Genomic DNA, 144,179 nt, shown 5'->3' with positions numbered 1-144,179 from the left:
ACTCCATCTCAAAAAAAAAAAAAAAAAAAAAAAAAGAATCAGTAAATTATGCTATAAACAAATGTGCTGTCATCCAGGCATTGTTGTTTTATTTATAAAGCACAAACAGAATAGATTTAGCAAAATTCTCAAGGGCCCTAGAATTTTTAGAATGGTAAGTGAATACTGGCTTCAAATTAAAGTTACCAGCAGTATTAGCTCCAAATAAGAGAGCTGGCCAGTCCTTTGAAGCTTTGAAGCCAGACATTAACTTCTCCTCTTTAGCTGTAAAGTCCTAGATGGCATCTTCTTCCAGTGAAAGTCTGTTTTACTTCCTTATCATTCATGTTTTGACTGGAGTAGTACTTTTAATTTTCTTCAAGGTATTTTCTTTTATATTTACTACTTGGCTAATTGTTTGGCACAAGATGCCTAGCATTTATCGGTCTTGGCCTTCAACATGCTTTCCTCACTAAGCTTAAGTATTTCCTGCTTTTGATTTAAAGTGAGAGACTATTCCTTTCACTTGGACACTTAGAGACCAACGTAGGGTTAATTGGCTGAATTTTGATACTGTTTTGTCTTGGAAAATTGTGGATGCCCAAGGAGCTGTTGGGGGAGGGGAGAAATGGCTGGTCAGTGGAGTAGTTAGAATACACACAACATTTATCAATTAAGTTCACCATCTTATACAGGTACAGTTTGTTTGTGGCACCCCAAAACAATTACAATAGTAACATCAAAGATCAGTGATTGTCCAGGCATGTTGGTGCATACCCTGTGGTCCCAGTTACTCTGGAAGCTGAGGCAGGAGGATCATGTGAGCCCAGGTGGTTGAGGCTGCAGTGAGCCATGCTTGTGGCACTGCACTTCAGCCTGAGTGAGAGAGTGAGACCCTGTCTCAAATTCTAAAAAAAAAAAAAAAAAAAAGCAAACATACAGTAAAAAAAGATCACTGATCACCATAACAGATATAATAATAAAGATAAACTTTGAAATATTGCAAGAAGTACCAAAGTATGACACAGAGGCAAGATATGAAGTGAGCACAGTTGTTGTTAAAGAGGTGCTGATAAACTTGGTCCATGCAGTTTCCCCAAACCTTCAATTTCTAAGAAATATCTGCAAAGAGCAATAAAGTGAGGAACAATAAAACAAGGTACGCCTGCATGAAGCAACAGTAGCAGCATTTGAATGTTGGAGTTGTTTTATCATCAAAAGTTGCTGGAGATGATATTTAACAGCTGTTAAGAGTTGAGTATGTGATTGGACAGATGAGGAAGAATAGTGGCTTCCTAAAGCAAGTGATAAGCTGATATTAAAGACAAGTTAATATTTCTTTTACTATTCTCAAGCTTTCTTAAGATTCGCTTTTTGAATAACACCATTATGGAGCTGGCTGGTATAGTAGAAAGAAATGGATTTTCCCATCCTACAGACTTGAATTTTAACCACACCCTGCCCTTCACTAGTTCCATGACCTGGAGCAACTTATTTAACTTTCTAAGCTCAGGTTTCCTACTCCTATGATACAGTTAATAAGACCTATCTTATTGGGCTGCTGGGAGGATGATGGGAGAATTCATATATAAAGGGAAAATCAGGGCTTGGCTTTTCCCAGATTTCTTCCTGAGGGCAGATTAGATGGAAGACTGGTTGAATGTTTGAACCATCAGCTGGCAGTCAGCCAGCCTGATATTCAAAAGTTTCAAAATCTAGGCTCCAATGGACGACCTAGCAAGCCAGACAAATGTTAGAATTTTGGATTCTAGCCAATTGTGTATGTATAAGTATGTGCTTGTCAGTCATCTGTGCTACTTTTTAATTAAGGGCTTTAACACCAAGAGTCAGAGATAAATGAAAAGTATAGAACTAGTTGAGAGGATTACATAGATTTAGAGAAGATGCTAATCAAATGGAATTGGTGTGAGCTCTACAAACACAGCTTCAAGGGCAGAACATTTTAAATCTACTGTTAACTTGCTTACTTCTGCAGCCTTTGGGTTCCTCTTTAGATATTTTAATGGTAAATAATGTTTCTCATGAATATTGAAATATCTCACTCAAGAATTCTGGAAACATTTTGCATACTGTATTGGGCTTAGGACTTTGAACAACTTTCTTTGTGATCAGAAGGTAAAGATATTATTTTCCCCTTCCTATTAGTTATATAGAATGTAAGTTCTTCAGACATTAAAATATCAAGAACTCACAGGCAGAGAAAGTGGATGTGGATAAGATCCTTGAAGAGAAAAGTCAAAAGGTCTAATCTCATGACTGTTGGTAAAGACTCTCTTTATAGGATGTGTGTTGTCATGGCATTGGAGAGCAGCGACTGAATTGGGAAGAAATTAAAGACATTACACTGTGGTAAAGGGACTTAGCATATATAAGCTATGGAGAAAATTATATTTCCTTTATCTGGTCTTGACATCACACAGCCAGCTTACAGGATGCTGGCAGACATTACGGAAATGACAAATAGCTAAAGATTCTGTGATTCAGACTGGTCTCCATATTATCTCAGCTATAACTTCAGAATTGAGAGGGAAATTGGGTGGAAAATGCCCTGGTAGTGTTAACAGCTGGAGGTTCTTTGAGAAGAGCAGGGGAGGCACACATACATCAACCACAAACATTTTTGACACACCTAAATGTCAATTCAGCACATTTGAATATTTACTTAGAAACACTTGTGCACTCAGCCTTCTAATAGATGCTGTAGAGCATATAAAGAAGGTAGATATTACCCCTAACCTAGAGGAAATAAAAGTCAGATATCAAATGCAAACTTTCTTTTTATAGTGAATCTTTTAAAACTTCTGTATGAGAAGCTTCGAGAATCATGCTTAGGAACCTGTAAAGCACAAATTTTTCAAAGACTTATTTTTTAATAATAATTACTAAAAATATAACTTCATTGATAACAGGCAAATAGATTAAAAAATATGTATATTATATTTAGACTGTTTCCTCAATCTTCCATATACTAACTTTATAATTTTTGCCAAACCTCAAATCACCTGTAATACATTTACTTATTATCTAAAACAAGTTATTTCTTTTTATTTAAATTAATTCATTTGAAAAAGAAATGGGAGGCAAGAGCATCGCTTGAACTCGGGAGGCGGAGGTTGCAGTGAGCTAAGATCATGCCACTGCACTCCAGCCCAGGGAACAGTGCCAGACTCCGTCTCAAAAAAAAAAAAAAAGGGAACTTGAAAAGAAATATTGTCTGCCATAATAAAATATAATTGTAAAAGTAAGTACAATTAAAACAAAATAATGTAATTCAATTCAAGAAAAATACTTCTGCCTGCTGAAGGAAAGCCTGTTACCTACTCTTCCTTTGCTTAAAAGGGAGAATAGTAAGTGCTAGAAAGTGTGAAAACATACTGGCACCAAATAGGGATTTTCCTTTTTACGTAATTACAAGGATTAAAATAAAATTGAAGCAATTTTCATACCATGTGATTTAATATTATTGAATACGTGTCCGATAGTCATCTAAAATCATCATGTTCCACACTTTGGTATTCACTGCCTTAAGGCTTCCAAGGTCAAGTGTATGTAGTTAATTTTGTTTAGCCTTACAAGAATAACAACATATTCATTTATTAATCCAATTTTACAGATGAAGAGACAAAGGCACAAAGAGGTTAAAAGGTACCCATCTGTGTTTAATCAGTGGTAGATATGGACACAAACCCAGATTTTGGAGGGACGAAAGTTGTTTCCCATTATACAATCATTATATCATTATGTTATATACTATTATGTCTTATATATTGTACAGCTATTATTTCATGTAATTTTATTATTAATGAACTCAAATAAGTGAGTAATAACAATTACTGAATTTTTTTTAATCAAGCTATAGGGAGGTGATTTTTCCATATTTTAATATCCTGATGATAAGCATTTTATTAATTAGAGAAACAGCCTCTGCTAATGGTGTGCTTTAAGAGGGATGTAGTTTGGTAAGTAAATTTTATTCATCTGTTTTTGTATATTGTAATAGATATATGGAGAGGAAAGAGATGTGACCCTGGGTGGCAGTATAGAGAATGAACTCCAGTGACCTCAGATTTAGAGCAATAGAAATGGGGTCTCCTAATGTTGAAAAATACAAGGCAACTACAGAGGGAGAAGCAAAGAACTGAAGATAAGATTTAGGAAGACCAAAGTATAAAATGGGTTGCAACTTTTGATAAAGCCAATGATAATCAGAAGACCCTAGTTACATTAGGGTAAGAATAAGATCATCAAATGAATAAACTCAGTGCTGTGGTTTAGAGTGTAAAGTTTGATGGCTGAAGTAGGAGAGAACTCTTTAATCTCTATTTTGCTTTGTCTTTTCTCTTAAAGAGACTGATTTCAACACTAAGCTGTGTAGAACAAATATTGATTGGGAGGAACAGAAGATGAAAATGGGATAAAATATTATAAGAGATAATCCTACTGCTAAAAATGAGTTCAAGTTTCATCCTGTGAGCAAATTTAACCCCAGAATATAATATTCTAGGGTGCAAATGAGGACAGTGATAGGTGAAGGAGAAAGGGAAAATGGAAAAGAGGAAAATGTAAATGTAGATTCACATTTTAGAGGATAAAAAGATATATGTTGCTCTTCAAGACTAGAGAGCTTTAAGTTAACCCTGGACAAGGTCCTAGAATGAACTATTAAAGACATGATTCATAAAAATCTAGAGGAGATCCAGCAAGAGATCACTAAGATTACTTCACAATGGAATAACATCATTTTGTTCTTTAGCAGGAAATAGTGACTGTTGAATAAGTGTATCTGATATTCCACAGGCATTTTGGGAACACTTTCACGATATTTCTGGAGAAATCATGAAGAATGGGTTTAATGCAATAATAAATACCCAATTGGAAGATGGTTCCTATGTATATGAACAAGGTCTGCTTAACAAAATGACAGCATTCAAAGAGGAGGTTCTTAATGTTGCTTCCCAGGATTTTTCCATGTTTAAAATTTGTTGCAGGCTAGATCTGCTGGTAATGAAGCTTAGTTTTTGTTTGTCTGAGAAAATCTTTATTTCCCCTTCTTTTATTTTTATTTTTATCTTTTTGAGATGGAGTTTCACTCTTGTTGCCCAGGCTGGAACCTGCCTCGGCCTCCTGAGTAGCTGGGATTACAGGCACCCGCCACCACGCCCGGCTAGTTTTTGTATTTTTGGTAGAGATGAGGTTTCACCATATTGGTCAGGCTCGTCTCGAACTGCCAACCTTAGGAGATCCACCTGCCTTGGCCTCCCAAAGTGCTGGGATTGCAGGCATAAGCCACCGTGCCCGGCCTTTTATTTTTATTTTTATTTTTTTTATTTTTTTATTTTTTTTAGATGTGGTCTTGCTCTGTCACCCAGGCTGGAGTTCAATGGCATGATCTTTGCTCACTGCAACCTTCGCCTCCTGGGTTCAAGCGATTCTCCTGCCTCAGCCTCCTGAGTATCTGGGACTACAGGCATGTGCCACCATGCCTGGCTAATTTTTGTATTTTTAGTAGAAATGGGGTTTTGTCATGTTGGCCAGGCTGACCTGAGCTCCTGACCTCAGGTGATCCCCCCGCCTCGGCCTCCTAAAGTGCTGAGATTACAGGTGTGAGCCACCATACCCGGCTCTCCTTCACTTTGGAAGGACTATTTGACTGGATATAGAATTCAAGCTTGTTGGTTTTTTTTTGCTTTCAAGACTAAATATTTTATGTGACTCTCCTTTTGTTTATATAGTTTCTGATAAGAAGTCTATTATCATTGTTATGTTCATTCATCTAAGGCAAAGTTTTCTCCCCCTCTAGCTTCTTTCATAATATTCTCTTTATGTTTGGTTTTCTGCAGTTTGTTTTGTTTTTGGTATTTATCTGGCTTGATATTCTCTGATATTCCTGAATTTGTGATGTGGTGTCTGTCATTAATTTTGGAAAGTTTTAACCATTACTACTTCAGCTATTTCTTTTTTTCTGTTCTCTTTAAATTTTTTTCTTCTGATATTCCAATTACATATATATTATACCTTTTAAAAGTGTCTATAGTTCTTAGAGAATACGTTATTTTTGAAAAAATTCTTTTTTCTTTTTGCATTTCAGTTTGCTATTAATGATCTTCAATCTCACTGATTGTTTTTTCTCAGCTGTTTTTGTTTTTTATTTTGATCATCTGTTTTGCTTCTTAGAGTTTCCATCTCACTGCTTACATTACTCATCTCTTCTTGCATGTTGCCTACTTTTTCTACTAAAACCCTTGACATATTAATTATAGTTATGATACTGCAAATTCCATGTCTGATCATTTCATCATCTGTGTCATAGCTAAGCCTGATTCTCGTGATTGCTTTGTTTCCTTAGACTGTTTGTGTTTGTTTTTTCTTGGCATGCTTTGTAATTTTTTATTCAAACCAGACAGGAAAATAAACAAATAGGCAAGTAGGCCTTTATTGTGAGGATTTATGTTAATCTAGCTAAGTGCTGGGCTATGTTTACTGTTTGCTATTGGTGTGGGTGTCAGAAGCTTCAAATTCTTCCTTATTTTTGTCTCTCACCTTGACTTTAGGCTTCCCTAAGTACTTATCAGAATCTCTGTTTTGCGGATTTTTCAACTGTAATCAACTGTCATACAGGAGCCCTATTGCTGAGGTGAGAAGGTTCTGGGAGGGAGAAGCATTCCATAATCTTGTTAAAACTCCATCTTTTGGGGGGCCCATGTTTCTTAACTGTCAGCTGCACAAGTGTTTCTCCAGTGTCATAGCTCTTTAATTTTTCCCTTAGAGGGGACTAGAAGGCTAGAGAAGACAGGAGAGAGAGGAATACCTTCCTTCCTTTCTTTCCTTCCTTCCTTCCTTCCTTCCTTCCTTCCTTCCTTCCTTCCTTCCTTCCTTCCTTCCTTCCTTCCTTCCTTCCTTCCTTCTGGAATAAGGCCCTGGAAAAGTCTTTCCCCTGCAAAGTAGGCCTTTGTTATGGAGAATTCTCCAAGGGGATTTCATCCTCTTTTCCTGTCAAATCTGGGGGAGGATCTTTCTCACATCCTTACTATGAGAATTTGGACATGTTCTTGGAGGTGAAGCTCACAAATGTATGAGGGTACCCTTAGAACTGTGGCCCCTCTGAACTTTTTTTCTCACATGAGTCCACACACAGCCTCCAGCAATTTGTCAATATTACCATGTAAGTGCTCCTAACAATTTAAGGCTCCAGCACCTTCTTTTCCAGGTAAGGAGATCCCAACAGCTTCTTTTCCACATAAGCAGATCCCAGCTGTGTCTCTAGATACACCTGTCTCTCCAAATTTGGGGGTAGTGTTTTGCCCTGAAAATTCAGTTATTTGATGGGTCCAAGAAAAGTCATTGTTTTTGTTTATCTAGCTTGTTGTTCTTGTTGTTGTAGGAATGGAAGTGGTGACTTTTCATTTCATTACAGTTATGTGCATCCATGTGAAGAGACTACCACACAGGCTTTGTGTGAACAATAAAGCTTTTTAATCACCTGGGTGCAGGTGGGCTGAATCCAAAAAAGGAGTCAACAAAGGGAGATAGGAGTCGGTCAGTTTTATGGGATTTGGGGAGGGAGTGGAAAATTAGAATTAAAGGGGGTTGTTCTCTTGCAGGCAGGGGTGGGGGTCACAAGGTGCTCTGTGGGGAGCTCCTGAGACTCATTGTCCAGAAGGAGGAATGTCACAAGGTCAATTGATCAGTTAGGGTGGGGCAGGAACAAATCACAATGGTGGAATGTCATCAGTTAAGGTAGGAACTGCCTATTTTCACTTCTTTTGTGGTCTTCATTTGCTTCAGGCCATCTGGATGTATACACATGGGTCACAGGGGATATGATGGCTTAGCTTGGGCTCAGAGGCCTGACATTCCTGTTTTCTTATATTAATAAGAAAAACAAAACAAGATAGTGGTAAAGTGTTGGGGTGGCAAAAATTTTGGGGGATGGTATGGAGAGATAATGGACGATGTTTCTCAGGGCTGCTTCAAGCAGGATTAGGGGCAGCATGGGAGTGTAGAGGGGAGCTATCAAACTGGAGAAAGATTTTGGGGTAAAGGGTAATATTGTGGGGTTGTTAGAAGGAGCATTTGTTGTATAGAATGATTGGTGATGGCCTGGATTCAGTTTTATATGAACTGAGAAACTGAACAGAAGACACAAGATCTGAATAAGAGAAGGAGAAAAACAGGTATTAAAGGACTAAGAATTGGAAGGACCCAGGACATCCAATTAGAGAGTGCCCAAAGGAGTTTAGCATAAGTGTTTGCTTGGTTGGCGAGTTTTGGGGCTCTATCCTTGAGGTTTTTTATGTTGTCATATACCAGGCCAGACTGATTTAGGTAAAAACAATACTCTTCATTTAAAAATATACAGAGTCTTCCTTTTTCAGCAATGAGTAAATCAAGGCCTCGGTGGTTCTGGAGGACAACTGCAGCTAAAGAGTCAACCAGGGCTTGGAGGACAGATAAAGTTTGTGATATATCTGCAATGCTAGCAGAGAAGTCATTATAGAGGCTGTGGAATCTTGTGACAGAGGTTGATATGCCTGGTATTCCAGTTCCAAGTGCAACAGTGGAGGAAGAAAGTCCTAGACCCACTAGTAAAGGGATTACTGGGATGACTTTTTTGTTATGTTGGTGTCATGAGGGGGACAGGAAGTGGTTCATTCCCATCTGCAAACTGGATTTTGGGGGTAAGGAAGACTAGAGTACATGTGCCCATCCAGTTGGCAGGTAGGCACATGTAGGTGGAAGAGTCACATAAAAGAAGAGACTTCGTGTCAGGTAGAACTGGAAATGTAAAGTGAAAAGGTGAGAGGGTGTACTGAAAGAGGAGTCCTGCACCCAAAGTCCTAGAGCTCCAGCAAGGGCAGCAGCCATTACGGGTTGTAACGGGGATTGATGGTGCAGCTCATAGAGGGGGAGGTTTGGTTTTCATGGTGTATGAGAAAGCACATTGTGTCTATGAGTAACCTTTCACTGCTATTCATGGGGCTGGGTATAAGAAAGCAAGAGGAGGGGTTAGGAGGAGATTCAGATGAGCAGGGGGAGGGTAGCCAAGGATGGAGTGAGATGCAGGATAAGTGTCTTCCTAAGCAATAGTGACTACCAATGTTTTTTAGTTTGTCAATAATGATAGAGGGCTTATCAGTAATGCAAAGTTGGAATACTCCCATCTGTTTGGTAATGTATGTGGCTGGGTTCTGGAGATAGAGTAAAGGAACATTTGGATGGTGGAAGGTTGCCTAAAGGGATTCCAGTAGGCTGCTGTTGGGAAATGCATAAAGGAGCAGCAACAGGGATAGTTGTTTGTGTCATGAGGGGTCCAAATATTGGGGGGGTGGAATTGATGTAAGGAGAAAGTTGCCTTTCTTTCCTTTTGGAATAAGACTCTGTGACCTGCACATATACATCCAGATGACCCGAAGCAACTGAAGAACCACAAAAGAAGTGAAAATAGCCAGTTCCTGCCTCAACTGTTGATATTCCACCATTGTGATTTGTTCCTGCCCCACCCTAACTGATCAATTGACCTTGTGACATTCCTTCTCCTGGACAAAGAATCTCAGGAGCTCCTCACCGAGCACCTTGTGACCCCCACCTCTGCCCGCAACAGAACAACTCCCTTTAACTCTAATTTTCCACTATCTACCCAAATCCTATAAAACTGCCCCACCCCTATCTCCCTTTGCTGACTCCTTGTTTTGGATTCAGCCCACCTGCACCCAGGTGATTAAAAAGCTTTATTGCTCACACAAAGCCTGTTTGGTGGTCTCTTCACATGGACATGCATAACATTTGGTGCTGAAGACCTGGGACAGGGGACTTCTTCAGGAGACTGGTCCCCTGTCCTTGCCCTCACTCCGTGAGGAGATCCACCTATGACCTCAGGTCCTCAGACCAGCCCAAGGAACATCTCACCAATTTTAAATCAGGTAAGTGGCCTCTTTTTATTCTCTTCTCTAACCTCTCTTGCTAGCCCTCCACCCTTCAAACTGTCCCTTCCTTAATTTTGGTTCCTTTCCCTTTATGGTAGAGACAGAGGAGACACGTTTTATCCATGAACTCAAAAATCTGGCGCTGGTCACGGACTTGGGAAGGTAGTCTTCCCTTGGCATTTAATTACTGCGGGGATGCCTTCCTTGATCCCTCACGTTGGTGGCAAGTACCACCTTCCCTGGGTGGCAATTACCACCTCCCCATACCCCCCCCCGCACCACGCCCCCACCCTGCACCATGTCTCTACCCTCTCTTTTCTCTAAACTTACCTTTCAACTATGGGCAAACTTCCGCCCTCCATTCCTCTTTTTTCTCCCTTAGCCTGTGTTCTCAAGAACTTAAAACCTCTTCAACTCACACATGACCTAAAACCTAAATGCTTTATTTTCTTCTGCAATACTGCTTGGCCCCAATACAAACTTGACAGTGGTTCTAAATGACCAGAAAATGGCATTTTTGATTTCTCCATCCTACAAGATCTAAATAAATAATTTTTGTCAAAAAATGGGCAAATAGTCTGAGGTGCTTGACGTCCAGGCATTCTTTTACACATTGGTCCCTCCCTAGTCTCTGCTCCCAGTGTGACTTGTCCCAAATCTTTCTTCCTTCTCTCCTATCTGTTCCTTCAGTCTCCACCCCAAGCTCTGAGTCCTTTGAATCCTCCTGTTCTATGAACCCATCTGACCTCTCCCCTCCTCCCCAGGCTGCTCCTCACCAGGTCAAGCCAGGTCCCAATTCTTTCTCAGCCTCTGCTCCCCTATACTATAATCCTTCTATTGCCTCCCTTCCTCACACTCGTTCTGGCTTACAGTTTTGTTCCGCGACTAGCTCTCTCCCACCTGCCCAACAATTTCCTCTTAGAGAGGTGACTGGAGCTGAAGGCATAGTCAAGGTTAATGCTCCTTTTTCTTTATCCAACCTCTCCCGAATCAGTTAGCATTTAGGCTGTTTTACATCAAATATAAATACCTAGCCCAGTTCATGGCATGTTTGGCAAGAACCCTTAGGCGCTTTAGCACCCTAGACCCAGAGGGGCTAGAAGGCCATCTTATTCTCAATATGCATTTTATTACCCAATCCGCTCCCAATTTTAGAAAAAGCTCCAAAAATTAGATTCTGGCCCTCAAGCCCTACAACAGGACTTAATTAACCTCGTCTTCAAGGTGTACGATAGTAGAGAAAAGGCAGCCAAGTGGCAATGTATTTCTGAGTTGGAATTACTTGCCTCCACTGTGAGGGAGAGAAACCCTAGCTACATCTCCAGCACACAAGAACTTCAAAATGCCTAAACCGCAGTGACCAGGCATTCCTCCAGGACCTCTTTCCCCAGGATCTTGCTTCAAGTGTTGGAAATCTGGCCACTGGGTCAAGGAATGCCCAGCCTGGGATTCCTCCTAAGCTGTGTCCCATCTGTGTGGGAAACCACTGGAAATTGGACTGTCTAACTCACCTGGCAGCCACTCCCAGAGCCCCTGGAACTCTGGCCCAAGGCTGTCTGACTGACTCCTTCCCAGATCTTCTCAGGTCAGTAGCTGAAGACTGATGCTGCCTGATCACCTCAGAAGCCTCCTGGACAATCACAGATGCTTTGGGTAACTCTTAGAGTGGATGGTAAGTCCACCTCCTTCTTAATCAATACGGAGGCTACCCACTCCACATTACCTTCTTTTTCAAGGGCCTGTTTCCCTTGCCTCCATAACTGTTGTGGATACTGATGCCTAGGCTTCTAACCCTCTTAAAACTTGCTGACTCTGGTGCCAACTTGGACAACATTCTTTTATGCACTCCTCTTCAGTTGTCCCCACCCACCCAGCTCCCTTATTAGGTCGAGGCATTTTAACTAAATTATCTGCTTCCCTGACTATTCCTGGGTTTTGGCACCAAATGTTATGTCTGTCTGTGTGAAGAGAGTCTACCAACAGGTTTTTTGCTACTCTCTTCACATGGATGTGCATGACATTTACATATTAGACCTGAAACTGGAAGTCCTCAATTCTTCTATGTTTAACATTTATGAATTGTCTAGGTGAAGATGTAAAGAATTTGGTCAGCCAGTTGAAGATGAATTAAACCAATAAGAATAGTGACAATATAAGGTGGCAGGTTTGTGATACTATTAAACTGGACAATGACATGAATTTAACCAAATGTATCATATGAAGGATAACTTTAAGTTCCTGCTTTGGTTTCAAAACATATCTTTCATGGATAGGAAAGAGGAGTGGATCCTTAACGATGACATTCATGGAAACAATGTGGGGCTCTGAGTCATCATTTTTATTATCGTGAGTCAACAGTAGGGATTAGCTTCCAATATAATTAAAGCATCAGTTTGCCAAAGTGCCTGTGTCAGAGGTGTGTGAACCAGAGCAACTGTATCTTAAATAGGAGCTGGGTAAAATGAGGCTGAAATTTACTGGGCTGCATTCCCAGACGTTTAGATGGTTAAGGCTTTCTAAGTCACAGGATGAGATAGGAGGTCAGCAGAAAACACAGGTCATAAAGACCTTGCTGATAAACAGGTTGCAGGAAAGGGGCCGGCCAAAACCCACCAAAAGTAAAATCACTATGAGAATGACCTCTGGTTGTCCTCATTACTACACTCCCACCGGAGCCATGACAGTTTACAAATGCCATGGCAACGTCAGAAAGTTACCCTATATGGTCTAAAAAGAGGAGGCATGAATAATCCACCCCTTGTTTAGCATATCATCAGGAAATAACCATAAAAATAGACAACCTGCAGCCCTCAGGGCTGCTTTGTCTATGGAGCGACATTATTTCATTCCTTTACTTTCTTTTTTTTTTTTTCTTTTTTGAGACAGAGTCTCGCTCTGTTGCCCAGGCTAGAGTGCAGTGGCCTGATCTCAGCTCACTGCAAGCTCCGCCTCCTGGGTTCATGCCATTCTCCCGCCTCAGCCTCCTGAGCAGCTGGGATTACAGGCGCCCACCACACACCTGGCTAATTTTTTGTATTTTTAGTAGAGACGGGGTTTCACCGTGTTAGCCAGGATGGTCTCAATCTCCTGACCTTGTGATCCGCCCGCCTCAGCCTCCCAAAGTGCTGGGATTACAGGCTTGAGCCACCGCGCCCGGCCTATTCCTTAACTTCCTTAATAAATGTGCTTTCACTTTGCCCTGAGGACTTGCCCTGAATTCTTTCTTGCGAGAAATTTAATAATCCTCTCTTAGGGTCTGGATTGGGACCCCTGTCCTGTAACACTTATAGGTATTAAACAAGAAAAAGACCCAATCTCAAATACACTGGGTTAAACCTCTTTCTTTAATGAAGAACTTCTTAGAAACTTTCATTGCTCAATTTGATCCATGCTTTTTCAAGTGAACAAAGAACCTGTATTATTTTTCAAATTTATTTGACCATAAATCTGTTTTGGAATTCTTGTTCTGCAATTTAACAATTGTGAAAACACTAGGCAAGACACTCTGAGGATCTTAGTTAGCTTATTTATAGAGTAGAAATAATGATTCCTATTTCACAGTCTTGCTGTGAAAATTAAATAAGGATAAGGTTAAAAACATGCCATAATGCTGGGCAAATAAGCAGTTCTGAGTAGATGTTGGTTGGTTTTTTTTAAGTTTTTTTTTAATTGATTTCTGGACAAAATATTTAAAAGGATATTTAGGAATGAGTCTGACTTATTTAGTAACTGGTATGATTTGGGCATTTACCAATGAAAAAGGACATTGGTTCAGGAACAACCCCTTGGTTATTGGTCATAATGATGTCAGAAGGGTCCTAAGTGATGGGCATTTGGTGAGAGAATTAGAACTATGGCTTTTTATCAACTTTAGTAAAACCATTTCCATATTTTAATTCACATTATATCTATCCCAGTATGTATCTGTCCACTATCAGCTTTGTATATAGGCAAATAAGAGTATGTTCAGAGAAGAATATTTAACAGGGTGAAGACACTCACTATAAAGGTATATGAGGATCTGTTAAAGGAAGCAGAGATGTTTATTCCAGAAAGGAGAAGACTTGGGGGAAGGGGGTGGGCATGAAAGCTGTCTTCAAATATCTGTCTTCAAATATCTGATTGTCAGGTGGAAGACAGGCTAGACTCATTCTGTGTGTCTCCAAAGGGTTCAATCAAGAACAATCAACATGTGAAAGCTTTAGAGCATGAAAGTTCAACTCTACACAAGTAAAAGTTTTCAGAACTCAGAGTAGTTCAAAGAATAGCTGCCCCCATCAAGTGCTGAATTCCCCATTACTTTAAGATGTTCAAAAAGGCAATAGTCAAATGCCTGGAATTGATGTTGTAGAGAAGATACAATTATCAGATAGTCAGTTTTATAGACTCAACTCAAAGATCCCTTAGTCCCTGAGCATCTTTGTTTCTATGACCAAAAGGTGGAGGTTCTTAGTGGTAATTCTCCCATTTCTGTAAACTATATGCATTATGTTGAGTTTATTTGCATCTTTAGCCATAAAAAACAGAGCTAAGAACTATATAAATTAACTAGCAAGACAAGCTGCTGGTAAATTAGAACGTGAGTTGAGAACGTCTTCATTTGTCACGGCTATTAATCCAAAGAGAGACAAAAACAGTTCCCTATCACAGAGGAGTACGCAACTCAAACCTGAGGTCAGTTTATTTTTTAAGGAGAGTTTTAAAATGCCGACATTTGCCTTAATTCTACACATAAACACATTTTACTTACATTTTAATACTAGTTACTTTAGTAAAGAAGGAACCAAAGAAGCATAAGAAAGACTCAGAGACATACAGAGAAAGAAGGATGAGAGAAACCTAGAAAAAGGAGGGAAGCAGGCAGAAGGAAGTTCTCTTTTATTTTCCTGACTCCCTTGACTAATCTTCATGCCTTCACTGCTGCCTCATTAAATTTTCCACCTCTGTGAAGTCTGGGTCTTTCATCTATAAAAGGAAGCAGATGGATGTGATACTTTGTTTATTCATTCAACAAACATTTATGAAGTACAAACTTGGTAAGCAGGCACTGTCCTAGCTCTCTGTGTGTGATGCAAAGACACAGGTCTTTGCTCACCCTCAGCTTCTCTAAGCCCATGTCATGTCAACGACAAGACGTCTGTGATCCTGGGCTGCCAGGTGTTGCCTTTGAATAGCTCACGATTGCCTTCAGCCTGAAATCATTTGCTTCAATCATCTCAAATGAATGGCTGGTTGTGAAAGGGCTGTGAAACCTGGAACACGCCATCTGCATGCATATTATTATTATCCGAAAGTCTGTGCAGAAGGAGCATGGGGGCTTAGACATGGGAAAGAAAACAAATCACTTTTGAATTGCCACGAATTTCTTCTTAGGAATGACTGTGAGTTCTGATTCCTGCCATTCTCTTACTTCTTTTCCTCTTTTCCCTCAGGATTTTGGATGGAAAAAGTGGCAAGTCACTCCTTAAAATTTGTTACAAAAGTCTGCCCTAGGCATGGATTTTATTCTTAGGTATAAAATCTCATGAGAACATAGCCTGGGAGATGCTACCCATTAAATGTTATTTCTTATTGTAGATGCTAAAAATGAGCTGTAACCTTTAGGCTTTCTGCTGTATGTTATTAATTTCCCTCAAAACTGGCCTTTTATAGAGGTTGTGATAATATAAAAAAAGAAGCAGAGACCATCCTCATTCAGATTAACTAAAACAACACCCCCCCCCCCCCCAAACACACACACACACAATGGTAGAATGCATCAGAAAGAGAGTCAGTGACTGCCATATTAGTTACCTTTTCTCCCGGGGCTACCACTAAATAGGAAAGCACTGCAGAAAACTTGGCCTCTTATATGGAAGAGGTCTGTGTGATTTGGTGAGGCAGTGAATTTTGCTATATTTTTAATGAAGTACAGATTCGTGTTTAGGAGCATAAGCTCTGAAGCTGGACTTCTTTGATTCAAATCCTGGCTTTGTCCATTTCTATACAGATGACTTAGGCAAGGTGCTTAATCTTTCTGTGCCTCAATTTTCTCATTTATAAAATCATGAGAATAAGAGTACTTGCCTCAAAAAGTTGTTGTAAAGATTAAAGGTTATTGTATGAAAAGCTCTTTGACCAATGCTTGAAATATAATAAGTGCTAGATGTGTGTTATTATTATTATTAGTTATTCCTAGAAGTTTATTGTCACAAGGCTTTAAGTTCTTAAGTAATATGAATGAAAAAAGTTTTGTCTTCCAAGAGAGTTGCTTTCATTTATCTTTGTTTGGGTTGAAAATTGCAAACTGTAGCATTGCTTGTTAGGATTTGTACTAGAATCACCTAAGTGCTTGTTTATAATGCACATTTTGGGCCGGGCGTGGTGGCTAACGCCTGTAATCCCAGCACTTTGGGAGGCCGAGGTGGGCGGAGCATGAGGTCAGGAGATGGAAACCATCTTGGCTAACACAGTAAAACCCTATCTCTACTAAAAATACAAAAAAATTAGCTGGGCGTGGTGGCAGGCGCCTGTAGTCCCAGCTACTCTGGAGGCTGAGGCAGGAGAATGGCGTGAACCCCGGAGGCGGAGCTTGCAGTGAGCCGAGATCGCACCACTGCACTCCAGCCTGGGCGACAGAACGAGACTCCATCTCAAAAAAAAAAAAAAAAAAAAAAAAAAAAAGCACATTTTGGTCTGCAACAAAATCAGAATATCTGGGAGGGTAATCTAGAAATGTGTATTTTAAATGAGGTGCCCAGAAGATCCTGAGGCAAATTGGAGTTTGAAGACAACGGAGTAAAGCAAGCATGGCCGATATTAGCTTAATCACAGCAACAAGTCAATTTCTGGAGGGTAAATTATACACCAGCCACTGGCTCTTGGGGTATAATCTTATTAAATCTTCACAAGAGGCCTCTGAGGGCAGGTTCTATTATGAACTCAGTTTTTCAGATCAGAAATTGTGGCTTTCACAGTATCTGGGTTAAATGATTTGCTCAAGATCTGCTGGTGAGGGGCACATCAGGAATGGAATTGGGTTTGCCTGTTCAGAATTGGTATTCCTAAACATTCTGAACATTTTACATCCTGTCTGAACCCAAGCTCCTCCTCTATTGAGGCTTTCTGTTTTGGGGAATGTGACGCATAATATTCACCTCCCAGTTAGTCAAAGATGACACAGATCCACCTCCACATGAATAATACATTAGCCAATGTACATCTTCCTGAGCACCGGCTGTCCGCAAACAGCCAGGAGGGTGGGTGAAGAGCAAAGGCTGGGAGAACCATCTTCTGTTGGGTCGTGGTTTATTTCATTTTCTAACATCAACTCTGCCAGTAGGGGGCGTCTGCTAAATCCACACCCCAATTCTACAACGTAGGAAGCTCGATCCTTAGACTCTGAATCCCTAATATATTTTTTTAAACAGATAGAAACAGATTTATACAGGAAGAATGGAAAATAGGGCAAGGAATATGTTCAGATAAATGTACCGTCACACTATAATGCTGGAAACCTCTAATTATTGCCAACTCAAAGCATATTTATATAACATAAACCATGAACCAGGTGCTATGCTTGTCTACGCTGGAATGCAAGAATGAATCACACAAAGTCTGCAAAGACCTGACAACATATTAATAAGTACTGCTGTTACTATTATTCAGCTCTCACTAGGTGTCAGGCACTGTACCAAATGATCTACATGTATTTTGTCATGCAATTTAATCCTTTTAAAAATTCCACGAGGTAGGCATTTTCCAGATGCCCTGAGGCTCTGAAAATTTTAAAAATTGCCTAAGTTCAGGTGGCTTTTCAGTGGCAGAACTGATATTTAATTTGAGGTTTTTCTATTGCAATATAAGCTTTTGTGGTAACAAAGTAAGACAATTGCTTAAATAATAATGGAAGACCAAATAATGAGTATCATTAAAACAACATAAAGATAAATTACTAAGGGGGCTCAAAGAAAAGTACAAGTAGAGCCTTTGGGTAAAAGTGTCATGAAGTACATAGTAGAGGTTGTAATGTATGAGCTGGGCCTTGAAATGCGGCCCTGGCTTTGGTAGAGATGGTGAGAAGGATCCTAGGTGATTGTGACGAGGCAGACATTCCAGACATGAGGAAATAATAAGCCAAGACATGGAAATGGAAACCATGTTTGGAGATACAAAAGAGTTCACTGTGGCAAGAATAGAATAAAGGGACTGGGCAATTTGGGTGATAAACCTAAATGGTAGTCAGATCCTGTTGTAAGGAGTTTGTACTTAATATGACAAGCAATGGTGGAAAGGAAAAAGCTGAGTTTTTAAATGTGTCTCTGTGTGTGTGTGTGTGTGTGTGTGTGTGTGTGTGTGTGGTGGGGGGGAAATTTGGGTAAGTAGAGAATCTTTTAAAAATTATTATTTTAATCAAACACGATGAATCAGATAATGTGCTATCAGATTTATAATAATATCTTAATTATTTTTTCCTGCCCGTGTTTAGAAGCTTGCTGTCAGAATATATGAATCTGGTGGTAGTGGGAATGATGGACGGAGGTGGGGAGAAGGGAATTAGAGATCGAAAGTGGGAGACCAGTTAGATGACTATTACAATGGTGCAGATGAGCAATTCTGAGAGCTTCCATTTCAGTTATTGGGTAGATCCCACTGAGTGTGCTGCACTTCCCACGTTTCTCTGAGTGGCATGACTCCTGAAGAGCATTTCTCGTCTAGCTTCAAGTTCTTGGGGGTGAGTAAGCTAATTATGGAGTATAGGTTTAAAAATCATTGTTCTCCCATCCAAAATGTCAGTAGAATCTGCACAGCTGTCCAATGTTCCTTTCTTGGATTCAACACAAAAGCTTGACAAGAGATCCTGATATATCTGCATTTATTTCACTCACGGAGAGTGTATGAATTTTTCCTACTTACCCTGAGACAAAGTTTACTCAGCTGAATTTTCAAAGATATCCTAGGAGAAATTGTATTTGTTCATAGTCACATTACTATCACTTTCTTACAAAGCAGGCTCACAGCAGACTTGCTTTCTCTTTTTTTCCCTTAAGGAAAAATGTGTTTAATTATTTTCTTGCCTTTCTCCTCTGAAAAACAACATGTTGCCTTAACTCCTAGTGACATTCAAAATAGTTTGGGAGGAATGACGCTGACAGTGATATCACTTTCCTACAGTTCTGCTTCCCCAGGCGGACTGAAAATGCTTTCAAACGACCAAAGAGCGTGTATGCATATATAATTCAAAATTCTCTTTCTGTGGTTTTATAAATACCCACACAAATTCCATTTCTATCTATTTAACACTTATGGAGTCTCCATGAATAGAGAAACCATTCTTTCTATTTAAAATGCATCAAGAAATATCCCATTGTAAGTAAAACAGAATTATAATTGCCTAGCTAAAAGCTATAGAGAGCCCAGTCCACTGGGGACACTCCTTTATCCATTTAGGATGATATACTCTTAATATTATGACCAAGAGAGTGAGATGATTTTATTTTATGGGAATTTAGCCTTTCTTACGTGTACAATTGCTCTGCAACAGTTTAAAATACAATTCATTCTCTACCTGCATGGATTCTTGTGAGAGACGGATCTATAGGTCAAGGTCTACGGAGTCACCTCACTATTTTATACTCTCATAGGGTCAGTTTCTACCAAGTCCATGCATTAGGATGTTTGTGGTGGTCACAGGCCGGTGCTCACACACAAACCTCAATCAGAGATGAGAAGGTGAAGCCGTGTTACTTGCCTGGGTGTGTATTATTAGAGGGAATAGATGCCACTCACCATTGTTTTCAGTGACCCCCGACCACAAACCATTCTAAAGGGTGCCAGTGACTGAAGCTTTCCCCAGGACTACAGCAAGGAACAGGACTGAAATCATATTAGATGTGAACTCCACATCAATGGGCCAGTGTTAGGAGCAGGAGCATCTCTGCAGCTACCCTGCTTCTTACTGAGTAAAAAGAGCTCTTCAGTAATCTAACCCTAGACCACCTCAGAATTCGAATTTTAGAATTTGGCTTGTAAAAAGATCCATGAATATGTAGATGAGACATGTGTATCTTATTCCTTCAGGAGACTTTCCTTCTCAAATAGCAATAAAAATAATATCATGTATCCACAGGTCTCTACCATCTGCCAGTCCTGTGCTGGGTACCTTGTGCCTATTAACTTTCATTGTTTTGCTGCAAGGTGTGTGTCATCAGCCCTTTGAAAAGAAGAAGAAATGAGTCAGGTGGGTAAAGTGACTTTCCAAAGCTACATGACTAGGAGTAATAATAATAGTAATTAACAGTAGTAGTAACAGTAACACAATAAAAACACATATTGAAAGAATACCTACTATGCCACATTGTGCTAAATGCTTTCCCTGGACTAATTCATTTCATTTTTACAGCGGTCCTAAGAAGTATATCATATTATTATCCACCTTTAACAGGTGAGGGATCTGAGTTTGTTAATGTGGTGGGCATCTGCTTCCTTTCAGTTTATTTATTTTGTTTGTTTGCCCTACAGTCTCTCATTTTCTATGCCCGTTTTTCTGCTCAGGGGTGGACATAGTCCTAGACCTGGACAATTGGAATATTCTATCCTTTTTAATCACAGTGTCTGGCTCGGGGATTAACTCATATCCCAAACTAGCTCAGTGAGGGCCATCCCAGGGATTTGGGCTGCAATTAATGAGAAAGAAAGGCTCCTTTCTTTTGAATCACTAGTTATCTTGCTAATGTAAGCTTAGGGATGCCAGAGGAATATTTGCCATGACCTAGGGAGAACCTACTTGAGCAAAATCCAATATAAAAGAAAGTAGAACAATGAGAGTGGTGAGAGAGAAAGACAGACAGAGAAAGAGAGAGAGAGAGAACTTCCCAGAAGCCAGATTAAGTCCCATTTCTGTTTAATCTGTTTTGGATTAAATCTCTTTCACTGTCAACCAATGAAACATTGTGTATATATATAAAAAAGGGACACCAAGGATGGGATGCAGATTACAGATCCAAGGATGGGGCTGGCTCATTAGAGGCACAATGGGAAGCGGTACAAATTCACCCACCCCTGCTTCTGAAAGCTGACCGTAATTACTATAAATGGTCTTCGCGAATCTTGATTCAAACCACTTCCTACTGAAGGGTAAATTTTAGAGACTTGTTGGAAAAATATCAGGATGCTGGAGGGTTTGTGATTTTCTTATACCTTTTATAAACTGTTATAAGTAAGTTTCAGTCAAACCTGGACTGTCAGAAAGCTGAGAGAAAAAACACAACCTTGCAAAGAGAGGTGTTTTCAGTGAACAGAAAGCAATCCAAGATAGCTGAGATTCAAAAATACATATCCTGTAAAAAGTTGGAAAAGCTAAATTTTCTGGCCTTTGCTAGTCCATGAAAATGAAGGCAGAGGCCAGACAAGGTGGCTTACGCCTGTTATTCCAGCACTTTGGGAGGCCGGGACAGGCAGATCACGAGGACAGGAGTTTGAGACCAGCCTGACCAACATGGTGAAACCCTGTCTCTACTAAAAATACAAAAATTAGCTGGGCGTGGTGGTGTGCACCTGTAATTTCAGCTACTCAGCAGGCTGAGGCAGGAGAACTGCTTGAACCTGGGAGGCAAAGGTTGCAGTGAGCCGAGATCGCGCCACTGCACTCCAGCCTGGGCGACAGAGTGCAACTCTGTCTCAAAAAAAAAAAAAAAGAAAAGAAAAGAAAAGAAAATGAATGCAGAGAAGCAGGAAACTAGTAATTAGTTTCCTATTACTACTGTAAAAAATTACCACAAATTTAGTGACTTAAAAGCAGTACCACCCCATTCAGTTCTGCAGGTGAGAAGTCTAAAATCGAGGTGTTGGCAGGGCTGCACTCCACACAGAGGTTTCAGAGGAGTACATTTCCTTGCCTTTTTCAGCTTCTAGAGCAAAGCTTGTCCAACTCATGGCCTGCAGGCTGCATGCAGCCCAGGACGGCTTTGAATGTGACCCAACACAGATTCATAAATTTCCTTAAAACATAAAATTTTTCATGGTTTTCTTTTTCTCTATCTCATCAGCTAGCATTAGTGTATTTTATGTGTGCCCAAGACAATCCTTCCTCTTCCAGTGTGTCCCAGGGAAGCCACAAGATTGGACACACCTGTTCCAGAGGCTGCTTATGTTTGTTAGCACATGACCACTTCTTGAATTACTTCAACATCTTGCTTCCGTGTCACATTTTCTACTACTGTCTTTGACCTTCCTGCCTCCCTCTTGTTAGAACTCTTGTGATTATTACATTGGATCCCATCCTATAATCCAGGATAATCTCCCATCCTTAATTTAATTAAACCCATTTGCAAAGTCTCTTTTACCAGGTAAGGTAACAATTCACAGGTTCTGGGGACTAGGATGTGGACATCTTTGAGGGTGGTCATCATTTAGCCTATTAGAGTCAGCTAGAGCCATTAGGGACCCTCAGATTCCCCCAGGTACCTCCTAATATGCACTTTCTTTGTGATCAAAAAAGACCGGTGACCTGGTACATTGTTTAAATCTTTGTTTTTGTTTTGTTTTGAGATGGAGTCTCACTGTGTCGCCCAGGCTGGAGTGCAGTGGCACAATCTCAGCTCACTACAACCTCCACCTTCCAGGTTCAAGCGATTCTCCCCTCTCAGTCTCCTGAGTAGTTGGGACTACGGGCACATAACACCACGCCCAGCTGAATTTTGTATTTTTAGTAGAGGTGGGGTTTCATCATGTTGCCCAGGCTGGTCTTGAACTCCTGACCTCAGGTGATCCACACAGCTTGGCCTCCCAAAGTGTTGGGATTACAGGCATGAGCCATGGCGCCCGGTCTTGTTTAAATCTTTGGATCCAAAAAAGTACAAAACCAATTCTTAACTTACCAGTCAAATTAGCTATTGAGTTCAGAGTCTATGATTCTTTGAATTAAGTTTCTGTAATCTCTAACCCAAACGTGCCTGATTTGTATACTTGCCCAAGGTCATATAGGAGCAGGCTAAGACTCGCCTCTTTACCCTATGAGGGTCACTGATGAGAATGCTTGTTTGTCCACTATTCGAAGGGGACTGTTAACTGTCAGTTAGTACTCTCCCTCTCAGTCTCCACTTCTACTCATCTTGGCCACAGGGTCCTATGTTCAGGGCCACACTCTCCTCTTATCCTCACCAAATACTCAGCCTATTTATTTCAGTGCTCTTCTTTAAAATGGTATTCACTGGATCACTGGAAGGCCAGGCTGCAGATGCTAGAACCACAGAGATATACCTTTCCTAAGGTATAAGAAATATTTTATCTTTAGAGGGAGAATAGATAATTCTCCCCTCCCCTGCCTCCAACATTGAAAAGCATGCTTCTTATAAGATGCAGTTAAATTTTGAAATTCTGTTACATTAAATCCTTAATACTCATGAGCTACCCATAGACTTCACTATTGGTTTCCTGGGAGAAACCATTATTTACTTCGGGAATCTGTATCATCAGAATGGCAGCCATTATTCCACTCTTGGCATAAAAGTAAAAGCAAAGCGGGGCCTATCATGGGGAGGGGGGAGGGGGGAGGGATTGCACTAGGAGTTATAACTGATGTAAATGACGAGTTGATGGGTGCTGACGAGTTGATGGGTGCAGCACACCAACATGGCACAAGTATACATATGTAACAAACCTGCACGTTATGCACATGTACCCTAGAACTTAAAGTATAATAATAATAAAAAAAAAAGTAAAAGCAAAGCATGAACATGGCACAGGATAATCAATTTAATCTGATTTATACCAGGTGGCAGGCAATTATTGTTTTGTGAAATAAAATATATGGCTGTTGATTGATTTTATTGTGTTATGATAGTCTGTATTTCCGTAGCAGTTCACTTTAGCTGGGATGTCCCTTCAATTTGGAATTTTAATCCATGAAGTGAACCAGTTGGGATGATCCTGTCTCCTCAGGCTTGTTTATGGTTGCACATTCCCTGGGGCTTTGCTCTATTCCTTATAGAAGATTCTGTGGGTTTTTGGTAGGATTGTGACTGTTGCATATCAGTCTGACTAGGCTAAACTACATTTCCTTGAATTTTCTTCCCTGAATGTTTCCTGAAAAAGACACGTGAGCCAAAGTAAACATTGTTCTGTGAACTTGGTGGGGCAGAAGTGAAGCAGCTATTTTGTAGCTGGCACACACTGCTGCCCGTCTGCTGTCTCACCTGGTGCATGGGCAGCAGCTGGGCCTGCAACTGTTCCGCCTCCCTGGATCTTCCTCCAGCTTCTATGATTCCTGGGCCCAGCTTCTTTGGGAGGGCATTCCATTCGCTAAGGTCAGAGGCACTGAGAGCTGACACAGGTTTCAGTTTGCCCCTGTGTGTCCAGCTTACACCTGGGAATGCAGTTTATTCTTGCTCCCCGCAAGAATGTTTCTATCCATCTTCCCTTCCCAACTTCCTGCCCTGCAGACTTCAGGCCTCAGCATCAGATGCAACAGCAGACATATAGAGGCAGCTTCATTGGCACCCACTATTGTGTAAAGTCAAATCCCTTCTGACTGATCAATCAATTGATCGATTGATAGATGGATTGCTCCATCTCTTAGTGGTTCTACCTTTCTGTTTCAACCCTAATTGAAACAATACCCCTGTCCCAACTGTGTAAGTCAATGTTTGTATAAGATTGACTTCAAGCTGCCAGGATCAATGTTTTCCTTTTAAATGTATTTCTTGTTTTTATTCAGTACTCTGTGACCATATCTTAGCCATAACATTAGCTTGTGGCTTTTCACATATGATTAAGATTAAAGATCAAGATTTTATGACTTTTCCCCAAATCCTGATTCTGGACCTAAGATAGCCTTAACATTAAGCATTTGGCATTGGACAAATGGAATGTGAATATTTACATAATTTTATTTTGATTTTTTACATTCTTATATGAAGATCTTTTCGTTATCTTTTTTTGACTTTAGATTTAATAATGGCTACATTTGTACAATGTCCTTTAGCATTAAGAATAATAACTAGGGGCCAGATGTGGTGGCTCACACCTGTAATCCCAGCATTTTGGGAGGCCAAGGCAGGCGGTACACCTGAGGCCAGGAGTTCGAGACCAGCCTGACCAACATGGAGAAACCTCGTCTCTACTAAAAATACAAAAATTAGACAGGTGCCGTGGTGCATGCCTGTAATTCCAGCTACTCAGGAGAATGAGGCAGGAGAATCTCTTGAACCCAGGAGGCGGAGGTTGCAGTGAGCCGAAATCATGCCACTATACTCCAGCCTGGGTGACAAAAGCAAAACTCCATCTCAAAAAAATAAAAAAAGGATAATAACTAAGGAAAAAGCCACATGATCCAGGAAACTACATAAAACAGTCATGTTTCATACAGTGAATATTCTGCAATTGTATTTGAAGTAAGGATCATAGGGCAAATTCTCACACACTTTCTAAGTCATAGGTTGTTACAAGTAATGGGGGACAACTTACCTCGTTATGAACAAAATAGCCTATGTTTTATCTAATAGATAGACTCATCTTGTTGCTAAATGTGTCTCATGTTGCCGTCTAGTTGCAGGAAAAAATAATACACATTACAAACCATTTACCTGAACTCCATTATTCCCTAGGGCAGCATAAAAGCGTGTCTTTAAATAAAGGTAAACACATGGTTAGCCAAGGCTGACAGAACTCTGGATCATTTCTCTATCTTTCCAAATCTGAAATAATTTTAAGGCCATAAAAAATGTCAGAGCATGGTTTTAGAAAGAAGGCAATCCAAAAATAAAGACACAAATTTCCATAAAAGCTAGGCTATAGGTATGAGGTACGTGTTGCCATGGGGTAACAGAAATCTAGGAGTAGGAGAGACTCTCTCCTGTGAATGAATCTGAACTCTCTCAACTTTGCTATGTCCCTGGATTGAGGTACTTGGCAGCCCCAAGGGAGCTGGGAGTGGTTGGAGGCATGTCCTTTGGAGCTAATGTATTTCTATACTTCTGTGTGTATTTCAGGGCATTTGGTTGAATTAGTGCCACTTCCTGCTCTAAGGATCTCACAATCTAGTATGTCCCTGTTTGTTCCTAGGCTTGGTCTTAGTTTCTGCATTCTCCCATATGATTCTACTCAAGATTTTCTCAGCAGTAAGCTTGCTAGTTGCATTTCTTGGGAGGACACTCCCACAACAGGGTCCTCAGCAGCTGCAGTGTGTCTCTGGGGCAGGTCTTGAGACTGCCTTAGGCTCTCTGCTGCTCTCTTCTGGCCACAACTGTCTCTACTGCCAAGGTGTTAATGCTGAACTCCTGTGGGATCTCTAGTCCAAGGAAACATCTGCACACAGGCCAGGGATGGTGCTTAGCTTCATCTGTGCTGCAAGCTCTCATCGGAAGGCTTGCTGGCTCTATGACCTTACTAGCTGAGCTCCTTAATCTCTCTGCACTTCATTTTTCTAGTCTATACAATGGAGATAACAACAGCACCTACCTCGGAAGACTGTTATGAAGATTAAATGTATTACTGTTTATGAGTCAATTAGGACAGTAACTTGCACATAGTAAGTGTGATATGAGTGTTTGTTAAAACAGTTAAACAATCAAACAAACATAGAATTAGTGTGCTGACTAGAGAAGGGCTGGTGATGACGAGGGAGGGAGATCTAGGATCTACTACAGATGTCTTTCAAGGACAAGGGAGAGGGGATTATCCAAGAGTGAGGGGTTGTCCCTGACATAGACCCCAATGGACTCAGCCCTAGACACAGTTTTTAAAGGTGATACACTTATTACAACTCTCCAACACCTATTCTTCTTCTCTTTAAAAATGATCTGAAATTTATTCTCTTGGGGATAAAATTTATTTTATATATAATATATAATTCTTGTTATATATGTGTATATATATAATTATTTGTGTGTGTGTGTGTATATATATATAATTATTTTTATTGCGTGCTATTATTTCAAGTCAGATGCCTAGAGCTGGGGACACATGTAAGCAAGTTAAAATGGCCGCTGGCCAGATGAAGCTTAGATTGTAGTTGGTGAAACAGACATTACAGAGATAATTGTGCAGTTGCTTGTTTAGTTACAACCATGAAGAATACTCTGAAGGGCAAAGACAATGTGTAACAGAGTCCTGTCCTAATCCTGTGGGTTAGAGATAGTGTAAAGAGATGACATTTAAGCTTAAAAACAGAACTTAGGGGAACTAGTTAGCCCAGGGGCTTGGGCTTGAGGAAGAGAAGGGCATTTCACACAGAAGGAGCTGTGTGGGCAAAGGCTCTGTAACCATTTTGTACTATGAGAAATCCAAAAAAGAAAAAGACTTAAAAAGGAAGGAGTGGTCAGTAGCAGTCATTTAACATAATCGCCTTTTTCTCCCAAGGGCAGATTGCATTGGCCCTCTACATTTTACTAGCATCATGCAATATCAATATGGAATAGAGAGGATTCTAATTCTGATTGGGGGAGGAGAAAACTTTGTGGCGATAATTTTATTAGGGTTTTAAAGGATCGGTTGGGCTTCAGTGGACATAAACTAGAGGACAAAAAGCTGTAGACTAAGTAAATGACTCTGAAATTATAAAACTTTTGGTATTAGCAAGTTGGAAGAATTTGTTTTTTTCTTAGGTCCCCTCTGCAGCCCGCTGAAAGCACACCATGAAATCTGCAGCCAGAACCATTTACAGTAAAGTTGTCCTGTTTATAGCTTTTTTGATAAGCTGTTTTTATTTTTTATTAAATAAAAAACGATGCCATTGTCCTTTACAAAATAGCTGAGGTTTTACTTGAACAAAATCTGTTTGGAAATGTTAAGCTGGTTACACAGAACTAATATGCCTCAAGGTGGTCATTCTCTCTGGATTAAAGCTGTGGGACAATTGTGGCTCCTGTTACAGGGAAAATTACAATGGGCCATTATGAAAAGGGACAAAAATCTCTGTTCGCAGAGGGGGACTGACAAGCTGAAAGTCCCTCTCTACATGCCAACACAAAAGCCTGATTGCTTCAGATTGTTTGTTTATGTAAATCAAAAGGGTGCCTTTAACTCTGCCAGGGGACTGGCAAGCAACAAAGAAGGTGGTGATTGGCTGGATTCTTGCTCTTGGCTCCTGACAGATCTCACAAATCCTCTTGCTTTTGCTCTAAGCTCTGTCTGGATACTTTTAGGAAAAGAACCGTGTTATGTACAAAAGTGAATAATTTGTGCTCTTAGAGTAGGGGTTGGAACTATAGGACTTGAAGGCAAGAGCAGATATCTTATCAAGGATCTACTCACTCAGTTTCCCTAAAACTCTCTCTCCAAATCAGATTCATCTGCACATCATGACAGATGTTCCAGCTACATTTACCCAGGCTGAATGTAATGGGGATAAACCACCTGAAAACGGTCAACAAACAATCACTAAAACTAGTGAGGAATTGACTGATGTGGACAGCCCCCTGCCACACTACAGGGTAGAACCCAGTCTCGAAGGTGCACCCAGCAAAGGAAATCGGGAGGAAAGAAGAAAATTACAAGGGAACATGTTGCTCAACTCATCCATGGAGGAGAAAATTCTAAAAGGTAAAGTGTTTCCCTTCTCCTTAATTTTCTTGTTTTGACTTATAAATTTGTCCTGGATTTTTTTTTGATAAACTATAATAAGAATGAGCTGGACACCCCAAAAATGTAGCCCTTTATTCTACTATGCATAGCATAAGGACTAAACCTCTTCCTCTGGTGAAATCCAGGCTTGTCTATTTGATAGCTCTGTGACCCCAGACAACTTTCTGTCTCCTGAAGCCTGAGTTTTTTCACTAGAAGAAGACAGAATACTAATAATAATACCTACAAGTGTAGGGTAAGTATTGGCTAAATGTTCACTACTGTTATTTATTATGATAATGGGCAGCCCCACTATTATTTGAACAAAGAGAATTCAAAATTTTTAAATTTTCTCCTAAATATACCTGAAGTCTGAATTTATGGTTCTATATCTTATAGATATATATATCTCACATAAATATTAAAGGAGAGATTACCAATCAATGAAGTGATCATTAAGTAAATAAATTGAATTGATAAAGAATGAATCTGAAGAGTCAAATAGTAATTTTTAGTGATCAGATTTAAAATTAAAGACACCTACCTAGAGTTTAAATTGGTAACTTATTAACCGTTGAACAGTAAATATTTTAAATGTTAAAATACTAATTTTATTTTTTTTTCTAGAAAACTCAGAACAGAAATTCTTTATTGTTCATAAGGCTATCACAGATCTTTCTGTCCAAGAAACAAGTGCTGATGAAATGACATTCAGAGAAGGTAACAAGAACTACAGTTTTGTACACAGAAATTGTTTGACTGAATATGGATGACAGTTTTTCCATGAAATGTTGCATGAACGTGGCATTGACAAAGCAATCCAGGCAATGACTTCAAATTTTCAAAGCTGCTGTAGGCAGATAAGAGAGTATAAACTTATCTGTGGGTTCCACCTTATAAAGCATTCCAGACTGTTCAAGGCTGAGGATGCATGGATTGGCATAGATGATTGGCATGCCAACGTGATGTCTATCTCTTAAGTTAGTCCACTGAGTCAACCCTACTTTTTGATTTGGTGTGTCCAAATCTGTGTGTGCACCTTGTGAGATGTAAATGTTTCAAAAACGGGTCTTTCCTAAAAGTCTACAATTAACACACAGGTTTGTTTATTTATTTATTTATTTATTTATTTATTTATTTATTTATTTATTTACTGAGACAGAGTTTCACTCTTGTTGCCCAGGCTGGAGTGCAATGGTGCAATCCTGGCTCACTGCAACCTCTGTCTGCCTCCTGGGTTCAAGGAATTCTCCTGCCTCAGCCTCCTGAGTAACTGGGATTACAGGTGCCCCTACCACGCCCAGCTATTTTTTTTTTTTTTTTTTGGTATTTTTAGTAGAGATGGAGCTTCACTATGTTGGCCAGGCTGGTCTTGAACTCCTGACCTCAGTTGATCCACCTGCCTTGGCCTCCCAAAGTGCTGGGGTTATAGGCATGAGTCACCGTGCCCGGCCAACATACAGTTTAAAGTAATCTCATGAAATGATTTACTTTATAGGCCTCTAATGTAAGTACAAAATTGTTAACTATTTCATGCCAAAGAAAGACAGGTTGATAAAGTTAATTTTAATTGTGTTCTTTAAGATAATGGAAGAATAAAAGAAACATTGAAGTGATTATGTTAAATTTTAAATAAACTTAATAGACTAAGAGACACAAAATCCTTTAGATTTTTCTTCTAAGAAGACACCTACATTTAAACAGTTTCCAAATAAAGTGTAGGATAAAATTTATTAATTAATCATTTCTTTTCTCTCTTGTAGCCATACACATCTTATGTCAAATTGAAGTCAGCTTGCTAAACCTAACCAATTTAGCTTTGTTAGGACTTTAACAGGCAAAGTATTGAAGAGACTATTGGTTGAAATATTAGAACATCACATAAAATAGTAGATGTCAAGGAGGACAGGAATGTGATTGGCTATTTCCTGCATCTGCTCCCTTTGGCTGAACACCTCTCAGACTATGTCTCATTAGCAGTGTATCACCACTTAAGGAAATACGTAGCAAGCAATAGCCAGTGTCAAGCTGTTACATTACTAGAGATAATTTGTAAGACTTAAGACTTCATAATGTGAACTAAATAACCTATTTGCCCTAATTTTTCTTCTTCCAATGTAACAAGCTCTCAGAGGCAGAATCTCAACCTTCTATCATCTAGAGCATCTTTCAAATGTTTGATCAGGAGTCCATTGCAGATAACAGTTGTCTAGATCTTTCATTTTCATCAAATGGAGAATGAAAGCAGTCTGTAGTTTTCAGCTAGATGGTCTTGCCAGTTAAGTTTTCCCTCAATGAATCCTTTGCTGTTTGACGGAGTATGTTTTTCCTCTATAATAGAGGCACAGATTTTGGTGTCTTTTATCTTCACAGTGGCAAACAGCTATAAAATCTTCAAAAAGAATGTTACTGGATTAAAACATATAAAGATGCTAAAAATATTGAGGAAAAACTATAAATTCAAGGAGTAATTTTATATGTGACAATCTCATGCCTGAATCATGAATATAAACAAAATATCACTTACTTTGCTTCTTGTGGAAAACAAAATAAAACACAACAAAGCATAAGATTATAGCAAACATTCTAATGTGTATTTATGAATAAAGTTAGGAACATTGACAGGACACTAGCGACCTGAGAGCAGCTGTGTGTAACAAATTAGGGTGATCACCCGTTTTTACTTCTATCTCTGTAAGTTTACTATGTATTCCCTAGAGTGAGAAAACAACAAAAAATAAAAAGAGAACTAAACACCTTGGATGAAAATGGACTTGTGAACATCTTTCAGAGGGAGTAGAATATTGTAGAGGAAAAAGACAAAGAGGAACGTTGCCTCTCACCTTGCTTATAGACTCTCATGGTGTCAAAAGAAAATGGTGAACTCTGGCCTGACAAGGGGTGTAACCCAGACAGATTTCTGAGTTGTGTACACCACAGACTGAAACTTCCCACAGAAGCCTTGCAGGGATGAAGGCTCAGAGAACAACCTCAGCTTCCTTACAATTAATTCTTACCAAGTTCAATCAATATTGTTGAGGGTATATGATGGTATGATCTAGCTGTTTGAAAAGTGACCAGTCATGGACAGTCATCATTTTCAGCATTGGAAACAAGGATTTTTTTCTTTCTGAAATATTTTTCTAATTTTCCTTGAGGTGTGAGTGTGTGTATGTGTGTGTTTGTGCACGTGTGTGTATATGTGTGAGAGAGAGATAAGTCCAAACATTTCATTTTACATGTGCACATATCCAGTTGTGACTGGCTAGACAAGATTTTTTTTGTTTAAGTGTGTCTCAGGGAATACGAGTCTCACTAAATATACTAGTCCACAACAGAGTTCCACAGACAAATGAAGTTAGGTTGTTGACTTTCTTACAGATTTAAAATACTCATTAACATTTCAAAGGCTTGTAAAAATTCTGAAGATGCTTATTTAACTGTATTTAATGCAGGGTTTTCGAAATTACTTCGACTGTGTAGCCTGTTGTGCAAAACATATTGGTAACCCACAGAATCATATCCCATAAAACACGTGTTGGGAAGTGATTAGCAAGAAAAATTATTTGGAGAATAACAGACTAATGGCTGGGTATTTTGGAATCTCTACACATCTCATCTACCAATTGATTTTGCTACAGGGCATCAGTGGGAGAAGATTCCTTTGAGTGGCAGTAACAAGGAAATAAGAAGACAGGAGAGGATTGCTGAGCAACCTCTTGAAGAGGAAGAAGATGAGGACAGGAAGAACAAAGGTCACCAGGCAGCTGAAATTGAATGGCTGGGATTTCGAAAACCTAGTCAAGCTGACATGTTACATTCTAAACATGAAGAGGAGCAGAAGGTTTGGGATGAAGAAATTAATGATGATGATGACGATGATAATTGCAATGATGACGAAGATGAAGTTCGGGTGATAGAATTTAAGAAAAAACATGAAGAAGTTTCTCAATTTAAAGAGGAAGGTGATGCAAGTGAGGACTCCCCACTGAGCAGTGCCAGTTCCCAAGCCGTGACACCTGATGAGCAGCCAATCTTAGGGAAGAAGAGCGATATCTCCAGAAATGCTTATTCCAGATACAATACAATATCCTATCGGAAAATCAGAAAGGGAAATACCAAGCAAAGAATTGACGAGTTCGAGTCTATGATGCATTTATAAACTAACTGGAACTGAGAAAGTCTCATGCCCACTAAAGGAAAAGCTAATTCTATTGTCCCAGGGTGCATATTTCTATGCCTTTTTTGAGTTATCACCTGGGGGGAGGTGGAAATTGACTCTCTTTTTCACTGTAGAATAATGTGGAAATAACTCTAGATAAAATTCAGTCTGATAACCTCAAATCAAAAAGCTTTAAATTCATTCTTGGGCGTTTGTCTTTTAAAACTTCACTAATACAGCATTGTGTGATCAGCACTAAGCAGTCAGTCCCCTGGGGGAGTGTGGCATAATTTGGCTATAAATGTAGCAGTGCTTGGAAAGGTGGTCATCAAATGAGACTATTTGAGGGGAGTGTTTGAAATGATTCCTGTGTTTCTTTTGGCGTCTTCCTTCCTGTACATTGGAGTGATGGAAAGTCTGGTATTAAAACCTTTCTTACTTTTAAACATGGTTTTACAGACTCTGGCAATAAGCCTTCCAAAATTCTGCGCCTTTTCTGTTATCACCAAACAAGATTTTAAGTGGCTTTCCTTGGCATCTACAGAGAGAAAATTCTATAGCCCTCCTTCCTAGGTGTTACCATTCACTGAATCTTCTCACAGAGGGAGATGAGCAATTGTCAGTCAGGAGAATTCTGTTTGCTAAATGTTGCCTTTATGCTTTCAAACTGAATTAAACCCATTGTGAGGTTGACACTGGGAGGGGCTAGAAGATTGGTGGGCAGCAGACTAAAGAGTTATGTTGGATAGTTTTATTTCTGTGGCTGAAAATAAAATCTTGTCTAGCACAGTTAAAGTCATTAAAAATAAAAATGACAGCTTTAGCACAATTTTAAAAAAATGCCCCTCTCTATTACCACATTTTCTCTTATTAACAGTATCTCAGAATAATTTTCTTTCCTTAGAAACCTGAGACAACGCTAGTCATAACTGTACTAGTTACTATGAAAATGGAAATAATTATCTTAGAATATTTTCAAAGTAGAGCGTGAGCATGTATTTTTAGTGAGAGAGCTCTGATAGTTGTTGGGAATATATAATTTACTGGACCTCAGCCCAAATCAAGATGCTTAAAATTGTACTTGTGGAGCTTCACTCAAACCAATGTGTCAAATAACGTATTGAATATTTATGAAAAGAGAGACTATATTTATATTCTTAGATAGTTTGTTCCACAATTTTTCATTTCATGCTTCCATATATATTACCCTGAACTTTCTATCACCACAGATAAAGATTTTGTTTTGCCCTGCAAATAAAAAGACAATTCCTTATTGTCTGAATGTAATACAGTCTTCATTGTACTATTCAACCCTTTGTTTATTTCTTTTTCATTTTGTGAAAAACTCTGGGTTAGTCCTCTTGGATGACTGCTTATTTATGTGTAACATAAATCCCACATATTCTAATGACAACTTCTTTAATCCTTCTGGGTCATATATTATATTTCCATAGTATCACATACTATTATTTAGTTGTTTACAAGACTCAAATTTGAATTCAGGATTACAGTGCTCCTTTTATTCTTTCAAACAGATACCATATAAAAGTTCTGTTACCCTCATTCTATACAACCTATAGATTTCGTGTGTTACAATGTCATTTTCCAGAATAAAAGTGAGGGAAATCAGATCTTTATTGATAAAGTTAGGGAGATTGATGCAATAGGACAATTTCCAGTTTAATTTAGATCATCTAATTTTTCTGCCTGGACAACCTGTTTTCCGGGTTACTGATAACCCCTACAATTTTCTACTAAATTTCAAAACCTGTTATGTGTTATCTATCACATAACAGGACCATGTTTTTAACCTACTCTCAAGAGCCTGTATTTTGAGTTATTCCAACAGAAATGATGGATTCCTGTAGAAGTAGAGGTGGGTGACCTATGGTTACATGGCACAGCAAAGCAAGTAGCTCTTATGGGACTCTAATATATGCTAATGCTGGTCCTCTTAGCTCTGTGCTCTCACCAGTCAATGAATGAACTATGAAAGATTTAGTCAACAGAAACTATTTTAGGGTATGTTTAGTTGGTAAATGCTTCATGTTCATGGATGATGCAATGTTTTTGCAAAAAAAACACCCTGAAACTATTCTTTGGCTTGGTGTCCATGGCCCTATACCGCCATCTTACATGAAAGCACAGAGTTAAGTGACCTTAGGTAACATAATGGTGATGGTTGGCGATGTGAGCCTTTGTAACCTAGGAAGCACAAAGGTCTGATTCAGATTGTGTGGGGAATTTTTAACATATTTGAAACTCAGGGGGAAGATGATTAATAACACAAACTGTTAGCTACACATGAAGGTTTACTTGAGCTTTTGTGATTCAAAGCTCAGGGGTGGTAAGGACTCTAAAACCAGGGAAGAGGGAGAATTAATTTATTGTGCAAATGCTGGTATTTCTTACGTGACTGTTTGCCTTTGTTGCTAGATGAACAGAAACTAATAATAGCTCTATTTCTCTGCCAATATAAAATCTACCTTTCATATAATGCTACATTGAAGGCACAGAATTTGCTAGCATCTCTCTCTCCCCCTACCTACCTATCTATCTACAATTTAAATAAAGAACTGCTGTGTATGACTTACTCTCAATAAAAGTTTGTCTCTATTTCTGGTTTCTAGACTTTATTTTCTTTAGCTGCCTTTTAAACTTTAGAAAGAATCCTTGTATATCAGCAGCTACTAAGATAATTAACGAATGCCTCTTCAGAAATCAAGAGAACACTTTATTTTAATTCATTTGCATTATTTATTTCAAAAGGGTCTTAAAATGATTGTATATAAAATTGTAAAAAGGATTTCTGGTAGGTAGATATGTAATATACATGAAAAATTTTTATTATTTTTTAAGGAACTGAGATACTGTTTAAGATGCATCTTAACATGAACAACTTGAAAAAAATCTCTGTAATCATCAAAGTAATACATTTAAACTATGCTGACATTTTCATAGTAATTGTTTCTGCATATTTACATGGGATAGTACTTTTGGCACGTTTTCAAATGGAGAACGGACATTTAAGTTTTTCAATGTGATAGGGAAAACATTTAAAATAAGTAATAATAGAAAAATTATGGAGAAGGATAAAGCACCAGAGTATAATAAAGAAAAAATATGTTTGACAGTATGAGAAAGGCAACTACTTCTCTTAAAACTTGAACTTTCATCACTCTAAAAACCAATAGGATTGTAAAATGCAATGTTAAACCTATATTTGCCAACATTAAAATATCAGACAGAAACATAACACAATGAATATGGGTTTCTGATAACCCGTACAATATTCTACTTAACTTCAAAACACAGTATTGTTTAAAGACAATGAAAATGTGTATATAGCTCACGAAGAACATGAGATAACTGAGCCAGGCAATCAATACGAACACAATGACTTGGGTAGCAGTAAACAGTTGAAGTCACTCAGAACATGGCAAACTGCAAAAGCAAATGATGATCTCTAGTAGCTAACTGCCAGCACAGGAGAATTTTGGAAATGAATTTAGAAAGTAATTTGGGTGTTTACCTAGAATTTAAAGTTACATACTTGATTCCTTCTTTATAATAACTTCAGTTGGTCAGATGCAGAAAAAAAGTACTTAAAGATGTTTAATTCCAACATCCTTTATACTCCATAGTTTTAGTTTTATTCTCCCCTTAGCAAACGTTTTCAGGCAATCCTTAACACAATTCACTTACTTAATCTTTGACTTCTCTTGTTTTTAAGCCAATATATATAAAACTAGCAAATTTGGGGTAGTTGTTTGAAGCAGAAGACGTGTGTAATCTTCAACTAAATAACAAGCACATTGATAATTGAGAATTTGATTATTCCTTGAAGTTCGGAAAACGGTATCCAGAGTGAAAGTTCACTTTAGATACTTTTGTACAGAAGGCCAGATGCAGACAAAGCTATACACCTGAAAGAGTTAAAAATATCCAAAAACATTTAATTTTCTTTACGTTGTGAGTAGAAACTCGATATTTCTTTCTTCCAGATCAAAGCATCAACAAATATTTAGATACATATATATATATACACACACATCTACATACAGTATATTTACAAAAATTGCTGTTTTTGAATGGTCACTTAAAAATCTATTCATGCTATCAAAAATTTTAATTTAACATCTAATATAAAGGCTTTATTATATAGATACTTATGGACAATATCCTTAAACTGCTAAATACCTGTCAATCAATAATAAAACAGAAAGCTCTTGTTTTCAAAGAAATTATTTATTACTTATTTGATGGCAACTCATTATAGAAGTTGCTGTATTTGCTGGAAAATGAGAATTTTCCCTTGTGTTTTGTGTTTTTACAAAGCAAAGAATCACATAAACTTGCAAAGGGACCCTAATTGAAATGATAACTATTGTTCCATTAGGTTGAAAACAGAGGCATTAATTCTGTTTAGTGTGATGTTATTTTTTTTCTTTCTTTGAGATACAGACACCACCAACACCTGGAATACCATCCATTAAGCCTTATTAGGGATATACAATACTTCATATGGCTTATTCAAAACTGTCAAAAAATAAATATTTTGTACAATATCTCTGGCTAATATTATTTTTTCTGATTGTAAGGCATATTGTCTTGTAGCAACTATTGAGTAACCCGTGCAAAAGTTGTTGCAAAACACAGTAGTGACAATCTACACAATCAGTAGAAATAAAAAGTCATGGTTTGTGTTTTAAAGGACTCCAACTTTTTAACTTTTTATTTCTATTCAAGATGAGCAATCTACTAGCTTTGTTTAAAGGTTGGAGGAATCAAGAGTTGGTAATATTAATACAGGAGTCATTAAAAATTTATTTTAGGCCATTAGAAAGGGTAAAATAGTTCTCGGTGAATTTTTCCTTTAATAAAAAGCAACCCCCAAACCATTTGTTTTCTAACAAAAAGGAGCCTGAAAAATCAAGTTGCAAGCATAGATATGTAAGCTAGAGGCTCGCATATGTAAAGTTAGCAGCTGTACCTGGAAGCCAGGCACATTCAATATGGCAATTCCCGCTCCCTTTTCCTTGTCACCAGGTGTGTGGGTGTCATGGTGCCAGTCAAGTAAAGCCACGTGTGCAAGGTCATGGTGACAGCCAGGTAGAAGCTGCGTTTGCATAATAAAAGATTAGGGTGGGAGGGCCAGTCTTTTCACTGGCTGTGTAAATAGTACACCTGGTTAAACCAATCCCCTGGGCTCTATGTAAATCAATCACCACCTCCTCAAGCCTCTGTATAAAATCCATCAAATCTTGCCCCAAACCTGGAAAACCCTCTCTTGAGCAACTCGCTTTCTCAACATGTGTAAGCTTTCTTGTTCTCTTCTTCTTTATCTATTAAACTTTCCACTCCTAGACCCACTCCTCTTGTGTGTCTGTGTCCTGAATTCTATCTTGGCATGAGACAATGAACCATGGGTATTTCCCCAGAATATGGAGCTGTTTCAATATTATTCACGGAGGAAGAACCTTCCACATGTCCACTTCCTTCTCTCATATTTGGTCCAAAATCTTATCCAAGATTTTGGGGCTTTCTTCTGAGGTAAAAATTCTCCTTCTTCCTTCTTCCTTCTTCCTTCTTCCTTCTTCCTTCTTTCTTCTTCTTCTTCTTCCTCTTCCTCTTCCTCTTCCTCTTCCTCTTCTTCCTCTTCCTCTTCCTCTTCCTCTTCCTCTTCTTCTTCTTCTTCTTCTTCTTCTTCTTCTTCTTCTTCTTCTTCTTCTTCTTCTTCTTCTTCTTCTTCTTTAGATGGAGTCTTGCTCTGTTTTCTAGGCTGTAGTGCAGTGGCACAATCTCGGCTCACTGCAACCTCCACCTCCCGGGTTCAAGCAATTCTCCTGCCTCAGCCTCCCAAGTAGCTGGGATTACAGGCGTCCACCACCATGCCCAGCTAATTTTTGTATTTTTAGTAGAGATAGGGTTTCACCATGTTACCCAGGCTGGTCTTGAACTCCTGACCTCATGATCCACCCACCTTGGCCTCCTAAAGTGCTGGGATTACAGGCGTGAGCCACTGTGCCAGGTTGGTAAAATTTCTTTCTTGTATGCTGAATATAGGAATTCAATCAGAGATGTTAAAACAAAGAAAGATGGTACTCTCTGGTATGTTTAAACCTCATTCTATTGCATGAGTGCCCACTAAAAATAATTACAAGCCATTCATGAAATCAAGGTTGGTTGGGAATATTGGACTCCTATACACTGTAAATGGTATCTTTGCTCCTCTTCAGTCCCAAACTAATACTAGAAGCAAGGTGTTTTAATATCTAAGAGAATGTTTCCAAATTAGTGTGGGGAAGCTAATAATACATTGTGATCATCGCACATGGTGGTTTGCTGTGAGTGACAGCTGAGGGGATGTCAGCAAGCAGTATTGAGCAAATTTGATGCTGGTGATAAAACACGGTTGTACCAACAACAGCTGTGTCAGCTTACAAGAGAGTAGGGCAGAAGCGCTACTTTAACTGTTGAAAAAGAAAGAAATTGTGCAAACTGAAAAGTCTCAGAAGCACTTAGATGGCTTGGTAAGTTGGTTAGTCCTGTCAAATACTATCAAGACCACCCTTGTATTCAAGGTCACAAGATGCATAGACTTTTTTTTTTTTTTTTTAAAAAAGAAAAGGCAATGACCTAAGCTAATTCAGGGAAAAATCTGTAGCTCCTATAACACAGTCTCCTATTGAAGAATTCAGTACTGATTAGTACCTGTCTCATCCAAAGGTTTATCATTAGAAGTACCAGAAGATCGAGTAGCATTTATACCTTTATTCCAGTCTCCTGAAAAAAATTTAGAAGGTTCTGCTTGAGAAAATGTTGGTAGTGGATTTCATAATAAATCAATACACTCAAGTTTAGGCCCATATAAATTCCCAACTAGTGATCAGTTCCTTGCTTCTTAGAGTAACAGCAAATATATGACAAAAGCAATGTATAAAATTCTATCCAAGAACAAATTTGTGATGTTTGAAAACAATCCTTTGTCATATTGACAATATAGATTTAAATATAGCTTTATATAATAAGTTGGTCAAGGTAAAGTCAGAAAGGATGTGAACTGAGAGGACTGCAGAAGGTTCTGTTAAGGAAAAAAATCCAACTTCCTTTAGCTGATATACCCAAAGATGAGTATATTCAAAACACAATTCATTTTTTTTTCAGAACAGAGTTGACTTCTTTGTGGAAAGTAGCTTTGGATAAAAAGAGAGCCTATATACTCGGGGGAAAAAAACCTCTCAACATTTTTTAGTTACATGAAGAATTACGTGAAGCACCTAGCATATTCAGTGTGTCACTAACTCAATTAGTCTTTTGGCAACTGACTTGTGTCCCCCGACCCCCCTTGCCCCATATGGCTCTGTTTTGAAAAGAATTACAGTCATGCATCATTTAATGACACAAATACATTCTGAGAAATGTGTCATTAGGCAATTTCATCATTGTGTGAACATCAGAGTGTACTTACACAAACCTAGATGGTGTAGGTAGCCAACTACACACCTAGGCTATATGGAATCCCTGTTGCTTCTAGGCTACAAACTTGTACATGTTACTGTATTGAATACTGTAGGCTATCGTAACACCATGGTGAGTATTTGTGTATCTAAACATATCTAAACATAGAAAAAGTAAAGATACCATACTATTAATATAATCTTTTGGGACCAATGTCAAATATGTTGTTCATTGTTGACTAAAACATCATTATGTGTCATATAACTATCTCATTTTCTAGTTATTCTCTTACTCATCTACAATTTTCAATTATTTGAAGAAAACATCTTAAATATGTTACAAATGTGCAGAAATAGTTCTTTTTCCCATTCTTATAGTTTTGCTTTTACGTTAACTCACTAGAAGTTAAAATTAAATGTTAAACTAGAAGTCAGAACGAAATATATCTAGTTTCACCTTCATCTCAACTGAACCAAGGTTTAACTTTAAAAAAAAATAAAAAACATATTAACAAGAATATAGTATGGTTGTCCTCCAGGGACCCAATCCCAGCAAAGAAATTTGTGTACCTCTTTCTAAGGAATTCTGTGAAGCAGATTTGTTCAGGCCAGCCAGTGACCTGAGGCAGCAGAATGAGCCCTGTCTCTGGAAACCTGAATTCTAATCTTGATTCTTTGACTGACTTGCCTGAGTTTTAAGATTTTTAGGTAATTTGTCCTCTCAGCATCAGTTTTCTTAATGAAATAAATGCAAAGGCTATCCTGATTTCTAAGGCCTCTTCTGGTATGCCAATGTATTGGTATACTTAAGATTAGAGGCTTTATTTGGATGAAATCAGTATTTAACTTTTCCCAAATTTTCAGTGTTTTCACTGGGTTCACACTGAGGGCTTTACTCTTTTTTCCTTCATAGAGATACCAGATCCCCTTCCTTCTTTGGTTAAGTCCAGGGGAATTTTTTCTTAACTCTCTTCCTAAGACTTGTTTACTTCACTCCTTTCCCGTTTCATGGTGTTTCCTTCACTTTACTTTCCCTCTGAAATATTTTAGAGCCCATTTTTAGCATATTTCATTCCTGTGACTGCTACTATATCTAAAGTCGCATTTTATTATTTTTATATAAAAGAAACTTTCAGCAGCTCTATTTCTGCTTTACTCATTTCAACTCCTCTTACCTGGCCCTGCACTAGAGTGCATTCAATGCTTAAATGCATTTTTGGTTACTACAGTGTGTTATAATCCAGCCTTTTTTCATTGCCTTTAAAAAAATCCACATGAATCTAGGAAGTTATTGGTATCACAAATCTTTAAAATTGTAGTTTTAAAAGCACAAAATGAGCTGAAACAGTGTTCATACCTAGAATTAAATAAGCATTTGAAGCCCTCTTCTTCCTCACTTAAATTTTTTTCCACTGATTCAGATTGGGAAAAACCATTATGTAATTTAGATCAAAATGCTGCCATCAAGCAGGGTTACCGGCAGTAGATCAATCCCATTTCAAACTGTTAGGTAAATATGCATGTAGTCTGGAGGGATTTCACAAACATGATAGCTGTGGGCATCCGAGGTCTTCTAGCCATAAGAACTCAAGAAATTTTTGTTTGATGAAAAAATCTCCAAATAAAGGACTAAGTTAAGTTCTCGTTGATCATTCCTACTTGTGGGCCAGAAGAGCTGATTATTATCAAACACAGTCATTGGGAATACCCTCATGCTTTCTCAAGTCCTTTTGTCTTCATTTCCGGTTACTTGTTAGCTTCATAGGGAAATTTGCAGGATGAGTTCTAGCACAGGGTGGAAAGCAGGCAATTCAAAAGGCTACCCAGTTCTGAAGAAGGACTTCAGTCCAATGTTGGACTGTTTTCCTGAGTTATCTTTTGGTATTCCAAATATTGTGATTTATAAAAAATCTTCCATTCAAATTCTATTAAAATTGAAAATTTAAACTACCGCTGAGAAATATAGTTAACAAGTTCAGTGTTATTTTCACAGTATTTAATGCATTTACTATATAAAAACATCAGTTCCATTTCAGGCTTCATAATATTTTTCAAATTTCCACTTTTGATATGGCTTCACTGGGTCACAGACAGCTACTTTCAGGATCTTTTGAGAAAAATTTCCTTCCAAGCATAATAATTGCTGATTGTTTTCAAAAACAATGTGATTCACCTGGAGAGAAAGAGGATCTGGGAATGAGGTTGAATTTGATAACTGCAATATAAAGAAATGAAAACCAATTAAAAAAAAACCTGACAGGCAGTTATATTTTTGATTTTTAAGAACTCTTCTGAACTAAATTATTAACATAAACACAGACTTTGAAAAGTATTAAATTTGTCTCTGTCTCAGACTAAGTAATCATCCTCCTCCAAGCTATAAGACTTTTAAGTCCTCAGGAGGCAAAATAAAAATTTTTTGATGATGTGGCTGAGAACTATATACTCTTTAAAGAGAAAACATTACAGATGACATTTATTGGATTTGATAGATGATAACTACTTCATTGACGGTAAAGAAAAAATACATACCGCAACAAAAAGTTAATTAATTTTTAAAGTAGGTGTCTTTGTGAATTTGGATTACAAAATTCTGGAAGTGATGTATTTTATTTATGAGCTCTTTACCATAATCTCTGACAATTCATAACAACTGATGTCCAAATATTAAATAAAGTTCTATTATTGCTTAATATTTAGTGAATATCCTAGAAATGGTAGATAAATTACATAGAACTTACTCACGGCTTATATATTTTTTTATCTATAAATTCTCTCAATTACTTATGACTATGACAAAGACGATCTTAATTACACATGTTGTTTTTAAACCTTAATAAGTTATCAAAAAGGGGTGACTTTCATAATAATTTATTTTAAAGATCGTTCCTACAAAAGTATCATCACCCTTGCAGGATTTTGGAAATATGATGCTTGAATATTGTCAAGGATTTGTAAAGAAGTCTCATTTTATACTTCTCTTGTTGTTTAAGACTTACATGTACTGGGGGACCTAGGAGGTATAGCATGAAAACTACTGAAAAACTGAAAAAAGAAGAAAGCTGATCACCAAGCTACTAATCTCCAGGACATTTGGTAACATCAAAAAGGAAACCCAAGACAGAAGGCAGCTGTGTCAAATGTCACAAAGTCATAGGTACAAACAAGGTAGGGAGAAGGTTTTCTAATTTTTGCTATCTTAACTAAATTACCTCCTTTACCAAATCAGCTTACTGCTTAAAAGAAATTGCTATGCTTGAACTCTTTCCCAAGATTCAATTCTGGAGATGAAGAATGTGTTTTAGTTCTCGTTCTTATTCATATTCACTCTCTCTCTTACTCACTTTCTCTCTTTCTCTCCTTATCCCACTCCCCCTTTCTCCTTCCCTCCCTCCTGACTTTGGCACAGGGAGAAGGTAAGATGTAAGTTATTCACTACACTGCATATATATGGATTTCCTAACACTATGCAAAAATAAAATTAGCAGCATATATGCTAATAATTCTTAATATTTCTGAATAACTCAATAATAACCATTATTACTAAAGAGAAAAAAACTGTCCAGAAAGAATTGAAATACAACAGAGAGGATCTAATGGGAGAAAGGCTGGAGAACACATTACTTAGGCCCCAGTTTTGGCCCTGAGCAGGAAGAAAAATGTTGAGAAGAGAATAGTCATTGGCTGTGTTGTTAAAAGGAACGGAGGTACCTCGAGGAAGAAAAGGTGCTTACTTTAGGGATTGCCCTGGGCAAACTGAGAGTCTCCAAATACCCAGATATTTACTGTAGACAGTAGATTTGGTGGCTACCTGCTAGAGAGATGGTAGAAAATTTAAGAAGGCAGTTCTGAGACTATTCTCGCCAACCTTAAGCTCCTACACCAAGGCTTATGACTCCATATTCTGTTAAAATGTAATTGGGAAAAATGGAGAGGACTTTTGAGAATGAATACAGTAGACCAGGAATGTTCTGGTAAATAGAATAACTGGACCTTCAGAAAAGTATCCCTGATCCAGTAACATCTTCCAATTTCTGTGGTATAAATACTCCCAATATGGCCAGTTTCAAGCTACCAATGTGGTAGGATTGAATGCAAAGTTAGCAAGTGTACACACAAGCGGCTCCAGCAAGCTGGTGAAAGCTGGGTCCAGCAGACCGTTAGAAGCCCCGGTCTCTGGGTACCGTAGGGGATGAAAAAGTCTCCTTCTATGGAAAGGGGGCAGAATGAGGAACCAGATTCATTCTAAAGTGCAGGACTTGTAGGAGACATGCGGCTTCCTGTGCTGCCCATATCCTCTCCTTATAAGCATTTCTGATAACGAGTGGGAACCAGTTCTAGCCTTTAAGCCTAACTTTTGGTGTTGTCGATTGACTGAAGCAAATGATAGCAATGTAACTACAAGAACTTGGTGACTTCTATTTAAAATAACCCATTTGAAATAAATTTTGAAAAAGAAAAAAAGGACTTGCCAACTTTCAAAAGATACCCATGTATCTCTGTGAGTGAGCTTTTACATAATCCCATTGTCACAAACACACAAAACTTCTGACTGAGGAAGCTGATAATGAAAATTTTATGTCCTATTTGATCAAAAGTCATATTTGTGGTAAAGAAGAGGTACCGATCTTTTGCTTACCAGTTCTGGATGAAAGACTGATGTTGATTTATGCAGCCATTTTAGCTCTTTGTTTCTGTTATCACAAGGGTGCAGGCTTACGCCTCCTTTATCAGGGGTGGGGGCTATACACCATTCTCCACATTTAATAAGTCTTAACCAGGTGTAATTAAATTGTTGAAGCTGTGGGGAAAATGAATAAAGGGTCACTTTAGGCAGCAGACACAGGCAGGGGCTTTGTCAAACATTTTTGTTAGCAATAGTTAAGAATATAGGAACTATGATCTGACATTTTAGATTCAAGTCCTGGTATTATCATTTGTAATTCTGATAGTATGGGCGTATTATTTACCCTGTCTAATCTTATTTTTCTAATTTTTAAGTTGGACAGCGATTGTATCTATCTCAGAGGGTTGGGGTAATGACTATCAAGTGTTTAGCACCCAATAAGCCTTCAATAAATGTTAGTTACAATAATAAAATTATTTAGTGAAATTAGTTCTGTCTGCATATGGATGTCATTTCAGTGTTCTGAATCCCAAACAAGCCTGGTGCTTAAAGAATTGGAATGTTCAGTCTACCACATGATTAAGGTTCTAAACCACGGGTGGCTATAGGGAGATAACAGTCACAGCCCTAAATTTCTTGGGTGGATTTTTTATGCTTCCTTGTATAAAACTATCATAAAGGCTTTGTCCAATTGTGGAAAAGGTGGAAGTCTTTCTTTGCTACTAGCACAAGGAATCATCAGGTTGCTACCAGGTTGGCATCCCCCAGTTCATAGAAACTGCTCTTGGAGAAGTTGCCGGTGTCTAAAATAAGCACCAATTCTGGTAATGAAACTACGTTTTTAATCCTTAAATATTTTTCTTCAGTTGTTTACAACCTAGTATTAACTGCCTGGTCAATTTACTCTAATGCTCTGGGTCTGTGGGAAATTTATTGTTTTGTACTAACATAAACATATTTGAAAAAATAGGCTTCTGGTAAAATCTATCTAAACCTTTACCTCATGAATCATTTGTATTGTAACTGAAGTTCAACTTTGATTATCAGGTCAGATCAAAGTGATTGTGTTGGAACTTGACATTGGAATGGTGGTCCTTGGACCAACATCCACATCACCTGGGAGCTAGTTAGAAGCGCTGAGTCTCAACCACATCACGGACCTACTGATTCAGAATCTGCAGTGTAGCAAACTCCCTAGGTGATTTGTGTGAACATTAACATGTAGGAAGCATGGAAGTATGGCATAATATAAGGAAGTTATGTGCTACTGAGAGAAGCTAGATGTTACCTTGGAAAAATATGTCTCAACTGCTTGATAGGTTAATAACCAAGGAGATATTTTAGGTAGAAGGTAAAGGGATAGAGCTGGATGATTCAATCTAAGGGTCTTATTTTTGTTGAGTCTTTTTGGATGAATGTTGTAGTCATTGGCTTGGTATTAAGCCTCATTAATTCTGCCGAAAATGAGTTAACTTCCTCCACATTTCTTTACTTTTTATTACCCAAGCAAACTATGAGAGGCAAAAGCTAAAAATGAGCAACGAGACTAAAAGATGTTGGGGCTTTGTGGAAGGTGAAGGCAGAATAATTTATACTTTTGCCTCCCAGCATCCAATTGAGAAAGACTCAATGGTCATCAAGAATAGAACTTGGGTTTTCAGATAAAATACTGGTTACTCCGGCACAAAAAGTCCCTGCAATGATCATTCCCCCCCTCCCCCCCCCAAAAAAAATGCATTATTTAATACTTTTCCTTTTATATAATGTGAAATAACTGTGGTTTTGTTTTTACAATTTATGACTTTATTTCCTCTTTGTTAGTAACTGAAAGTTATTTCTTTTAATGGGTTTTAACACTTTTTCACTTCCCTTTGACTCCTTTCTTTCCTAATTAAAAAAGAGTGGCCTTGGCTTCAGGTTTACAATTCATAGCTAAATATAGCAACAGAGATACCTTTTCTTCTAGTAGCAGCTTTGAGTTAAGAGGTAGAGATGGGATGCACCAAAAAATATAAACAGTATCTTGAAGTCAAAGCAAAGATGTAAGACTTGACAAGCCTAGATTACCATTGCAAAATAATCTCTGTACCAAAGAACAATCTGCAATTTTGGGAACTGATTTCTACTCGTGAATCTATTTTCCTCTGAGTCCTACTTGCCACTCAAACCAATAACTGTTTCCACAAACACAGAACTGTTAGGGAATGTATGTTAGTGAGGGAAGTGTAATCACTCAGAGCTCACCTCCAGCACTGTGAAAGGAGTCTCTATTCCCTGCTTCCTGTCCCTACTCCCTCTACTAACCATTTCACTCTGAGTTTGTGGAGTTTTCCTATAGACGTTTCTACCATGGATCATGGATTTGGTTATTTCCATTATTCCCTTAAAATGCGGGAGAATGAGGGGAAAGGGGAATGGAATCAGAGAAGAAGACTGCTTCCTTAGAATGATTATTTAGAAATATGTTCTCTCTTTAGTATCTTTATCTATGTTACGCATTTTTTACATTTTTATCTTTATTATTATTACAGCAAACATTTACAGAGCACTAAGCATTAGGTATTGTTCTGCAGGCTTCATAGGTATTACCTAACTCCAGCCTCACACCAGTTCTAGAAGTAGGCATGATTATTACTACCATTTACCCAAAGGTTAATGAATCTGCAGAAGTTAATACGCTTTGGCAAGTGATGGTGGCAGGATTGTATTCTTTCTGGATCCAGTGAGTTGACTGCAGGACCCACACCTTTATTCCCTCAGTCACTGTCTTTGTGTTTAGTGGTGGATTCTCTAATTACAAAGAAATTTAGAAAATTATTTTTCTATTGGGGAAAGATGAATTTCTCAATTGAGCAATGAATGTGTCATACCCTGCACCTGTCAGCTACCATGAGATAGAAAACAGTTTAGCATACCTCTTTGCTCCCATCGCAATCTTCCAGAATGACTGTAGTGTTTTCAATGGAAATGCATTTACCCAAAGCCACATTAATAAGCTAAGAAGCAAAATATGAAACAGGAATTAAAAAACAATTTAAAGTAGAACAAGACATTCAGACACATTTAGAAAATACAGAATATAAAACTATAATAAGGTTAAAAGATAGTTAATAGCTTAACATTACTTAGCACTATCCAGTTTTATTGGTTGCTGTCTCTAGCAGAGACATAATGTAATCTTGTAATAGTACAGCTTCAATCTGTTAATTTTGGCCTGTGATCAGCCATAGAGCCAACACACAGAAACTTTTAATTAACCCTTGCCTGGAATGCTAAATAACAAATGAGCAAAGGTGGCAAGAAAAGTAGTTATTTTCTGGTCTTAAGTTTATCTAATGCAGATACTGAAAGTCAATGCACATATAAGAGTTATGAGCTATGTTCCCTGACTGACCCCTTCAAGCCTTTTGACTGCTTAAGCACTGAATCATAGATAAATTGAGTCCTTCAAAGAACAGCAGATTCCAGCTGATTCCCTGTCAGAATCTCCTTAATGACTCAAGCGAGCTACAATTCATTATAGGAAAGTCACGAAAGCTAATCTAGAGCCAAGCATAAAGGCACTTTCTGGCAGGCCCCCAGGTTTTTAATGGATTTACAGGGTCAAATATGGAGGTAGCTTTCTTTAAGTCACCATTTATTGCAGAAAAATGTTGATTTCCTTTCCTCCTTTGACATCCTGGGCAGGGCTAACAAGATGATGGGTTAACAGTGCAACTTAGGGTTTTCAGATTTCTAGAACAGCTGTGCAGAGCCGAATCTATATGACATGTCCCGGGAAAGCCTCCTGAGCTGGGAGGAGCTGAAGTCTTTGTTGCCAGGGGCACTATTTGTGCCTTTCCGGTTCTACGATGCCTAACAAAGAGCTCTAACTCAGGGTGCTGCACTGATGGCGGCTGGATGCTTACAGAGTTGCCAGACTTCATAAAAGGGGGCTCAGTACATTGGTCCTCACTTTTACATGCTTAGCTTAGTGGACAAGAAAGTAAAGGACATCTTCAGGGATCAGAATACGCAGAAAAAATTAAAGGCTACAGGGAACCATGCAAAGGTTGGCAAGAAAGACTCGCTCCTTCATATGGATGGAAGAAAAACAGAGGCGTGGGTAAGCCAAAAAGCTGGAATTCAGGTCTTCCACGTAACAGCGGAAAAACAGACCTTCAGTTGAATGCTGCACTAGGAAAAACAATTTGCCCGTTAGCACAGGGAGAAAACAAGGAAGCTGGATTCTCCCTGAGAATCTGAAACTTTACACCAGACTTCATTTGGGTTTGAGATGAATATTTACACCACCTGCTTTGGACAGGAACCATCACAGACTTTCAAGGCATAGAAACAAATGCTAAAAATAGTACCAGGTTGATAATGACTTCTGAGGTGCCTGGCACGGACAGAAACAAAGCAACTATGGAAGGATGGCATCTCTATCAAAAATCCTCAGAGAAAGCTCTATTCGCAATTTAAAATGACAAATATGGGAGGAGACAGCTCGCTGTTAGTAAATGTGGGCATCACAAGGCACAGAAGGATTTAGTGCCCCCCAGTCCCAGCCCTGAACTTCAGAGAGGAAGGTGAATAGAAAGACATGACGGTAGAATAATCTCGGGGCTTAAAAGAAGGAAAGCATGCTGCAGTTGCTCTCTGTACTTCAGCACAGATAAATATTATATAAGCTCCTATATTTGTGGATCATGCAGAAATATTCTATCTTCAAACAAATTTGGAAAATGCAGGTTTCCACAGAGCTGAACAGGTGGTTCTACTCCAGAACTTCTCAAAATCTTCAGGGTGTGTATGTTCAGCTTGCTGCTCAGAATGTTGTACGAATGTTTCTCAAATGTACTTGACCATGGAACTCTGAGACAGCACAAGTAACACTGGTCAGGACAGTGTTTGAGAACCCCCTGGTTAACTGATATTTGTGTTTATTTTGTATAATCCCTCCAAGAACCGAAAAGCATTGGAAGGAAAGATAAAATTTTCTGTCCCTTACATGCCCCTCTCTCACTTGACCTGAGGATGTTTTTTTTCCCCTTCTTCTTAGGAATTACCAAGGAAACTATTTAATTGCGGTTTTTGCCACTGAAGGAACTTTTACACCAACCTAATACTTTTCTTCATATAGACATCGTCTCTGAAGTGCTTTGGAATTGTTATTCTTCATTTCATTATTAACCGTTTTTAGAATTTTTCCTTTTTATTTAAAAATAATTGATCCATGTTTTTACTGTAAACCATTTTAATCTTTAAAAAAATCAGGCAGTGTATAAATGTCAAATTATCCATGTTGTATTATTTCACTTTCCAATTTAGGAAGTAGATATTCCCCACAATTTATGACAGAATTGTTAAACATTAGGCTATTTGCCAGCAGTTTAATCCAGTGTAAAAATACATTATTGGTGAGATTCTTTTATTAGCTTCAAATATTGTCGTTTCAATAAGAAAATATTTCTTCTTATTACAAAAAACACGAACTTTCACTGGATTTAAATTCCTACACATGGAGGTTGAAAAAAGGGAAACAGAGCTATAGACTGTTTGCCAGCAGTTTAATCCAGTGTAAAAATACATTATTGGTGAGATTATTAGCTTCAAATATTGTTGGTTCAATAAGAAAATATTTGTTCTTATTACAAAACACAAAACTTTCACTGGATTTAAGTATCTACGTGTGAAGGTTGAAAGAAGGGAAACGGAGCAAGATACAAAAAGAAGTTGTGGAGTTTATTTTCTTGGAAATTTCCAAGATTATCTATCTAAAATAATGATCTACTTAATTTGCTCCAAATTACCTGGAGAAAGGTCCTAATTTTTTAAAAACGGTAATAACGCTCCCTGCTGGTTGCTTCAGAAGGGAGCAAACTACATCTTCACTGAAATTTGTTCAAGGAAACAACAAAGGAAAATAGAAGGAATTTGTTAAAATCAGTTTTTAAACTACTTGCTGCATTTTGATATGTTATAGCGGAGACATCAGCAGAAGGCTGTTTCATTAGGAGAGCTCTTCAGAAATTTCGTAGGAACTCACACAAGTTAGCCTACCAGTGGAGCCAAAACGTAGTTTTCTAGTGTCCTCTGGTGGTTAAAGTTCAGTATTACTCTTACTGAGATTGTGCTGTTGGAATGGGAAAAATTACAATAGTGGGAATTCCTTCTTTCTTTCTTTCTTTCTTTTTTTTTTTTTCTGCTCAGGGGTTGAAATTAAAAATTGTAAATTTATTTTACAGTTATATTTGACATGTTGTCATTTGAACAGTGGGTATATAAATCCAAACTGTCTGATAAATTACCAGGTTGAGCCACCTAAATTAGCTGCCATTCTATTTGGACCTATAAAAATGGCAATTTTATAATACAGTGCATTACCTAAAAACAGGTCGCATATGCTTATTTATCAGTTGAATTTTGTAAAAAACAGAATCACTTTTTAAGACTAGTTTCTTGTCTTTCATAGCTTTCCTGGATTTCCCTAATACTTTCAAGGGGAGTATTATAATAAGTTTTTGCTATCAGGAGAATTTCCAGATAGAAAGCATGGCATAACCCACTCTCTAGAAGAACTGAAAAAATTTGGCCTAAAAGGGCAGGATAACTAATGGTCACATTTTAAAATAATTTCTTGGATGAAGAAAAAGGAAGCTGAAATAAAACAAAAACACTGGGGATAGTTATAAGTCAAATCAAATTGGAAATAAAAGATTAGAAACAAGCATGAAAGGCAAAGAACCCCAGCTGAAGGCTTGGCTAATCATATTTAAACCCACGTGTCTTACCATCCTCTTCAAATGCAGCTTCACTCCTAGAATGGGTTTGAAATGGCTTTTCCCCAGCTTTTCCTCTTCCTTGATGTTTTCTTAGTCTTGTACTCTGGCCACCTTATCTGGCTTAGCTTCTTCCCTTCGGATACTCTCTCTCATGTCCTGGAATGTTATCTGCTATTCTCTGATATTTCCTGTAATTTTAAGTCCCTCTTTGAAATCTTTACAAATCCTAATTAAATCTTATCACCCCCTTGCTTAACTCTGCTCAGTAACTTCCCACTACTTTCAGAAGAAAGAAGGAAGCAAGGAAGGAAAGATGGAAGGAAAGAAAGAAAGAAAATCCTTACTTTGGTTACAAGGACCTGTGTGATCTGGCTCCTTCCTTCCTCTTCACCTTCATCTGGCGCCGTTCTTCCCTCCTTCACACCCTGACAACAACATTTGCCTTCTTTCCAGTGCTTAGATGGAGAACACTCACCTGCCTGAGGGCTTTACATGACCTTCACCCTCTGCCTAGCACTCTTCTTTAGAGCTTGGCTGACTGACAGTGTTTTAGGCCTGAGTTACAAAGTCTCCTTCTCAGAGAGGATTTCTCTACCACTCTGAGAATTCATCAACTGTGGCCTGCTCCCTAAATGAGAGCTATTATATTTTGTATTTACACTTGACTTGCTTATTTGTTTATAATCTTTCTTCCCTACCCAAATTAAGCTCCACAAGGAAGGGATCAAGTCTGCTTCATTCATCGCCCTGTAATCCAAGTCTGAAATACTCCCAGATCTATGGATATTCAATAGATATCTGTCGAGTTAATCAATGAACATGACCACTTGGTAGCCCTCCTTAAGTTTACCTATATTTAATTCTCAGCTATGCTTTGTCCCATCTATGCTCATACTTGATGTTAATTTATGATGTAATTATTCATTCTTTCCACACATTTTTGAAAGAGATTTTGTGTTTTGTTTTTATGGAGTAAGATTTTAAATTGTCACTTGAACTTACCACACCACTGGCTCTCACAATGGGAGCCTTTAAGTCAGGAAAGACGTTCTCCAAGTACCATTTGAAACTTTTGCACTTCAGTTTCTTTCGCAGCTCCCTTTGCTGGGTGAGGTTGCCAACATCTAGCCCTTGGTCGATGAGGTGGTCTCCATGGCCATAGAACAGCTCCTTATACTCATCCAACCAGACCTCAGCAACCCGCACCAAGTTCCGCTCTACTGTCTTCATCCGGTCTTTGGGGAAAGAATACGGATTGTCATTTCTGAATATATGGCCCACTCGGGAGCAGGGAATGATCTCAATTTCACCACCACACATCCACACCTGGAAGAATTTGATGAGAAGCATCAATTATCAAATGATTATCCACAAATCATGGGCACTTAACAATGACAAGAAACCACCTGGCTGGCGACCTTGTTTCCCCCTACCTGAAGTAATACTCAACTTCAAAAACACTTTTGCAATAGAAAATCAAACTCAACAGGCTTATTTAATTTTGTGTATTGCTGTGGATCATTTTAGGATTAGTGAAATGTAGTTTTTTCATTTCCTAACCTGCAATATAAGTTTTTTATTTATTTGTAAATAAATCTTCACAGAATCCCATTTTGTAAAATATGAGTTCTTGTTTTGGTTGAATCAGGGAAAGAAGTGTAGATGTCCATTTGTTCACGTTCCCCTACTCTCATTTTGGGAACAACCAAAAGGCTTGTGGTACACAACTCAAAACCATTTTTCTTGATCAGCAGCTCCAAAATTATACCCTTTTACCTACATACAGAACACCCACCCAATAGGAAAGCAATTACTTTTTGGACACTCTCTACTACTGCTGTTGCCAAGGCTTTCTCAGAAGTTAACTGGTGATTGTATAATAGATGGTATAAAGTATCCAAAGGAGCTGTACTATGAGCACACCTGACCTGTCGGTGACCTGCTTTAGAGGTATTTTTATGTCCTTCTGTCATTTGTGTTCTCCAAGATGATCCAATACAGATTGAGTCTATTCCTTCCAACATACTAGACAGATGTCCCAGAAGAGTTATTCTGTATCACATATGACTCCCACAGCATTTACTCTGAGTGGCAGAAAGTCATTTCCCCCATATTTACAAGCAGAAATGGTGTTGTGAAAGACTAGGGAATGCTAATAAATTTCACGACAGCAATGGATTCCTCCAAATTCATCTGAGATATGAAAAAATTAATCCAGAGACCCTAAAATTTCTGTGAAATTTCCTCTTAGTGGCAGTCACATATCTGATTATAGTAGTAAAATCAAACCATTTAAATTGATTAACTCATTATTGTAAAGAAGATTTGGGAAACACCTGGTAATACCTTGAATGAGAGCTCCATATTTTCTCCACCCCAAACATCAAGGCCAGGGTCGTATGTTCCAAGTTCGAAAAAGTAACTTTTGTCAATAGAAAATAATCCACCAGCCATGACAGGGCACCTACAAAAAGAAAAGTTTGTTTTTTAAACTTACATTTCATGAAAGTTCGACTTTTAGAGTTGGTCCTCTGTACATTTGTACTGGAGGTAGAAGGTTTTTCAGAATAGCTATCCGATGCAGGGAAGCCCTAGGACAGAGTCACAAATAGGGCTTAAGTGATGCCATCCCTGGATCATGGTGGCAGAGCTTGATTAGGTTCAGCAAAGATGCATCCTGGAACTAGTATTATTTGCCCTTTATACTGTGACACAAACTGTCCAGGAATGTTATTTTTAACACTTATTCAGGGCAAAGGGAGTATCAGGCACTATTGTAAGTATTATATACATACCAGCCCAGACTTCACAAAAAATCTTGTGAGTGTGTATGATTATTAAGAATCTGCAACACTGGGCCAGGCGCGGTGGCTCAAGCCTGTAATCCCAGCACTTTGGGAAGCTGAGACGGGCGGATCACGAGGTCAGGAGATCCAGACCATCCTGGCTAACCCGGGGAAACCCCGTCTCTACTAAAAAATACAAAAAAACTAGCCGGGCGAGGTGGCGGGCGCCTGTAGTCCCAGCTACTCGGGAGGCTGAGGCAGGAGAATGGCGTAAACCCGGGAGGCGGAGCTTGCAGTGAGCTGAGATCCGGCCACTGCACTCCAGCCTGGGAGACAGAGCGAGACTCCGTCTCAAAAAAAAAAAAAAAAAAAAATCTGCAACACTGGATGTGAGGGCGATCTGGCTGCGACATCTGTCACCCCATGGATTGCCAGGGTTGATTCGGCTGATCCGGCTGGCTAGGCGGGTGTCCCCTTCCTCCCTCACTTCTCCATGTGCGTCCCTCCCGGAAGCTGCGCTCTCTGTGGAAGAGGACGACCATCCCGGACACAGGAGGGCCGGTCTTCCCTCAAGGGTATAGGAGCAGCTGCGCTCCCTGCTAGAACCTCCAGGCAAGCTCTCAGGAATCGGCAACACAGAGAAGGTAAGAAACTTTCCCAAGGACAGTTGACACCTTGGGTTTGCTCTGGGCAGTCTGAGGGGACGCTGTGCCACTCACTCCACTCACTCGCCTCTCGCGGTTACCGGAAGGAAGGCCGTGAGTGTGAGTTATCCAGGTTCTAGGTAGTTTGAACAAAGAATTGAACAAAACACACTAACAAAGGAACGAAACACATGAACGAAGCAGCACAAGCAGGGATTTATTAAAGCGAGAAAGCGCTCCACAGGGTGGGAGTGGGCCGGAGCAAACGGGTTACAAAGTTTTCTGAGTTGCGAGTACTCCTTTCGAGGTCCCCATCGGCTGCCCCTGATCTGGATGAAGGATTTGGTTGGCTAATGAAAGGCTGAGGTGAATTGGCGCCCTATGCAGATGAACGGAAGGTCCCTGCTTGGCCAGTCCAAGGCACCCTCCCTTTCCGTCTGAGAGGTGGTGGAAGGGGAGGGCTGTAGGGAGAGTAGCCTTTGATCCTTTTTTACTCGGATGTGGGGAAATGGAATTTTCCTTCTGGTTTAGCTTTAGGAAGTGGGTGTTATTCGGCCTTCGATCCCCTGCCCCTAGACCCAGGTGTTTTCCTTTTGATCCAGCTTTGGGAAGTCAGCAGGAATTGGTCTTAGATTCCCTGCCCCCCAGACCTTGGTGTTTTTCCTTGATTCGACTTCAGGAAGTCGGCATGAATTGGCCTCAAGGTTCTTGCCTCCAGACCCTATTCTCCTGCCTCACAAGCACACACAAACTTTACCGACAGCATGTTATATGGCAAGCACCTTTCAAAGCACTTTATGTATTATCTGATTCAGTTCTTAAAACAATCTATGAGTCTTCATGTAAAAATGAGGAAATAGAGGCTGAAGATGATAAGTAGTCTTTTCAAGCTCATACCACTTCTCAGTAGCAGAGTGGAGATTCAAACTGTCTCCAGAGCCTCCACTAATAATATTGATTATGGAGAATAGAAACTATATTTTAGTCAGCAGTTAGCGAAGACTGGAATCACTTCCTATGGTGGTCACCACTCAGCCAGCTGAAGTAGTTTCTGTGGAGAGTCTGCTTTGTGCTTAGTGTATACAGTGATCTCAAGGGGGACGTAATTCCTGTCCCATACCTCTCTCCCCTCTGCCACCATTTATGTTCGTGTTCTTTCTGCACTCCAATTTTCCTACTAGTCTATCCAGAATGCATTCTCTTCCTAACATTATGTTGAATGTAGTCTGAATTCAACCACTGTATTGGCCCTCAACATGAGAGTTTGGAAAAAGCAGAGGTTCTTTAGGTGTAGGTGCAGAATAAGAGTGTTAAATCCAGGTAGTTCTGGGTTTGAGTCTCAAATTCTTCTTTCATTAACTGTGGATCTCTGGGAAAATTACTTAATGCTTTTAAGTCTCAATTTCCTCACCTCTTTAAGGTGAATACTTCCACCTGCCTCCTAGAGTTAGGAAGAGAGTTAGGTGCCTGGCACAGAGTGCTTAATAAATGGTAGAACCTTCACTTCTTTGCTTGGTGGAACAATTCTGAAGGCATCGCACCTGGCAAGGAAGGTGGTATGATTGATTGAGGGGTAAGTTTGGGGAAAACATGCTTCAATGCAGTCTGGGCTTGGCTTTCTCTTGGGGCTGGCTTGCTTGTGTCTGCTTAAGTGGTCACTACAACAGGGAAAATTTAAGCTCCCTGCTGCTCTTTCTGTGGCTGGCTGAATGCTTGTCCTGCAGGCCTAGATTCTGAAGAAGTAATGGGAAGCCTCCACTTCAGCTTCAGGTCTAAGCTGTGTTCTTTAATGCAGTTTCTTGGGAATAAAAGCCCAAACTTGAATTCATATCCAGCTTCTGAATCGATTTTTAAATTTATTCATAGAATTTGGCACTTCTCTCATGGAGGGGGTAGGATTAGGCTGTAAAAGAAAATCCTAACCATTGCTATCATTAGAATGATATTTCTATTACTATTATTTACTTTTAATTTGCACTTATGTTTACTTCAATATTACGTGTGTTTATATAGTATGTATGCAGCACATTTTGCTAGTTTGTGTTTCTTAGGTTGCAAATCCTAGGGGACAGGATAGCATTAGTGAATTTTTGTGTGTTCAGCCCTGAGTAAGGTACAAATGACCAGTGAAGAATTAGTTTTGGGAACAAATTTCTCAGGAATATTGTGTTTGCTTTGGTAATCTATTGGCTAGAACTGTGATTCTTAATGTTCTATAGAATAATAAGCTGTTTTGTAGAATTTTTTATGCTTTCACAAAAAGATATATGACTGCTTTCTAGTCTTAAATTTCACACACTTACTTTATTGCATCAGTTTCTTTAATTCTGTTTTTTGCAATGACATCTGGAGGAATTGTTCTCCAACCAAAGTTCATGGGCCACACAAAGATGCCTCTTTGAAAGTTGTCCACTGTCATGTAACTAATCCAGGAAGAAAAAACCAAAGTGTTATCTGGGATTATATAAATCTTTATGTACTTTATCAATTTGGTTTCACAAAGTAGTCAAATGAATGAAACAAGTGCTTATGATGATTTTAGAGCACCACCTTTTAATAATAGTTCAAGAACATTTACAAGTACGATTTGCTTTAGTAACTAATTGGCTTGATTATTTGTGCTTAACTTATACTTTTATTTTAATACTGTTCTGGCCAGTTTTGAAGAAAAAAAAAGTACAAGGGCAACTTAGAAGCACATACGTGTTTCCCACAGAAATAAGAACTAAACTTGAGGTAAATAAATATTTGTGGGTTCAGCTAAATATAAAGGGGAAAAAACAGATAATTACTATTAGGATTTATTGGTATTTAGAGTTAAGAATTTGTAGTGACCAGATAGATTATTGCATCAGCAGACTCTGATCCCAAGATATCGACCATGCTTTTCCATTTATTTAAGTAAGCCGTATATGTTTTGGATTTTCAAAAAATGCACATATTGGGTATATACTCAGCACTTTCTGCTGCTTGTGTTTACATATGTGCTTAGAAGTATCTTGTGGAATGTGTCAATATTACCTCATATCCTTATCATTGATGACTTCGATTACTGGACAGGCCACTTTCTTTCTACTTAAATACACTCTTTCCAGAAGAGGTTCCAACCAACCAACGTTACATTCCACGTGAGAATCTAAAAATGTCAACACATCACCTAGAGAGCCAAAAACACAAAAATCTTTGAAAATACAGTATACTGAATGTGTGTACTTCATGTTCAAAAGTATTGATGATTGCTCCAGAAATGTAGCTGTAAATGCAGTAATCTTTTTTTTTTTTCTTCTGAATTCGTGGTCAGCATAATTTCATTTCATACTGAAATGAGAGGAACTTTGCTCCTAGGAGTCCTGTGGTACAAACATAATTTAGGTTTGGAAAAAATTGGTAAGCCATTTAGAATGGGTAAAAGAATCTGAAAAGAATACTTGGTATTAAAGGTAGTTGCTGAAGTCCCCTCTAAGAGAGTGTGCCCATTAACGCTGGGGGTGCAGGATTTGGGACTTTGTTTTTAAGAAGCAGAGAGACTGAGATGACAAGTTTGTCCTTAGGAATGATGAAGAGGAAAAATTACTTCACACAATAGGGATGAAAGAAATTAAAGTGGAGGAACCGGCAAGGCTAGGAGGTACTGGAAAAGAGTTATAGGAGACGGGAGTAGGGAATGGGAGGTTGCTGATTAATGAGTATGGAGTTTTATTTTTGCAAGGTAAAAAGAGTCATGTAGACTGCACATCAATGTGAACGTATGTAACACTATGGGCCTGTACACTTAAAAATGGTTAAGATGGTCCATTTTTATATTCTATGTATTTTACACAATTTTTAAAAAGACTTAAGAGGAAGAAAAAGAAAATAAAAGGAAAAGAAACTTGGAGACCAGAAGTAGTATTAAGAACTCTTTTTTTCCCTGTTAGTTGTGTGAAGTAACACTCTTTCCCTCCCCAGTGAAACCTCAGTAGCATCTACATTGCTCCAGAGGATCTTATACAAGTGAAGTATGTGTATGTGTGTGTGTGGTGTGATGTGTGTGTGAGAGAGTGTAACAACCTAGGAAATAAGCTCCTGGTCCAGATCCTATGTGTGATCTTTCAGGCCCAACCACAGGTAAAACAAAGGCTCTACCTAGTGGGGCGCTCATGGGGGAAACCTGCTTTCTCACTCAGACTTGGTGCCCAGCCAGTGTGTTGAAGTCTCTAAAGGGAGTTGTGGTCCAGGACTCAGACCCTCCACTCGGCTGCAGGACTTGCTCTTCTGCCTGTCTGCATTCCTAACCCAGGTGCCTCCATTCAGGCCAAAGCCTCTGCCAGGACCACTTTATTGGAGAGGGAATGGGTCTCGAAGACACTTTGCTCAACTCGGACTCACTCTTCAGTGCTTTCCCACTCCTAGCCTTTCCCTTTCTTACTCTGGATCCCAGGGCCACATAACAGAAGAACCCTTTTGTGCTGCGTTCCTTGGGCAGGCAGTGAGCTGCCCCTCTTGTCTGCTCTGCTCTGCTCTGATCCACTACTCAGCAACATTCCAGGGGGAAAAATGGAACACAGGAGGAGCCAATGCCTTCTCCTCTTCAGTCTCCTGCTGATACTGTTGCAGTAAGGGATTAAGGCTTGACTACTGCTTTCATTTTGGTTTATCATTTTAATTGACTGTGTTGATACCTGGATGCTCAGCTCAGCTCTTGACACACCTGTAAGAGCAACCATCATCTAAGTGCTTGTTCTATGCCAGCCTCTGTTCTAAACATTCTTCATGGATGTTTTGTGTCGTCCTTACAACAACCCTGCAGTATAGAACTAATTTTTATTCCCACTTAAGAGACAAGGAAACTAAAGAACAAAGACCTTAGGTAACTTTTCTACGGTTGCACAGTTAACAAACAGCAATGTGATATTAGAAAACAAGTAGCTCATTCCATAGATTACGTTCCTTAAAAATTGCTAGAAGGAGGCAGAGCTTTGGGTATGGGAAGGCTTAGAAAACAAAATGAGGACAGTTATCTAGATGATAGATCATTATCACCGAAATCTGCAAACTACCTCTCAATTAATGGAATTTAGCATCATATTAATTACTTGGTTAACAATGGCATTTTTGCATCAGGGTAAGGTATTGGTGTGGAGTGTTCTTGAAGAGTCTGTTTAGTGAAACCATCTGTGAGAGGCAACTCCCCCACCATGTAGTCTTCTGTTCTTGGAGACAGCAGTTTCATTTCCTGACCAGGCTGGAAGGGTCCTATTTTCAGGGCATTAATGCTTGTTTGACAATGACAGGGTATTGTCCCCTGCATGGTCTGAATGTATGTGTCAATCCAAAATTCATATTTTGAAACCTAACCCTAAGGTGATAGTATTAGGAGGTGGGGCCTTTGTGATAAGATCATGAGGGTGGAGCCTTCTTAAGTAGGATTAGTACCCATATGAAAGAGGCTGGAGAGTGTTTGTGAGCCCCTTTTGCCCTTCCACCAGGTAAGGTCACAGCAACAAGGTGCCACCTTTGAAGCAGACAATGAGCTGTCACTAGACACCGAATCTGCTACTGCCTTGATCTTGGACTTCCCAGCCTCCAAAACTGTGATCAATAAATATATGCTATTTATAAATTATCTAGTGTAAGGCATTTTGTTATAGCAGCCCAAAAGGACTAAGCCATCTCCTAAGGGTGTCCTTTGGGGATGGCACCTTTGGGACAACCCTCTCCCCGGTCATGGGAAGACTCACAGGGTCATGTAGGTATATGAAGCATGGCCTGCTAAAGTCCACTTGGCTAGTGGTATACAATGTGGTAAAAAAAAGATTCCTGGCCGAGCGTGGTGGCTCATGCCTGTAATCTTAGCACTTTGGGAGGCCGAGGTGGTAGGATCATGAGGCTGAGAGATCAAGGCCATCCTGGCCAACATGGTGAAACCCCATCTCTACTAAAAATACAAAAATTAGCTGGGCCTGTGTGTGTGCCTGTAGCCCTAGCTATTCAGGAGGCTGGGGCAGGAAAAGCACTTGAACCCGGGAGGTGGAGGTTGCAGTGAGCAGAGATCGAGGCACTGCACTCCAGCCTGGTGACACAGCGAGACTCCGTCTCAAAAACAAAAAACAAAAAACACAAAAACAAAAACAAAAAATAAGATTTCTACTTGTGGTCCATTCAGACCTAGAGTTTAAAGAGCAGTGTTTACTATACCACCTGTCCCTATCCCCATAGCAACCTTACGAAGTCAAAGGGGCCTGGATTATCTTTCTCAGTCCCTAGTGGCAGCAGGATGGGTTCCCAAACCTACATTCACTTCCCACCTGGCCCAGATCCCTATGAAAATTCTCATTCATTTGCTGCCAGGACCTAAGGGAAGCAGCATCTGCTCAAAACATAGTCTGGAATTTTATATTGTTTTATTTTGGGGAAGAGGAGAATCCTCCCATGCATGCATGCTATTGCTCTACTTTCAGACATTTTGTTTTAAAATAAGATCTTAGGACTATGTTAGGTGAGAAAACAGGGAGCTTTCTGTGTAGCTGACTCTTGGTGGGATTTCTGATTGGTGTGATTATTGTCTATGGACATTGTACACACTGCTCCTGATTTGGAGAGGCTGAGAAGCACAGTGAAATAAGCATAGCATTAAAGTTACATACAATAGCCTTCAATCCGAGCTCTGCTTTTCCTAGCCAGTTTAGATAAGTTACTTAACCTTTTTGAGCTTTGCCTTGTAAAGATATTTCTAAGATCTACCTCATACCTAAATTCTTTAAAAATGGCTAGTATAATTTACTGTCAGAATAATCAACCCAATCACTTAAAATTTTTAAATTGACACATAATAATTTATATATATTTATAGGGTACATAGTGATATTTGATACATAAAATGTGTAGTGATCAAATCAGGGTAATTAGCATGTCAATCACCTCAAACATTTATCATTTATGTGTATTGGGAACATTCAAAATCCTCTCTGATAGCTGCTTGAAAACATATAATAAACTATTGTTAACTATAGTGACCCTATAGTGCTATAGAGCACTAGATTTGGAAAGGGTAGGGGAGAGGGGATATAGGGAGAGGTTGGTTAAAGAATATAAAATTTTAGTCCAATCTTGATTGCTACCTGGTAGGATTTTCTGTTTCTAAGGATAGGTCACAATAATACTGGATTGTTTACAGATGGGTTTCATTTGTAACTTAAAAATTTGGAGGGTGGGGGGCAACATAAAACTGTTCAATGTGCCAAACAATTTTGGGTCCTTGTTGAGCATGGACCCCCACTTATATCCAGTGTACCAACCTGGAATATTGCTGCAGAACCAGTTAATGCTGGATGGTTATGTCAAGGGTTCCTCGAGGGATGTTGGCTTGGCATGCCATTTAATTTTACATAATGCCTCCTAAGTAACGCTAAGGAAATAATTTTTACCTGCAGCAGATACAAGTTATAAAAGTTTGCAGAAAGATGTCTACTGTTGCTTTTTAGGAGACCTTGGAGTTTGCTAGGAGTTAGATGTCACCTGTCCAGTTACTTAAAGTTAGCCAAGTGATTATTTAGAATGCTCATAGAAATGTCAGGCATTTTGCTAAACGCCATGTCATGAAGGAAATGAAAACCTAATATTTACTCTGACTCTCTACTGCCTGACTGTAACTCCTCTTGGCAGGGCAGTAAATCATTTGGTCTGTTCCATACTAGGAAGGAATGTGGGTGATCTACTTGTTCCCTGATATTTCATTTACTGCATCTTTTAAATTCTGTTGGCTTCATAGAGTGAGCAATTCTTAGAGATCCATTGCCCCTGGCCTACCTGTCAAATTTTGAAATCCTACTTGGGACTCTCAACCTCCTCATTCACAGCAAGCAACTGATTGGACCTAATCTTTTTGCCTGAAATAGATTCAGATGAAGAACTAACATGCCCTGGAAACGGAATGCATAGTAGACATCGCTAACGGTAAGGCAGATCAGTGCTTGGCCCCTTATTATTTTGCAGATGATTGCAGACTTTCAGAGAGCCTGCTGCAGACCTTCAGAGAGCCTCATAATACCATGGGACCAAAATAGGCCATCTGACTTCTATTTTTGCATGTCTTTGGATCTCTGGATCTCACCCTTGCCTGTTAATTCCCTTTTGAGTCCTAAAGGGCAAATCTGTAGGGAACAGTTGCGCCAAGGCCTGTCAGGTTCTGGACTCAGATTCTTATCTTTAAACTCTTTGTTTGGTGAGGCATCCTAGAGAAAATTTTTGTCTGCTGTCTTTGCTGACCTCTAATTTACAGGAACTCTTCAGGAGGCCCTTAGTCTCTTACTTATCTCTACTCTTGAGAGCTGTGGCACACCTAGGAGAGTTTGAGAGGACCCACCCCGCCTGCCATCTCTGCTCAATGCCAGTCTCTGAATTACATTCTCTGCTAAAACTGATCCTGCATTGCCTTGAATTCCCCACAGGGGACAGGTGTACTTCCTGGCATTGGATGTATCCCTGGGCAAGGATACATCGAGACACACCTTTCTTCTTTCCAAACTCTCAAGTACCTAAGCTCCACTAATGCTGCTCAAAGTGTAGGTCACAGACCCTGCTGTCTACAGGGAGATAGCAATAGAAATTGAGAACAAATATTTTAAAACTTTATAGCAATTTGCCAAATTTATAAATTTATATATATATATATATATATATATATATTTTTTTTTTTTGAGACACTGTTTTGCTCTTGTTGCCCAAGCTAGAGTGCAGTGGTGTGATATCACCTCACTGCAACCTCCGCCTCCCGGGTTCAAGAGATTCTCTGCCTTAGCCTCCTGAGTAGCTGGGATTACAGGCACCCACCACCACTCCTGGCTAATTTTTTGTATTTTTAGTAGAGACAGGGTTTTGCCATGTTGGGTAGGCTGGTCTCGAACTCCTGACTTCAGGTGATCTGCCTGCCTCAGCCTCCCAAAGTGCTGGGATTACTGGCGTGAGCCACTGCACCCAGCCATATATAATTTATATATAATAAAAATGGGTTTGTGTTTTATATATCTACTTTCCTTTCTGAGTACTTAATATTTGTTATAATTTACAAAGGGGTAGGTCAATAAAAAAATGGAAATTAGGGGAAAAAAGTCCTTTTTAGATAGTTTGGGAAGCATCACTCTACTAGGCAGTGGCAAGCAATTAAGATACACCTAGCTGGGGTCTTTCAAACTGAGAGCTGTAGATCCTCTTAGTGAATCAATCACTAAATCAATTTATTGAGATTGGCCAGGATCTAAAAAATAAATAACATAGAAAAGAAGATATTAGAATCTATTCCACATGTTATTTGATAAACTGTCTACTGTAGTTATATGTGTGATTACACATGTAGTGAATTGTGATGAAAAATTTATTTCTACACAAGTCATCATCAAAATGGTTTGAAAGTTACTGAGCTAATATTCTCAAGGGTGTTAATGAATCTGAATTTACATTCAGATTTGCTAAATTCAAAGAAATTACTTTATGAATGTAACTGCAAACACTTGAGCAAGCAGTTGCAACTGCTTTAATCAAGCTCATAACACCCCTTCTAAGACACGCCACCCATGTCGTCTAATAGTTTGGACTGTGTCGGAGGCCATTACTAGCATACTCTGTGCTCCATGCAGGCAGAGAGAATATTTTTAAATAAGTAATCCATATTTGGTTCTGTATTCTACTTTCTGCACATGAATATCTAATTTTCATCTCAAATTTATATGGACAAAATCAAAACTCAACTGCAATTCCAAACCTGCTCCTCCAATTTTGAGCCTACCACCCACCAAGCTGTTCAGATACCAGTCCTAGGGTTTGTTTCTGATTGCTCTCATTCTCTTCACATCCTATCTGATGGCAAGTCCTATACGTTCCATGTGCACAATCTATGATGAAGCTGACCATTTCTCCCATTTACCCTGGCACCTCCCTGGTACTTGGACAACTAAAATAGCCTCCTAACTGGCCTCCCTACTTCGTTTTTCATCTTCCTAATATCCATTATCTACACAGTGGCCAAAATGAACTTTCAAAATGTACATCAGACAGTTTTGTTCCCATTTAACATTCTTCACTGGCTTCACCTTATACTGAGAATAATGCCTACAATCTTTAAGTGATGCACAAAACTTTAGAAAAACTTGCTTTTTTCTTTCCCCCCAAATGAATCTTTTATGACTCTCCCCATGGTCAGCACCCATGAGTCAAAATGAACTTATTTCTTTACCTTGAATATGCCAAGCTCATTTCTTCATTAGGACATTTGTACTTCTTGTTCCATTTGCTTGGGAATAGTCTTCACCCAGACCTCAGCTCAAAAGTTACCTACTTAAACTAGTTCTTGAGTATCCTATTTGTACATCATTTATAGATAATTATTTTCCAAAGGAAATTAAGCATGGAATGCCATTAGATTTTTCTGAATGCAGTCTCTCATCGAGAATCTTAACTGTCACTGCAATGCCAATTTTGGTGTGATGTATTTGTTGTTCACTTAAAATTTCCTCTACAAAGAGAAGACATTTGTTAGCAAACCAATGAAATGAGAAGAGCTTCAAATATGGGGTCCAGTTACGAGAAAATTAAACTCACGTAAGCAGATAATTTCCCATCAGAACATGCTTGAATTTAAGCTGGTGAAGAACTGTAAAAGCAGGGCGTACAGGACCGGAGTAGTGACTAAGTGTCTAGAGGCCTCAAGGTGTAGTAGATAAGAGGATGGCCTCTGGAGTCAGGGCATTCAGGTGCCAGCTTTGGATTTACCACTGACTAGATGGGTGAGCTTGCATAAGGCACAGCCTCACTGCACCTCTATATTCTCATATGTAGAATGAGGATGTGATTGAACCCATCTCATAGAGTTATTGTGAGGATTCAATCAGTTAATATATGAAGTATTCAGAATGGCACCTAGCATATAAGTCAGCTAGTATCACAGGGCACAGATCCTTCCTTAGAAACTTATGAGCGTGAACCCAAATGTTTGATGTTGTTTGTAGAATACTCATAAAATAGACTCATTTCTCATTCACTCACCAACACCTGCACACTAAAAAAAGGAGGGGAAAAGAAGGCATATGGCCTTTGGGGAAGGCAGAAAAAACCTAGGAAGAACAGACATGGGTCAGAGAAGAGAGGGGTGAGGATTGTAGAATTAAAACTTTATGAAATCTTGAAATACTGATTGGTCAGGTCAAAAAGGCACAGGCTTGAAGAAGCTCCTAGTGACCAAATTTGGGACAATTTGAACACCGACAAGAATAATGGTGATATAATATACATTTAACTTCTAAGCCATAAATCCATATTGGTGAGGGGATGAGAGGGAGGGGAGAGGGAGGTTGAGGGGGAAGGGAGGAAGAGTTAGAAAACAGGAGAGGGAGAGATAGAGATTTTTTTCCTTACACATGAGTGCCAGCTAAATAAAAAAGAATGAATTATAGAAAAGCAACTTATCAGTCCTCAATGTAATAATTGATTTAAGCAAGGATCATCAATGGATACTAAAAACCATTGGGTAAAACATTGTAAGAAAAACAGAATATTCTCATGGGTTAATGTATCATTCCACAAATTACTTCTTACTTCCAAAGTAAAGATCTAGCTGTCAACATCTTAACTAACTTCTCAAAGTTAGTATCAACAATACTGGTGATATTATGTTATATTATATGCCTCTTGATGAGATGTTTACCGTTTCTATCACCTATGTAGTAGCATTCTATATAATATTTTCACTCCAAAAACATTTATCCTGCAGGTAACAAGAGGAACTCGAAAATTTCAGAACATGGTCAGTTGTACCAAACAAATGGCATGAACTTAAAATACACACACACAAACACACACACACACACACACACACAAATGTTTAAGCAAAGTGTGAGGAGTTGAGTATTCTAGACTAAGAAGACCAAACTATCAAATGCAGGGTATGAAACTTAATTAGTTTCTGAATTTAAAAAAAACGTTTTGCGGCCTGTAATCCCAGCATTTTGGGAGGCTGAGGCAGGCAGATCACGATGTCAGGAGATCAAGACCATCCTGGCTAATGTGGTGAAACCCCATCTCCATTAAAAATACAAAAAATTAGCCAGGCATGGTGGCGGGTGCCTGTAGTCCCAGCTACTCGGGATGCTGAGGCAGGAGAATGGCCTGAACCTGGGAGGCGGAGCTTGCAGTGAGCGGAGATGGCGCCACTGCACTCCAGCCTGCACTCCAGCCTGGGCGTCAGAGCAAGACTCCGTCAAAAAAACAAAAAAACAAAAAAAAAATCCAAAACCAAAAAAATTTTGGGAACAATGACAAAACTTGAAAATAGCATATAGTAGGTATTATATTAGTTATGAAAGCTGTGCTTATTTAAGAGAATGCTCCTGTTCTTCAGAGACGCCTACTGAGGTCCTTAGGGGTGCAGTATGATGATGTCTGTAACTTCTTTTTCAAAGGTTCAGGAAAAAAGTATCTACAATAGGTGTCTATGTGTGTTTATGATAGAGCACATATTATAAAAACTTTAAAACGGATGGAACTAAGTGATGCATATATAGGCATCATTGTGCTAGTCTTTCACATTTTCTGTATGTTTGAGAAACATTTTAAATTAAAACAAAATGTAACACACAAAAAAATGAGTAGCTTCTTACCTGTTGCATTCTGTGCTCCTGCCAGCCTGGCCCTTATTAAGCCATGTCTCTCTTTGAGATGAAGAATCCGAACTTTTGGAAACTGGGACATGTATTTATCCAAATTATCTTTTAGATAGTCTACATCAGAGTAAAGATAAACCAGGAACACTTGAATTAGCTAAGTCTAGATAGTATCAGAAGTGCCTTCCCGAAGTCAAATGCCAAAAACTATGACATTACCATCATCACTGAATTTTATTCCTTGGGTCATAATTTTATTTTCTGATGTCATTTTCTTGGAAGGATTCTGTCTCATTTCAATATTCAAAGCTGTCTGATTTTTCAAACCCCAAATCTTTGTTTTCAGTGTTGCAAGGTGATACAGTGGAGGGCACACCTTTCTGAGTATTTGTCAAGGTAGGGGAATATTTGCCTTAAAATAAATGTAGCTCAGGCTTCTGCACAATTCTGCTTCTACTCTCAACCCCACCTCTTGCAAAAGCCCTTTCCATGACCCAAGGAAGAGGCTAAACAATGTGTGCAAATAAGACCCTTTCATTTCCTACTCTGACATCCCCTTCCATTACACCTTTTCTCTCTTATTAGATGGCTATGGAGGGATCCAGCTAAAGGAACAGTTTTCTGGGGGCTTTATGAGCCATGTTTATGTGACTTATAGTCACTTCTGTGTGTAATTAAGCTATTGACAGCTATCCTAGGTCGGAATGGCTTCCAGAAAACTTTCTAAGAAAGTTTTTCTTAGGACCCTGAAAACTGAATAAGCTTCAGGTCCCACAGAATCTGGACCTACCCCTCATGGAGGGACTCTTATCTACTTTCTAATTGGGTGCTATTTTTGTTTATGCTTTCAAGGCCACGTTTTATGTTTTCAGCCAGTTTTTCTCTGTCATCCCACAGTTTCTTGAGCTCAATGTGATTATGGTAGAAACTGTGAAGCTAAAGAAACTTCCCATGTTGCTGTGGTCACAGCTCAAGGCTAAGACTTAGCTTAAGGCTAAGTATATTAGCATTGCCAAGTCTTTGCTATTTTCTAAACTTTTCTGAAAAATGGGTTCCATTTTGGGAATTTGTAATGTGGCTGTCAGACCACCTACATACACAAGTTATTTGACAACCTAAAGAGTGAGATTCTTCACTGTAATAAACAAAAATGAATGTAAAGGCTGTGGTGGATTCTTCTTTTGAACTTTATTGGAATCACCTCATCTCTCTTGTCCTATTGGCAATTTGTCTTCTTAACACTTAACTGAACACATCATATGCCTTGCTCTCAAGGAAGAAGCCATAAGACCTCAATTTCTTTGCCTTCCATAAAGTCCAACTGTAACTCTAGTTATTACCAGTAGGCAAGGCCTCCCTTTAATTGTGATTCCATTAAAAGGGATTTATGCAATTGTAGAGGACATCTAAACTCCAGTACTTCAAAGTACCCATCTCCAAGGAGCCATAGTTAGAAGATCATTCTAACATGGTAGGAGAGTTACAACTGAGACAACTAACTGATTAGAGCTCCAGATGACTTTTAATGTCCACAGATGCTTAGACTTATGTCTCTGAGGCTCCACGTAAAACAATGCATTTGTACAATGTTTATGCTTCATCAAATTATCTTGTAATTTTGCCATCCAAACTGCTACCAAACTTTGCTTCCACCAAACTTTGAAATTTCAAGAGATAGCCCGAGTGGTTTTCTTACCTTTGGTGCTGAAGTCATCTACCAGCAGAATCTCCTTGATGAGGTACGGAGGAGAGCGATTGAGGACACTGTGAACAGATCTCAGGAGAGTGGACCACACTTCATCCACAAAGCACATGATGACACTGGTGGTTGGGAGGTTATTGTGAACTAGCTGCTCTGTACATCTGGGCCGGAATATAAGCAGAGCACAAGAGATGTGCTAAGGAGATCCACAAGATAGTTTTAAAAGTCACAGAGTGTGATGGTGTGCATATACATACACAGTCTGTCATCGATCTGTCTGGTCTATCAATCATCTATTTATATATACCAATGATGATTTTATTATTTATCATGTACCTTTTCTTGAGGAGGGGTACATGCAAAATAAAAAAGCAGAAGGATTACCTGTAACAGTGGTTGTTGTAAAAGGACAAGAGATGCAAGACATGAGAATGTTCCATGGAGACATCACACTGCGGTGGAAAGGACATGGGCTTTACAGATAGTTAGACTCTATTTTAAATCTCATGGCCAATATTTCTCAGGTCTTTAACCATTAATGCCTTCTTTAACTTCTCTGTGCCTCAATTTCCTCGTCTGTAGAATGAGGTAATAAATGGTTCTTATTCAATAGAGTTTTGTAGCCTAGTGATAATGTACATACAAAGCCTAGCAGGGTTCCTGGCACAGGAATTTATGAAATGGTAGTTACTGCTATCATTACTAGTTTATATGTTAGAAGATAGCATTCTGACTTATTTAATGTTCCCAAGTAGTTTATGATTGCCTTTCCAACTGGTCATCTGCCAAGTGCCACGGCATCTATTCTTTTCTCCCATTTTGCTTGTGTATGTACTTATGGCATAATATATATGTGCTAAATAATTAAACTCTTTTCAGCTTCCCTGTCTGGGGCTCCCTTGCTGACACTCTGCTACAGAATAGCCACAGTTGAAAAACCATTTTGCTGGAATGCAATCCAGGCTACAGTGGGAGTTAGTATTCACGCGGGTTGCAACTGGCCTGGGTTTTTTCCCATGCCCTGCGGAATACACTGCCTCACTGCTGGCATTCTTTCACCCCCTGCCTGTGCCACTCTTCATAGGCAGTGTCTAGTGGAACCTCACAAAATGTATTTGCCATCTTACTAACACAGCTACTGTCAGTAATGTGATCATTAATGATGATGATCATAAACATTATAAGCATTCCATATTATTTCAATGTCGACCTCAAATTACCAGCATCTCTTTCTCTTTCTATTGGTGAATAATCAAAATCATGGAAAGACTAGTCCATGATTCTACTGTTAGTAAATGGCAGAGCGGGGATATGAACACTGATCCAGTCTGGCTCCAAAAGTAACCATTGAGGAAGCCTTAGATCCACAAGAATAGAAGCAGCTGGCAGTAGATGTAGCATTTTGTGAGAGCTGGCACTTCTGCCAAATAACATGGTTACACTTTACTTATTCCATAAATAAAAATAGGTAAGAGCAAAAACCATAGTAAAGCAAATCACATTTGCATGGCACTCTAGTGTTGCCAGAGTGCTATTCTGTACATAATTGAATTCGGTCTTCATGACAACTGCTTGAGATACATATTATTATACACTTCTTCAAATAGAGCAAACTAAATCTTGGGAAGTTAAATGACTTACGCACATCATCCACCTAGAAAGGATATATAAGGAAATGTGAACAAATAATGTTTTCACTTTACTGCTGGTTTTTCTGTAGGAGAATGGGTTTTGGAAATAGATATGTGCTCAAATATCAGTTTTTCTAATTACGGATTTGGAACAGCTTTACTACTTCTTTGAACCTCAATTTGCCAACTACAAAGCTGAAATTAAACATGTACCTGTAAGATTACATATAAATATTATGTAAAGCTCATCTAATATATATCTGACACATAGGGAGTACTTAAGAAATGGTAGACAAATCCAGCTATGCTTCATAATATCAATGGTTTCCTAAATGGTTGTTTATCATAACAATTGACAAAGCCTTAGAAAAATATAAATATCCAATCCTCAGCACCAGAAAATCAATGTACAAGGTTTGCAGAGGGCCCAAGAATCCATGTCTTAAAATACAAACAAATAAAACAAAATGCAAAGAAACCAACCAACCAACAAACAAAAGAACGACTCACAAATCATTGATTGGTGAGTTTAAGAACTTGAGCTCGCCGGGCGCGGTGGCTCAAGCCTGTAATCCCAGCACTTTGGGAGGCCGAGACGGGCGGATCACGAGGTCAGGAGATCGAGACCATCCTGGCTAACACGGTGAAACCCCGTCTCTACTAAAAAATACAAAAAACTAGCCAGGCGAGGTGGCGGGCCCCTGTAGTCCCAGCTACTCGGGAGGCTGAGGCAGGAGAATGGCGTAAACCCGGGAGGCGGAGCTTGCAGTGAGCAGAGATCCGGCCACTGCACTCCAGCCTGGGCGACAGAGCTAGACTCTGTCCCCAAAAAAAAACAAAAAAAAACAAAACAAAAAAAAAAAACTTGAGCTCAAAATAAAGTTAATTTATTCTTATTATTTGAGGCTAATATTAAAAAAAATAAATTGAGGGCTGATAGAAGCATGTCCTAAATGTTCAAGTGACATAGAATTAAAATAACACATTTTGATTCAGTATCTTGATGTAGTGATCAGGTATCTAATGCTAACTTAAAATAGCAGACTGTCTAAACTAATACTAGTCTACACAAAGGATCCATGCATTGGCATTTCTGAATAATATGAGAAGATATTCCTCTCTTCACTTAAGAGCTTTATCAGTTTACTTTGGTTACCATAACAAATTACTGAAAATTCTGCTTAACAGTTCCTTCCTGAATGTATCTATTTTCTCTCACATTTTTACTCTGAACAGAAAGAAGATAACAGTCCGCATCCTCAACATTTTGCTTGGTACTCTCCTCAGCTAAATATCCGAGTTAATCATTGACAAGTTCTGCTAATTTTCACATGACTATAGGACACAATTAAGCCAAGCTCACTGCCACTATGTAACACGGATCATTTTTCCTCCATTTCTCAATCATGTGCTCTGTATTTCCTTCTAAGCCTGTACCAGAAGTACTTACAGTGCTCATATTTTTGCCAACATTCTGCTCAAGATAGCATACATATTTTCAAAGACGACTGATAGAAGCTTGCTTTCTATTTTTTTCTGAAACAGAGTCTTGCTCTGTTGCCCAGGCGGGAGTGCAATGGCACAATCTTGATAGAAGCTTTCTCTACTGTGCCACTCACTTCCTTCTGAGCCCTCACCAACAGCATACTTGATATCCATATTTCTACCACCAGTGACTTCAGGGCATTCTAGGTTTTTTCTGTGATGCTTCACAGAATTCTTCCAGCCTCTACCTATTACCTAATTCCTTGGTGTATTAGGCCATTTTTGTGTTGCTCTAAAGAAATCCACCTGGCCAGGTACCTGTAATCCCAGCAATTTGGGAGGCCGAGGCAGGCAGATCACTTGAGGTCAGGAGTTCGAGACCAGCGTGGCCAACATGGTGAAATCCAGTATCTACTAAAAATACAAATATTAGCCGGGCATGGTAGCAGGTGCCTGTAATCCCAGCTATTTGGGAGGCTGAGGCAGGGAGAATTATTTGAACGCTGGAGGTGGAGGTTGTAGTGTGTAGTGAGCTGAGATCACACCACTGCACTCTAGCCTGGGTGACAGAGTGAGACTCCATCTATAAAAAAAAAAAAAAAGAAATACCTGAGACTAGCTAATTTACAAAGAAAAGAGGTTTAATTGGCTCACAGTTCTGCAGGCTGTACAGGAAGCATGGCTCTGGCATGTGCTCAGCTCCCAGTGAAGCCTCAGGGAGCTTTTACCCATGGCAGAAGACAAAGCGGGAGCAGGCATGTCACATGACAGAGCAAGCAAGAGACAGCAAGGTGAGGTCTCCCACCCTTTTAAACAACCAAATCTTGTGTGAACTGAAGGAGAACTCACATATCACCAAGAGGATGGCACTAAGTCATTCATTACAGATCTGCCTCTGTGATCCAATACCTCCCACCAAGTCTCACCTCCAACACTGGAGGTCACATTTCAACATGAGATTTGAAGGGGACAAACATCCAAACCATATAACTTGGACATTCCTTGGATGATACTTCTGTATTTTGGGGTATTTGTTATAGCAGCACCTCACTCCTTGATACCAAATTTATATTAGTTTCTTCTGACTACCATGACAAATTACCACAAACTTGGTAACATATTCTGTCACATTTCTGGGGGCCAGAATTCTAAAACCAAGATGTCAATGGGGCCTCACTCCCTCCACAAGCTGTAGGGGAGATTTAGTTCCTTGCCTCTTTCAGTTTCTGCTGGCAATCCTTGACTTGTTACATCACTCAAATCTCTCTCTCTGTCTTCACATCACTTTCTCCTCTGTCTCTCTCTGGGTGAAACCTCTGGCTGGCTCTCTTTTTTATAAAAGTGTTTATACATGTGATTTAGGGCATTTGGGGCCTATCTGGGTAATTCAGGGTAAATGTCTCCTCTCAAGATCCTTCATCACATCTCTTGCTTCAGAAGGTAATATTTACTCTTTTTCCAGGTGAGGTAACAATCACAGGTTCTGACAATTAGGAAGTAAATATAGTTTTGGAGAACCATGTCTTTTAGCCTGACACAAGGGCTTATTGAGTTAAGGCAAGAAATAGGCTGGGTGAGGTAGCTCATGCCTGTAATCCCAGCACTTTGGGAGGCCAAGGCAGGTGGATCACTTGAGGTCAGGAGTTCGAGACCAGCCCAACCAACATGGAGAAACTCCGTCTCTACTAAAAAATACAAAAAATTGAGGTCTGCTCCAAGATGGCCAAGTAGGAAGAGCTCTGGTCTGCAGCTCCCAGAGTGATTGACACAGAAGACGGGTGATTCCTGCATTTCCAACTGAGGTACCTGGTTCATCTCACTGGGGCTGGTTGGACAGTGGGTGCAGCCCACGGAGGGTGAGCTGAAGCAGGGTGGAGCATTGCCTTACCCGGGAAGCACAAGGAGTCTGGGGATTTCCCTTTCTTAGCCAAGGGAAGCTGTGACAGATTGTACCTGAAAAAATGGGACACTTTCGCCCAAATACTGTGCTTTTCCCACTGTCTTAGCAACAGGCAGACCAGGAGATTCTCTCCTGTGTCTGGCTCGGTGGGTCCCACACCCACGGAGCCTTGCTCACTGCTAGTGCAGCAGTATGAGATCAAACTGGGAGGCAGCAGCCTAGCTAGGGGAGGGACGTCCACCATTGCTGAGGCTTGCGTAGGTAAACAAAGCAGTCGGGAAACTCAAACTGGGCGGAGCCCACTGCAGCTCAGCAAGGCCTACTGCCTCTGTAGACTCCACCTTTGTGAGCAGGGCATAGGTGAACAAAAGGCAGCAGACAACTTCTGCACACTTAAACATCCCTATCTGACAGCTCTGAAAAGAGCAGTGATTCTCCCAGCACAACATTTGAGCTCTGAAAATGGACAGACTGCCTCCGCAAGTGGGTCCCTGATCCCTGTATAGCCTAACTGGGAGACACCTCATATAGGTGGGTGTCCCTCTGGGACGAAGCTTCCAGCGGAAGGACCAAGCAGCAATATTTGCTGTTCTGTAGCCTCCACTGGTGATACCCAGTCAAACAGGGTCTGGAGTGGACCTCCAGCAAACTCTAACAGATCTGCAGCTGAGGGACCTGACTGTTAGAAGGAAAACTAACAAACAGAAAGGAATACCATCAACATCAACAAAAAGGACATCTACACTAAAACCCCATCTGTAGGTCATCAACATCAAAGACCAAAGGTAGATAAAACCACAAAGATGGGGAGAAAGCAGGGCAGAAAAGCTGAAAACTGTAAAAATCAGAGTACCTCTTCTCCAAAGGATTGCAGTTCCTTGCCAGCAATGGAACAAAGCTGGATGGAGAATGACTTGGACAAGTTGATAGAAGTAGGCTTCAGAAGGTCAGTAATAACAAACTTCACTGAGCTAAAGGAGCATGTTCAAACCCATCACAAGGAAGTAAAAACCTTGAAGAAAGGCTAGATGAATCGCTAACTAGAACAGTGTAGAGAAGACATTAAATGACCCGATGGAGCTGAAAACCTGATGGGCAAGAGAACTTTGTGATGCATGCACAAGCTTCAATAGCCGATTCAATCAAGTGGAAGAAAGAGTATCAGTGATTGAATATCAAATGAATGAAATGAAGTGAGAAGAGAAGTTTAGAGAAAAAAGAGTAAAAAGAAATGAACAAATCCTACAAGAAATATGGGACTATGTGAAAAGACCAAATCTACATCTGACTGGTGTACCTGAAAGTGATGGGGAGAATGGAACCAAGTTGGAAAACACCCTTCAAGATATTATCCAGGAGAACGTCCCCAACCTAGCAAGGCAGGCCAACATTCAAATTCAGGAAATACAGAGAACACCACAAAGATACTCCTTGAGAAGAGCAACCCCAAGATAAATAATTGTCAGATTCACCAAGGTTGAAGTGAAGGAAAAATGTTAAGGGCAGCCAGAGAGAAAGGTCGTGTTACCCACAAAGGGAAACTCATAGGACTAACAGCAGATTTTTTGGCAGAAACTCTACAAGCCAGAAGAGAGTGGGGTCCAATATTCAACATTCTGAAAGAAAAGAATTTTCAACCCAGAATTTCATATACAGCCAAACTAAGCTTCATGAGTGAAGGAGAAATGAAATCCTTTACAGACAAGCAAATGCTGAGAGATTTTGTCAACACCAGGCCTGCCTTACAAGAGCTCTTGAAGGAAGCAATCAACATGGAAAGAAACAACCCATACCAGCCACTGCAAAAACAGGCCAAATTGTAAAGACCATTGATGCTATGAAGAAACTGCATCAATTAATGGGCAAAATAACCAGCTAACATCATGACAGGATCAAATTCAAACATAACAATATTAACCTTAAGTGTAAATGGGCTAAATGCCCCAGTGAAAATACACAGACTGGCAAATTGGATAGAATCAATACCCATCAGTGTGCTGTATTCAGGAGACCCATCTCATGTGCAGAGACACACATAGGCTCAAAATAAAGGGATAGAGGCAGATCTACCAAGCAAATGGAAAGCAAAAAAAAGCAGGGGTTGCAATCCTAGTCTCTGATAAAGCAGACTTTAAACCAACAAAGATCAAAAGAGACAAAGAAGGCCATTACATAATGGTAAAGGAATCAATTCAAGAAGAAGAGCTAACTATCCTAAATATATGTGCACCCAATAGAGGAGTACCCAGATTCATAAAGCAAGTCCTTAGAGACCTACAAAGAGACTTAGACTCCCACACAATAATAATGGGAGACTTTGACACCCCACTGTCAATATTAGACAGATCAACGAGACAGAAGGTTAAAAGGGATATCCAGGACTTGAACTCAGCTCTGCACCAAGCAGACCAAATAGACATCTACAGAATTCTCCACCCCAAATCAACAGAATATTCATTCTTCATAGCACAGCATCACACTTATTCTAAAATTGACCACATAATTGAAAGTAAAGCACTCCTCAACAAATGTAAAATAACAGAAATCACAACAAACTGTCTCTCAGAACACAGTGCAATCAAATTAGAACTCAGGATTAAGGAATTTACTAAAAACCACACAACTACGTGGAAACTGAACAACCTGCTCCTGAATGACTACTGAGTAAATAACGAAATGAAGGCAGAAATAAAGATGTTCTTTGAAACCAGTGAGAGCAAAGACACAACATACCAGAATCTCTGGGACACATTTAAAGCAGTGTGTAGAGGGAAATTTGTAACACTAAATGCCCACAAGAGAAAGCAGGAAAGATCTAAAATCAACACCCTAACATCACAATTAAAAGAACTAGAGAAGCAAGAGCAAACACATTCAAAAGCTAGCAGAAGGCAAGAAATTACTAAGATCAGAGGAGAGCTAAAAGAGCTAGAGACACAAAAAACCCTTCAAAAAATCAATGAGTCCAGGAGCGGGTTTTTTGAAAAGATCAACAAACTTGATAGACTGCTAGCAAGACTAATAAAGAATAAAAGAGAGAAGAATCAAATAGACACAATAAAAAATGATGTCACCACTGATACCACAGAAATACAAACTACTGTCAGAGAACACTATAAACACCTCTACTCAAATAAACTAGAAAATCTAGAAGAAATGGATAAATTCCTAGACACATACACCCTCCCAAGACTAAACCAGGAAGAAGTTGAATCTCTGAATAGATCAATAACAGGCTCTGAAATTGAGGCAATAATTAATAGCCTACCAAACAAAAAAATCCAGGACCAGACAGATTCACAGTCAAATTCTACCAGAGGTACAAAGAGGAGGTGGTACCATTCCTTCTCAAACTGTTCCAATCAATACAAAAAGCGGGAATCTTCCCTAACTCATTTTATGGGGCCAGCATCATCCTGATATCAAAGCCTGGCAGAGACACAACAAAAAAAGAGAATGTTAGACCAATATCCCTGATGAACATCGATGCAAAAATCCTCAATAAAATACTGGCAAACCAGAATCCAGCAGCACATCAAAAAGCTTATCCACGATGATCAGGTCAGCTTCACCCCTGGGATGCAAGGCTAGTTCAACATACACAAATAAATAAATGTAATCCATCATATAAACAGAACCAAAGACAAAAACCACCTGATTATCTCAATAGATGCAGAAAAGGCCTTCAACAAAATTCAGCAGCCCTTCATGCTAAAATCTCTTAATAAACTAGGTATTGATGGAATGTATCTCAAAATAATAAGAGTTATTTATGACAATCCCACAGCCAATATCATACTGAATTGGTAAAAACTGGAATCATTCCCTTTGAAAACTGGCACAAGACAAGGATGCTCTCTCTCACCATTCCTATTCAACATAGTGTTGGAAATTCTGGCCATGGCAATCAGGCAAGAGAAAGAAATAAAGGGTATTCAATTAGGAAAAGAGGAAGTCAAATTGTCCCTGTTTGCAGATGACATGATTGTATATTTAAAAAACCCCCTCACCTCAGCCCAAAATCTCCTTAAGCTTATCAGCAACTTTAGCAAAGTCTCAGGATACAAAATCAATGTGTAGAAATCACAAGCATTCTTATACACGAATAACAGAGAATCAAATTCCTATACAGGAATAACAGAGAGCCAAATCATGAGTGAACTCCCATTCACAATTGCTACAAAGAGAATAAAATACCTAGGAATCCAACTTACAAGGGATGTGGAGAACCTCTTCAAGGAGAAATACAAACCACTGCTCAATGAAATAAAAGAGGACACAAACAAATGCAAGAACATTCCATACTCATGGATAGGAAGAATCAAAATAGTGAAAATGGCCATACTGTCCAAGGTAATTTATAGATTCAATGCCGTCCCCATCAAGCAACCTATGACTTTCTTCACAGAATTGGAAAAAACTCCTTTAAAGTCCATATGGAACCAAAAAAGAGCCCACATTGCCAAGACACTCCTAAGCAAAAAGAACAAAGCTGGAGGCATCATGCTACCTGACTTCAAACTATACTACAAGGCCACAGTAACCAAAACAGCATGGAACTGGCACCAAAACAGATACATAGACCAATGGAAAAGAACAGAGGCCTCAGAAATAACATCACACATCTACAACCATCTGATCTTCAACAAACCTGACAAAAACAAGAAATGGGGAAAGAATTCCCTATTTAATAAATGGTGCTGGGAAAACTGGCGAGCCATATGTAGAAAGCTGAAACTGGATCCCTTCCTTACACCTTATACAAAAATTAATTCAAGATGGATTAAAGACTTAAATGTTAGACCTAAAACCATAAAAATCCTAGAAGAAAACCTAGGCAATACCATTCAGGACATAGGCATGGACAAGGACTTAATGACTAAAACACAAAAGCAATGGCAACAAAAGTCAAAATAGACAAATGGGATCTAATTAAACTAAAGAGCTTCTGCCTGGCAAAAGAAACTACCATCAGAGTGAACATGCAACTTACAGAATGGGAGAAAATTTTTGCAATCTACCCATCTGACAAAGGACTCATATCCAGAATCTTCAAATAGCTCAAACAAACTTACAAGAAAAAAAACAACCCCATCAAAAAGTGGGCAAAGGATATGAACAGACACTTCTCCAAAGAAGATGTTTATGCAGCCAACAGACACATGAAAAAATATTCATCAGCACTGGTCATCAGAGAAATGCAAATCAAAACCACAAGAGATACCATCTCACGCCAGTTAGAATGATGATCATTAAAAAGTCAGGAAATAACAGATGCTGGAGAGGATGTGGACAAATAGGAACGCTTTTACATTGTTGGTGGGAGTGTAAATTAGTTCAACCAGTGTGGAAGACAGTGTGGCAAGTCCTCAAGGATCTAGAACTAGAAATACCATTTGACCCAGTGATCCCATTACCAGCTATATACCCAAAGGATTATAAATCATGCTACTATAAAGACACATGCACACGTATGTTTATTGTGGCACTATTAACGATAGTAAAGACTTGGAACCAACCCAAATGTCCATCAATGATAGACTGGATTAAGAAAATGTGGCACATATACACCATGGAATACTATGCAGCCTTAAAAAAAGGATGAGTTCATGTCCTTTGCAGGGACATGGATGAAGCTGGAAACCATCATTCTCAGCAAACTATCGCAAGGACAAAAATCCAAACACCACATATTCTCATTCATAGGTAGGAATTGAACAATGAGAACACTTGGACACAGGGCAGGGAACATCACACACTGCGCTCTGTTGTGGGGTGGGGGGCTGGAGTAGGGATAGCATTAGGAGAAACACCTAATGTAAATGATGAGTTGAGGGGTGCAGCAAACCAACATAAACCTGCACATTGGACACATGTACCCTACAACTTAAAGTACAAAAAAAAAAAAAAAATACAAAAAATTACCCAGGAATCGTGGCAGGCACCTGTAATCCCAGCTACCCGGGAGGCTAAGGCAGGAGAATTGCTTGAAGCCAGCGGGGCAGAGGGTACAGTGAGCTGAGATCGTGCCATTGCACTCCAGCCTTGGCAACAAGAGTGAAATTCTGTCTCAAAAACAAAAACAAAACAAACAAACAAAAAGCAAGAAATGTGCTGTTTTCAAATAAAAATTTAAAATGGTTTCTCTACCCCTCAACAAAAGGTAGGTTTATTTTGAATTTACAGAATTGTTAGTCATGCTGTTTTTTTTTCTCTAAATTTGAAGCTTCTTTGTAGTTTTAGGAGTTTGCACATTGAAGTCCATGAAAGTGTTAATTGGTGATACCAAATTATGAACTATTGTATTGAAACTCAATTTTAGAAAAGAAAGATAATTAGAAAAAAAAAGAAGAAAGAATATAAATTGAGGAGCTTCCAAGAAGTACATAAAAAATTGGTCTATTTGGTTGCATGATTACCAACAATTCCAACAATTAAGGGACAATTTTGGAACTGGACAGACTTTAAACTCTGAAATGTTTTTCATAAGGCAAAAGAGGAAACATCTCCAAAATAAGATTCTAATTCTCAGAATCTCTTGTGGTGAACATTAAAGACCAGAGTGATGAGACTAAAGTTTCCCAACGAGAGATTGGTGGGGCGAGAGCACAATGAACTACAAAGTAAAAGGTAAATGAACAATGAAACACCATCTCATACCACTTAGAATGGCAGTTGTTAAAAAGTCAGAAAACAACTGTTGCTGGCAAGGCTGTGAAGAAAAGAGAATGCTTATACACTTCCATACTGTTGGTAGGAATGTAGTTCCTACCAATTACTTTATGCACTGTACAAGGCAGTTTGGAGATACCTCAAAGAACTTAACATAGAACTACCATTTGAGCAAGCATTCTAATTACTAGGTATATATCCAAATGAAAATAAGTTGTTCTACCAAAACAATTCAGCACTATTCACAATAGCAAAGACATGTAATCAACCTAGGTGCCCCTCAATGGTGGATTGGATAAAGAAAATATGATACATATATACCATGGAATCCTATGAAGCCATAAAAAAGAATAAAATCATTTCCTTAGCAGCAATATGAATGCAGCTGGAGGACATTATCCTTAGCAAATTAACAGAGGACTAGAAAACCAAATATCACATGTTCTCACTTATAAGTGGGAGCTAAGCACTGGGTACTCATAGACATAAAGATGGCAACGATAGGCACTGGGGTCTACTAGAGAGGGTAAGGAAGGAGGGGCAAAGGTTGAATAACTGATTGTTGGGTACTATGCTCAGTACCTGGGTGACAGAATCATTTGTAATCCTAAACCTCAGCAGAACGCATTATACCCCTGTAACAAACCTGCACATGCACTTCCTGAATCTAAAATGTTGAAATTATTTAAAAAAGGAGTAAAACGTGAATGTGGGAAAGGATAGTATTTTGCAGACAATTTTGGGAGAAAACCTAGAAAAGAAAGACATAGGAGGGTAGATAGGTGGGATACAAGGAAAATTTGTCATCCCTGTTCTCCCTTCCTCTCTTGAGTAGAAATGGACAGAATCATTTTTATGAGCATCAGAGAAGGTACAGATAGAACTAAGAGTTGAAAAAAAAATCAGTAATTGATAGGATTATCAATAAAGCAAGGTCTCCTTATGTTAACCCACCTTACAGTGGCAGTTGATGCAATTAACAAGTCTAGTTTCTTTTGGCCACTGTCCATTTTTAAATTTTTTGTCCCATGAGACACTACACTCTCCTAGTTTTCACCCATCACTCACTGGCTTTTCACCTTCAGTTTCCTTCTCAGCTTTCCTTTCCTCTTAACAAACACAAGATTCTCAGAGCTGGGTCTGGGGCTTTGTTTTCTTCTATGTATGATATGACTGTATGAGCCCATCATGCCCACAGTTTTAAGTGTGATAATATCTTCCTAGTTTATATCCAGGTCAGCTTTCCCATCTGAATTGCAGATTTACCTTACATCTAAACAACTTTTGAACATCTCCTCTGCATGTCTCACAGGCATCTCACTCATAATGTGTCTGAAACAGAAACCTTGACTTCACCCCACTCAATCCAACCAGCTCCTTTGCATTTCCCTCATAATGGCATCACCATCCTCCTTGCTGCAGAAATATGGATTCTCGTCTAGAATTCACGCTCTTCCTGACTGTAAATATAATCAATCCATCAACTTCTATTCTGTATATTGCCAACAAATATCTCAACTCTAACATCTTTATACCTCCACAGTTGCCTCCCCTGGCTCTTGAGCATCCATTCCCTTTCTCCAGGATTATTGCTGGAGTCCCATAATGGGACACTACTTCCACAGTTTTTCAGATCAACACCACTCTCCTGTCTAAAATCCTCAGTCAATTTCTATGGGACAAAGTGAAAAGGAAAAAAAAAAAAAAATCCACATTCTTTAGTTTATAGGACCCCTGCCCACCTTTCCAACTGCCTGTCATTCCACTCTCCCCTCACACACTCCACCTTGGCCTTCTTTCAGTTCCTTGAAGAATGCTGCAGCTTTTGTTATTTGCTTAACTTCTAGCATTTTTGCTACCCTTCCCATATCTTCGTGGCTGGCTGCTTCTGTTCATTTAGTTCCTATCTTAAATATTCCCTTCACAGAGATGCCGTCTCTGACTACCCTCTCAAAATTTAGGTATTCTTTTATTATTCCCTATTTCAGTCACCTGTGTTTCTGTCATAGCATTCATTTATCAATCTTATTTCCTTATCTTCTGCATCCAAAATTTTCTGAGGGCAGGACAAATCTGCCTTGCCTACTGCAGTACCACAAGCTTCCAGCACAATTACACAATAAATATTTGATAAATATGTATTGAATGCATGAATGGATGGATGGAGATGAGATGGAGCTTAAATTTAAAGCCAAAATAGTGGAAGAAATATTTCCCTTTGAGATAGAAAGTACAAAATGGTGGTAATGTATACAAATATATTTATGCACATGGGATAAGAAGTTGAAAATAGCCGTAGCTCATACTGGAGGAAAGGTTATCTGTTAATGTAATAAGCTAGGGGCTTGAGGAGAATGGAGAATATTTTAGACATATACTATGGGCAATGGGAGAGAATACTAGCCAGCTAGCTAGGATTTCAGATGGGCAGTGAGCGCTTTTCTGAAACTGGAGATGCCAAAATTTTATGAAATTTCAATATATGATTTGCTCCACCAGTGCCTGCCAGCCTGAGTGTAAGAAGAGATAAAGCAAATTGCTGGATTAATATGAGTCTAAGGGACATCAAAGCACATGAAGTAGAAAGAGAATGGGCAGTGAGGTTTGAGGGGACTGGTGTAAGGTGGTTGAATATTCTGGGATGAGCTCTGGGTCAGGGAAAGAGGAAGTAAAGCTAAGAGAAGTATAATAGCTGAGTGAAAGGGAGGGTACAGAAGAAAACAGCTACGGCCTATGACTTCCTCATCTCTAATTTTAGAATATAAATTAATGAGAAATTATTTCACACATTTCACACTTAAATTTTTTTTAACGGTATTTGGTGCTGAAAAAAAATCTAATCAATTCTAAAAAGAAAGGGTCAATTACACAAATTCTGCATAAACCAACAAGCCCCTCTGTGAAGTCCTGAGAGTTGCTTTGTGGTTAAAATTTGGTTGATCTTAGAAACATCCAGTGACAAAAGGAATTGTATGAGAAGGAGTTAACTAAGCAGGCTCATGCAAATGACTCTTCCTATATTTTAAATTAGTAGAGTTTTTGTCTTTTTTAGAAGGAAGTTCTAAAAATTGCTAGACAGTCTGAAATTGGAGGTAAGAAAAACTCTCAGAAATTTGAGAGATTTGGGGAAGACACCTCTAATCACCAAATATCTAATCCTCCATTCCCCCAATGTGTCATGGTGCCTTAATTTCACCATTAGTACTCTACATGGGTAGATCATGAGGGATTGCACTAGGTGCTAATATCCCAACAAATAAGTAGCACCTCTGCCAATTGTTGACAAATATATATCTTAGATGTGTTTAAAGAATTACAATGAAGAAAATTCTGTGGAAGATTATATGGTACAGATCATATTAGTGCCTGGTAAAAGCAATATTATAGGATGACAGAAAGAGATGCCAGATATTTCCAATACAAAGTTTCAGGGTGTGCCTTGCTTTGGGGTCACTGACATGTCAAGGCACTCTAACATTTACAGAGGCCTGTTCTCCTGCATTACTAAACAGATTAAACATGTTTCCGGGTATCTAGAAAAACTAGTGTGCTTGTTTCATTCAAAGGAACGGTGGGAAACCCCAGCAAAGTTTTCCGCATTTTAAACTCTTACTCCAGTCTTTCATACTGGAAGGAAGGTTACTTGCTATTGTAATAGGGTAGGGGCTTGAGGAGAATGGAGAATATTCTGGACAGACACTATGTCATCTAGTTGGCAGAGGTTGTAAAAACCATTTCAAGTTATCCTACACCAACTTAATTCAAGCAAGTTTCCTTTATTCCAATTTTCCCTTAATTTCTGCTATATTGTGGGAGGAGGAATTGCTGCTAAAGTCTAATTTGAATGCCAGATATTTCTAGGTTTGTAACTTTTTTGAGGCTAGGAAATCACATTTATATTCTATATGCCTATTTATTAAACAGATTAGGTATTTAGAGTCTACTGGTCCCATGCTATACTTAAAAATTAATCTAATCTGTTTTGTGTGGGGGGAATCTATGCTTAGATTACTGTAGCCAATCCAAGTTCTAAAAACAAATGGGGCCTCTAATGTGGGGAGTTTCACTATCCTACACTTAGCTGACATACTACTGTGGTGGACAGAAAGACCCTGGACTTGAGAAAGATGATGAGGGACTAAGTTTTCTGTTCATTCTAGCATTTATTGGCCCTATGGCCATGGGCAAGTGAGTTAGGCTCCTAGAACCTTAGTTTCCTCACTTTTAGGATGAAGATTACAATGCCTTCATCACAGAACGGTGATGAAGATTTGATGAGATAATGGATGTAAAAATATTTTGTAAGCTTCATGCTGAAAAACTCATGTGAGAACCTATGATTACCCATAATGCAAATACACACATTTTGACGGAGCACACTGCCCTTTTCTGAGGCAGTCCTCTAATCTGAATCTGTCAAGTGCTCAATCATTTATCGAGAGACCCAGAAAGTGATGCGTCCCACCCTCCTGGCTTCTGTGTGCTGAATGCTGAGCCACTAACCTGATTTGAATGTAGCCTATCAAATAGAGAAGGTTTTAAATCCTAAGATTGAGAGAATGATAACATTCTCTCATTTCTATGAATTTTTCATTTTATTCCGAGACAGTCAAGATGTACTATGTGGGTCAAGTCTCAGGCTTCACAGGTTTGAACAGAAGGTCAAGGAGAATATTTTCTTAACTTCTATTTGCAATTCAACTACTGCCTTGATGTGAGCCTTCAGGGGCCTTCACTCCCCAAGCGCTGGTATCTCAGGAACATCAGGAGGAGAATTGAGCACACAGCTGAAGAGCTCTGCCTGGAATTGTATTCTTTTCTCCCAGACCTTAGAATTGTTTGGGGCCGCTTTCCCTCTCACTGATAAGACGGTACAGCGATATAAAAATTGTACTTTCATGTTTTGTTCTTTCTAGGGTAGACTATCCGTGACATTCAGTCAAAATCACCTGGCTACTGACTCAGAAAATTTAAGTCACACTCATCACTTCTACTCCAAAGTTCTTAGCCAACTGCGGCCGTGGTTGCCGTGGTAAATGTAGAGTCATCAAAGTGACAGGACTCAGGCTTAGAAATATAAGCCACCAGCATCAACATTCACCACTTCAACAATAGTCTATTTTGAGCAGGAAGCTGTCACAGTGAAATTGGGATGGCAGGGAGAAGAGGAGGAGGTGGTGTGATGTGACAGAAATAGTACTAGGTGGGGATGTTCTGTCTTTCCTGCTGTGTATGACCTTGGGCAAGTCATTTTTCTCCTGGAACCTTCTCTGTAACATAAAGGACTAGATTAGATAACTTTCAAATCTTCACCTAGTATTAACATTCTGTGGTTTTCTATGCAACTTTAGCATTTACCTGTAAGTGCTTTCCTTTGGGTCATAAGTCCCCTGAGAAAAGGCAAATTAAATTGTTATTTCTATGGTTTTAAATCCCTTAATGATTTCCCACTGGCCCTTAGAAGAACTTGATCAAGGTCCTGAGTGATCTGGACTCTACTTACTTCTATGGCCTCATTTACATCCTCATTGCTCTCCTGCAACCCATGTCAGATTTCCTCAGTTTCTCAATGGATCATCCTTTTTACTGTTTTCTCCATTTCTCTGACTCTCTACTCTTTCAGGTTGCAGCTCAAACATTTCTGTCTCTCCCAGTTCAGGTTTAGCCTTTTATCTCCTTTTCCCCAATAGTCCCCTGTGTTTCTGCACCACATTTTGCTGTACATGCCTTGAAGTCTATGACCATGCTCTGATGCCATACTGCGCAGTAGCAGTCCTGAGAGCTTTGTTCACTGCAGGGCTGTGTTATGGCCCAGTTTTAAAGAATCACCTTTGCTTAGTGCTGTATAGGAAATGGTTTTCTATATTTTTTTCTCTGATGAGGTACATGTCATGCAAACTTAACTCCCCTCATGCATCTCTTACCCATGTATAAGGAAGAGAGGTGTTTTAATTTCTGCCAAAGTCATATGACTATAAGGAAACAAAGGAAGGAGGAGCTGTCACCTGTGGAAAGAATTAAAAATTGGGAAATTTTCTTTTGAATCCCAAATTTGCTATTAGCTTGCTGGGACAGTGGATAAATCATTTATTCTTTTACAGTCTCACCCTTCTCAACTGTAAAACATATGAAAGTTAATATCTCATAGTGTTACTATGAGGATTGCTTAGAATACACACACACATGCAAACGTAAGTCTACATGCATACATATATGCATACACACACATCACTGACTGAAACAAAACTAAGCACTTCTTTTGTGTGTGAAGCTGAGCAGTGGAGGGATTCCCCTTTATGCATAGGGCCTTGGCAAGTCGAGGAGAGGTGCAGGTGATGATGGTCACTACATGGGGAGAGTTGCTGGGGGTGGAGAGGGAACCAGACTGGTGCAGTGGAATTATTACTGAGTGAGGAAGAATCAGAAAACTAGAGGTTGGGTCCCAACTTTGGCACTTGTGAGCTGTGAGGCCTTGGGCAAGTTACATTACCATTTGCTCTCTTTCCCTCTCTCATCTGTTAATAAAGAGATGTAACACTTTGCTAATCTGGCATGGCCAGAAGGATCAGATGAAATAATATGCCTGAAGGATAAAGGCCTCAACTGCCCGGCATAGTGCACCGCTCCTGATTGATAGGCAATGAGCAAATATCATGTGCAATGAAATGAACTGCCACTGTCTGAAATATCTGCTGTTACCTGAAACCTCAGCTTCCTCTGTAAGTCTCAGTTTTTCTATAGGTAAAGCCGGGATGATGATAGTATCTACCTTGAGGAATTGTTTTAAGGATTAAACGAGAAGGCAAGTTGTGAAGACCTTTGTAAACAGTTTCCTCACATTGCTGCTTCTCACACTTGTCCATATTATCAACATTTTAGAAGCAAGGCCAACTGAGAAGGTACGTGAGTTTGGTATGATATAGCTGTTTTTCCAGGAGACTCTAAAAAGCTCCTTTCATTTCGAAAGCAAACAGCAAAATACAGCTTCTAAACATTGCTATTTTCTCTGAATTTTCTGAACCTTGAGCAAAAAAGTTGTTTCTCTCTTGAGAAGCTCCGTTCTGATTGGATCAGCCAGAAAAGCCCAATAGGAAGTTATTTTCAGGGCCAAGAGTACCAGGGCAATATTACAGCAAGAGTTTGATATATTATGCTGATGGTTAAATTGGGCCCTGTGTTCAGTATATGAAAAAGTATACTTCTTTCAAATTCCTGCATTTATTAACTACTCTCTCCCAGGAGTGTTTCTAGGGCTTTCACAGTATTTAGGAGGAAAAGTCAGGAATTCGCTTTAACATTTCTCAGTTTTATATTCATTAGGCACCGTTTAGCTGTTTTCTTGTCTTTGAACTAGAGGCAGAATTGTGCTTTCCATTCTTTTCCTCTGATCTTTGTTGTCTTTGTTACTCCCTTTGTTATAAGGAGAGTGGGATAAAGAAAAGTATTCAAAGGCCCAGTTCATTGTCCCTTGGCCATATTTCACCTTCATTATGTTACAGTCTAGTCTGAACTTTTTAACAAGTTTTCCTTTTTATTTCCTGATCTCCTACATGACTTTTGAGTGAAATAGAGCACTGTGCCCTAACACACAAACACATGCATATGTTCACAAATGCACGCACGTGCCCACAAAAATGAACACGTACACACTATTCAAAAGGCACCACTGCGTTGCTTTTACCCATAGAGGTGAAAGCAGGAAGTAAATCCTTTTGAATTCATCTTGTGAGGTTTTTTTTCCCTGCCTCCAATTAGTTTCTCAAGGAGATCTCATAGCTTCTCCAATGAATTTTAATTAATATTCTCCAATCGCTATTAGTCACAAAAGCATGTTCATTTCATCAATTAAGATTTGTATCCCATGTAAAAATTAAAAATTTAAATTTAATTTAACTTTAAAGTTTCTTTTTTTCTCTCAGTCTGATAAACTTTTAGAAGCTCAAAGTTTGGGAGGATACCTGATCACTTTATTTTCTTTCTTCTGTATCCTCCTGCTCCTCCCCTTCCTCCTCCAGTAACTCATCAGTTATAGTTTCTAACCCTACTAGGATCAAAATTAAGGTTCCAGAAAGTTTTTCTTTCCCCTCAGTAATTTAGATTGGTTTGTGGCAAATGCATGGTGCTATCTTTTGCTTTTCAAATGTGCCAAAAAAAACTTTCTTTAGCTGTGTAGGAAGGAATCAAATTATTGGTTGACAGTCCTGGCTCTGGGCTAAGAGAATAAAGACCCATTTTAATTGCTTTATTGAGGGGCTTGCCAGAGTTTTGTAGGGAAAGCAAAGCATTAAATTAAGCAATTGAGTAACATTATGAGGACACAGCAGTGGCAGACAAGCACGCCAGAATTCTTATTGTACTTTAAAAACTGAATGCTGGCAGCAAAAATTCCTTTGAGTCATTTTTCTCTAAATTCAGATTCAGGAAGTGCACTCTTAAAATAAGTTCATTTTTGGAGTTCCATCTTAACTATAGCTTCAGGCCAGAAGACAGACTTCTCCAAGTAGAATTGCCCTGCACAGGATCACATTTTAGCAAAACCTGTGTTTACATATGTGTGTGCATGTGTGTGTGTGTGTATGTGTATGTGTATGTGCGTTGATTGTTGCTGACAGAAACAAACTTCAATCATTAGGAGCAAGAACTGAAAAGATTAGCTTTTAATTAAAAAAAGATTAAATATGGAACTTTAACTGTCAAAAAAGCATTTTATTTCAAGCAAATTTTATAGGCAAAATTTCTAGGCAACAATGAAGTTGTATTTTACATGCTGACATAAAACATTCTTGTAAATAAAATAGGCTTTCCTCTCTTGAAAGCCAAAATATTAAAATTAAGAACGAAAACAATAACAAAAATATAAAATAAGGAATAAACATGAATTAATGAATAGATCATAGCGTTAAACAGAATGTGTTTGCCTTAAATCAGATTTTAATATATTCCATATATTCATAATGAAAAATTAAGAAGTCATTAATAATTTATAAATAGACTTGTTGCAGGTTTCATTTGAATTGCTACCTTTTGATTATTTTCAAGGTAGTATCAATGTTCAAAAATCGTTTCAGAGAAACAAATTCAGAGAAACAAATTTTAAATTCATACTGTGTAAACCTGTTGCTTCTGAATGCAACGCACTGTGATCAGTGCTAAAGGAGTACAAAATAAAGCTAAAGACAGAGTTTCCTTCAGAAGCTTATAATTTCACTAAGGAGACAAAACAGACGCAGTAAAGAGTGTTTCAGTAACTAGGATGCCTGTGTACACTAAGAGTAATTGCAATTTAGAGGTCACAGCGACCTCATGGTCCAGGTAGAGGGAAGTTGAATTTTGAGTAATGTTGGATTAGAATGTGTGCAAGAGAATGGTGAGGATGGAGGGAGGCTGTGGGAAGGGACCAGTGAATGTAAACCTCAGTGGATGGTTACAACCATAATGGGTGGAGAAGAGCAAAGAGATTAGCTTTTCTCATGCTGAGGGCCCAGCTTGGAGAAAATGTCATGTGCGGGGTGCTATTGCTATACCACAAGGGGGAGAAACATGGGCAGACAGAAAAGGACAGTGTGAGTAACCCTGAGAACAGAAAGGAATTCTTGTGCTTTAGAAAAGAGGTATGAAATTGCATCTTAACATTTTAGCAATGGTCCTTTGGGACTCAAGAGAAAAAGGAGGAAAGAGTAGGTTTGGAAAAGAGAATCTGATTTTAGAACTAGAGTAAGAGAAGTTTGTCCTGGAAATCCCTGCCTGTCTCCTCTGCTTTTGTTGTTGTTGTTGTTTTCTGCGACAAGGTCTTATTCTGTCACGTAGGCTATTGTGCAGTGGCACAATCTTGGTTCACTGCAACCTCGACCTCTCAGGCTCAAGTGATCCTCCCACCTCAGCCTCCTGAGTGGCTGAGACTACAGGCATGCACCACCACCCATGGGTAATTTTTAAACTTTTTGTAGTGATGAGGTCTCACTATATTGCCCAGGCTGATCTCAAACTCCTGGGCTCAAGGGATTCTCCAACCGTGCCTCCCAAAGTGCTGAGATTACAGGTGTGAGCCACCATGCCTGTCCTCTACTTCTTAATGGTAACCTCACCCTAGCACATCAGCTAATTCATCTTTAAATGATGTTAACTACTGACTAGTTATTATCTTCACTGGGGGAAGTTGAATTTAAATGATTATACCAAATCTGTGTGTGTGGTTTTTGTTGTTGTTGTTGTTTTTTACATTTTTTGGTGCATTCTGTATTCAATGAGCAGTAGTGATATGCCAGTTATGTGTTAATTCATCTATAACAGTGGATTTTGGGGAAATGAATAGGTCAAAAAGAATAGGTCTCCAAAACTCTCAAAATTTAAAGGTTGCAGTAGGATGCTACTTCAGCTAATTTTAAGCTAGCCCTCTTGTGTTCTTATAGTTGTTTCTCTCTCTCTTTCACACACACATACTCATTTTCTTATTCTGTTTTGTAACAATTTCCCCTTATGCTGACTTTGAAAACTTATCATCTTAAAAAATCTTATTGCGTGTGTTCCTGTAAGCAGCTACCTCAAACACATTTTGAGCAAGGCTGAAAATAAATAAATCCAAAGTAAAAAAAGAAAAAAAAAACACTCCAAATCTTGCCAACCTGATGAATCAAATGTTTTTTGATCGTATTTTCTTTAACCTTTATCTGCATGAATACATAATTTACACATATTTATAGTCAAGGTGTTTGGATAAAAGAACAAAAAATGATTTATCCTCTTTCAAAGAAGAGGGCTACAAAAGGACTGAAAAATACTTTGGGAGGCCCCAGGTCCAGGATCCCTGGTGGTAGACTCCTGAGTGGAGCGTAGCATCCGCCAGGCAGCTTGAGAACACGCCTATATTTAGCCAAGGTGGGTTATGTGATAAGAGGGAGGAGGCCTGGCCACATGCTCTCTGACTCATCCTCTCAAGCACACGTGTCAGTTTTTCCTACAGTTGGGACAACCTCCTTCAGAAGACAGAGGACAGAGACTGACTATAACTTTCCTGGGCCGCAATGCTCACCTTCTACAGACCAAAGTATAGAAACTAGAAAGCACTGGGAGCCACTGAGCCTTCAGTGAGCCCCACTGGTGATAACATTGTTATTACTTGCTTTGGGCACCCTCACCCCGCCACACATGTGCCTTTTCTCTGGTTTGGAACTGGAGCTTGTGCTTCTGTGCAGTGTCTAATTCCTCCCCAGACTCCCTAGCAGCCTGCTGGGTCAATAAGGGCATGTTAAAATGAAACTGCTTTAACAGCTACTTCATTTCCCTGAACTTTCTGTTCAAAGCTGGCATGTGTAATCCTGTGATACACAGGACTTTAGATTAGAGCTGGGCCAACATAATTTTTAGGATCCTTTTTGAGGGGAGATTGGCAAGAGATGGAGAAGAATGCAGCATAATTTTGAGCATGAATTTTAATCATTTATCTACAATGACTTGCTTTGTGACCACAGGCAATCTAGCATCCCAGGGCCTCAGTTTCCTCATCTTTGAGTATGTCTGTGTTCTCCTCAAGGCTGTGATTATCACCAGGGTGAGAAGCGTGAATGGCACAGTGCTTGACCTAAGCAGTGCATGGCTGATAGCCATTTGCTGACGGCTAAGAGATGGAAAATGACCTGGTTGTAGCGACGTCACAATGTGGAGACTCTTCTTTCTAATATGGATAAAGCTTCCCCTGTATCTGCCTTCCTCCTAGTAACACTGACTAAAATGTAATGCTGACTACCTAGATCACAAAGAAGAATTTTCTACAGAAGTCACAAGGCCATTATTTACATGCCACGTGTGCTAAGTCTCAATCTTGACATTCCCCAGTCCAACTTCCTGGCAAATATTGTTTGACTCAGGGAACTGAGTTAACAGATATTGAAATACGGCTATTGAGTACTTTCACTTATCAGTGGGCCAAGAAAAAAAAATGCCAGGAACATAATTATATTTGAATCAGATTAAATATCTATATGCTTTGATCCACATCTGGTGATACAGGAATTTAACTTTTTGAAGGACTGGTTCCTGAAGGTCCACTGGGCAGCTTTAGAACTGCATTACTTTGAGAAAGTGTTGTAACTTCTGAGCGCCCTCGCCAGCTTGTTAATTTGAACCATAATGCCAGCCTCGTCCTTTCCAGGGCTCATATGGAGTTCATCTATATGTATGCAGGTTCTTTGTAAATAGTGAATGTCTACAAATGAAGTGATTATTATTATGCTTTTTATACCTCCTGTAGGTGTTTGCTGGTATGGACTGATTGACTTTTTCCAACACTATTATTCCTATGTAACTGATCTCCTGAAATGTCTACCATCTCCATCTATAAAAGACATTAAATTTTAGGGAGTAAAGTCACTTCTTCTCTTGCTCTCCTGGTTATCATTACTCATGATTAGGCAGAATTCTGCTGGCTGAGATATGATTCCAGGGAGGCCTAGAAGAGTCCTTCTGTGTGCTTCTTTCCCAAATATATTCCTGACAAACTTGCTAATAATGAAAAGCTCCAAAATTGGGAATTCACTTCATTGTCACTATTCTAATGGAATTACACTTTAAGCTCTACCATTTATATATACGTTATTATGAACTGAGTTCATCTAATCATTTTAACAGATTTTCAACAGAGAGAAGGAAATTGAACATGAGCTAATGGTGGGGACCAAAGTCTCAGAGAATGAGAACTCTGCAACTGCTGATATGAGAATTTTTCTCTGTGTAGTTGGTGAAATATTTGAATGATATCCAATGATTAATGTTTCTTTAATTCTCTAGGTGACCAAAAACCACACGGAATTATCTAGCAATAAATTCTCCCTATATAAGAACCAAAGCACTTGGGGTTGAGGAAAGAGAAGAGAAATAGGTCTTACCCAGCAGGTCTGGTGTCTTCAATGGCTCTATCCACTGGGATCAAATCGCTAAGGTAGACATTAAAGTTCCCTTCTTTCCATCTTCTTTCTGCCTCCTTCTCCTTTCCATGGGGGACAACTACAGGACGCCCAAACTGCCCTGGAGCTTTGGGGTCCCTTGGAGAAAGCGTCACATCAATTCTTAACACCTGGTGCATTCCACTGTCTTCAGGTAAAAGGGCTTTTGTATGACTCTGGTTGTATTCTGTAAAGGGGGCTTTGGCAGTTATGTTGATTTTTGCTGGCTTTAGCCCTCCAGCTAAAGCATGGTTAGTTTGGGACAGTGGTACTCTATGTGGAGCAAGTGAAGAGAAAGACATTTCACTTCTATTCCTGGAAATGTGTTTACCTTGGCTTTTACCCAATACTTTAGGAAATACAGTTTTGGTTTTAGAATTGGAGACCTCCTTGGGGTCTGCCTTTTGCTCTTCTTCTTTGGTTATAATCACAACATGGCTTTCAGAGAAATTGAGTTTCTTCCCATGAGCCCCTCTAGCTCCATCATCCTTTGACAGACTTCCCAAATGTGTCTCATTAATAGATTGCTTCCTTAAGCGATTTGAATTGACAATGAACTTAAGAAAAGGAAGACTCGTATTGGCCTTGTGTTTATTTGCATTGACTTCTTTGCTCTGAGACTTAGTTTTGTTTAAGGCCATGACTTCCCCAGACTTCGGCTCTGCTGTGCTGGCAGGGTGTGCCCTCTCTTTTGCTACTGCCTGTGATCGCTTCTTTGGTCTGTCAGTACTAAGACTGATGGTCACATTCAAGTCCCTTTCAGCTGCTAGTTTTGATGTGTCACTGCTGGGACTATGACTCTTCAGGGGCTCCTGTTTTAAACTGACACGTCCCATGTGTGCTGATATTTTGACTAATGGAGTTCCTTTTGCTGCTATGAATGAGGTTTTTGGAGCCCCCTGAGCTGTCATTTGCTTTGGTGTCCCCTGGTGAGAGGAGGCTTCAGGGTTGGTGCCTCTCCCTTCTGTCTTCTGCTTGTTAGGAGGCACAGGGAGGGTCTGCAGATGTGCAGGATGCCACAACGGTACAACTTTGCCCCTTCCCAGGGCATTCTGCATTTTTCTTTCCCTCTGGGTTTGGTCCAAGTCCACCTCAACCTTGAGCACACTCTCCTCAGTTTTTCTAAAGTTCTCTTTGCCCCGTGCCCCTTTCCCATGTCCCCTTAGGGGAGGTTTCATCTCTTTTATGCTGCTGTAAAAAATTTTCACTTGGTCTGGCTGAACTCTGAATCCTATCCGCTCCCTCCTCACAATGTCTTCCTTGATGACCCGAGTGTTGATCTCATTGAATGAGAGGCGGAGAGCTGCCATGTCAAAGAGCAGCCAGATGACAGAAGCTACAAAGATAAATGCCAAGACTCGCCCACTTCCTCGGAAAAACTTTCGGATCCTGTTCATGGTACAAAGCTTTCCCTAGCAGCCTGCCCTCCCTTAGCCTGCTTACCTTGAGTGGAGAGGGAGTTGAAGTAGCAGCAGCAGCAGCAACAGCAGCAGAGTTGCCAGAAAGTGACCCCCTCCCCTGAACACAGCAGGAAGCAGCAGTCCAAGGGGAAAGCTCAGCTCCTACTGCTTGTCAGTCTCTGCCTGCGTGGCATTTCATAGCAGAGCATCTGTGCCTGCTTGGCTGGCCCTAGCTAAGTTCTGGTAAACACTGGCCTTAGGTTACTCCAGGAAAAGTTGATTCCAGCCACCGAATAGTTCAACGTATTACTTGTGTTGTCTCCGGGAGCCCATGTCCACCTTCCTACAAGCCCAAGAAAAGGTGGGGGCCAGATTGAGGCTGCTGTTTCTCTCCTCCCCGTTCTCCGTCTGCACGCTGTAACTCAACACCACTTCTCATAAGGAAAACATTTCATGCCATTACCCAGAAAACTTCATTCAGCTCTCACCTTCTGTGTTATGTGAGAGCGTGTGTGTTTTAAGGGCAATTAAAGAGAAAAAAAAGCTATCTAACTTGGAGGGCATGTGTTCCTGGTTTGTAACCCCACCTACCCCACTCCTGCTCTTTAACCCTGTTGTACCCAGGTGCCAATGCTCTGCCTGAGGAATTTATCACTGAAGTTAATATTTCAGCTTTAAGACACAACAGCTTAAAGAAGGGGCCCAGTATATCCTCACTTCCAGAGATGCATATGTTTAGTGATTTAGACCATTCCTTCAGGGGGTTTCAATGTATTTCTTTATAAGCCAACTATTGTTTTTTCACTAATCCATCTGTTTTTATTATTCCATTCAATTAAGAATAAACTTAATTTGTCATATTGCTATAAAAGTTTCTGAACACTTTGTTATGGTCTGAATGTTTATGTCCACCCCAAATTCATACGTTGAAACCTAGTCATAAATGTGATAGGGCTTCTGAAGATGATGTGATTATAAGGATAGAGTCCTCATGAATGGGATCAGCACCCTTACAAAAGAGGCCCTATGGCCTTGCCATTCCACAATGTGAGGACATAATGAGAAGGTGCCATCTATGAACCAGGAAATGGGCCTTCACTACTCAACAAATCTGCTGGTGGCTTGATTTCTGACTGCCCAGTCTCCAGAATGTGAGAAATGAATTTCTGTTGTTTATGAGTCACTTAATCTGTGTTATTTTTCTAGAGTAGCCTGAACAGATTAAGACACACTTACTCTCAGTTTCAGTACTTATCTCGTCATGAACCAGCTAGAAACAGTTTGAGCCACACCAGGACTTGGACTAGATTTTGAGTGATGCTGGTTGACTGGTAGGGTAGTGGCTCCCCCACAGGCTTTTCATTAGAACCACTTGAAAGAAGATTCCCCCAAACTAAGATCAATTGATGAGAGAGGAGGCAGAGATGATAGTTGGGTTGATATTTTTTTTATATATATATATATATGTGTGTGTGTATATATATATATGTGTGTGTGTGTGTGTGTGTGTGTATATATATATATATTTTTTTTTTTTGTACAGAGCTTCCCAGGTCTTTCAAATGTGCAGCTAAAGTTGAGAAACACTGGTCTAGAAAAAAAGTCTCTTTTTTTTTTTTTTTTTTGGTTTTTGAACATTGCCCATGAGACATTTAATTTTAGGTGTCTACTTGACTGGGCTAAGGAATACCCAGAGAACCAGTAAAGCATTATTTTTAGGTATATCTGTGAGGGTGTTTCCAGAAGAGATTGGCATTTGACTCAGTGCACTGAGCAGAGAGGAGATGCCCTCACCCAATGTGGGCAGGCACCACTAATTGGTTGAGGGCCCGGATAGAATAAAAGGCAGGGGAAAGGTGGGTTCTTTCTCTCTTAGTGAGCTGGGACATCTTTCTTCTTCTACTTTTGGACAAGAACTGCCCCCACAACTCCTACATCCTCCACCAGGTTTTCAGGCCTTTGGCTTCAGACTGAGAGTGATGTCATTGGCTTCCTTGGTTCACAGGCCTTTGAACTCGGAATCTGCCATGTTACTGGCTTTCTTGGTTCTCCAGCTTGCAGGTGGCCTGGCCTGAGGTTTCTCAGCCTCCATAACTATGTGAGTCAATTCCTCTAATAAGCTGCTGCTCATTTATCCATCTCTATGAATCCTATTGGTTCTGTTTCTCTAAAAAAATCCTGGCCAGTACAGTCTACAACTTGTGTAACATTCCTTCCCTGACAAATAAAGTGCAGTCTAATAAAAACTGTGCATTTCCATAACAACCAAATCAGCATGTACATTTTGACATTGCCAAATAGAGTCCGTTTGACTCTATGGACATTGTCCATAGAGTTTGAGAAGCACTGCTCAGGACCACTGTCCATCTCTCTGAGGAACTCTGAGTGATTTGTAGACAATACTGCCATTCATTACTCTAGTGTGGGGCGGGTCTAGCTTCCATGCTTTGAGGTAAACTTAGGTTTCCAATGACTTGAGAGAGGAAGGAGAGACTCCAAATTCTTTATACATATGCATTGCTTTCTACAGCTTTTGGCCTTTGCCCCATGGGAAGGAATGCAGATAAATGCAGCTACCATAACATGTTTGTTGAGTGTCTCTTTTCTGTTCAGTGCCTGCTCACTTCAACTTGGAATATCCACATGGATGGCAGCATCAATGGCTCAACTATTTCCTGTGTGCATCCCTGTCTCAATTTGTCCATCCTTCCAATATATATTGCTTATATTCCACAGCTCAGGCCATGTGTTGGGTGTTGAGGGACACTAAGTAAAAGGATATAGTTCTTGTGCTTGAGGACCTCACAGTTTATTGATTGACACAGACAAGTAGGAACATGTTATATGTTACAATATGCAATAAGTAATTTGGGAGAAATAATATCCTGGATTCTATGGGACAGAGCTTAGTTTTGGGAGGCAAGGATGATTTTGAATAAGCTATTCTTAGACTTGAAAAATGAATAAGAGAATAGTTATCTTTGCCCATATTGTAGTCTGAGAAAAGAAATATTAGATGGTGAAAGGCACATAAATTAGCAAAAGCATAGATATGAAGAGAGAGCATAGTACCTTAGGAGAATCACAAGTTTTTGAGATCTAGCATGACTGGAAACACAGGCCTTAGTGTTTTTCTACATACATGTATGTGCACGTGTGTATGTATATACATATGTGTATTTATTATATATATATATATATAACTATATATATACCTTAAAACTCCCCTCAGTAGAATGCCACCAGCAAAAAACAGCACACATCTGTAGCATCCATGATCTAAAATAAAGTGAGAATTTTTTTAGCATCATGGATAAATGGTTTGCATCGCAATATTGTTTTAAGCGTTTTATAGATATATCTCAATCACTTTGCTAAGTTCTTTTCATTGACTGTCTCACTCAATCCTCACAAGAATCTAATGGGAAAGAGAAAATTACAATATGCATTTTGTAGTCAGTAAATGAAACCTTAGAGAGGTAAAGCAACTTCCAGTAGAAATTGGAGGAGTTGGGTCTTGAATACACGACTGTAGTCCCTGTGCTTCAATATCACACAGTACTGCTTCTCTAGCTGTGTGACCTTGCAGGATAGTTAATTTTATGTGGTTGCTGAGCAATAAAAAAATATTCTGCTTTGCAGGTTAATGTGAGAATATTTACAAATGGTTTAAGTTATCGTTACATTTGAAGGTACTCTGTAAATGTTAGCCACTGCCATTCATATTGTTGCTAATACTTTGCTGTAATAGGAGTGTTGGGTGCACGTAGGAGGCAATGTACCCAGCTCTTCCCAGAAAACAAGTAAAAAACTAGTGACTAACATGATTCTGGCAATGGGGAAGAAACATATCTGAGTATTTTATTTTATTCTTGCCATTCTTATTTCCTCTAATTATAGATTTAACGAGACCATTGTTCACTGAGAACTCCCTACAGGCCCCAAACATGAAGTAGGTGACATTGTCTCTGCCCCTAACAACCTTAAAACTCCCCTCAGTAGAACGCCACCAGCAAAAAACAGAGCACACATCTTTAGCATCCACATTCCAGAATAAAGTGAGAATTTTTTTTAGCATCATGGAAAAATGGTTTGCATTATAATATTGTTTTAAACATGAAAATAGAATGCTTTAAAATTATTTTACTCTGCGTGATTCAATCTTGTCCAGCCACCATCCCACCCCAAATGGCAGTTGGAATTACTCAAATGTCTTTTAGGAAAGTCAACACTTGTTACATTCTATGCCTGATAGTTTAAAACACTCCTTGAAATATATTCTTGTTTCCATATAACTGTTATCAAAGAGTACTGATTTCTTTTTATCCCTCTCTAGTTTGTCCTTACAACCAAAACACAAATTACTTGCAACAGGAGAGCAACATGTTAAGAAAATTAAAAGGGAATCTTGGCTTATCTATTATGGGTAAAGCAACATATTAACTCTGGCTTAGTCTTCAGTCTATCTGACATATAATTCAGAATGAGATGTGAAGAGTAGGTAAGAGAGTAAGTAAACGTTGATTAAATATCCTAGAAATAGAGGAGTAGATTGGTTGTCAGACCTGGTCTCAAGTACTGACTTGGCCACTAATAGCCATATGACCTTGGATGTGTCACACATGGAAAAGCTTGTGTAAGGTTCTCTTCCCAGCCTCTTCTTGGTCTTTTCCCTTGTGAGTTAATGATAATCTGTGATGATGGCAGAAGTTGGTTATAAGCCATACCACTGATTCAACACTATGGGTCTTCAGGGACTCAGTAACAATTTCTATGGCCCCCATAGCTATACAGCTCTCTCCTTTTTCTCCTCTTTTCTGACACACATGCTGTTTCACATCTCAGATCAATGAATTTTATAGGTAAAAGAAATAAAAAAAGAAAAGGATATTAGGAAATTCTACCTTTTCATCAACACACATATTGCCCAACACATAACCTTTATATATTGGTAAATGATGGTGCTTCTAAAATTTTAGTTGTATTAATTTCCATGTTATCAGCAGGAAACTAAATATGCAAGTTGGTTGGTTATTTGAGGTACCCCACAGTTAGGAAGCCTGGCTTGTCATCCTAAGTGGTAGAATGCAAATACCATTGGCTGGTCAAATTTTTCAAGAATCTGCACGTATTTAGTTGGAGATGATATCCGTCTGAAAATCTGGAGTTATGAATTATCTTTGGGAGACGTTTGGAGGGGTTATTCCAATTATCAGTCTCACTCCAGTTGGTACTATAAATTTAAAAACAGATTTTAGTTTCTTCTTCTGTAAAACAGGTATAACAGTAGGAGGACTTGCCCTCTACTCTATTTGGTTGTTCTCAGGATAATCATATTAATAGCAACCATTCATTGGGAATTTACTGAGGGCCTGCCACTAGTCACTTGACATTATCTCATTTAATCCTCAACATTTATTTTCACAGACTAGATCATAAACTGTTCAGTAAAACTGATCTGCATAAAGTTAGCATGAAAAGTATATTTCTGTAATATTCTCATGGCAAATATCTTGAATTGTCCTCATTGTTAATCAAGTAGGAGCTCAGTAAACACTGTTTTATATCTAGCCTTAAATCTCCCAGATGGGAATACAGAATCTTAGAAACATCGGTTACAGCTCTCTGGCTGTGCATCTAGCATTACTTTCTCTGGGTATTTGAAAGTTTCTTGACTATGTGAGTATATCCTGAGTAAACAATATTTGTTTTATTTTATGATATTCACTCAACTACTCACCCCTAAAAAGAAAGATGTAAAAGGAAAATTAACTTAAATGTATATTTTACAGAGAATAATGATTATCCATAGATGCATCACTTAATTTCTTTTCCCTAGATTTATTGAGCTATAATTGACTAATAAAATTATATATATTAAATATTTAAGGTGTACAACATGACTTTTGATAACCTTATACATTGTGATATGATTGCCTCAATGCAGCAGATCTCCATTATCTCACATAATTATCTTTTTTTGTGTGTGATGAGAACATTTAAGATCTACTCTCTTCACATGTTTCAAGTATACAATATATTATTATCAACTATGGTCATCATGCTGTACATTAGCTCTCCAGAACTTACTAATCCTGTATAACTGAAACTTTGTAGTCTTTGACCAATATCTTCCAACTTTCTCCATCCCCCAACCCGCAGTAACCACCATCCACCATTATACCCTCTACTTCTATGAGTTCAATTTTTTAGCTTCTGCATGTGAGTGAGATCATGAAGTATTTGTCTTTCTATGCCTGGCTTAGTTCACTTAGTGTAATGTCCTCCAGGTTCATCTCTAGTGTTGCAAATGATAGGATTTTCTTCTTTCTTTGAGGTGAAATAACATTCCTCTCTGTGTGTGTGTATGTGTGTGTGTGTGTGTGAGTGTGTGATGTATATATGTTTGTATGTTGCACTTTCTTTATTCATTCATCTGTTGATGGACACTTAGGTCAATTCCATATCTAGGCTATTGTGCATAATGCTGCAATGAACATGAGACTGCAGCTGTCTCTTCAAGGTACTGATTTAATTTCCTCTGGATATATAGCCAGAAGTGTGATTGCTGGGTCATATGGTAATTCTATTTTTTAGTTTTTTTGAGGAAACTCCACACTGTTTTTCATAATGGTTGTACTAATTTACATTCCCACCCTCAGTGTACAAGTGTTCCTCTTTCTCCACATCCTTACAAAACTTATCTTTTATCTTTTTCATCATAGCCATTGTAAAATGTATGAGGTGATATCTTATAGTGGTTTTGATTTGCACTTCCTTGCTGATTAGCGATGTTAAGCATTTTAAAGGTATACCTGTTGGCCATTTGTATGTCTTCTTTTGAAAAAGGTCTACTTATTTTTTTGCCTATTTTTAAATCCAGTTGCTTTCTTGATACTGAGTTGAGCTCTTTGTCAATCAGTAGGAGTGCAATAAACATGGTTATATATTTGAGATATTAACTCCTTATCAGATGTATGGTTTACAAATATAGTCTGTCATCCATAGGTTGTCTTTTCACTCTGTTGATTGTTTTCTTGGCTGTCCAGAAACTTTTTAGTTTCCTGCAGTCTCATTTGTCTATTTTTGTTTTAGTTATCCGTGCTTTCGGAGTTGCAGATAATCACCACTCACACTAATGTCAAGAAGATTTTTCCCTATGTTTACTTTTAGTAGTTTTACACTTTTAGGTCTTCTGTTTAGGTCTTTAATCAATGTTGAGTTGATTTTATACCACAAAGAAATTAAGCAAACAAGCCTATTTATAATAGCATAAAAATACTTAGGAATAAGTTGTTTTTTAACTAAGGAGATGAAAGCATTTTTAATCAAGAAGGTGAAATATTTGTGTACTGAAAACTATAAAGTATTGATGAAAGAAATTGAAGACATAAACAAACGGAAAGGTACACTGTGTTCACAGATTGAAATAATTAATATTGTTAAAATGTTCATACAAACCAAAGTCATCTATAAATTCAATAAAATGTCTATCAAAATTATACTGGCATTTTTCACAGACATAGAAAAAAAATCCTAAAATTTGTGTGGAACCATAAAAGATATTGATTAGTCAAAAAAATCTTGAGAAAGAAAAAGCTAGAGGCATCATAGTATCTGACTTCAAAAGTATACTACCAAGTTACAGCAATCAAAATACTATAATACTGTCTTGAGACAAGCCTGGGCAACATTATGAGACCCCCATCTCTACAAAAAATTAGCAGGGCATGATGGTGCACTTCTATGGTCCTAGCTGCTCAGGAGGCAGAGGTAGGAGGATCACTTGAACTCAAGAGGTCGAGGTTTCAGTGAACTGTGTTTGTACTGCTGTACTCCAGCTTGGGTGACAGAACAAGACTCTGTGTCAAATATGTATATATAGATGATGCTGTCATAAAATCAGACACATAGACCAATGGCACAGAACAGAGAGCCCAGAAATACATCCACAAGTTTACAATCAGTTGTTCTTTGACAAAACAGCCAAGAATGCATAAAATGGAAAAGGTAGTTTCTTCAATAAATGGTGTTGAAAAAATTGGATATCCACATGGAAAGTTAATTTCAACTTATTGGGACTTTGAAAATGCAAAATCCTGTGAAACAAATCCATAAAAGGAAAGAAAAGTTTTAAAATCATATACTAAAAGGCAGGCATTATTGCAATATCAACAGGTAGAGTAAAAATACAAATGGAAACATTATTCCATTTTAACTAATTCTTCCAATGAAGATGAAGTGTTACAACTTCTGGCAGTCATTAAACATTGGTGTATGTCTCTATTTAAATAAAATTTGGAAGCTGATGACCTTATTTCCTAAGACCAAGAGAATCAGGATACTCTTTAGACATTTGTTATTGAAAAGGGTTGCCTATATTAGTCATAAACCAGAACTGATTAAGCCTAAGTTTAAAAAAAAACAAGAACCCTATCATTCAAAGACAATGTATTGTGTTTAGACCTCAGTTTTCATTGATTTTTGAGTAGTGAGGCTAAGCCAACATTTGTGCTATACTACTTTATAGGTTCCTAGCCAATTTTTACTTAAAAAATACTTTAGTTTAATTAGGAAAAATTTTATAAATTTAAAAGAAAAACATTAATTGAGTATCTTCCTTTGCCAAAGAACTGTGCTAGTTATTAAAATGAAGAAAGCGTGTGGGTTCCTGAAGGACAAATTGTCAGTGAGCCCAAAACTGGCAACTCATAATCTTAGTTAACTGAGTGATTAGTATTGGTTAATTATAGATTTGGGGATAAAAAGAGAAAATAGCTCAGGGTGGCTCTGTAAGGACTTCAATAACTTAAACAGCAGGGAACAATGATAGTTTGAGAGACAAGAAAAGTTCAAATTTAAATATGCTGTATTTGAAATATATGAAGATTTTGTAACTAGGTGTATATTTAAAAAATATTTATGGAGTACTGACCACATACTAGACTAGGCCCTGTGCTAAGCTTTGGGAAAATAAAGAAGTCAAAGCCCATAATTGAGTGCAGTTGTTTTCATTTGTGTGTGTGTCCATCAAACATTTCATGAGGAAGGGTTACTAAAATATAGATTGCGACGTTCTCCCCTCAGAGATTTTGAGGTTGGGTTAGGGCCTAGCAATCTGGATTTTAAGTAGAGTAGATAATGATTCTGATAGAGTTGGACCACCAACCAACCATGCATTGAGGCTCACAGGTTCAGCGGCAGAAGCATATTAATATCAAAATAAGAAAACTGGAATAGCTTATTTATAGGGGTGTTTGGAAAGGTGTCCTGGGGGTAATGACTGAGTGTTAATTCCTCTTATGGAGAGGGAGAGGATAATTTAGGAAGAGTAGTCTATGCAGAGGTAAAAGCAGGCTCAAAACATTGAGGGAGGAAGGCATGAGAATAACATGAATGGATAATTAAGATTTGTTTGATAGTACTAGATTTTACAGTAGATTGGCAAGCAATGAGGTAAAGATTGTTGGCTGAGCTTCGGTTGTGTTTGTTCAAGATTTTGGATTTTTACTGTTCAAAGGATAGAAGCTTTTTAAAGTTGGAGTGTTATACTCGCAGGGTTTTGGATAGAGAGCGGGTGGGTGTATGAAGAATAAACTGGTAGTAAGCAAGCTGCAGGATGGGAGACCAATTAACATAAGTGCTACATATTTACTGCCCTTCTTTCAAGCAGTCTAATCACACATGGAATAAAATCTGAGCTTTAATTGTACGTGTTAATCTATTTAAGAGATATTTTTCTAGATCAAGTGGGAAGACTGGAAGCAGTTCCATTTCTACCAATAGAGTGGGTCTTCATTAAAAACACAGTCTCTTAGAGTACACATAAGGCACAAATATACAAAGCTATGCCCTCTGTTTCTAAACCTAAGGTGTGTTTAACTTTTAAGAAACTGCCAAAATGTCCCCAAAGTGCTTGTATCATTTCATATTCCCACTGACACTTCCCCACATTTTCATTAACACTTAACTTTTTAATTGTAGTCATTTTTGTGGGTATATAGTGGTATCCATTTGTGTTTTAATTTACATTTCCCTAATGACTAATAATTTTGAACAGCTTTTTCTGTGCTTATTTGCCATCTGTCTACATTCTTTGGTGAATTATCTCTTCAAATTTTTGATCCATTTGTTAATGGATTGGTTTTCTTATCATTTAGGGACACAAAGAAACCTTTAAGGATGATAGATATGTCTACTATCTTCATCCTGGTGATGGTTTCAAAGGTATGAACACAGTATCAAAATGTATTCAATTGCACACCCTAGAAATGTGCACTTTATTGTGTATATATTATACCTAAATAAAGCTGTGTTTTAAAAAAAAATCTAAGGAAAGAATAAGGACAATTCCTGGACCAAAGAAAGAGTTCCGTGTTTTAGTTTCTTACCATTCCAGGCAGGAAAAAAGTGGGCGATGCCATTATTACAGATTGTAGATTCTCAAGAAATGAGGTCCCTACTTCTTTGGTCCTAAGGAGGAGCTTCAGTTCTGGTCTCCACAAGGTCAGTATGAGTCTCTGGTTTGTGCAGCGCTGCCTTAGGCTGTTAAAGAGAGCAGGTCATTGTGTGCTCCCTGGATGGGCCCAGCCAGATGCCCTTCTCACTCTGTACCCCGGGCACAAAGTACCCACCAATTCTTTTAAAATATTTACAGAGAAGGCGGTCTCAAACCTAGACTTCATCCCATTGCCTCTACATTCAAATTGTTATGTTATCATCGAGTTGTATAACATTTAAAATGAAGGCCTATAGGCTTCAATTACAGTATTGTTTGAAGAAAATCTTTATAAAATATGATATTTGCGGAGCAGAGTTGGGCAGGAGCTCCAGACTCCAGGTCCAGAGTCAAGATTGTGCCAGGGGCTCTTTCTAAGAATGATGGTGAGGGCTTTGGTAGTATAAAGAGAGTGGATACGGCCTAATCAGATAAAAGCGTGTCCCCAGAGGAGACAGGAAATGAGTTTACAAACACAGGCTGATAATTTAAGTGTAAAAAAAGATTAGAGACACCTTTTGTTTTGAAATTGTACCAGTTCCAGGACAGATAAAAATGAGTGGAAGAAAGCGAAGTTCAGAGTTCGGACCTGGTGACTTCTGATTTTCTCAGAGAAGTACAAGATAGACCAGTGGTGAACAGTGAAGAGTTGATGAGGGTGAGTGGTGTCAAAAGGCAACACTGTAACAAATTTAGTTTAAAGATTTAACAGGAATTGGGGCAGCATCTCCTCCACAAATTTAGAAAAGGTGCTCTGATTGGCATGGTAGAACAGTTGGTTTTTATAAGACAGTCTAAGCAGGACCAAATATATAGCATAATACAAAAAGCAGATGGGTGAGCATCAGGTTACTTTCCTTGCGGGGTTAAAAGATAGGATGTTTCCTGACTCTACCAGCTAAAACTGGCCTGTTTGGGTACTCGGCAATGGTCTTTTTCTCCTGATTTCTTGAAAGGCGAAATAAACAACTTTTTTAGTTTGGTACCAAGGAACTTTAGCACGAATGACTCCATTTTGATGTGGTCTGTTGGGGCCTAGTTCAGGAGCTCCGTCCAAATCAATGGCCTCATGTAGATTTTATTTAACGGTGGGTAGGGGGTGGATGTATTTGGTAAAGTTTGGAATCAGCTGTTATGAGGAGAGAGAAATGTGCTACCTCAGAACAAGAGTAAGGATTTCTCAGAGAGCTTCGAGAGTCCTGCTGGCATTTTAACCAATGCCTCCAAGCAAGGAGAAAACACAATGAGTGACAGTAGAACAAAGAAGGCATGTGGACACTCCCACAGCATTCCTGAGACAGAGTGACAAAAGGTGACAGGGAAGCAGATATGGAGTAACGATTTCTGACAAATGTGGAAAGAAGGGGATATCATGAAAGGATTTTAGAAAGCGGAATTGCCATATCTAAAAGCATTAGGAGAAATTCTACAGGCTAGAATAAAAAGAAGGCACTAGAGATTTTTGTTGTTTGTTTTATTTGTAGAAAGACATTCTTTAATGACTGCAGGCATGTTAGGACTTTGCCCTTTGAAAATCTATTAGTAATGATATAAAAATCTTTCCTTTGTCTCTTTTGGCAGAAGCTGAATTAAATCTTCAGCCGCTCTCTGAATCACTCATTTGAAAGTTTCAATGATTCATATGCAAAGCTTGAGTTAAGAGAACAAAGACCTGGGCGAGTTTCTGTAGGGCTTGGCCTGAGCAAAGTGGTCCTGCAGAACAACATGAGTGCTGGGTCCCCGACCTTTGGCCCTAACAATCTCCTTCTGAGCAGCGACCGCTATCCAACTTACTGCTGCCCTGCAGCCTCCCAGGTGCTGCCCTGGGAATGCCCTCAGAATGGGTCATGTCATCTGATCCTGACTCTCCTTCCTCTTCTCATCCATCCCCCTGAAATGATCCTATCCTCTTTATGGCCTCCATTATAGCAAAGAAAAGAGAAGGAAGAAGAGAGGAGTAGAAAAAGAAGTCTCATGGGAGGAGCAGACAGCAGACAGCAGGTGCTATGGAGGGCATTTGAGGGCTCTTTTCATGTGCTGTGAAGAAGTGGGATGAAATGAAAATCTTTTTGAAAAAGCTGGAAGCTGTTTCAGATCTCCCCCTACCCTGCTCCCCACCAACTCAATTCCTGCTCCAGGGGAAAGTGCAAAATACCTTTCTGTGGGATGATATGATGACAATGACTTTGGGATCCAATAACATTATAATAACCTGGAAATCACCCTTCCATCTGAGGCTTGCAAAGGCACTGAACTGTGAAACTCAGACTACGGTCAGAGAAATGAAAGAGACTTGAACTCAGGGCCCTTTGGACATTTCCTTCAATATCAAAGAAAAGTTTTTATTTCTCTCCTCTGAAAATAGGGTAGGAAATGGGTAAGTGATAAACAGAGAAAAACGCAGAAGCAATACCTAATTAGAAATCAAACTACGAGAGGAAAAGAAAAATGGGTTCAGATTCATGTCAGGTGGGGTTATTCCAGGTTCTCAACTTCTTTGCTGTTATCACATACTTTCAGAGGCATTCAGGTCTTGTGATGCCAAGTGCTTGAGTGTTTTTCTTACTCTTGGAAGCTGAGGATTAATACTCAGGGCTGGACGCACAGGAAAAAAGGGTGTGTTAAGCATCCACTCCTGGTTAAGCTAAAAAATGTACATAGAACTTGAAAGCACCCGACTCATTTCCAGAGGGATGAAATAAGCCTGAAAATAGGTGAGCTCTGATTGTATTGGGGCTGGCCTGGAAGCACACAAGAAAGGAGCACTTTAAAGAGAAGGAGAGAGAAGCAATGTGCATATTTTACATGGATGTACCCATTTGTGTCTATATATTTATATACAAATGTACAAACTCCATGTGTGCTTCATGTTTGTGTGTGCATATTCATATTTATACACCTGTGTATATGCAGAGTTCGCATAGCATACCTACACAAATACACACCAGAGGTGCTGACTTTGAGGTCTGTAAGAAAAAATTTGCTACTCAGGAAGAAATGAAACAGGCCTTTTGAGGACATTGGCCATATACTACCAGGTATTCTACTTTTTGGAGGGCAGATCATATGTTTTGCATATGTTTATTTTGGGTAGGAGGAGACTCAGGAGCAACATAATAACTGCTTCAAAATTTTAGAGGAATATCATGAGGAAGAAGGGTTTAACTCATTCCATATGGTTCCAGAAGAGAGAACTGAGACTGAAGCATAGCAGATTTCTGTTCTAAATGAGAATGACTTTCTAACAATTAGTACTAAACAAAAGACACGTGGATTTCTTCTAAAAGTGGTTAATGATATGCCTGCTCTTGTAAATGACATGTGACAGAGGATGAATGGCCATCTGTCATAGAAACTGTAGGGGGTATTCTTCCATTGGGGGGGGGGGTTGGGGTTTGGACTACAGCATTAGCTGGACCAACTCCATTCTGAAATTCAATGGTTCTCTGAAACACGTAAACAAGTTTTGAGGCAAGGTAAGTCTGATAATGGTTTTGGTTTACTGATTGCTTTTTCTTCATTCAGTGACTTAGGAGCAGATAACTCCTAACTCAATAGCTCCTAAAGATATCTATTTTTTTGCCTTTTGTTTGATTTCTATTCTTCCCCCTTTTCTCTTTACCTTTAATTTTTGTGTTTCTATTATCTTTTCCTTTTCTTTTCTTCTTCCTCCCCATGCCCTCTAGATATAAGGGATGGAGTAAAGGCAATGTTTGTCAAGAAAGCAATGAGAAAGAAAAAAGAATAGAGAAAGGAACTTTGAACTCAGTTAACTTTTGTAGTTTCACTTTGAATCTTGGCTGTGTGTATGTGAATACATATATGTATACTGGATTTTGTGTGTGTGTGTGTGTGTGTGAGAAAGAGAGAGAGAGAGAGAGAGAGACAAAGAGAGAGAAAGAGAATGTGTGAGTAGACCCTCAGATGTTTGGAAATACTGGAGGTTAGGTACCACTTCTTGTTGTCACGATGCCTAGGGGGTGCTAGTCGTAATTAATGGCAGAAGGGGAGGAATGCTCTATGTCCAGCAATATGCATGTCAGTGCCATCCAATAATGTATTATACTACCTTACATAACAGGGTCCCATTGAGGAACACTAGGCAAAGGCTGTGGAGACAGATTGTCTGGGTTTGAATCCTGGTTCTGCCATTTTTAGCTTTAGGATTTTGGACAAATACTTTAAGCTTCTTGGGTGTTTGTTTTCTCATCTGTAATATCAAGGGTAACAAGAGCACTGACCTCACATTATTGTCAGAATTAAATGAATTAATATGAGTCAAATGCTTAGAAAAGCACAGACACATAAAACACATTCAACAGTGTCATTTGTGATTTTAATTTTTCTGAAATGGCTGGAAATGGACTACCTGGATTCATCTTATGTGCTGAGTATATGAAAGTTTCTATATGTGTTAACTGATTTTTAGGGAACTAGATCATAATGAACCAGTACTTATGAAAGTGTGGCTTATGGACCCCTTGATATTGTGAAATTTTGTGATATCACATGAACACACCTGTGTGCTAAACTTAGGCAAAATGAAATTAATTTGCCTTGTTCTTTTTCTCTTCCTCACACATATGCAAACATATAGTCACATACCACATAACTACATTTTGGTGAGGAGGAGACATCATATATGACAAAGGTCCCGTAAAATTATAATGAAGCTGAAAAATTCCTATTGCCTAGTGATATTGCAGCCATCTTAACTTCATAGCTCAATGAATTACTCATGTCTTTGTGGGATGCTGGTGTAAACAAACCTACTGCGCTGCCAGTCATATAAAATTGTAGCACATGTAATTACATATAGTACATAATACTTGATAATAATAGTAAATGATTATGTTTCTGGTTTATGTATCCACTGTAGTAAATTTATATTTACTAAAATTTATTATTGTATTTACTATACCATACATTTTATCATCCTTTTAGAGTGTACTTCTACTCATTAAAAAAAGTTAACTATAAAACAGTCTCAGGTGGGTCCTTCAGGAGGCGTTCCAGAAGCATTGTTATCACAGGAATAAAAGCTTCATGTGTGTTCTTGCCCCTGAAAACCTTCCTCTGGGTTAAGACATGGTTGTGGAGGATGGTGATATGGGTGACCTGACTCTGTGTAAGCCTAGGCTAATGTGTGTGTTGTGTCTTAGTTTTTAACAAAAAGGTTTGCAAAGTAAGCCATAAAAAATTTTGAAAATAGAAAGAAGCCTGTAGAATGAGCATATAAAGAAAGAAAATATTTTTGTACAGTTGTACAATGTGTTTATGTTTTAAGCTAAGTGTTATTACAAGAAGATCAAAAAGTTAAAAAATTAATAAAGTTAAAAAGTTACAGTAAGCTAAGGTTAATTTATTATTGAAGAAATTTTAAAATAAATTTGGTGTAGCCTAAGTGTACAGTGTCTATGAAGTCTATAGTAGTGTACAGCAACAGCCTAGGTCTTCATATTCACTCATAATTCAGTCACCAACTCACACAGAACAACTTCCAGTCCTGCAAGCTCCATTCCTGGCAAGCGCCCCATGCAGGTGTACCATTTGTTTTTTATCTTTTATACAGTATTTTTACGGTACCGTTTCTATCTTAGATGTATTTAGATACACAAATACTTATCATTGTGTTACAATTGCCTACAATATTCAGTATAGTCACATACCATATAGGATTGTAGCCAAAAGCAATAGCCTAGGTGTGTAGTAGGCTATACCATCTTAGTTCATGTAAATACACTGTATGATATTTACACGATGACAAAATCACCTAAAGGTGCATTTCTCAGGACGTATCTCTGTTGTTAAATGACACACGACTTTATACCCAACCATTCCCCTAATCCACATACACACGGACAGATGCATTTGTAATAATAAAATGTAAGTCCTAGGATATTTGTCACATGTATTTGCTTAATAAGTGGGCACAACAAATGCATTTACAATATGTGGGAGGCTATGGAATTTTGAAAAAGTTTTTTCTTTAATTCCTTGTGCTTGATAAGGTTCAAGCTTCATACAACAGACCATTCTTAATCCTACATTAATACTGAATATTGTTTTATCTTTTAAAAGATTGATTTAGTAAGCAATTCAAGATTTTGCCACAATCCAAGTACATAATCACAGACTGTAATGATCATTCTGTCATAAGTCAGTTCTAAAAGGCACATCTGATTAAATGGAATCTGTTAAAACATTGTAATTCCATAGAAATTGCTTTTAGAAAAAAATCACCAACATTAGCTTGTTTACTTTTCATTTTTAATTTATTTTATGAAAACAGAGTCAAGATTCTTCATAATAGTGTGTGCTTTGGTATGATGAACAATATTTCCAATTGATTTCTCATGTCCCATCTGTTTAAATAATTTCTCTTTCCCATTTGACCAACTCATTTGGAGGGAAATGCAAGTACATATGCAACATGTGGACAGAACCATACGATTCCCCCATGATATGATTATTAAATTTTTCTACTAATACATATGGAGAAGTGTTAAACTTTTTCCTGCCATTCATGGACACATTTGTTGATGAACATCTGGCACATGTAAACTGCATAGGCTGGATGCCATAAATTACATGGAAAGGCAGGAGGCATCTCCCAGTTTATTAAAATATGTATACTCATGCATTTTTCACTATTTGTTCTAAGGATTAAAGTACTTCATATGGGTCAAGTGCTTAGAAAAGCTCAGATGCATAAGGCATATTCAGAAAATGTCAGCTATGATTTTGATTTTCCTGAAATGACTGCGAATGGGATATTGGGATTCATATTACAGGTTAGTAGCTCAGAGTTTCTATACATCTTAATAAGTTTTTAGGGAACTAGAATTAGTACTCAAAAGTCCCATGGAGAAGAAGGAGATGTCTTACAATTTATTAACCCTTTTCCCGTTTGCCCCGAGAATACTTGCTGGCAGAGCTTGTGGCTGCAGCGTTTACCCTAAGACAGCTTTGCCGTGAAATATCTCAGTTTACTTATTGTTTTTGCATCATTTTAATGTATCAACTTTGGACACAAAAGACATCATTCTATTTACAGCATTCTGTTTTTAGTAGTGGTATTTCCATTTACAAAATGTAGTAATTCTTGATTGTGGAAAATGTCAAATCCTAGAAAACGTAGCATTCCTATGTGTGATGTTAACATTGTTCACGAACAGTTGTTGGCCGAAGATTCATTTGATGAATCTGAGTTTTCTGAAATAGATGATTCTGATGATTCAGACGATTCTGATGTTAGTTCTGTTTAGAAATAACTCCAAGAACAGCTTTTATATTTTACTTTCACATCGAAAATCAGTCAGATTTGCTTCAGCCTCAAAGAGCATGTTTATGTAAAATTAAATGAGCGCTGGCAGAGAGCTGCACTTTTTTGTTTCTAAACAGGAAGAGGGTTAAAATATGAGTGCTCAACTTACCACCTTGCTGCAGGATATTGATACTGGGGGAGGCTATGCATATTTGGTGACAGGGAATACATTGGTACTCTGTATTTTCTATTCAATTTTGCTGTGAACCTAAAAATTCTCTAAAAAGTAAAGTTTATTAAAGACTCAGAAAAATACTATTGGCATTATAAAATAATAATCATAATAATATCTGAGAAAGTCAGGGTCCATAAAAACAAACTTTAAATTACAGCCTTTCTCTCATTTATAGCCCTACCCACAACACCAATAGGTGGGTTACCAGAATTTGACTTTATGAGGAATTTCATTTATCGATTTGTGTTTGTCTGCCTTTGAGGTAGCTCAGCCTGGAAAACAAAGCTGACAGTCCTTTGTGGCGGTGTGATTGGCCTACTCAGGATACTACTGACTTGCCTAAAGTGCTCCTGTTACATTAGTTTATACAATAATGATCTGGGTTATTTTCTTCTGATCTGCATTATTTTCTCTTGTCTTAATTCTTTTGTGTTTTGTGTATTAAAGATTTATCACATAAAAAATAGGAGTACTCACCACCCATTCATTCCTTGTTATTAAAGACACAAAAGCATTGAATAGAGAACCACGTTTGTAAAAAGTTCTGTCCAGGAAGGCATGCTGTAAATAGAATGATGTCTTTTGTGTCCAAAGTTGATACATTAAAATGATGCAAAAACAGTAAGTAAACTGAGATATTTCACGGCAAAGCTGTCTTAGGGTAAACGCTGCAGCCACAAGCTCTGCCAGCAAGTATTCTCGGGGCAAACGGGAAAAGGGTTAATAAATTGGAAGACATCTCCTTCTTCTCCATGGGACTTTTGAGTACTAATTCTAATTCCCTAAGGTAATAAAAAGTAGAGTTTGAGACAACCAAATCTTAAACTCAAATCTCAACCCCATTATATTCTTGTGATGTGTCTAAGGCACCCCGGTATCTTCACTCAGCTTTAGTTTCCTCACATGCAAGTTATGGACTTTAAGCCTATTTTGTTAGAGTTGTGAAAACAGGAGATGAAGACAGTAAAATCACTTAACTCGGTTTCGGGTATATCGTAGATGCTTATAAAATGTTAGGTAGCAACTAACAGCCATGGCTATTACTATCTTTATGCTGACATTATTTTTAATTTTTTGATTTTTAATTTTTGTAGGTAGGTACACAGCAGGTATATAGATTTGTGAAGTACATGAGATATTTTGATATAGGCATGCACTGTGAAATCATCACATTACGGAGAATGGAGTATCCATGCCCTCAGGCATTTATCCTTTGTGTTACAAACATCACGATTACACTTTTTTAGTTATTTTTAAATATACTGTTGAGTTATTGACTACAGTCACACTGTTGTGCTATTGAATACTAGGTCTTATTCATCCTTTCTAATTAATTGTTATACCCATTATATGTTGAAATTTTTGATAAATGAATACTATTAAAGCATTGTCATTTGTTTTCAATTACAATATTATGAAGTAGTGCCTACAGCAATAATGGCAATGAAAAGATTGAGGACTAGGCCCAATGATTTGCTATACAGTTAGCAGATAGAAACCTAACCTACAGTCTTCAACAATATAGGCTACAGACTTTAGGGACAAGATACAAGAATGCCCTATGTGACTGAAATGTACACAAAACTGCTCAGCATGCATGGAATTAGTGTGTGTTTGAAAGTTTCCCCAAAGTAACCAACATGGGTTTGTGATTTGGATATAGGTAACAAATGAGTGTTAGGTGTGTGTATATGTATGTGTGAATGCTCCTTAATTTATAATTAGAAGGAGCAAGGCTAAAGTGTAATACAAATAAATTACAAACCAGGACTTTATGAATTTATTTAACAACTATTAATGGCACATGTTATGTGACAGATACTGCGGTATATGCTACAAGTAGAGGTGTGGAAATTTGTAAGACATAGTCCTTAAAATCAAGTTTTTTTAGGCCAATAAACCAGCACTTACAACACAGATACATGATAAATGCTATAGAGAATTTTATGCCACAACTAATAATATACAAAGGACATCTGCTTTGCTTGAAAAGATCAGGGGAAATGGAAATGACTCTAGGAATGAATAATAAAGATTAAATAATAGCTATCCAGGAAGACAAAAAGATTGGGTATTCTAGTCAGAAGGAATTGTGTGTGCAAAGGCAGAGACTTAAGAAAATGTGGGTATGTGATAGGGCAGGGAAATGCAAGAAATAAGCCTAAAGGGGTAAAAACGGACCAGATCATCACATTGTTTGTATAGAATATTACAAAGCAAAAGAAGAGGCCCAACAATCAGCAGTAGCAGGAAGAAATTGATCAGTTGCCCCTACAAGTTAGTGAACTAAACATTTCAAGGGCTCTGTATCATTTGGGTTTTTATTACAGGTTCTCTTTTACGAGTTCTTCTTTCCCTATCCTAACCCTCCTCCCCGAGGGAGTCCACACATTGTGACCACACTGATTGTGTATTTGTGTGCTCCATGTAGGGCACAGACTCCTTAGAAGTGAAATTTTTGGTGGGAGAACAGAGCTTGTATTTGCGTAATGCAGTGGAAGATCTATTGGTGAGCAGACAATAGTTACAGCTTGTTCTGCAAAATGATCGTGGAGCCCCCTCACCCACCAAATAACAACTTTACTTTGATATCTAACTTGATTTTCCCATTTCTTACATTTATTTCAGGAATTAAGAACCCTTATGATGTCTTCCTGTGTCTCAAGTCTCTCCCCGCTGTGATTTCTGACCTGAGATGACTGTTCTTGCATGATTGGGTTCCCCATGCTGGGTTTCCCCAATCTTTCTCAACCTTTTATGACAACCCCTAGCTGAAATTATCCTGTATACCTTAATGATGAGTTAGATTATCTGACCAGTTAATTTACCCTCAGATACTAATGGCTTACCATGGCTCAATTGATTGACCTTTTCCAAGAGGAAGATGATCGTACTTCATGTTTTCATCATTATATTTCCATTGCCTCACTTTTCTTGCCATACCCAATTTATGTTCTTTGCAGTATTATATGTGTATTTGTAAATCCTTTTCAATGTTTTCCTTTTTTTATTTTTTGAAACAAAGCTACTGAAATAAAGAATGGGCAAAATGCAATACCGTTACTATTGAAGGGTGCTTTAATGTTGAAGCTGAAGATGGGCCTTCATGGTGAAATGGTACGAAAGTAGGCTGATTTAGGTGACATTTTGAGCAGAGGAGTCTTTGGTCTCTCAAGTTATATAGCCCAAGGATATTACTAATTTTGATACACCAAGGAAGTTCTTTGCTAAAATTCAATTGTTCTCACCCTTTTAAATTTTAACAGTTTGCTTAAAAGAGTTATCAGGGACACCATAACACTGGACAAACCAGCAATCTCTACTTCAGTGTAGCAATGTTCCAGTATGTCTACAATATTAACTGCAATTATTGAATTCTTGATTTTGTCACTCTTCTTACCCTTTTTCCTTTTAGATGTAACATTTACTGTCTTGACCATGAGTTTGAAAGGGATAGTTCCCTTGATCCTTCACGGGACTTGTGAAGGGGGTGGCTCATTTACTCAGCCCACTGTTCTTAGCCCCTCATGGGAGTGGGAGCATGCAGGTGAGTGAGTGCAGGCGCCAAGATGAGTGCTTCTGGTCACTGGCAGGAGTAGAATTTTGTGCTACCCGACAGCAGCATCTGGGGAGTATCCTTGACCCCTGGAGCAACAGAGGGCGTGTGTTACAGTGTGCTCTTTTAGATTTGCCACCCATGGATGGCTTACGTGTTTAATAGCTCAGAGTGACAGCCCTCTGTATCCCCAACTCTTGTTTGGCATCCAAGAAGAATCAGGTGACACGAATGAATTGAAGATGATAAATATGGAGGATTTATTGCTGATGAAAATGGCTCCCAGTGTGATGGGGAGCTGGAAAGGGGAAGGAGTAGGAAGTTGGTCTTCCCCTGGAGTTTGGCCATCCCCAGCCAAACACTTCTCCAAAGTCCCCCCATCAAGCTGTCCCTCTGAAGTCAAGCTGCTCCTCTCTGACGTCCTGCTACTTCTCTCCTCCTCTGCTACTCCACTGCCAGTGGAGCAGGGGGTTTTTATGGATGCCGGATGGGGGGCAGGCCAGGCCAGGGTGGTTTTGGAAAAGACAACATTCATTTGGAAAAGAATACATGTTCTTACTTTGGGCTGCAGGTCCAGGCTTGATGCTGGGGCTTCACTAGGGACCCTGACCTTCTCTGCCTAGTATTTCCCTGCCTCCCGTCCATATTAATTTCATAGTTCCTCACCAGGCATAGCTCTTAGGTGAAATGCATTGCATAATTCCAGCAGGCACCATTATTCTTTGAGAAGTATTATCATACTTCATGTTTTCGTCATTATATTTCCAAAGGTATTCTTATACCTTCGGAGTTGTGCAATACTGCAGCTTTGCACATGTGTAAGCACACAATCTTTTTCTGACTTAGCTTCGTGGTTACTCTGTGCTTCCTTAACCTGTGATTTTCACCATCTCCTTATAGTGATGTTCATCTCAATGTTCATATTGACAAACCACAGTAACATTGTCCAAATTAACTAGAATAAAACGAGATTTTCTTCTTGATTTAAAGTCTGTCTTAGCATTGAATCTTAGAGAATGGGACTGGGTGGGTGGAGAATACTATGACCATTTGTGCTTTGATAATTTTGCCCTGATTACATGCTCTTATTTATAGCAAAAGTAAATTTTACCTGTAGAGTAAAAGCTATTTATATTAGTTTTAAAATCTTTTGGGGAGCATGATCCTGCTTGCAGTCAGAGAATTTATACACTAGGATATCAGCATTACCACTGATGATCATAAACACTTTAAGTTAAGATACATGGTCTCTTGTTCTCTTTGTGTTACATAAAATACTGGGTCACCATTTTGATTTCCCCTCAATCATTAGCTATAGGAGTTTTCTGGCAACCCAGAATAATTTGTCTTGTTCTGTATTGTCACTACTTTGAGGAGTATCTCAACACTTAAATCAGAAACTCTTCATTTTCAAATGTTGAAAGTATAGCACTTTATGCTATTTTAAAGAAGTTAGAGTGGTACAGACTTAACTAGTCAACTTGTCCACACAAAAGTCACTATCTTCTCAAGGGAAGAAGTGCTGTTCAAATAGGAACATGTGTATTTGTAGAGAAACTCAGTCTAGTTTATAGTGCTTGGAGTAGGAATGTTTAGCCAGGCTAATAGAAATAATTTTCAGGTTCAGATCAAGAGCACAAAGTTTAAAAGTATAGAATATTGTCTTGGGAACTCCTTGTGAGAAGCTATGGATGATCAGCTATACAGATGAGCTGTGACAAAGAGTGGACTTCATTATTTCTTTTCTTTTTTTTTTTTTTAATTGTACTTTAAGTTCTAGAGTACATGTGCACAACGTGCAGATTTGTTATATAGATATACATTTGCCATGTTGGTTTGCTGCACCCATCAACTCATCATTTACATTAGCTATTTCTCCCAATGCTATCCTTCCCTAGCAGCCCACCCCCTAACAGGCCCCGGTGTGTAATGTTCCCCTCCCTGTAAGGACTTCATGATTTCTAAAAGCTTCTTCCATCTCTTCCAAAAGTAGCTTTTTTTTTTTTTTTTAAATGAAAAGACAGTGACATAATAACTAATTCCTATTGGAAATTTAATTTAGAGATCTTTATATTGGCAAAAATGAGTACGCATATTTTTTTCCTCTTAAAAGGTCTTCTTGTTTCATTTTAATATATAATAGCTACCTTATTTGATGTCAGGATGTCCCAGGTTGTTCTAAGCCAGTTTTAAGCCTCTAGTCTCTGTGTATTCTACCACTAAAGAAGAGAATAATTTAACAGTAGATTATTTCATGATTCCCTAAGTATCTGAAGTATTTTTCTTCCTTTTTCTCTTTTTCCATTCATCCATTCACAGTACTATGTACCTGGTACCATGGCAAATGCTGGGAATATCAAAATGGAATAAGTTAGTGTCCTGGCTATACAGAAGTTCTTTAATAGTGGGGAAAGCGGACATATAAATACAGTTAAATAAATACCAAGAAAAGTGAGCATGAAAGGGCTCAGGGGAACTGCTGAGGCAGGAGAGGTGAACTGTGTCTCAATGGTTGACTTTGCCTTTCTGCTTACTCTGTGACCAAGAACTCCTTTATCATCCTTGATTGTGAATTGGCCACAGGGCTTAACTTTACTTTTTCCAAGAGTTCTTCTCTGGCTTTATAAATTCTGGCTTCCAATACGTCATCCTCTATCATCTGTTTACTGTCTGAAGTTTAGAAATTAGCACACAGAATGCAGAGGTCTAGCTATTACTTGCTTAACTGAGACACTTAAAACAAATATTGAGTAGATTGAGTAGACTGAACTTATTAATTCAATTACCAAAAAATATAGAATACTACTGAAGAGTTAAAGCTTTTGAAAAAATGTATAATTCTAAGAAGTCATGCTCCCACTCTTTATGTCTGCACATAAAGCATGAACTCAAATGTCAATGGTTGAGTTTGAATCTTGGCTATGACATTTTGGAATTGAGTGACTTTGGGCAAGCTGTTATTGGGTTTTTGTGAAAAAGAAATAAGACAGTGCATAAAGGATACAGCACATTACTGGTCATATAGTAAATGTTCAGTAATCATTGGCTACTATTACTTCCTAATTGGCATCATCCTAATCTTGCTCCTGCTGTTAAAAGATAGTACTTTTTCTTAGGAATGGACTGAAGTATTTACTTAAGTGATGTGATTTGAAGGAACAATGGAAAGAAACATCAAACATATTATTTCACAAGTCTACAATATCTTGAAGTCCTAATGACTGTTATTCAATAAATTATTAATTCTGAAGTTTTCCCCACATTTGGTGTTCTAATACATTTATGTCCTTACATGCAGAGAAAAAAGAAAATTGGCTTGACTCAAGGTACCTCCTCCAACCTTCTTTGACATAATTGACAACTGTGGACATTGGAGGAGATAATCCTAAAGGGCACTAAAAACAACTTCACCTATTTTACAACTTTATGAAAAGTTGGATATATTTGCCTCTACTATTTCACATTGTAGTCATTAGGTCTAATGCAAAAAACCAAGGGCATCAACCAAAAAATACAATTTAGATGGTTTTCCAGTTTCCTGATGTGTATGTCTTCTCAAAGTTGAGGAAGATGATGCAGCCTGTGGGAATGTATTGCTTAAGAATGCATTAATTTTTCTTTTACATACTATAGGCACAAAGTGATGATGGTTGAGATATATCCAATCCATCATTTTGCTGAGAAAAAAAAATTGGATAATATATTAAAAAGAAACATTTACTTGAATTCTTTTGAATTGAAACAAGATAGAGAGAAAACCGAGCAAAGTGGATGAAAACAGAGGTGAGGCCGAGTTCAGTGAGGCAGTGGCTAGAGATTATTTTCCCCCGGAATTGCTAAATTTAGAAAGAGGCCACAGTGAGGCTAACCAACTGAGAAGAGCTTTAGACATCCGCGCTCAGAGAGGTGGAAGATTAGAATATATAGAAGGGAAGGTAAGAGACACAAGGAATACAGTGAGAAGGGCTAACATACATTTAATCAAAGTCTAAGAGGAGAGAAGAAAAAAATGGGGCAGAAGCAACTGATAAAAGGCAGTAAGCCAAAGATTTGAGAAGCCCTACAAACCCCAAGCAATACAAGGAAAAAGAAAAGAACACTTAAGAAATTTTTAAAAAAGAAAAAATATCCAGAAAAAGATGAAAAAAAATTTTTTTAAATGTAGCTGAAGAAGAAATGCTGGTATCTTCAAAGAAGCAATAATTAGACTGACAGCTGAATTCTCCAAAAACAACAACAACAAAACAAAATAAAAAACAAACCAGAAAGCAATGGAATTAATTCTTTAAAGTATTAAAATGAAAACAACTGCTGACAAAAATTCCGTAGTTGATGAAAATATCTTTCAGAAGAGCATCTTCAGAAAACAAAAATAGGCCAAGAAAATTATGACCAGTAGACTCACATTCACAGTAAAAAAAAAAAAAAAAAAAAAAAAAAAAAGTCAAGAGTATTCTTCAGGGAAAATAGAAGAAAAATCTAAATTGAAGCTTTGAGATTCAGAAAAGAACAAGGAACCATAAAAATAGTAAAATTCTAAAATGTGTGTAAATCTAAATGGAAACTGACTGCATAATACGATAGTAATAATAATGATGTCTTACAAAGTTTAAAATACAAATAATTAACATATTAAATAAAAATGGCATATAATGTGGGGGTTAGGCACTTGAATTAAAACGTTGCAAGTTTTTTACTTTGTTTGGAAGATGGTGAATGTATCAAGTTGGACTTAAATTTGTCAAGAATGTACATTGCAATTTCTAGAGTAAGCACAAAAAAGTAAACATACGTAAAAATTTCATATTGATGAATGGGAAAGCAAGAATAAAAAAATCATCAATCCTTTAGGAGAAATTAAAACACTTGCACACTGTTGATAGGAATGTATAGTGGTGAAGTTGTTATGGAAAACAGTATGCCTATTCCTCAAAAAACCAGAATTGCCATAAGACAGCAATTCTATCTATGGATATATACTCCAAGAGGATTTAATACAGGATCTACAAATGATATTTGTACATCAATATTCATAGCACCTATTCACATTAACTGAAACATGGAAGCAATCTAAGAGTCCATTGACAGATGAAAGGATAAGAAAAATGTGGTATATATGTACAATGGAATACTATTCAGTCTTAAAAAGAAAGGAAATTCTGACACATGCTATAATAAGAATGAACCTCAAGGACATTATACTAAGTGAAATAAACCAATCACAAAAAAGACAAATGATTCCACTTATATTAGGTACCTAGAATAGTGAAAATCATAGATACTGAAAGTAGAATGGTGGTTGTAAGGGCATGGGGGAGGAGAGCAGAAAAGTTATTATTTAATGGGCATAGAGTTTTAGTTCTGCAAGATGAGAGTTCTGGAGATGGATAGTGATGATGGTTGCACAACTATATGAATGTACTTACAATCATTAACTGTACACTTAAAATGGTTACGATGGTAAATGTTATGATACATGTATTTACCATGATAACAAAAATTTAAAGAAATGAATAAATCAATGCACTTGAAAGTAAAGTGTAAGAAAAAGAATAATAGAATGGGCAAAACAAACAGAAAAACAATTAGTAAAATAATATACTTGAACCATGAATATCAGTACTTGCATTAAATATAAAGAGATCAATATATCAATTAAAAATATTTTCAGATGATATGCTGTTTACAAGAGACACACTATTATAGACTATGATTCAGGTATTTCAAAGGAATGTAAACATACAGCATGCTACTGAACTACAATACAGTTGAGCAAGAAATCAGCCACAGAAAAATAACCAGAAAATTCCCATATATTTGGAAATTAAGTAGCATACTTCCAAGTAACTCATGAGTTAAGAAAAAAAATCACAATGAAAAATAGAAAATGTATACATAAATGATAAAAGTACTGCACATCAAAACTTGTGAGATGTAGCTAAAGCTGTGTTTGGAGAGAAATTTACAGTTTGAAATAGATATATTGAAAAAGTAAAAAAGCTAATAATCAGTGAAGTAAACATCTAACTTAAACAATAAAAGATAAAGATAATATATTAGTCCTAATAAAAATAGAGAACAGTAAAAACTAAAACAAATCTGAAAATAATATAATAGAAAACATTCATAAAAATAAAGATTGGCTGGGTGGAGTGACTCACATCTGTAATCCTAGAACTTTGGGAGGCCGAGGTGGGTGGATCACCTGAGGTCAGAAGTTCGAGACCAGCCTGACCAACATGGTGAAACCACATCTCTACTAAAAATGCAAACGTAAGCTGGGCATGGTGGCATGTGCCTATAGTCCCAGCTACTAGAGAGGCTGAGGCAGGAGAATTGCTTGTACCCAGGAGGTGGAGGTTGCAGTGAGCTGAGATCATGCCACTACACTCCAGCCTGGGTGATAGCAAGACTCTGTGTCAAAAAAAAAAAAAAAAAAAAAGAGAGAGATTGACAAGGGGCTTCAAGATAACTAGAAGTATCCAGCACTTGCCTCCTCCACAAAGAATAACCAAAATTACGTAAAATAGAGCATCTAATAGAGAACACTGGACTTTAACACAGAAGTGACAAGAAACACCTGAGGTGTGCAAGGAGAAGGAAGCAGGCAGCCAGCCTGGCCAAGATTGGTTGGGAACCGGGAGAGGTTCCCCAGTGTAAGGAAAATGTAAATGAGAGACCCCTAGCAGTCCACATTCCCACTGTGGACTCCTGTAATCCTAGCCGCTCTGGAGAGCACCTCAATCTTAATGGGCTCTGAAACTAGCATAGGGAGCTACCTGGAGATTTTGTGATGGCATTGCTACAGAGAGGGAGCTCACACCGGGTCCCACCCTCACTACCCCCTGAGTCCTAAGCAGCTGTAGCACAATGCCATTTTCAGAGCCCACTCCTCACCAGACTGCATCCTGCCCTGAGGCCCAATCGTCCCTATACATCCACATCCCTAGAGCCACATTGACCTCTCTCCATGTCTACCTGAAAGGCTGCAGTGATTCAATATTGGTTAGATGAGTAGAGTTCTCACATATCAATAATAACCTTAAATGTAAACAAGTTAAATTTTCCACTTAAAATATATAGATTGGCTGAATGGATTAAAAAATGACCCAACTATATCTAATGATATGCCACAAGGAACTAGAAAAGCAAGAACAAACCAATATCAAAATTAGTAGAAGAACTAAATGGAGACCAAAAAATAATGTAAAGTGTATCAATGAAACTCAATAAACTGCTAGCTCAACTAACCAAGAAAAAAGAGAAGACCTAAATAAAACCAGAAACAGAAAAGGCAACATTATCACTGATATCACTGATAACATACAAAAGATCATCAGAGAGTATTATAAACAACTGTATGCGAATACATTGGAAAACCTGGAGAAAATAAATTCCTTGACACATACAACTTCTAAATCAAGTTTAGTTGAAAGCTGCCTCCTTGCAGTTTGGCCTAAAGGTTTCTCTGTACATCATGAACTAACCTAGATGGAGTTGTAAACAGACAGTAGCATACTCTTGTGACAATCAGAGTTTTGGTTAATTAAAGATGGCCAATTTTTCAAACTGTGTTCAAATAAGGCCAAGGCTGAGCTGTAATGAATCCAGCTATTTCTGTACATCACTTCCATTTTCTGTACATCACTTTCCTTTTTCTGTTCATAAATCTTCTTTCACCACGTGGCTATGTTGAAATCCTGAGCCTACTCTGGCTCGGGAGGCAGCCCAATTCATGAATCACTCTTTGCTCAGTTAAACTGTTTAATTTAATTCAACTAAGCTTTTTCATTTAGCACAGCTTACCAGTGAAGAAAAAGAAAACCTTAGTAAACCAAAAACAAGTAACAAGATTGATTTTAAAAAGTTTCCCAACAAAGGAAAGCCTAGGATTGGATGGATTCATGGCCGAATTCTACCAAACTTATAAATAAGAATTAACACACATTTTCTTCAAACTACTTCAAAAACTTGAAGAAGAAGGAGGTTTGCCAAACTCATTCTGTGAGGCCAGCATTACCCTGATACCAAAACCAGACAAGGACACAACATCCTTCATGATTAAAACTTGAAACAAACTAGGCATCAAAGAAGCATAACTCAATAAAATAAAGGTGATATATGACAGACCCACAGCTAATATCACACTGAATGGGGACGATATGAAAGCCTTTCCTCAAAGAACTGGAACAAGGCAGTGATGCCCGCTTTCATCACTTCTATTCAACATAATACTAGAAGTCCAAGCCAGGGCAATCAGGCAAAAGAAAAAAAGAAAAGGCATCCAAATTGGAAAAGAGGAAGTCAAGTTGTCTCTCCTTACAGATTACATGAACTTATATTTTGAAAAACCTTAAGACTCCACCAGAAAACCACTTAGATTAAATAAATAAATTCAGAAAAATTGAAAGATACAAAATCAACATACAAAAAGCAGTAGCATTTCTATACATCAGTAATGAAATGCTGAAAAATAAATCAAGAAGACAATCCCATTTATAACAGCTGCAAAAAGAAATATCTAGGAATACCTTTAACCAAGGAGATGAAAGACCTCTACAAGGAAAACTAGAAAACACTGATGAAAGAAATTAAAGAGGACACAAATAAATGGAAAAGCTTCTCATGCTCAGGAATCAAAGGAATTAACATTATTAAAATGACCATACTAAGCAATCTAAAGATTTGATGTAATCACTATCAAAATACCAATGTCATTTTTCACAGAAATAGTAAAAACAAACCCAAAGTTTGTATGGAACCAACAAAGAGCCTGAATAACCAAAGCAATCCTGAGCAAAAAGAACAAAGCTGGAGGCATCACTCTACCTGACTTCAAAATACATTACAAGGTATAATAACCCAAACAGTATTGTTTGTATTGTTTGGGTATAAAATGGACACAAACACCAATGGAACAGAATAGAGAATCCAGAAAGCAATCGACAAATTTACAGCTAACTTATTTTTGACATAGTTGCTAAGAATATACAATGGAGAAAGGACACCCTTTTCAATAAATGGTTCTGGGAAAATGACATTCATGTGAAGAAGAATGAAACTAGACCCATATCTCTTGCCATATATATAAATCAAGTCAAAATGATCAAATATCTAAAAATAAGATGCCAAACTGTAAAACTACTAGAATAAAACATAGACAAAACACTATAGGCCATTTGTCTAGGCAAAGATTTTATGGCTAAGACCTCAAAAGCACAGACAATGAAAACAAAAATAGATAAATGGGACTATATTAAACTAAAATGCTTTTGCACAGCAAAGGAAACAATCAAGAGAGTAAAAACAACTTGGTGATAGGGAGAAAATACCTAACAATGATTCATCTGACAAGAGACTAGTATCCAGAATATATAAGAAAGTCAAACAATGCAACAGCCAAAACAACAACAACAGCAACAACAAATGGTCCCACTAAAAAGTGGGCAAAAGATATGAACAGACATATCTCAAAAGAAGACAGAAATGGCAAACAGGTATGAAAAACTGCTCAACATCACTAATGATCAGGGAGACACAAATGAAAATCACGATGAGATATTATCTTCTCCCAGTTAGAATGGCTACTTTTAAAAAGGCAAAAAAAAAAACCTATGCTGGTGATGATGTGGAGAAAAGGGAACCCTTATACAGTGTTGGTGGGAATGTAAATTAGTACAGCCATTATGGAAAACTGTATGGAGGTTTCTCAAAAAACTTAAAAGTAGAGCCAGCACAAGATCGAACAATAGCACTACTGAGTATTTATCCAAAGGAAAGGAAATCAGTGTATTGAAGAGATACCTGTACCCCATGTTTATGGCAGCACTACTCACAATAGCCAAGATATGGAATCAAACTAAGTGTCCATCAGCAGATGAATAGATAAAGAAAATGTGGTAAATAAACACAGTGGAATACTACCTGGCCATAAAAAAAATAAAATAAAATCCTGTTATTTACAGCAACATGGATGAAACTGGAGGTTATTATGTGAACTGAAATAAGCAAGGCATAGAAAAACAAATATCATGTGTTCTCACTCAAATGTGAAAGTTAAAAAGATTGATCTAATGGAGGTAGTCAGTAGAAAGACACTTATCAGAGGCTGGGAAGGATGTGTGTTGGGGGTAGGGGGTGGGGGGCATTGGGGGAATGAATAAAAATTGTTTAATGGGTAAAACATACATACAAACATACAATTAAATAGAAGAAATAATGTTTGATAGCACAGTAGATTTACTATAGCTAACAACAATGTATTGTAGATTTCAAAATAGCTGGAAGAGAGAACTTGACATATTCCCAATACATAGCAATGATAAATACTTGAGGTGATGGATAGCCCAAATACCCTGACTTGATCATTCCATATTCTATGCATGTAACAAAATATACAAATATTATGTATCAATAAAAAGCTAAATCTAACCATGCTTCTCTTAAAAATATAGAAATTGACAAAGCCAGAAGTCTAATAGGCAAATAAAATAGATTAACTTGAAAAGGCTAATAAAATGGGTAAATGTTTGGTAAAATGATCAAGAAAAAAAAGAGGACAGATAACAAATGTAATAAATGGGAAAAAAAATGACATTATTATAGACCCTTCAGAAACAAAAAATATCAAAGGAGAATATCATGAACGACTATACAGTAATAAGTTTGAAAATTTAGATGATATTGAGAAATTTCTAAAAAATCAAAACTTACCAAAACTGATGCAAGAATGGAAATAAGAAATGAGTATTAATACAAAGTTTTAATACGAAATAAGAGTATAAACTGTCAATATCATTTGCTATTAAAATGCTAAATTCTGAATTCAAAAGGTAAACAAATTAACCCAAATCAAACCAAACTGACCAAACAATATCTCACCTTTCCACAAATAATACTTCCAATATACTTATTATCTTTGTTGAATTCTGTCAAACATTTTAAGAACAAAGGCATCAATTTAGAGCAATTCTAATAGAAAATAAAAGAAAACATTCCTCAACTTGTTTCATGAGGCAAGCATAACTTTGAAATGAAAACTTCTTAAGAATATTTTGAGTAAGAAAATTGACAAGTCAATCTTACTCATGAACATAGATAAAAATCCCTAAAAAAAGTATTAGTAAACCCAGAATGGCAATACACAAAAAAGATGATACATCATGATTAAGTTAGGTTTATTCTAGGAATGCAAAATTGGTTTATCGTTTTAAAAATCAGTGGACTTCACAAATTAACAAAAAAAAATCATACAGTCATCTCAATATACATAGAAAAAGCTTAGACTAGAATTCAATTCTCATTCATGATCAAACATCTTAGCAAACTGTGAGTAGAAGGAAGCTCTTGATTTAATAAGGAGTATCTACAAAAACATCCAGAAATATAATACCTAATGGGGAATGACAAAAACGTTCATCTGGATTTGAAGAATGGAACAATATGGCTGCAAATTTACTACATATTCTTCAATGTTGTCTTGAAGAGCCTAACTGATACAGTCAACCAAGACAAAGGAAATACAAGAATTGGGAAGGAAAAAATACAATTGTCATTGCATTTCAGAAGATATAACTGCATAACTAAGAAATTCTCAGTCATCTATAAATAAATTATTATAATTTAAAAGTTAATTTAGCAAGATTACTGAATAAGGCCAATTAAAAACATAAAAACATATAAATCACATATCTACTACACTGAAGAGTCTGAAATAAGCTTCAGAGGTAAGTGTTAGCTAACTCATCTAGCTAAATCCAAAATTTCAGACAAACTCAGAGGTGACAATCTTGAATCTGTGGGAGGAATTTACCCCAAATTTCTTTAAAATTCTCTGAAAGTTTTAAGTCTTTTTTCAGGGGAATTCTATTGGTATAGTGATAGTTATTTGAAGAAATGAGTCTATTTTTTTAATGGAATATCAGTATCTGTGTAACTTTTTCCATGATAGTAACAACCAGCAAAACCTCATGCTGGAGAAGTCATCATCAATAGTTAAATGGGATTTTGTTCTATTATATTTCCTCAATGCTTTTTTTTCCCCAAGTGTCAGCATCTCCTTGTGAACAGCCTCTCTTTCCAAGTCCTCCCTGTGGTGAACCCAAATGTTGTTTATCAGACAGGCATAATTCAACTCACTAAAATACATCCCTGCCAATAGGATTCGTGCTATGAACCCCAGCCCCCTCTGCCTAGTAACATATGCACTTTGTTCTCAATCTGCGTCATGAAGATCTGTAGGCAGGTGTAGGTGGTACTTAACAGATGCAAACGTTTTATTTTTCTGGCTGTTTCCTTTGTCATTTGGACACGATGGCAGAAAAACAATCATCCCTCCATTACAAAGGATTCGGACTGAGAGTCAGCTGTCATGGCCGCCCCCCAACCTACTCTTCCCCAGTGTGACCTGCCAGCTCATGGGAGAGAAACAAAACCACTCTGCAGCTTATTTTAGTCCAATCATGCCTTGTTGTGTTTCTATAGCTGGGCCATGCTTTCTTATCATACATACCTAACTAGCTTAAAAAGAAGATGCCTAAATGGAATCTAGACTTAAAAACATAGCACTTGCTTTGACTCCTGTATTTAAGATGTGGTTGATATCATGTTCCTCCAACATTGAAATGTTTTAAAACTGAATTCTAGGATTCAGAAAATGTAAGTGTGTTTTAATCACCTAGCAACCCTCTATAGGTTTAGTAGACATGAAAATATGAGAAGATAACGAGAATATGGTTCTAGCACTAAATTTCATTTTTTAATCTCTTTTTTTTTAACCAGGAAGAAAAGCAGGAAACTCCCTACATGTGAGTTTTTAAAAGATCCTGAATTCAGTTAAATCCTGAGATAAAAACAAAACCCCAAAATATGTAACTTATTTTATTCCCTCTTGATTTTTCTAAGTTGTCGGATCTAAAGTTAATTTCAAGGTCACTTGTTGGCTTTCCGGTTGGATATCCCAGGAATTTGTTTGTTTGTTTGTTTTTCATTTTTTGAGATGGAGTTTTGCTCTTGTCGCCCAGGCAAGTTGCACTGCAAGAGTGCAATGGCGTGATCTTGGCTCACTGCAATGTCCATTTCCCAGGTTCAAGTGATTTTCCTGCCTCAGCCGCCCAAGTAGCTGGGATTACAGGTGCCCGCCACCAGGCCTGGTTAATTTTTGTATTTTTAGTAGAGACAGGGTTTCACCATGTTGCCAGGCTGGTCTCAAACTCCTGACCTCAAATGATCCACCTGCCTCGGCCTCCCAAAGTGCTGGCTTTACAGGCGAGAGGCACCACGCCTGGCCCCAGGAATTGTTTTTAAACTGTCACTGATAGTAGTTCTAATAAACTTAAAAGATTTTGAAAATACGAAGATATGACTTGCTATCTGTAAACGAGATCATTTCAGAAATCAAAACTGTGACATTTGAGAAGGATCTAAACTTGGCATAGTTGTGTGTAGAAAAGGAACAGTGGATTTTGAAAGGATTAGAAGCTATGTGGTTTATTAAATCACTTGTTTATTCAAAATCTTTCCACCTCTTCTAAACAATGTACATGTTTATTTCTATCTTTCTGTTTTTGCATTTGAAACTGAAAATCACTTTAGCTTCAGGAGTATTATTTGTAATTTTTGTTCAAAAATAGATTTTGGTTGTCTTTCATTTATTCAGTGGATTCGTTGTAATAAATAAGGAGGGCTATTTTTAGAAAGGAGAGGAAAAATTCACATTTAGCAATCCATTGTAATATTTTGATTGATGATGGTGTAAATCCCAAGCTTCGTACTGTCAGTGGATAAGTGAGGGTGGTCACTTCTGATAGGTCCTTGTCTTTTTGTGGTAGTGGTCTAACAATGCATAAGTATTGCCAGCATTACCATAGGAGCCCCCTTAATGTCTTTTCAAAAGGCCAAGTCATTACTTGAAACATCTGCATTTGTTAACATTAAATCAAGCTCCTTTATCATTGTTAAAAATTACTTAGGGCTTTCTTACTCACATTTCCTTCTTTGTTTCCACTGCGCAGGCATAGAATATTGATAGTACAAAATGTGTTAGAATGCTCAAACATAGGGTTTTTGGTGATATTTTAATAATACATCTGTTTTTGCAGCATAGCCTATCATGGATTTTTTTTTTTCAAGACAAATTTTAGAATCATTCATGATCCACTATGAATTCATGCTGAATGTTCAGAATTTTTAAAGCCCTTTGGCAAACAGTCATCTGCTTCTTGCCCAGAACATATGACGATTTCTCCAGGAGATTATACTCATACATGACAAACTCTGTTTAGAGCCTGCTCACATTCTAAGACAGAGCAATGAGCTCTGAGCTCTGCCTGATCCCTTTTACTTTCTGACACTGGGGGAACAACCCACTTAGACACTTACATTGGAGCTTCTCAAGGCAGAAGGCAGCCATCTTGGGCAAAATTGCATCAACTTGCTCTGAGCCCAGCTATTGTAAGTAGTGATCATTTGGCTTAAGGGGACTTAATGCTTTCTAACCACACCAGCTGCTGTAAGGACAAGCTGACCTCACAACTGAATGGTCTCCTTACCCTGCCCATCTCTCACATTCCACTCATATTGCTGCCCTCAAAATTTTGCAAGCAGGAAGTAGAAGTCAATCTCTTTGTTCATATGCTCCCAATCTCCCTAAGACACATTACAACTGTCCAAACACCTAATCACCTCACTCACTTCTGGTTCTCCAAGATTGTCAGAGCTTAGCAAATATTCATGTGGAAAGTTAAATGCTTGTCTGACTGGCAAGCATGCCAATCTTTCTTTGCTTGTGAGTGGGGAGCAGTTCCTTTCTCTTCTTTACAGGCTGGGGAAAGGAAATGAATTGACACAGCACTCTCTATCTTGATGATCTATTTCAATCTCCCTTTCTAATTTATTATCAATTCTCCTATAGGCAGGAAATGGTTCAGTGTGATTGATGAAATCACTACATAGTTTCTATAATCTTAATTAAGTCTAGCATAGGTGTATCTAGTTGTTCTTGTTTGTTTGTTTTCAGAAAGTGAATATACTTACTGCCTACTGTTTTCATTATTGAAACTTCAGCAAAATTTCCAAGACAATAGGTAAAGACTCCTTCAACATCCTGTTGCTTTATCTTATGGGAGTAGTTAGCAGATTGTTAAAAACTGTGGCTGGCAATTTTCATGATTTTGAAAAAGTTAAACAATCTTATTAAGTAATCACTAACTTTCTATTCATGTTTCTGATTGCATTTGTGCACATTTAATCCTGAGGTGGTTAAATACATGTGAAAAGGAAAAAAGTCATGAAATAATGTTTTCCATTTTCCCATTTCACATGCCTTTCACTTTGACAGAAGATATAGGATAACTTGCCTCCTACTGATGCAAGCTATCAATAAGTGTTGAACTTGCTCTAATGCACAACGACCTTGAGATTGGGAGTCTAAATATTCTCTCAATACAGGGTGAAGGGTAGATATATGGGTTCCTGTGACTAGATGTGTGTGTGTGTGTGTGTGTGTGTGTGTGTGTGTGTGTGTGTGTTTCCTGGAGCTGTAGCAAGAGATTTCTACCAGATGTAACCCATGGAGTAAAAAATGGGAATAGTAGCCAAACCAGATTCACTGGCAAAACTGAAGCTCAAATACCATAAGCAGAAATAAAGTCAGGAGTCACAGATCCAGAAGACTGAGCCTTAGTAGAAATAAAATGAGGGAATAGATTGGGAATAAGTAAGAGGAGGTTCACAATAAAAGCTATAAACCCTGGTGGATACCTAAGTCTTGCTTTAAGGATCTATGGTATATGTATGTACTTGAGTTGGCCTAATTTAAAGAGCCAGAGCTAGCCACGATGAAAATAGCTATATTTTTCTTATTTAAAAGTCATTTTTTGGTGGAAACCAAGAATGCCTATGAGAATGAAACTTCAAAACTGCTTGCATTTCTCTAAGGCCATTAGACTATATATTAAACTCCTGGCAAGTTCTTATTTCTTATTTATGGTAACACAAGTCAATCTATTTTAAACATATGATGCTCTCTGGGAAAACAACAATAACATATACAATATGGCGAACCTCAATGGGTCCAGAAGGCAGATTTTAGTCTGTGGTGTGAAACCAAATTGTGAACCAGGGAGTAAATGAAAAAGCCCTCTAAATGATAAATGACAGTCCGGAGCTTACTCCAGAGAAGAGGTTGGCACACTTTCAAAACCTTACCCAGACAATTGTACATAGAGTAAGGGAGCAGATGAGAAACAGTAATATAATGACAATGGTGAGAAATAACAGCCAATTTAGAGGAAGGACAAAAGACTCTTTATGCAAAAGAGAAGCATATTAGGGGCAATTTATTAGAGGAAAGGGCTCTATATGTCTTCTGAGTTATTAGGGAATTATTTCATTATAAACAGTTCGCTAATTAATAATAAAAAAAACTCAGGTTGTCATTACAGCCTAAAAATAATTAACAGTCAAATAATTTTCTTAAAAATATGGTTTTCAAAAGTGACATTGTTGCCTAGGCATGGTGGCTCATGTCTGTAATCCTAGCACTTTGGGAAGCTGAGGCAGGTGGGTCGTTTGAGCCCAGGAGTCTGAGACTGGCCTGAATAATATGGCAAAACCCCTTCTCTACAAAAAGTACAAAGAAATTGGCTGAGCGTGGTTGCACACATCTGTAGTCCCAGCTACTTGGGAGGCTGAGGTGGGAGAATCACCTGAGCCTGCAAAATTGAGGTTGCAGTGAGCCACGATCATGCCGCTCTACTCATGCCTGGGAGAGGGGCATGAGACCGGGTCTCCAAAAAAGCAAAACAAAAACAAAAAAATTGACATTGTTAAAAGAGAGAGAGAAAAAAAACTATACTAAACAGTTGATTTTCCTGATAATGTTAGAGATATTAGATTTTACTCTTTGTATTCAAGATAGTACATTTGAGTTATCTTTGAAGGCTTGGTTGAAAAATCTCAAAAAAAACCCACCCAAAATTAACATTGTTAAAAGAGAAAAAAACCTATACTAAACAGTTGATTATCCTGATAATGTTAGAGATATTAGATTTTGCTCTTTGTATTCAAGATAATACATTTGAGTCTTTGAAGGCTTGGTTGAAAAATGACTAGTGTACTACCAACGAGCAAAGTTGTCAATGACTTTTCTCATTAGAACTTTTCTGCTTCACCTTTACAAAGGAAGATGGCTGCTGAGTGGCCACGTCTAGAGTGGTAGACAAAGAGAGGGTAGGATATGGGTGTTTATTCACAGGAAGCCTGCAGAGTTAAATATCTCTGGTCTACAGAAACTTTAGGACCAAATTTCCCATTACCAGTCAATGAGTGGTACTTGTTGGATTTGTGGTGTGTGTCTTCATCTTTATTTGCTGCCAATGTTATCAAGGTCAAAGTTGAGAGATTATTTTAGATAAGGGGAACGGAGCCAGAATTGAGATTACCTCAGGAGTTAGTTCTCCCTAGAGGAGTAGCTAATCTGGGGACCCTCTGTGGTGATTGTTGGTGCTTCTCACCACAAGAGGTTCTCGTCTCAGGATTCTGAAAAGAAAGAGTAGTAGAAACCATTATTTTCATTGTCTTCTTTTTGCCGTGACTGCAAGGGAATTCACAGCCCTTCTGCCCTTCCACCATGGAATAATGCAGCAAGAAGATCCTCACCAGATGACCCCTTGATCATGGATTTCCCAACTTCCAGAACCATGAGCCAAATAAACTTCTACTGTTTATAAATTACCCAGTCTGTGGCATTCTGTTTAGTGACAATAAATCAGACTAAGATAGCTGGGTGGAATTATTCTCCTATGATTTGAAGAAGGCAGTGTTTCTCAGTATTTTTATTGCTTCTTTGGTTTAGGGGATTTTCAAACTGATTATTTTAATTAAGATACAGAGTATCCATTGGAAAATGTAAGTTATTTATACAATAAAATTGGGGCAGGTTTAAAGGAGGACAAACTATTCTATCATTTTTGCTTAATGCTTTTAGCAATTCCTTTTTCCTCATTCTTCCAAGAATCTCATTCTTGTCATTTGCATTATTTTGATTATTTTTCTTTGGGTATCTCAATTCTCTTTTTATGACAATAGTAAAGTAGTAATAGTTTCAATAGAAATTTCTTTGCTGTTTAAAAATATGCAAAACACAAGGGAACCAAGACCGCTTGGCATCTCATTGTACCCCTTCAACCCTTGCTCCTAACTAAACCATACCAATATGTACTTGTTTATCACTAGAAATGATAATATCAAATAATCTAAGAAGTAATTTTTCTCATGAGATGTATTTATAGGTATTTTCAATGGCTTAGCTTTAAATTTAAGAAGCAGAGAAGGACAATTATAATCTGCAATTTGGGCGAGGAGCAGGGAAGAATTGATAGTCATTTGTTCACTGGGTACAGGCAGTACTAGCTATGTCTCCAGTCAAGAAGTTGCATAACTTAATGGTCATGCTTTGATGTTTGCCAAAATTCTTTAAACCTCATATACGCAAGATTAAATGAGATAAAACACACATTCGTGGAAATGAACTAGAGATAGCCTGAGTGGTGATTCCTCCTCTGTATTCAACCTCACAGGTGTCGAGCTTTTGTATTTGAGCCAAATTAGTGCTCTTCCTCTTTCCTGCTTTAGAATGAGCTGCTTCTCAAAAGGCTCTTATGTCTTTCTTGTAAAGAGACTTTTGTTAAGTGTACCAAAAAAAAGAGTTTATCAGTCCTTGAGTCATCTCCAGTCTTGATAAACCTGAGTCATAGAGTGAACATAGTGTAGTATAGAATGATGTATTAGGCTGTTCTTGCTTTGGTATAAAGAGGTATCTGAGATTGGGTAATTTATAAACAAAAGAGGTTTCATTGGCTCACAATTCTGCAGGCTGTGTAAGAAGCATGGTCCTGGGCATCTGTTCGGCTTCTGATGAGGCCTCAGGAAACTTGCAATCATGGTAGAAGGCAAAGGGGACCAGGAACATCACATGTTGAAAGCAGGAGCAAGTAAAAGATAGAGGTGAGGAAGGTACCACACACTTTTAAAGGACCAGATCTCACGAGAACTCACTATCATGAAGATTGCACCAGGCTGCGAAGGATCCATGCCCCCATGATCCAAACACCTCCTATCAGGCTCCACCTCCAGCTTTTGGGATTACAATTTAACATGAGATTTGAGTGATGACAGATATCCAAACTGTGTCAGATGGGAATTAAGCTATAAATGTATCTCCTCTCTGATTCATTAAAACTCTGAATTGCCTTTTTGCTAAATTGCTTTGGAAACTTGGTATATGTTTTTACTGTTAATATTTCAGATGTATTTTTCTTGTACATATCATCCGCTAAATATTGGTAAAAAGCATTTTGAAGATCCTTAGGATTTTTCTTTGAGACAGTCTTGTTTTGTCACCCAGGCTGGAGTGCAGGTGTGCAATAGGCTCACTGCAACCTCTGCCTCTCAGTTCAAGTGACCCTCTCATCTCAGCCTCCCAAGTAGCTGAGACCACAGTCATGCGCCATCACACCTGGCTAATTTTTGTATTTTTGTTAGTGATGGGTTTCATCATGTTGGACCGGCTGGTTTTGAACTCCTAACCTCAAGTGATCCATCTGCCTCAGACTCTCAAAGTGCTGGGATTACAGGCATGAGCCACCATGCCCAGGCTGAAAATCCTTAGATTAGGTCTATGCTGTCCACACAGCTTATTAGGGGGAGGAATGTGTAGGATCGTCCACATCTTGGAGCTTTGTAAAAATGTCCTGGATGTCATGATATACAGGATTTCTTCCTCTATAATAATATTGTAAATGTGGTTATGGAAGCAAAGGTAGTGGTTATAACAGAGAAGACTATGAGTTTGAGTATGTGTGAACGTGTGTGCATTCACATACCCTTGGACAGAGTAGTGGCTAAACGGAGAACTACAGACTATTGATGAGTTGAGCTTTTAGCACTTACTCATCAATACTGTGTATTTATAAAACATATTTTCAAGAAACGTTCTTTTTTATTTTTTTTTAATTACCAGGAAAATAAATACCAAATCTTTGGCAAAGTCAAATCATATTTTGTATTTTTCATTTATACAGGAGTTACCAGATCCATAATGCTATTGTAGAAGTTTAAATTAGATAGGACTTACTTTGTAAAAGCCATTTATATTTTGGTTTTTGGTGTACTGTTTTTTTAAAGGATATTTGTAAAATATATTTATAAATTAACCTCATTTAAAATTAAAATTATTATATATGTGTGTGCATATATCATGTCATTCTTTGAATATAGTGCAAAAACTGGATAATAGTACAATTTGCCTTTTTATGCATTGCACAGTAATTGAAAAAGTTCCTTTTTTTTTTTTTTGAAATGGAGTCTCGCTATGTCGCCCAGGCTGGGATCTCAGCTCACTGCAAGCTCTGCCTCCCGGGTTTACGCCATTCTCCTGCCTCAGCCTCCCAAGTAGCTGGGACTACAGGCGCCCACCACCTCGCCCGGCTAGATTTTTATATTTTTTAGTAGAGACGGGGTTTCACCGTGTTAGCCAGGATGGTCTTGATCTCCTGACCTCGTGATCCGCCCGTCTCGGCCTCCCAAAGTGCTGGGATTACAGGCTTGAGCCACCGCGCCTGGCCGAAAAAGTTCTTATGAAAAAGCACAATGGATGAAAATAAAAGCAAGGCTCAGTAATTTGCAGAGAGGTTATGTTTCATTAATATGTGCCTCATATAAGCAGTCAGCATGTAAAAATGATGGCAAAATCTGACCAGGAGTTTAAAATTACAAATTATACATAGAATGTGCACCAAATTAGTTAGATAATTAATTGAGAAGCAGAAATTTAAAAAATCTAATTGATGTTGTACATGTGATAATCAGAGTCATTCTTCTACAATTGTTAAATATAATTTGTCTCATAATGCTACCCTTTGGTAAATTGTTATAACAGTGTATGATATATGTAGCTTATTAACAGTTTCATTAATTGCTATTAGAGGAAAGAAGCTATGAAAGCTGGTGCACATAGGAACAAATGTTGAGGCAGATGGTTGAAATTAGTGAAACATGATCAGTTGCTGAACCAGTTTACTTAATTAGCTTTCTGCATCAGAATAGTTAAAATAAATTTGTCATATTGTCTTCAGGAAATTGAAATTCAGGAGATGATCATCACATATATTTTTTAAAATTAACACGACAAAGAGCAAAGAACTGTGGGCTCTGACCCATGGCCATTAGTTTATTCTGTACTGAGAGTCTGCTGAGCTGTTTAGAATGGAAGGGGAATTTTACTGTTAGGGAATAGCCAACTGCACTGACATCTTTCTACTGTTTGTAGCAGGGAAAACAGAGGGAGAAGAGCAAGTGGAAACTGGCCACTGCCCACAAAATTAACTTGATGCTGTTACTTCTTAGTTAATAATTTTCAGAGGAGTCGAAATGGATCTTTGAAATAACGGTTTCATACAACAGTTTCTTTTTCAGCAAGGTTCCAGAAAATTTCAAGAAATCAAAATTGTAATAGTTTTCATGCTAAGGCATTTTTGGCCATATTGCTGTGTATAGTGGGGGTGGGAACTCAATTTTTAAGGTACTTGTCTTGGTTAATTCCTATAGATTTCAGTTTGGCATCCACAGCAATAGCATGAACAACAAATAGTCAAAAATGGGGGAGATTTTGATAGAAATATGGTTTATATGTTGGAGAAACTCTGATGACATTTGGAATTGTTTAATGGAATGCTCTAAATTGTTAATGGAATGCTCAGCTATTACATGATTTATACCTGCCGAGGTTTGTATAGGCTTGGAACAATTTGCTCTCCCTTCTCACAGGAATGTTTTTATATATTTGCCTTTTAGAACACATTTTTCAACTTTGTAGCAGAAGTACAGAACTTAGCTATCAGTATGGAAAGTTTCCAATGATACTGTCTTCATCTATTTTTTCAAACATATTACAAGTGAGGTTTAGATGATCATGTTTAACTACATGAATCTAAATAACTATAAATATGCATGATCCGTTATTGACACAGCTACCCTTTCCCCTTTGAGATGTATAATGGGGTTCTTTCTGCTAGTGTTAGTATATAAATTATTTCATCCAGAAACTATGGAGCTGTGGCCACTAGTGGTTTGGCCTTTGTCACTTTTTCTGTCTTTACCATCAATCTTGGCTTTGATTAAAAAGGTGGGAGTAAGATCATTTTGTTGATAATACATTTATAGGCACTGTGTCAAGAGGGTTTGAACATTTCAAGGTCCCACAGATGTATTTGTGTTCTAAACTTAAAAAAAGTTATTTGTTAATATGAAATTAAAAAATGAAAAATTGAAATTAAGAAACATTTAGATCTCCATAACATAATTTTCAAAAATAGTAAATTGTTATTTTAGTAAACTCTTATATAGTAATACATAAGTAATATTTTTTGTGGGAAGAGGGTCTGTTTTTATGTTTACTATGAGGGAAACATTAATATAAAAATGACTTGATTCAAAATTTTTTTACCCTGAATGTTAAGACTATTTGGGAAAGCTGCTTCTACTTTGGATATAAAAAGCTCCTACTCTAACAATAAAAATAATTAATCTACAAAAGTATGTCTTGTTTGTATTCATCAGATAGTTGAGGTTTCAAAGCAACTAAGATCACTGAATTTCAGAGGATGTCAAGACCCTCCAGGAGAGGTGGACCACATTAAATTTGCCTTTGGCAGAACAAAGCAGAAAGAGATGGCAGCTGTAAAATCAGATAAAAAGAAAACAACTGTGTGATGGTTAATTTTATGTGCCAAATTAACAAGGCCAATGAGTGCCCAGATATTTGGTTAAACATTATTCTGAGTCTGTCTGTGAGAGTGTTTCTGGATGATATTAATGTTTGAATCAGTAGACTGAGTAAAACATATTGCTCTTCTCAATGAAGGTGGGTCTCATGCAATCTGTGAAGACCTGGCCAGTGTGGTGGCTCACACCTGTAATCACAGCACTTTGGGAGGCAGAGGCAGGTGGATTACTTGAGGTCAGGCATTTGAGACCAGCCTGGCCAACATGGTGAAACCTTGTCTCTACTAAAACAACAAACCACAAAAAATAATCTGTGAAGGCCTAAATAGAGTAAAGTGCTAAGAAGGAATTATTTCTATCTGTCTAAATGCCTCCAAACTGGAACAGCAGACTTTTCTTGCCTTCAGATGCAGACTGAAACTGGAACTGATATGATTGGCTCTCCTGCATCTCAGGCTTTCAGACTCAGACTGGATCTATACCATTGATTCCCCTCGGTGTGGACTTCTCAGTGCCCATAATCACATAAGCCAATTCCTTATAATAAATCATTTTATATACATCCTCTTGGTCTTCTTTTTTTGGAGAATCCTGACTAATGCAAATTGAACATTTAAAAAATACTTAAAGGCCCAATAGGCCAGCATGATAGTTGAGAACCCATGGAAACCCCATACAAAGGAGAATCTGCAAGCACTCACCAATGCTCATTCATGGGCCCTAACCAGGTACTCTTGAGTAGGACTGGAAGCATGACAAATTCTTTGGTGATGCAGGAATGTAGATACGATGTTGCTGTTGAGGGAAAGGTGTAATGTCTAGCCCTGTTCTGAATCCTTTCCTCATATGAAAATAAAGGTGTTGCCACTAAGAGAGAAGCAGGTAACATCCATACACCCCTGATACCAGTTTGGCTGCCATTGGAGTAGCAGGAGATGAGAAATGCTGTATTTCACTAAGAATAGAATAGAAAAGTTAAGTACATGATCTTGCACTGATGAAAAAGCAAGGTAGATCATGGCTATCATGATGAGAGAGGAAGGAAGGATGAGAAGGCTAAAATAAGAAACTAGAAATCCCCTGGCACCTGCAAAAGCCTTGTACATAGAAACAAGCTAATGCAGGCAGTATTTTATCTGGGAAAGGGGAAAGATACTGAACGGGGACCCACTCTGTGGCATGGGGATGCAAGGTCTGCTAAAAGGTGAGGATGGAGCAAAATACTGTTAAAACCCTCCAGCACCCTAGGTGCCTCAGCCTAAGCACAAGCTAGTAGTAGTCTATGACTGGAGGAATTTGAAGTCTATGGTTAATCAAAGGTAAATTAGAACAACAACCACAATCAACTGAGTTCAGCTACTATTTAGACTGATCTAACCTCCATATTAACGAACTGCTATAAGAAGTGTGCCCATTTCCTGTTGTAAATTTACCTCATTCTCAATTTTTCTTTAGCCACGATGTCTACATTCAATGTGTTATTATACGATACACACAAACAATAACAATGACTATGACAAATTACCCATTATCAAGAGATAAAGGAGTCAACAGAATCAAACCAAGATATGATGAGATCATGGTACTTTAGATGAAGTATTTCAAAACAACTATGTTAAATATGTTAAAGAGTGTTAATATGTTAAAAAGGTTAACACATGTATGAACAAATGAGAAATTTCAGGAGGTATATAGAAATTCAAAAAGAAATCAAGTGAGAATGCTAGAAATTTTTTAAAAACATGCTAAACAGAGAAGAAGAATTTATTTGATAAATTTTCTGCTGAATGACTTATCAACAGTCTGGATATAGCAGTGAAAGGATTGTTGAACTTTAAGTTAGACCAATGCAAATTATCCATACTAAAAAAGAAAAAAAAAAATGAAGAAACAATAATAGCAAGAGAATAGAATATTCAGTAGCCATAGAATAATATCAAATAATCTAACATATATATAATTGAAGTTTTATGAGGAGAAGAAAGATACTATGGCACAGAATATATTCAAAAAGATAATAACAAATAATATTCCAAAATGAATGAAAGAGAGCAAACAGCAGATTTAAAAAGCCAGGGTTTAAAGCAGAAGAAATAATAAAAAAAATACTTGGGCACATCAAAGCTAAACTTCTGAAAACCAAATATGAAGATAAAATCTTAAAAGCATCCAAAGGAAAAAATGAAACACGATTACATATAGAAAACCAAAGATAAGAATGTCAGCAATCTTCTTGTAAGAGACTAAATAAGGCAGAAAGCAATAAATCAATATCTTTAAAGTACAAGAAAAAAAACTGTTAACTCGCTCGAAATTTTATACCCTACAAAACTATCTTTTAACAATGAAAATAAAATAGAATACTTTTTAAGTAAACAAAAGATGAGAAAATTCATTGGCAGTGAAGTTTTGTACTATAAGAAATGATAAAGTTTTACAGGTAGAAGGATTGTGATACTTGATAAATATCTGGATCTATACAAAATATTGATAAAATGTTCTAAATAGTAAAGATGTGAGAATATAAAAATTCATTTAAAAATACTTCTGAAAGATAATTGAGTGAAGAAAAATAGTAACAGTACAGTGGGGAGACTGTAACATAATTAGGAGTAAAACATAACAAAATAATAGCACAAAGAATTAGTGGAAGGAAGTGATGTGTGGCTGTTAAAACATATTGAAATGATATATTCCTAAAATTTAGACTGTAAGAACTTAAACATGTATATGGTAAATCCTAGAAAAAATAGTAAAAACAATTCAGAAAGCTCTGTCTTATAGGCCAATAGTGATGATAGAATTGAATAATTAAAATGCTCACTTAACACAAAAGGACAGTAGAAAAAGGAAGAGAAAAAGAATATATAGATACTAATGCGATGGAGCCTGGTGGACGGAAGTGGCTGTTGGAGGCTTTAAGTTTGCCACAGTTTACAAGGCCAGAGATAAGAATACCAACCAAATTGTCGCCATTAATAAAATCAGACTTGGACATAGATCAGAAGCTAAAGATGATATAAGCAGAACAGCCTTAAGAGACATACAATTATTACAGGAGCTAAGTCATCCAAATATAATTGGTCTCCTTGATGCTTTTGGACATAAATCTAATGTTAGCCTTGTCTTTGGTTTTATGGAAACTGATCTACAGGTTATAATAAAGGATAATCGTCTTGTGCTGACACCATCACACATCAAAGCCTGTATGTTGATGACTCTTCAAGGATTAGAATATTTACATCAACATTGGATCCTACATAGGGATCTAAAACCAAACAACTTGTTGCTAGATGAAAATGGAGTTCTAAAACTGGCACATTTTGGCCTGGCCAAATCATATGGGAGCCCCAGTAGAGCTTATACACATCAGGTTGTAACCATGTGGTATCGGGCCCCTGAGTTACTATTTGGAGCTAGGATGTATGGTGTGAGTGTGGACATGTGGGCTGTTGGCTGTATATTAGCAGAGTTACTTCTAAGGGTTCCTTTTTTTTGTCAGGAGATTCAGAACTTGATCAGCTAACAAGAATATTTGGGTACACCAACTGAGGAACAGTGGCCGGACATGTGTAGTCTTCCAGATTATGTGACATTTAAGAGTTTCCCTGGAATCCCATTGCATCACATCTTCAGTGCAGCAGGAGACGACTTACTAGATCTCATACAAGGCTTATTCTTATTTGATCCATGTGCTCGAATTACGGCCACGCAGGCACTGAAAATGAAGTATTTCAGTAATCGGCCAGGGCCAATACCTGGATGTCAGCTGCCAAGACCCAACTGTCCAGTGGAAACCTTAAAGGAGCAATCAAATCCGGCTTTGGCATCAAAAAGGAAAAGAACAGAGGCCTTGGAACAGGCAGGATTGCCCAAGAAACTAATTTTTTAAAGAGAACACAGGACATTTTACTACTGAAGGAAATAGTCAAAAAGGCAAATAATGGAAAAATAGTAAACATTGAGTAAATGCTGTAGAAGTGGATTTGTAAATATTCTACACATGTAAAATATATAAAACTATGGGTTATTTTTATTAAATGTATTTTAAAATAAGAAGAATATATAGCACACATTTATAAAAACAAATTGGTAAATTTAAAGCCAATCATGTTGGTAACTATATTAAATGTAAATTGTGTAAATTTGTCAGTTAAGAGCTAGGTATTGCCAAATTGAATTAACAAGAGCAAGACAAGTATATTCTATCTACAAGAATCTCACTTTAAATATATGGCTATAGATACATTCAAAATTAAAGGATGGAGAAAGGTATACCATGTAAACACTTGTTAAAAGAAGCTGAAGTAGGTATATTAGCATTACATAAAGTAGAGTTGAGAACAGGAAAGATTACAAGAGACATAAAGGGATATTACATAGTAATAAAGGGATAATTTAATCTAGGAAAAATAGCAATTCTATATGTATATTCTTCTAATGTTAGAGTTCCAAAATATATAAATAACTGATAGAACTGACAAGATAAAGGGACAAATCCACAATTATAGTTGGAAAACTCAAAATTCCTGTTTTTATAAACAATACATGCAGACAAAAAATCAGTTAGAA

At 38.2% G+C, this 144,179-nt stretch overlaps 2 protein-coding genes and 1 pseudogene across 6 annotated transcripts; 2 read left to right on the top strand and 1 right to left on the bottom strand.

The window, feature by feature from the left end:
* Nucleotides 1-27,840: 27,840 nt before the first annotated feature.
* LOC112617059 (ermin) lies at nt 27,841-32,839 on the top strand. Of its 3 annotated transcripts, none has more exons than XM_025373792.1 (3): nt 27,841-28,442; nt 29,151-29,183; nt 32,105-32,839. In XM_025373792.1, the coding sequence occupies exons 1-3, from the start codon at nt 28,202-28,204 to the stop codon at nt 32,623-32,625; spliced, it is 795 nt and encodes a 264-aa protein (XP_025229577.1). In that variant the 5' UTR covers nt 27,841-28,201; the 3' UTR covers nt 32,626-32,839. The 3 variants fall into 3 exon arrangements, with proteins under 3 accessions (XP_025229577.1, XP_025229576.1, XP_025229575.1); XM_025373791.1 differs by having other exon boundaries at nt 29,100-29,183; XM_025373790.1 differs by having other exon boundaries at nt 29,091-29,183.
* Nucleotides 32,840-41,373: 8,534 nt separating this feature from the next.
* On the bottom strand, nt 41,374-95,795 carry LOC112617068 (polypeptide N-acetylgalactosaminyltransferase 5). 2 transcript variants are annotated; one of them, XM_025373800.1, is made up of 11 exons: nt 93,813-95,613; nt 86,856-86,936; nt 69,238-69,404; nt 67,539-67,658; nt 57,931-58,066; nt 57,213-57,332; nt 53,826-53,943; nt 52,482-52,805; nt 47,628-47,708; nt 44,725-44,886; nt 41,374-42,258 (listed from the first exon to the last, which is right to left on the bottom strand). In XM_025373800.1, the coding sequence occupies exons 2-11, from the start codon at nt 86,897-86,899 to the stop codon at nt 42,118-42,120; spliced, it is 1,413 nt and encodes a 470-aa protein (XP_025229585.1). In that variant the 5' UTR covers nt 86,900-86,936; nt 93,813-95,613; the 3' UTR covers nt 41,374-42,117. The 2 variants fall into 2 exon arrangements, with proteins under 2 accessions (XP_025229585.1, XP_025229584.1); XM_025373799.1 differs by lacking the exon at nt 86,856-86,936 and having other exon boundaries at nt 93,813-95,795.
* A 46,715-nt stretch (nt 95,796-142,510) lies between these two features.
* LOC112617064 lies at nt 142,511-143,660 on the top strand (annotated as a pseudogene). The gene has a single exon (XR_003117839.1). The product of XR_003117839.1 is annotated as a cyclin-dependent kinase 7 pseudogene (transcript).
* The last annotated feature ends 519 nt before the right edge of the window (nt 143,661-144,179 follow it).

The sequence above is a fragment of the Theropithecus gelada genome, unplaced genomic scaffold (genome assembly GCF_003255815.1).
Source record: "Theropithecus gelada isolate Dixy unplaced genomic scaffold, Tgel_1.0 HiC_scaffold_15875, whole genome shotgun sequence".
Taxonomy (NCBI): domain Eukaryota; kingdom Metazoa; phylum Chordata; class Mammalia; order Primates; family Cercopithecidae; genus Theropithecus; species Theropithecus gelada.
The sequence above is the reverse complement of the archived record's forward strand: the minus strand, read 5'-3'. Positions and strand labels throughout refer to the sequence as shown.

Coding starts and splice junctions, on each gene's coding strand:
- LOC112617059 (XM_025373790.1), top strand. CDS start 28,202: ATGACAGATGTTCCAGCTACATTTACCCAGGCTGAATGTAATGGGGAT. Junction 28,443..29,090: donor GGAGGAGAAAATTCTAAAAG/GTAAAGTGTTTC, acceptor TTTTTTTTCTAG/AAAACTCAGAACAGAAATTC. Junction 29,184..32,104: donor TGAAATGACATTCAGAGAAG/GTAACAAGAACT, acceptor ATTTTGCTACAG/GGCATCAGTGGGAGAAGATT.
- LOC112617068 (XM_025373799.1), bottom strand. CDS start 95,266: ATGAACAGGATCCGAAAGTTTTTCCGAGGAAGTGGGCGAGTCTTGGCA. Junction 58,067..67,538: donor AGGAGCACAGAATGCAACAG/GTAAGAAGCTAC, acceptor TTGGCTCTCTAG/GTGATGTGTTGACATTTTTA. Junction 47,709..52,481: donor TTGTGAGAGCCAGTGGTGTG/GTAAGTTCAAGT, acceptor TTTGCTTCTTAG/CTTATTAATGTGGCTTTGGG.